Below are 141,816 nucleotides of genomic sequence, written 5' to 3' on the forward strand. Positions count from 1 at the left end.
GTCTCTCAGTTCCAGATGTATTTCTATAAGGGACCAGTGCTCTGCATGCTGTACTGTTTACCATGTATGTTTTCTGTGATTGAATTGACACTTTCCTCAGATGTTGTTGATATAGTGTATTAGTAGTAGGGGTGTAACGGTACGTGTATTCGTCACGTGAATTTACGGTATGGCCGTTACGGTACATCCAGGCATACGAAGAATACGTCTCATACCACTAGGTGAAACTAGGGTTGCACATTTGACAAATGTATGCTCAATGGGCCTCATTCAACAATACTCTCTTATTATTTTTCTTATATTCTTGCTTACCTGTCTGTTAAGAGAACAATAAGAAAAGCCACCGCCACATTCATCAAGCCGTTCTTAACATCGAAATCTGTGCGTACCCAGGAGATTTGCATGATGAATCCCACTCATTCTTAAACTCAAAAGCGCGTTCGCGCTAAATTAATTTGCATACAGACACGCCCACCATCTCCTTATAAGGCGAATGAGGCTGGTGTAAAACAGCCGAGTTTCGCCATCTGATCCCTGTCTGATATATTCAACAGGAAGCGCTTTGCGATCTCAAAATGACACGCACACACACGTCTCACGACTTGCGACTCAGTGCATGTGTGACGTGTTCCTGTGGGTTGCTCATTGCGCGTGTGTGTGTTAATCTGATGACAAATAAAGACTTATACTTATACGTATACGTACTGTATAGTGCGAAATAAATCGGTCAAAAGTAGGCTTTGTCAATACTGAACGACTGGCTGCGCGCTTGTCAAGAACCAATCGCGGCGCACAGTATACTGATATATATATGCCGCTGATCTATATGCTCTCTCCTTTCAGATCTCTCTCTGAAATGTCCGTGGAGAGATGTCATCTCTCTCTGAAATGTCCGTGGCTAAAATTCCGAGTGCGCTCAGAACTTTAGGTGTGGAGTGGAGCAGAGTTTTGATTGATTGAACATTTTATTAACAGATTGCAGAATTGGTACAATCAGGGGCGGACCTTCCTACAGGCGATATAGGCAGTCGCCTAGAGCGCCACCCAGAGGGGGGCGCCAAAAAAAAAAAAAAAAATTATTTTCCTTTTCTTTTATTTTTTATTTAATTTTTTTTTCCCTCTGTGCAGTTTTGGCGCCCCCTCTATATCTGCAACCATTATTTGTACATAAAAAAAATTCTAACATAAGGGAAAATGAGCCAAAAATCTAAAACGGTCGGTCGGTCTGAGCCTCAGCTTTAGGTGTTCACAGTCAGAACATGCTAGAGCGCTGTGCATTGATGGGTATCGGTCAAGTGTTTATAGAATTGAGCGTTGAGGAAAGAAAGACTAACGTTAGAGAACTATGAAGAGGCAAAAGCCACAAAAAAAATTACAAAAAAAAAAAAATCTTTTTGGGGGGGGGGGGGCTCAATACACACAATTGTTAAGGGGATGCAAACCAGAGAGAGACTTTCGTCTTGTTTACATCAGGGTCCCCCATTTTCAATTCATCATAACATATGCATGACATACAGATAGACAGTACTGCTACATCTTCATCTATACAGAGAAGAGAAGAGAGGAGAGGAGAGGTTGTAAATATGCGTTATATGCGTACGGCCTGGGCAGCCAGCATCTAACTGTTCGAACAGCAATATATAATCCATTTCAGAAGCAGAACGCGGCTGCCTATAGCATTGCCAGGTCAGCTCTAAGGAGAGGCATCAAGGCAGCAAAACTTAAATACAAGGAACGGATCGAGACCCACTTCTCCAACTCCACCAACCCCCGCTGGGTGTGGGCGGGGATTAAAGCCATCACTGACTACAAGGGAACAACATCACCCATAAATAGCTCTGTCACATTAACCGAGGAGTTGAACCATTTCTATGCCCGGTTCGACAGAGCAAACAGGGACCAAGTAGTGCAGCCCCTCCCCCCCAGCGGCACAGCCCCCGTCCTGAGCCACCATGAAGTCAGGTGTTGCCTCCGGAATACCAACCCAAGGAAGGCAGCAGGACCTGATGGAGTTCGAATTGATTGATTGATCGATTACTCGCGGCTATGAGAACTCGAGCCAGCTTGTGAGAATTCGTTGTAGCCAGCTAGCGTTGATGCTATTAAATGCTATCATCAACATTAGCTAAATAGCTAACCAACTAAATACAATGACAGTACCCAACTAACGTTAATGCCATTCAGAATGTATAACATAGCTACAACACACAATAACGTTAATACAATTACATGCATCATTGTTTGCAGTCGAAAGGACTTGCAGGGCTCCAGACTAACTTTTTACATTGGTTGCACCAGCACATCATTTGGGTGCACTCAAAAATGTTCACCGCGCCTTTTGCCGCTGCAATAATCCATTTTAAGTGTTACCTTTACCATTACCTTTTTTGTCAGTTCCCATACACATTAGTAATTTCTTAAGATGTTATGTAAATGATTGTAAAAAATAACATTGTATTACAGTTAGCTCGCAAAGTCCAATCCTTCACTTTTTTATGTCTATTTTGACACATTCAGCTCAGCTCCAGTTAGAGCTGTCCCCATGCCTGTTTTTGGGATTCGAACATTTGCCAGGGTTTTTCGAACGGATGTTTGAACCATCGTTTTTAATCATGCAAACAATGTGCTCCTAAATAGGCAGGATGTAGTCTGACGTCCCTTTGGACCGTTCGCGAGGTCTATTCGTAATTGCAAATATTTTCATGTTGAGCTATAGATTGTGGATGAATACGCACAGAAAGGTACACCATGCAAATGTTGATGCTTTATTTGTTTTAAACGAGACGATTTAGAAATGGCCGGAAACAGCAATCATGTAACCACTACATCTCCCTATACTACTAGTCTTTCGAGTATTTTATTTTGAAAAATGGCCACTTCCGTCCGCGCCTCACTCCAGCGTACTTGACTTACTCGCAGGTTTTTTTCTAGTTCAGTACTGTCGAGTCTTGACTTTAGGCAAATGTGGCACTAGTTTAATATGATGATATGTCTCTAGAGAGCAGTAAGAGACTGTCTTCACTAGTTTAATATGATGATATGTCTCTGGAGAGCAGTAAGAGACTCTGTCTTCACTAGTTTAATATGATGATATGTCTCTGGAGAGCAGTAAGAGACTCTGTCTTCACTAGTTTAATATGATGATATGTCTCTGGAGAGCAGTAAGAGACTCTGTCTTCACTAGTTTAATATGATGATATGTCTCTAGAGAGCAGTAAGAGACTGTCTTCACTAGTTTAATATGATGATATGTCTGTAGAGAGCAGTAAGAGACTCTGTCTTCACTAGTTTAATATGATGATATGTCTCTGGAGAGCAGTAAGAGACTGTCTTCACTAGTTTAATATGATGATATGTCTCTAGAGAGCAGTAAGAGACTGTCTTCACTAGTTTAATATGATGATTGATATGTCTCTAGAGAGAAGTAAGAGACTGTCTTCACTAGTTTAATATGATGATATGTCTCTGGAGAGCAGTAAGAGACTCTGTCTTCACTAGTTTAATATGATGATATGTCTCTGGAGAGCAGTAAGAGACTGTCTTCACTAGTTTAATATGATGATATGTCTCTGGAGAGCAGTAAGAGACTGTCTTCACTAGTTTAATATGATGATATGTCTCTGGAGAGCAGTAAGAGACTCTGTCTTCTAGGGCTGCAACTAATGACTATTTTGGTAGTCAACTAATCTGTCGATTATTTTTTTGATTAGTCGACTAATCGAAAAACAATTATATAAAGAAAAATATATATATATATATTTTTTGCACTACCTATCTTTGTGAAAGTGGCTTCTCAGCTCTGGTCCAGCTGAAGACAGAGCAGAGGAACAGATTGGACATTGAGCATGACCTCTCAGAGTTGCTTTGAGACTCTTGTCAGGACCAAACAACATCCCCAGTTATCCCATTAGTTCCCCCAAACTTACTGTCGGTCTGTTATGTTAAGCTAAGAAGTCTTCAGCTGGCTGGACCAGAGCTGAGAAGCCACTTTCACAAAGATAGGTAGTGGCGGGGGGAAATAAAAAAAAAATTATAATATTATTATAATAATTTTTTATGACTAATCGACGCAACAATTCCTCGTCGACGATTTTTTATAATCGACGTCGTCGATTATGTCGACTAATCGTTGCAGCCCTACTGTCTTCACTAGTTTAATATGATGATATGTCTCTGGAGAGCAGTAAGAGACATATTCGCACTTCTTCGCTATTTTTTTTATTTTTTTTTTATTTCTTTATTTCGGGAATTCTTTTTTGAACATTTACAGTTATCGGTATCATACATTTTCCATCTCTTTTCTTTTTTTTCCTCTCATTTCCCCTTCCCCTCCCTCATTCCCACCCCATCCCCCCCACACCGAGGTTATTGACAAACACATCTGCAAAATATACAAACACACAGCATAGATGCTGCTGGGAAAGAAAAACAAAAAAACAACAACAATATCAATCAGACCCATCTGCATTGTGCACAAATAGTTAGATAAAAAGAGATAAAAACTCTCTAGCACGGATGTGGCTGTAGAAGAAAGTCATCAATGATATTATTTCACTCTTTCCCCCACCCCTACTTATAGTGTTGTGGTAATTCTTGAGTAGTTTGATCTTCTGCAGCTGTGTCCCTCGTTCCCCTCTCCCTCCCCCAGTTACCCCCCCACCCCCCCGGGGTCTCATTCACACCCATACATACCAGGACAGGGGGGGGGGGGGGGGGGGGGATTAGAAAATAGGAATAAAATAATAATAAAATATATGGAAGTGCAGTTAGAGGTGTAAAGCTCTATCCTTTCTCTTCATTGATAGTCAGGGTATCGATGTGTTGCAGAAATGGTTGCCAGGTCACATGGAATGTTTCAAGGGAAACTCTTTAGGGAGAATCTGATTCGTTCAAGCCTAATGCAATGTAGTATCTCATGTATCCATCTATTGAGAGTGGGTGGGGAAGGGTGTATCCACTTAAAGAGAATAAGTCTCCTAGCGAGGAGGGTAGTGAACGCCACAACTCGTTTTGCAGCCCTAGATTGCAGTCCAAAACTCTGTGAGTTTGGGGCACGTCCAAAACATATGCATATAATCGTCTGGAGATTGTTTACATCTATTACACGCATCCTTCTATCCGGGTATATCTTTGCTAACCTCGCATTAGTGTAATGAACCCTATGCAGGATCCTACACTGCAGCAAACTATGTCTTGCACATATAGAGGAGGTGTGTACAAGGTCTAATATATGATCCCATTGTTCATCTGTAATGATAATTCCCAGATCTTCGTCCCATTTGGCTTTTAGGGAGTCTAGCAAGTTGGATTCATCCAAAATATTTTATCATATATAATTGAGACGAGCCCTTTCCGCCCGGTACCGAGCGATAGGAGAGGGTCAGTCCTAGAGTCTGGAGGACGGCCAGGGAATTGTGGGAATTGGTTCTGAACAAAATGTCTGATCTGAAAAAAACGGAAAAGGTGGGAGTTTGGAAGACCACATTTTTTTGATAATTCTGCAAATGAGGAGAACACACCTCCGGAGTAGAGGTCATTAATGGTTAGCAAACCTTTGTTCGCCCAGCTTCTGAATACAGGATCAGAACAGGACGGTAGGAATAAGTGATTGCGAGAGATTGGAGCTAGCCCCGACGGAGCGTGTAGGCCAAATTGTTTCCTAAACTGATTCCAGATTTTCAAAGTATCCGTTACGATTTGGTTCCGAGCCACCTGTTTAATAGGGATTGAAATGGGTAGTTGGGATGTTGCCACAGACCAGAGTGAGTACTTTGAAGAGGAGACTTCCATCCGAGCCCATTGGGGTTGGTCTTCTTCCTCCCTCCTGGTCCTCCAGTAAAGGAGTTTGTTTATATTACATGCCCAGTAGTAATAGCGAAGATTAGGCAAAGCCAAACCCCCTTCTGATTTGTGAAGCTGCATGATCGTCCTCTTAATACGTGCTCTTTTGTTACCCCACAGGAATGAACCTATAAGTTGATCAATCGAAGTGAAAAAGGCTTTATTAATAAATATTGGTATATGCTGAAAAGCGTATAAAAATCGGGGTAAGACCACCATCTTTATCAGGTTGACCCTTCCCAGAAGTGAAAGGGGGAGAGAGGACCATCTCGTCAGATCTAACTTAAAGCGATCCAGCAGAGGACGGACATTTTTTGCGAAGAGCTCCGTCGGTGATTTGGCCATAAAAATCCCTAGATATGTGAATCCTTCCGTGGCCCTTTTAAAGGGGAAAAGCAATTGAGGAAGCCGTTCCGCAGATGCATTAACAGGTAAATATTCACTTTTCTGGAGATTAAGTTTGTACCCCGAGAGCTGCCTATGCTGTTCTAGAATATCTTTTGTCATGTATTATTTTTGTTCTGTTTTGTTCTGTTTTTTGTTTTGCCATAGTTTGTCTCTCCTGCCCATGTAAAGCATCTTTGAGCACCTGGAAAAGCGCTATATAAAATAGATGTATTATTATTATTATAAAGTAGGAGATCATCGGCATACAATGAGAGTATGAACCAGGCCGAACCTCTCAATCCCTTCAAATCTGTCCTCACTGCGAAGCCATATGGCTAAAGGTTCTGCAGCGAGCGCGTAGAGCAAGGGAGAAAGCGGGCATCCTTGACGGGTGCCGCGATAAAGCGCAAACTGGCCCGACTTGGTACCATTCACATTAACCGAGGCCACCGGGGACAAGTATAGGAGTTTTATCCATGAAATAAAACCCGGGCCCAAACCGAATTTCTCAAGTGTATGGAACAGGTATCTCCATTCCACTCTGTCAAACGCTTTCTCAGCATCTAGGGAGAGTACCATTTCTGGTGCGCCAGTCGTGGTTGTGAAAAGGATATTTAACAGCCTTCTGGTGTTAAAGAAGGATTACCTGTCCATGATGAAACCCGTCTGATCCGGGTCTATCAGGAATGGGACCACCTTCTGAAGACGGCATGAGAGGACCTTAGCCAATATTTTACAATCCACATTAAGGAGGGAGATTGGTCTGTAACTGCTACAAAGGAGAGGGTCTTTACCTTTTTTGAGCAGCAGGGACAATGACGCCTCTGATAGCGTGGGTGGCATTTGGCCCTTTAGAAGGGAGTCGTTATATACTCTCAGTAGGAACGGAGCAACCAACACGGAGTAAGTTTTATAAAATTCTGTAGTGTAGCCATCTGGCCCGGGTGATTTACCACTTTGTAAGGATTTGATTGCCTCAGTCACTTCAGAGATGGTTATAGGCGTGCCTAACTCTTCAGCTTCTGCTTTATTCGCTTGAGGATACTTGAGAGACTTGAGGGGGTTTGGGCGATCCCAGTCCTGCTGGGAAGACTCTGACGTGTAAAGTTTGGAATAATAGTCAGAGAAAATTTCAGAAATTTCCGTAGGGTCTGTTGTAGTGACACCTAATTGGGATTTTATCCTGGGAATCAGTCTAGAGGCACTTGCCACTCGTGCTTGGTACGCAAGTAATTTTCCGGCCTTATCCCCCTGTTCGAAAAAACGTTGCTTGGTGTGCAGGAGTAGTCTCTCGATCTTACTAGTTGAAAGCAAATCATATTGTGATTGAAGCTGGAGTCGTTTTTTATATAGAGCAGGGGTGGGTTTAGACGAGTACTGGATGTCTAATCGTTTAATCTCATCTGATATACCCGTTAATTTGGATTGTTCCTGCTTCCCAAAATGAGAGGTAAAGGAGATGGCCTGTCTGCGGAGATATGCCTTAAAGGCCTCCCAGAGTATGTCACTGCTAACTTCAGGTGTGTCGTTTATCTCAAAGAAGATTTTTATTTGTGCATGAATAAAATCCTTAAATTCAGGTTCAGATAATAAGTGGGAGTTGAATCTCCAAAATTTTGAGGGTGTTCTACCCTGGGGGAAGTTAATTTCAACGGATGTCGGGGCATGATCGGAAATGACTATACTATGGTACTTAGTGGAGACTACATTATAGGGGTGGACGGTATGGTCTAAAATTTATATCACGGTATAATTTGAAGCATAGACGTAATGGTATATATCACGGTATCAGTGTTTCTGTTAGAATAATTTTTTTTGCCTGATAGGCAGGCTATATAAAGAATGACATCCTCAAGGCATGTAGATTTATAATATTTTAACTTAAAACTAGGCTACTTTTGCGTATAAAGTCATTATATTCCAAATAAAATAAGTCCTGAGTCGAGACTCCTGCTCCCATTGCAAACAGCGGGGCTGGATTTTGCTAGAAGCATATGTAGCTGCAGAGCCGCAGAGCCAGGGGCTCTTTCAGGTCATTCATTTCAGCCATTGGCAATTCAGCCGTTGGGTGGGGGGGCGCTGTTTGACGGGCCTGTGACCAGACCTGAAAGAGCCCCTGGCTCTGCGGCTCTGCAGCTGCATGCTATTCGCAAATCCACTGCTGCAGCCGTCCTCCCGGCTCCCGCTGCTGCCGTCGTTATCATAACACTACACACATATCGTAATGTTTACAGCAAACTGTAGTTGATCACCAGGTATGTTTTATTAACGTAGAATAATTCATATAAGAAAAACGATAGGGAAATATCTTACCTTTCTCCACTGGTTAAAAATGCCAGGAACTGAAATTGAAACTTGCTGTGTGCCGCCGCGGTGATATGTGTTTATTATGAAATGACAATTGCGTGTTGACACGCCCACTGCGCGAAGCCTCCTAAATAACTTTTTCCAGTTTGCACATATCTATTATCTATGACTAATTCTATCTATTTTTAGGGGCAAATGCGATTGAAATAGTCGCGCTGTGGTTACATGGCGTCATTGCTATTTTAGAGCTGCTCTACCGGTTACACAGTATAGTCAAAATCCATACCGTAGAGCAAATTAATACCGTTTATACCGTATACCGTTTATACCGTCCACCCCTACTACATTATGTAGTAGTTTTTCATCTAGTAAAAAGAAGTCTATCCTCAAATATGTGTGGTGGACATGAGAGAAGAAGGAGAAAAGTAGGAAATTTTGTTCTCCAAAGGTCTATAAGGCCAAGCTGTTCCATGTGAAATTTTAGGATGTTCGCCGCTTTGGAGATGGTAGTACGTCTATCCGAAGACCTGTCAAGTTCTATGTTTTGGACCTGATTAAAGTCTCCTCCGATAATTATGTGATGATCATTAAGGTTAGGTATCGAGGAAAATAAATTGGATACAAATTTATCATTGTCCCAATTTGGTGCATATATTGAGGCCAAAACCACGGGAATATTCTGCAGCCTGCCCGACACTATAACATATCGTCCGTCAGGGTCAGTTAAAATGATGGAGGGCTCGAAGGGAACATCCCTATGTATAATAATTGCAGCTCCCCTGGCTTTTGCAGAGAATTTAGAATGAAAAATGTGTCCCATCCATGCTCTCTTAATACGGGGGATATCTGAGGTGCAGATGTGTGTCTCTTGTAAAAAACAAAGGTCACCCTTGAGATGCCGTAGGTGGTTAAATACCTTGTTAGCCTTGATAGAGTTATTCATCCCTTTGACATTCCATGAGACAAAACGGATGTTCCTGCACGTCACTGCCATGTTCTGTTAAGTATATACATACCTGAGTTGAAAAGATGAAACATTGGAAGAGAGGAGAAAGGTAGAGGGGGATAAAGAAGGGGGGGGGGTTGACGCACACACATGCACCCACACAACCATACACAAACATACTCACCCGGGGGTACATCCCTTGGTCCCTAAGGTAACAGTAACAGCCTTTGTACCTCTCAGGATACGCTCCTTCCGGTGGAGGCTTCATCCTCACTCCCCTTTTCTCCTCTCTCCCGTTCATTTCGAACAGCCTCCACTATGGTTATGGATAGACTTTTAAATTTGTGTTAAAGAACATTCAAACAGCCAAAAAAATTTAAACCAAAAGAAAAAAAGGGATGAATAAATTCAAAAATTTAAATTAGAATAAAAATGAAAGATATTTGCAACACAACTCGGGGCTCATCCGTTAGAGCATGGACGTAAAAGCGCTACCAATGACTCCCACTAAGGAGTGTGACCCATAAAAAGTTGAGTGAACGAGTATACCGAGGCGCTCCAGTGTGTATAGGTCAACCCATAATTCAGTGGACCTGGGCAAAGTCCGCTTCCAACCTGTAACAGCTCAAAGAGAATGTCTTTAGCCCCTGCTACCATGCCCATTAGGGATATAAAAATTGCAAAACCATAACAGAGTTGAAAAAGAGGCGCCACTTTCTTCCTTTTTTTTCCTTTCTCCTTTCGTCTATAAAAAAATATACAAATATGTAAAGAGTAAAATAATAATAATCAAGAGGTATATGCAGTTACGGGGGTTACAAGATTCAGGGACCTCAAAATGTACCTAAAATATGTATAGAAAGGTAATGTGGTTAGCTACATTCGGCAGTGTTAGAGACCTGTACCTTCAGACCGTAAAAAGAAGCGTGTGCAAATTGAGTTGGTTCAGTCAATACCTTGAGTGCTTCCTGAAACATGTATACAAACCCCCCACTACCCAATAGATACTATCCGGTTTGTTTGTATTGAGACCCTCAGATAGTAAGAGGAGCATGTGCACCCTGAATATGTTCACCCTGCCTAGAGAGTCATATGTATATAAATCCATACAAAAAGAAAGGACAAATTAAGTTAAGGAAAAAAAAGAAAATTATATATATATATATATATATATATATATATATATATATATATATATATATATATATATATATATAAAAAATAAGAAAAAGGGGCAACAACAAAAATTACGAAATAGGAAGCAGAAGAAAACGGCATGCAATTATTCACAAGGGTATTCACGGCTATAGCAACCTGATTGGCATAGGGTTCCTTTTGAAGGAGTCACTCCAATTGAAATAACAATATTACCCTTCTGAGGCATAGGTGGCCACTCTATAGTGACTGGGCACTATAATCCAACCAAGGTCTACAAGTTCAGCCGCACATTTAATATGTCGTAATCATGTCTTGCTGTTGGTGTCGGTTTCAGCTGGCCCCGAGGTGTCCGTTAGACCTAGGTAAATGGTCTAGTAAATTCAGGCCCAGTCTCTGTACATTCCAATCCGCGCATTGAGTACTCTTGAAGCATACACATAGAACCTTCATTATCCTGTCAAACCGGTCCAGTCTATTTATCTAGCAGCCTCTAAACAGAGGGAACGTCTACAGTTTGAATGAGAGAGAGACACATGTAAAAGAAGAGCTATTAAAGAATAATAAAAAAAAAGGAATTAGAAATAAGTGCAAAAAGAATCCACGTCGGCTATTTGGGAAGCATAAAGTTCTGTTTCAGAAGCCAGTCCGCTTAATGTCAATAGCATCTCCCCATGAATTCTAAGTGTCAGGTCTAACGCGGTCGACCAATTTAGCCCAACCGATGTCTATAATTTCAGTCTCGCATTCTACATTCATTGTTCATTGCTCCCGGCGTCAGGTTAGCTTACCCCTAGGTACTCGTTAGGTAGCCGTCCACGCTACGTTAGGTAGCCGTCCACGCTAGGCTAGCTTGGCCTTGAGGTACGTTTCAGCGTCTCCAACAGACATGAAGCGTAATCTGTCCCCGCTCTCCTCCGTAATCATCAGTTTGGCCGGGTAATGAAGACTAGGCCTCAGCCCCCGTTTGTAAAGTAGTGCCATCACATCGCGGTACGGTGCTCGCTGTTCCAACACAGCCGGGGTATAATCCTCATAGAAAGCAATTTGATGACCGTCGTACTGCATCTCTGCCCTTCTCTTTCTGGCCTCCCGGATCACCCGTTCTTTGGTTTGATAATTATGGAACCTGATGATAACAGGCCTAGGCTTTTCACCCTGCTTCGGCTTAGCCGCTAGCGACCTATGTGCACGGTCCAATTCTGGAGGGGTAGGGAGGGTTTCTGCCCCAAAAACCTGGGATAAAAGGGTGGCGAAGAAGGATGTTGGTCTCGGGCCCTCAATCTGTTCTGGTAGTCCAATGATCCGAAGGTTGTTACGTCGCCCTCGAGCCTCGAGGTCCTCCGCTTTAGCCTTTAGCATAGCATGGCTAGCCCTCAGATCAGCACATGTAGCCTCTAGCGACGCAATTCTTTCGCTTACAGATTCCGCATTCTCCTCCAGGGACTTGACCTGCTGTCCGTTGTCGGCCACGTCCGATTTCATTTGGTCAAGTTTATTTTCCAGAGTGGTAATGGCTTTTCTGAACTCGGTGGTCATAGCCTCTTTGTGGTTTTCAAGCAGGGTGGCCAGCCAGGCCTTGCTAAAAGCGTCGTCAGCCTCCTCTTCATTCTGAACATCGGCCCGTTTTGGTCTTGGAGTCTTGGATGTCATCTTTGCGAAGATAAATATTTAGTTAGCTGTATCGATACTTGCATATAAACAAGAATTATGAGGGTTTGGAGTCTTAAAACGTAGAATTTAAAAAAAAACATGAGGGAGAGAGGGAAAACGCGTCCTACTCCCTGCTCACCATACGGGAAGTCTCGCTTCTTCGCTAGTTTAACTTGTATAACTTGTATTTTTTCCTTTGGATTTAAGTTTAACCACAAAATAAACGTATGTTTTTAACTACCGGTAACTTTAATAACGGTACATCTGCCGTACAGCAGTGCCAGTGCAGTTCAATGATTTTTTTTTGTTCAGTTCAATGCAGTTCAACTGCCAGTGCAGTGCAATAACTAAATAATACAAAATAATAATTTGTTTAAAATAAATCAGAAAAAAACCAATGTAATCTCTTTGAAAGAGATGTCCTTTAAAGGTTCATGCTTCTCCACATCTCTGGCTGACATCACCATTGTGATGCATAATGGTTAGGCGCTTTGTGTTTTCCTCAAGTGAGGGATTCTCTTTTGTCGGGTCAGCAGCGTTTTGTACTTGCCGAAGCTTCTCTCTGTATAATTATTTTTTAAGTTTAAATATTATTCTTTTTTAAGTTTAAATATCAACATTATCTGGCCATCCTCAGTAAATACTATCAAACTCCTCTGACCTCATCTGCACACACACTATAAAAACAAACTGGATATTTGGACTAACGTTTGGCTACTTGAGAGAGAGGGAGGGAGAGAGAGAGACGCAAGTCTAACTATTACGGAGCGAGCACTGCGTTCCGAGAGAGAAAGAAAGAGACTCATTTACTGCGTTCCGTTATCCCGGAATGGATTTGGTAGCTGTCATTTCATCACTCCATGCAGTAGACCGTGCAGCGTCACCGTTTTAGAGTCGTAGTGAAGATTGATTTATATGAAAACCGATTTATGTATAATTTAAGCAAATTCCACACCATTCCGCGATAATTCAGAATTCTGTGAAATCCTCTGTGATTCTGCGATCGCGGATTCCATAGGGCCCTACTTTACACCTGTATCACTATACATTATAATAAAACACAAGATACTTGTGCCCTAATGATGACGATAAATTAACGCTCAATTAACAACCGAATTCAGTCGTATACATTCAAAACATTCTTGGTAAATGTATATATTCCCCAGTTAGACATGGACATTTCCAGTGGTTATTCTGATAAAACTAGATTAGTTAATGTAGGTATAAAATGCTTAGCACTCAAATCTACCATATAATTCATTAATTGATGTCCTGTTTTCTATCTTCATTCAGAAACTCTTCGTGTGAAGTGTCGTCGTAAACTCAAATCTAGGTTGAAGAAGAGGTTCCAGTGTTTGTTTGAGGGAAACGCTAAAGAAGGAAACCCAACCCTTCTGAATCAGATGTACATGGAGCTCGACATCTCAAGGGGAGGGAGTGGAGAGGTCAACACTGAACATGAGGTCACACAGAGCCAAGCAGCATCCAGGAAACCAGTGAGCCCAGAAACGCTGATTAAAAGTAAAGACATCTTTACAGCCTTATCTGGACAGGATAAAGCAAACCGAAGAGTGATGACAAAGGGAGTGGCTGGCATTGGTAAAACAGTCTTAACACAGAAGGTCACTCTGGACTGGGCTGAAGGAAAAGCCCACCAGCATGTACACTTCATGTTTCCATTCAAGTTCAGAGAGCTGAACCCACTGAAGGGGAAACAATACAGCTTGGTGGAACTTCTTCATCACTTCTTCTTGGAAACCAAACAAGCAGGAATCTGCAGCTACGATGAATTCACAGTTGCGTTCATCTTTGATGGTCTGGATGAGTGTCGACTTCCTCTAGACTTCCACCACAATGAGGTCTGGACTGATGTCACAGAGCCAACCTCAGTGGACGTGCTGCTGACAAACCTAATCAAGGGTCATCTGCTTCCCTCTGCTCTCATCTGGATAACTTCCCGACCTGCAGCAGCCAATCAGATTCCTCCTGAGTGTGTTGACATGGTAACAGAGGTACGGGGGTTCACTGACCCACAGAAGGAGGAGTACTTCAGGAAGAGATTCACAGATGAGAAGAAGCTGGCCAAAAGAATCATCTCGCACATCAAGACATCAACGAGCCTCCACATCATGTGCCACATCCCATTCTTCTGTTGGGTCACTGCTACAGTTCTGGAGAACATACTGAGAACAGATAAGAGAAGAGAGCTGCCAAAGACCCTGACTGAGATGTACGAACACTTCGTGGTGTTTAAGTCCATACAGGGGAATAAGAAGTACCATGGGAGAGTTGAGACAGATCCACACTGGAATGAAGAGAGCACTCCGACTCAGATCATTCGGTCTCTGGGAAAACTGGCTTTTGAACAGCTGGAGAAAGGCCACATGATCTTCTATGAAGCAGACCTGACAGAGTGTGGCATTGATGTCAGAGCAGCCTCGGTGTACTCAGGAGTGTTCACACGGCTCTACAGAGAAGAGCGTGGGCTGCACCAGGAGAAGGTGTTCAGCTTTGTCCATCTGAGCATTCAGCAGTTTCTAGCTGCTCTTCATGTCTTTCTCTCATTCATGAACAGTGGTGTCAATCTACTGTCTGAACCAGAGTCAACCTCCTGGTGGTCGAAGCTGGTAAAAGACACATCTGCTATGAAGGCTTTGGGGGAGAGGGAGAATGGACACCTGGACCTGTTCCTCCGCTTCCTGCTGGGTCTCTCACTGGAGACCAATGAGCTGAATGACTACTCTCTGGTGAAAGAGATCCAACAGTACCTCAGCTCAGGAAGGCTCTCCACTGAAGAACTCTCCCCTACTCAGGTGTCAGCTCTGGTCTTTGTGTTGCTGACATCAGAAGAGGAGCTGGACGTGTTTGAGCTGAAGAAATACTCTGCTTCAGAGGAGGCTCTTCTGAGGCTGCTGCCAGTGGTCAACGCCTCTACTATATCTCTGTGGGTACATTTATATGTTAATACATTGTATTCTCTTAATGCTTATTCTTATTATTACTATTATTATTATTATTATTATTATGTATTAAGAAATAATACACCACTTTTCAACAATTAATTGTATCTATTGCATATCCAGACTTGGTGACTGTAACCTCTCAGAGAGATGCTGTGAAGCTCTGGCCTCAGTTCTCGGCTCCAAGTCCTCCAGCCTGAGAGAGCTGGACCTGAGTAACAACGACCTGCAGGATTCAGGAGTGAACCTGCTCTGCTCTGCTGGACTGGGGCATCCACACTGTAGACTGGAGACTCTCAGGTCCGTTTAAACTGTTCTATTCCATGTTGATCTTATATGATTATATTATATGGAAGATTTATGTTCTCTCTGGTCTGTGTTCTTCCTCGTCATATTTGTAGCCATATTCTATTATATTCTCTACTGTTCTATTAATCTTCTTCAGGTTTAAGCAAAACAGCCTCACAGTGAAATGCTGTAAGGAGTTATCATCAGCTTTCAGCTCCAAGTCCTCCAGCCTGAGAGAGCTGGACCTGAGTAACAACGACCTGCAGGATTCAGGAGTGAAGCTGCTCTCTGCTGGACTGGGGAGTCCACACTGTAGACTGCAGACTCTCAGGTCAGTGTTCCTGGACCAGTTCAACAGACAACCATTTAAAACATATTTTAAAAACATCAGATTAAAAAGAAATATGTACATTTGGTGTGTTGGTTGAATAATTAGTACCTGTGTATCTGAATGTGTGTGTGTAGGCTGGCAGGCTGTCTGGTCACAGAGGAAGGCTGTGCTTCTCTGGTCTCAGCTCTCAGCTCCAACCCCTCCCAACTGAGAGAGCTGGATCTGAGCTACAATCACACAGGAGACTCAGGAGTGAAGGTGCTCTCTGCTGGTCTGGAGGATCCACACTGGAGACTGGAGACTCTCAGGTAGGATGTGGTACTTTTTAAAAACATTTAAAAACATCAGATGAATAGGAAATATGTACATTTGGTGTGTTGGTTAAATACTAGTACCTTTGTGTCTCTGTGGTTTTAACTTATGTGTGTGTATAGGCAGGGCTCGAAATAAACTTTTTTACTCTGTAGCACTGGTGCTCCCAACTTCAAAAAGTTTGGAGCACCAGCAAAAATGTAGGACCACCCACCAAAATGTAAGGAGCACCAACAATATATATGTAATAGATTTTTTTTATTGATAGAAACGACTATAACTACTGTAATGCAGTAAAACAGTGGAAGTAGCCTTAAACTATAGTATAGTGTAGACATAGTAGTGTAGCCTGTAGTGTAGACTAGGCATGTGCCGGTATGACATTTTGAGGGTACGATAACCTTTGGCGAAAATACCACGGTTTCATAGTATATCACGGTATTCGGTACATAATATTTTTTTTAATTTAAACAAAACATCTTTTATTACAGTGCACAAACACGCACATCAGCTTTTCTGTAAGCGTTATTTAAGAATGTGTGAAGACTGTCTGTATTACACACAGAGTGAACTGTCTGACCACTTTCAAACTAAGTACAGAATAAAAAATACTTCCAAATAAATGTTCATGATCATGAATATGGAGGCTACATGTCGAAAGGGCAATACGTTTTGTTAATGTAATCTACTTGCACAGATGTGTGTTATATAGCCTAGTACTATTCTTACTGGATTAAACATACATTTAAACAATTCATCTTTTGTGGTGGCGCAACATAATTCACACACGGAACTATGTGTTGGGGATAAGGGTTCCGCATGGACCATATTGTTTGTTTATGTTCCTGTCGGGCAAACTAGCTCAACGTCAACAGAGTGTTGACGTTGAGTTGATGTTTAACACTAGGGATGCCCCGATCGATCGGCCACCGATCGTTATCGGCCGATAATCAGTATAAATATGCGATCGGTGATCGGTGATAATGCTTTATTTTCGCCGATCGTCAAAACCGGTCTCACCCGCTGTCGCTGAGTTCTGTCTCGGACACCGGGTGGGGCGGCGTCTGCTCATCCCTTCAGCACGCATGTAAACACGGGTCTAGTAGTCTAGTGGGACGGGACACGGGAGGACGGCGTCTCCCTGAGCTAACGTTAGCTTAGCTACCGTTACAAAATGACCCAGTCAACTATTCACTTTTAGTTTAATACATGATGAGGCATTGTCTAACCGAACGGTATCTAGCCGGCCAGCTACCGATAGCTCCTGACATCAACAAACGCTCCAGCAAGTATAGTAGAGACGTGTATGAGGTCTGTTAGGTGTTAGCTGTTAGCTCATGTTAGCGCAAGTTAGTTCACTGTTCAAAACGAAATGTCCCATTGAACTAAATAATTCACTGAGGCGTTGTATTAACGTTATATATCCGGCTAGCAGTAGCTACAGATAGCTCCTGATATCAATGTCTTATAACACTGATTTGATGCGTATTCGAGCTGAGGGCTTGCTGAGCACAGTTAAGTAACGTTATACCAATAGGGTCCAGGTGCAGCTCCGGAGAATCCTGGCCGTAGCTGGAGGCTACTCGAGTACACACAGACAGTGGAGCTTGTTGCGTGGTGGCGATGTCTCGCAGATAATACAAGTACAAGTCTAATTATATAATATATATATTTTATAAAAAAAAAAATTATATAAAATAAAATTTAATTTCTTTTAATCAAAAACGATCAGTATCGGTATCGGCCGGTATGGCTCACGACGATCGGTGATCGGTATCGGTGGCAAAAAACGTGATCGGGGCATCCCTATTTAACACTAATCGCCAAAAACGCTGGACCACGTCTTTCCCCGCCATGCTCCTTCTGCCAAAGACGCTGGACCACGTCTTTGATATCAATATTTCAAAAATCTGTGATCGAAATCATATTTCTCCCCCGGAGACTTGAGATCTACTGTTGAGCCCCTCTCAACTCTCCAACGGTTCAAGAGCGCCATCTGGTGGCCGATCGGCGGATCGCCCAGAGCAGAAACAGGAAATGGAAGCTGGTGCTCATTTCAATTGGGTCCGATCACTCGGTAATAGTCCCAGGACTCGAGCTAGACACAACGGATAGCAATCCGTTACCAATTACTCGATAAACAACATGATTTGGACGTATATACTATTATTAGAGGTGGGCATAGATTATTTTTTTAATCTAGATTAATCTGCAATCCTGGATTTAATCTAGATTAATCTAGATTAAAATGGCTAAAAAAAAAAAAAAAAAACCTGCCGATGGCATTCAAAATATGTGTGTTCTACCCAAATAATGACCAGAAGTAAGTCCTTACTTTTTCTTTCCTCCTTATGTTTCTCAGGCCAGGTGGCCCATTACACCATGAGCCCATCTCCCGTTCCCAAAATGCATTACAGACTGTTTGAAAAAGCTGTTTTGCTATGATAATTGGTAATGAAATATCAAAATAATGTTCAATAAGATGTACTTGTGTTTAATAAGTTGTTTTATTCAGAAGTTAACACAAATAAATAATATTACCAGTACAGTACAGTATCTAGCACACTCTCAGGAGCAAAACAGAAAGAAGCATTTCAAACTTGAACTATGGAGTTGCTCAGTGGCCAATGGTGTCAACTGTGGTTGTACTGGGCAGCTCCCAGGTGTGAATGGAACTGTGTGAATGTGAAGCAGGGCGTTCCTGAAAAAGAGCATCTGTGCTCTGCGAACCTACCCTGGGTAGATAAAGGTAAAAAAAAAAAAAAAAAAAAAAATATAAGATTAATGCGTTAATTATATTATCGCGCGATACTAGTAACGTTAACGGCCCAGCTCTAACTATTATACAACCTGGAAATGGATCGCATATTTCTACATCCCATAATAGGAATATTTCTGTTCCACGCTCATCGCCCAACGCTATGAGGAAGCTACGGTAAGATTCAGCGTTATTTTTTAACGTGTTCGATACTAACTGCTCTAATGATCATATCACCCACACTAGATGAATCATCTAACGTTGGCCACGGAATTATAAACGACCCCCCCCATCCGGTCAACATCAGATGATCAGTAGTAACTTCTAGAAGCACGTCCATTTGACATTTTTTATCTCGCGCAGATTCCTATCAAACTGTATTTCATCATCAATATAATGCATTTGGGGCTATAAATCACGTTCTGGAGAAAGCTGCAGAAAATGATAAAAACATACTTATACTTTAGACTGTATTTTAGTATGAATATGTGAATGAAAAAGTATAACGTTGCTACACCCTGAACAATAGATATAGGACGTTGAATGGGCCATAGTAATGTCAATTTAGCAATACAATTTAAAAAGTTATAGCCCTGCAAAGAAGGTAAACATCCCCATAGATAAATAGAGCTGGCGTGGGATGGTTTATTCTGAATTTAAGCCTGGCGATCAAAGTGTTAATACATGTTTTTTTTTTATATATATCTTTTATTGGTGAAACATAGGTGGTACAGAGAAGCAAAAGTTAGTTATCAATGTATAACATATCACCATGTTTCTTTTTTTGCTTTTATGGGACATGACGAGACACGGACAGGACTGAAATTGAACAGGGACGACGAAAAACAATAAAGACAAGAACTAAACAAAGTCGAAAACAGGCAAAAAGAAAGCAAAAAATATATATATAATGATAATAAGTGAAATTAAAAATAAAAATAATAATGGTGATGATAATAATAAATAACCAGGATAGAATATACAGTGGGGCGGAGTTTACAACAGGGTATCTAAGGTGCTCACCTCAGAGAAGAAGTATTTCTTTAGGATCAGTATTTCTCTAGGATCAGTCAGGGTCAAGGGATGTGAGAGTGTTTGTGAATGTGATTAGAGGTTGCCATCTGTCATAAAAATAGGCAATTGAGCCTCTTAGAGAGTACTTTACCTTTTCCGATGAAAGATATGACATCAAGTCCTTGAGCCAGGAGGTGGTGGACGGTGAGCTTGGGCTTTTCCACTGCAGGAGGATACGTCTATGGGCTATGAGTGAAGCGAAAGCTATGACATCTAGTTCCTTCCTGGAGAAACCAGCAGGTGTAAGGGGCACCCCAAAGATGGCTACCAAGGGGCATGGCTCTAGGTTGATGTTTAGGGCTTTGCCTAGCGTATCGAAAAAACAAGACCAGAACTCAGCCAGCTTGGGGCAGGAGAAGAACATATGGGTGTGATTGGCTGGTGACAGGCCACACCTGTCACAGATATCGGGTGTGTCTGGAAAAAGGTTAAGTCTAGCTTTTGTAAAGTGGACCCTGTGCAAGATCTTAAACTGAATTAAACTTAGACGAGCACACAATGATGTGTTATTGACCCTAAAGACTGCCTCGTCCCACTGTCCATCAGCCAGGTCGAGCTCAAGCTCCGCTTCCCATTTACCTCTAACCCCTGCAAGTGAGAACACTTCCAGTGAAGATATGAGATCGTATAGGGTAGAGATCCCGCCTTGTGCCTTGGGAAGAGAGAGTATTTTGTTCACCACTGAACCTGTTGGGGACTGAGGAAAAGGTACAAGATGGGTACGAGCGTAGTCACGGGCCTGAAGATAGCGGAATAGGTGAGAATGGGGTAAGTTAAACTTAGCTTGGAGATCTTCGAAAGAGACAAATGAGCCCTCAGATATAAGTCTAAAAAATACATGTTTAGCGTTGTCTATCTGTAACTGAGGGGTACAATTCCCTGACTGTATTGATAAGTATGGTATCATTAAACCACTACCGCTTTATGTACTTTAACTACTGGCCATACAGTACACGATATCTAAATATGATGAACACTTTCCACAATGAAATCGGTTCCAGTCAAAGGTAATAATCAAATATTTAATGGAGCAAAAGGTACATAGAATATTTATCTTACATTTATCATTTGAATGCACTTGTAAGGCAAATGAGTACTCGTAGGCAAATCAACACTGAATGTCCAATCTCTGGTTACGCAGGAAGCAAGTATACAACCTGGCTCTTAGGGAATTATATCTATGGTACACTTAATGATATAGCGGGATATTCTGGAGGGGGTCCTCCCGGTTGTAAGCCGGTAGGGGGGGTAGGAGAGCCGTCGGTAGTAGACCGTCTGGTCAACGATATCTATGGAGACTTCAAGTACAGAAGACAGTGCAATAGACTCTTGATCCGCAGATGAATACACCTTGGTTCTCTTGTAGGCTGTAGCTCCACAATGAAGAAGAAGCTAGGCGACCTCAGTCTCTCTGAGCGCCGACTCAACTTGACTCCTCTCGGGGGTAAATCCAACACTCACAGGCGTCTGCGATTATCCGCTCCACAAATCACAGTACCAAAGCAAATATATATTCCAGCCGCATAGGGCTCAGCAGTCGTCGGGTAGGTAATCCAGTGTACATGTCCCTCGGTCCTCGCCTAGATCTCCTCGGATGAAAGCGCCATGTGGTCGGCCCAACCTGGATAAGACTCTAGATAACACTAGGAAGCGTTGGAGATGCTGGTCACTTTAGAACTCTAACCGCACGATGCACCATACACGATAGACTATTATTACTTGATAGAAATACGTCGCACTCGACGGTACAGTGCCAAACTCAGACAATTCAGTTATTAATTCGCACGAGGTCTCAATGCTATTCTAAGGCCAAACAGGCCATACTTCACCGCACGTCGTATCGTGGGTGAGGCTTCACGTTCTGTTACTAAGTTGGGAAGAAGGGTAAGGGACTTCTACATTTACTTGCGCCATATTTATATGCACGGTTTTTGACACGCCTCAGCTTCTGAGCTGAAGGCGTGTTTTTGCGGACCTCCCAAACTTTCAAACTTTTTAGATGAAGGAATGGGTACAATAGGAGACACGCCTCCAGTTTTTCAAAAGTTTTTGACACGCCTCAGCTTCTGAGCTGAAGGCGTGTTTTTGCGGACCTCCCAAACTTTCAAACTTTAGACTGTTTTCTTTATACGTTTTTCTTTTTCTTTCTTTCTACCACAAGACGCGGCCACTGATGGGTCCATGGGACTTGGATAAGTCCTGTGGACCCAACTCTGGCCACTGACCACATGAGCGAACGGGTACATACGCACACAATACACGGCCACTGATGGATCCATGGGACTTGGTAAAGCACTATGGACCCAGCTATGACCACTGATAAAAACGTAACTACACTAGCATTATAAGACCTAAACATTGCTACCTACCATACAAGTGCATTGGTTTAGTGCACTTCCGGTTGCCACTGAGCGGAAATGTTTGTGCGGACCTGTTCTCCCAAACTGGTAAGCAAATGACTGTTTTTACGTTATTTTCATTTTTACGTTACTATTATTATTATTATTATTATTATTATTTAAACATTGATCTTAACTGATCACTATGACTTTATTGCTTTTATCGTTATATATGCCTATAATTGTGTACAGCACTTTGAGCTACATGACATGTATGAAAGGTGCTTTATAAATACTTACTTACTTACTTACTTACTTACGGTGAACAAATAGTGCCACTCTCATTTCGGTAGCCGTATCCCTGAGCGGAGCCGGGGCTAGTACGGACATGTCTCGTCGGTACCTTTGAACTTGACGCCAGGGGCTGGTCCCCTGGCGCCTGGTCCTTTGTCCAATAAGAGAATGAACTATTATGGGCTATAGTAGGCTAAAGGGATATTCCGTGCATATGTACAAGGAATATACAAGGGATATCAAACGACATACAAATACTATTCAATATATATCCATAAATAAATATATATATTCGGTTTAATCTGATCCTTCGTAACAGCCGCCCCCTAATTAGTCCCACCTAATTAGCTAAGCAGAGACAGATTAACCGCACTGTCCACTACTCAATGTCCGCTGTGAGGGTCAGTCAGTTCACAAAGTCATGGGGTCATGGTCGTCATCGATAGTATCGGGGAGCCTTGGCAGTTCTATTAGCCTCGCCACGGGTCGGGTGTAGGTCCGCCCTTGGACGAGCACTTCAGCTGCTCGGACCTTTCCATCGGCACCGGTGATCACTTTGCTTACGCGGCCAGCCGGCCACATAGCTCGGGGTAGTGACTGGTCGATAATCATGACGACTGTTCCTTCTGTCAAATTGTCTCTCTCTTTCACCCATTTCTGGCGGGTCTGTAGAGACGGTAGGTAGTGGAGTAGGAAGCTGTTCCAAAACTTGTCAGCCAATACTTGACTGTACCTCCACATTCTTCAGCCGTTCGCTTCTTCAGGCCTGTACATTGTCTGGGGTAGCGCGGGGTCCAGCCGCCCCATCAAGAGTGTGTTGGGGGTGACTGGGTCGACATCTGCTACATCACTTGAGACGTAACCGAGGGGCTTTGAGTTCAATACTCCCTCGATCTCCGTGAGGACTGTCATTAAGACTTCTTCCGCCACGGTCTGGGCCCCAAGCACGGCGTACAGGGCTGTCTTTATAGAACGTACTTCTCGTTCCCAGGTTCCACCGAAGTGAGGTGCGTTCAGGGGATTAAACTGGAAGTCAATCTGGGATGGAGCGAGGTGGGTCTTAAGTTCTGGGCCCATAGCTTGGAAGCTCTCTCTCAGCTCTCTTTCTCCGCCTTTGAAGTTTGTCCCGTGATCAGACAATAATGTAGACGGTTTTCCTTTCCGTGATGTGAATCTTCGGAAGGCCATAAGGAATGAGTCTGTGCTCATGGTTGGAAGGAGTTCGATATGTATCGCTCTGGTGGTCATGCATTTGAATACAATACCCCACCGCTTCTCGTTTCCTCTTCCTTTCTTTATATACAGCGGGCCGAAACAGTCCATACCGGTGGAGTGGAAAGGCTTGTCGCCGAGTCGGAGGCGACAGGGAGGTAGGTCAGCCATCCGGGGTATACTGGGCTGGGCTCGCCACTTACGACAGTCTAGACAGGTTCGCTGGAAGCGCCGCACTGCTTCTCTCCCTTGCAGTATCCAATAACGACGTCTGATCTCCGCGAAGACTCTCTCTGCCCCTGCGTGGTGCACATCCTCGTCGTATTTCTTTATGATCAGCTCTGTGACCTTGTGTCGGCTGTTCAAGACTATCGGGTACTTGACGTCATCCGGTAAGTCTGGGGCTCTCCGCAGACAACCACCCACTCTGATGAGACTATGGGCGTCGCTCTCGGGTGCTAGGTGGAGCAGTCTGCTGTCTGATGGGACGGGCTTTGCTCCCTGTAGACAGTCTAGCTCGTCGGGGAACGAGTCTCTCTGGGCTCGTTGTAGTAGAAGAAGTTCTGCTTCTTCGTAGTCAGCTGCTGAAATGTCAGTAGTGGGCTGAACCTCTGGGTGGTGCCACAGAAATGTCTTTAGCTGCGCACTCTCTAGGGTGAGGCAATCGTCTATGTCGGGGTCTGTGGAGACGAGTGTGTTCAATCCACAGAACATAGATTTCTTGTTTTCGGCCTCCTCTTTACTCGCCTCCCGTGGGGTGGGTGTAGGCCACTCTTCTTCCGGGAGCTTGAGAAACTCTGGTCCGTCACTGTATAGGTTGTGACGGGTGAGGTCATCCAGGGACATTCCCCGGGTGATGACGTCAGCTGGGTTGTGTTTGGTGTCCACATACCTCCAGCTCGCTATTTCTGTTAACTCTTGAATCTCGGTGACTCTGACTCCCACGAAGACCTTGTATCTGCACGAATCAGACCGGATCCATGTGAGTACTGTCGTGGAGTCTGACCACAAGATTGTTCTTTGCACCGGGATGGTGAGTTCACGTTGGATTAACGTGGCGAGCTGCGCTCCTGCTAGGGCTGCGCAGAGCTCTAGACGCGGGATAGATTGTTGCTTTCGTGGGGCTATTCTTGAGCGAGCCAGGATGAAAGCAGTATGTATTTCTCCTCCCTCCTCTCGGGCACGCAAGTAGGCCACCGAACCGTAGGCTACTTCGGAGGCGTCGCTGAATACGTGCAGGTCCATCTTGCATGTCTCTGGCCTCACTGTGGGTGGGAAGTAGCTGCGGCGTATGTTAACACCTGGGAGTGAGCGGAGTTCCGTCTCCCACTCTCTCCATGTGGATGCAAGGTGTTCGGGTATGGGATCGTCCCAGCCCTGGTCCTTGTCCCATAGCGCTCTTACAATCATCTTTGCCCTGGTGGTGTAAGGTAGAATACATCCCAACGGGTCATATTGTCTGGCGAGTGTTCTGTATACACTCCGTCTGGTGGTCGGTATTGCCGTCGACCTTCCCTGCTCCTTGGTCAGGGGTTTGTGTCTATAATGGAGCGAGTCTGTTTTGAAGCGCCAGACTAGTCCTAGTGTCATTTCTTGGGCTTCTCCTAGGATGGTCACCATCCAGGTCTCGCTGCTCGCTGCCTTGTCCTCGGGGGAGAGGCTGCGCAATACTTGCGGGTCGCTGCTGGCCCACTGCCTGAGATCAAAGCCGCCTTGAGCTTGAGTAGAAGAGCCTCGGCTTCTTCTGGCGTCGAGACGCTTTGTAAACAGTTGTCCACGTAGAAACTATTTGTCACACTTTGTCGGACCTCTTCATCTGCTGCTGGGTCCTCTGCGACGTGTTTTTGTAGTGCAAACGTAGCACAGCATGGGCTGCATGTGGTTCCGAAGGGGAGGACTTCCCATTGATAGATGGCTGGGTGCTCATCTCCGATCCTCTCTCTCCATAGGAACCGCAGCAGGGGCTTGTCCTCCTCCACTAGTCTCACCTGCAGGAACATCCCTTTGATGTCGCCGCTGATAGCCACCTTGTCCTGGCGGAAGCGTAGTAGCACGCCTAGTAGAGAGGGGCCGAGTGTTGGGCCGGGCAAGAGCTCTTTATTCAGATTTTGTGATCCGATCTGGTAGCTGCAGTTAAACACAATACGATCCTTGCCGTTGTGGTGGACCTTGTGGTGCGGCACGTACCATGATTCGGTCGTCTGATCGGCCTCTTTAATGTCAATTTTCTTTATGTGTCCCGCTGTGATTAGCTTGTTAATCTCAGCACGGTACACAGTCTCTTGAGCGGGGTCTTTGGCTAGGCGCCGCTCTGTGTTCAATAGATACCGCTCCGTCGCTTCTTTTGTGGCGTGAAAGGTGGGCATTCCCTCTCGCCTCAGGAGTGGAGTTGCGTATCTCATCACTCCGTTGACTGTGACTCTCTTTGTCCCTTGCTCGAGGAGGGCTATAGCGTAGATATCTTCCTTAGAACGAATGTCTTTCTTTTCGTTCTTAAAGGGCATTGTCTCTAGTGTCCATAGCCTCTCGACATGCTGCAGGAGAGTGGTGTCTTCTTCTGTCACTCTGGAGTGGAGGCAGCTAGTGGCTGCTGTTCGGTTAAGAGACTTGGCGAGGGGGCCTTGTAATGTCCATCCTAGGCGGGTCTCGACTGCTGCAGGACAACCTCTGGGTCCTGTATGGACCCGGTCTATCGGGACTATGAGGTCTGCATGGTCGGAGCCTATCAGCAGGGTCGGGGTGGCACCGTCTATGAGCGGGATAGGTAGTTGACGCAGGTGCACATATTTATCCATCAGCTTGGCGATGGGGTAGGTGTACTGCAATAGTCCTATTTCTTGGCTGGTGAAAGCATTAGTAATCCTATACCGTCTCTCTGGCTGCCCGCTTGCTGCGATAGTGAAGGAGACATTCTCGCCCTTTATCGTCTTTAGATCTCTTCGTATTGTCCGAATCGTCATCTGGTTTTCGCTCCCCCGCAGCCCCAGCTGGGCCGCAGCGGACGCGAGGAGAAGGGTCTTCTCTGACCCGTCATCAAGGACGGCGTAAGTGTCCATGACCTTATCTTGGTAACTCAGTGTTACGCGGACCACCTTTAAGAGCACCTGGGCGCCCCCGCTGCTAGCGGGGTCAATGTACATAACACTTGCCTTTGTGCTGCTGGATGGTGCAGGCTTTCTTCTGTTACTGTCGTGTAGGACATCTAGGTGGGCTCCGTCACACCGACTACACCTCTTCTTTAGGCGGCACTCGGCTGCCATGTGACTGCGCGCACATCGGTAACAGCGCCTGTTGGACTTTATCCAGTGACTCACTTCTTCAGCGGTCATCTTCTTGAACAGGTCACATTGTGACAACCAGTGTTCCTGGTGCATGACAGTCACCAATCTTCGGCCATCGTTTGCTCTCCTAGGTCCCTCTCTGGAGCTTGGTGTGCTCCGCACGAACGTATCCAACCGTAGGCTGCTGACTTCTCTCGCCAGGAAGTCGGCTAGGTCTAGGAGGGATGGCTCGGGACCGTTAGGATCATGGTGGTCTCTTTGCCGCCTGAAGCGCTCCTGTCGGGCGGGCGGCAGCTTCTCTAAAATCCTCTCGACATTCGAGTTTGCGTATAGTTCGTGCATACCCTTTTCTCGTTGCGCCCCCAGCATCCCTACCAGGGATTGTACTTTGATAGACAGGTCGTCTAGTGAGCGATTGTCTGTTGCTGGGGGTAGGCGGTCAATATGCCTTATCTCTTGTATTACGTAATCCCATATACGTCCATATCTTTGGTCTAGTGCTGCTAGAGCCGCGGTGTATGGGGTCGTAGAGGTGGCATAAGCTAGCGCTATGTTGTGCGCTCGGGGCACCTTGAGGTGCTTCAATAGGATAGCATACTTGTGGCGTTCATCAGCTACGTCAACCATCATTGTCTCTAAGCACATCCGTAACTCCGTGTACTGTGCTCGGTTCTCATGGGTGAAGTCTGAAAACGTCGGTGTGCCAATGTATGACGCCGTGGATGGCTGGCACATCGGTGAGCGTTGGAAGAGAGGCCTCCTAGGCGAGTCTCCTCTTACGCCTCTCGGTGGGCTGGTACCGGCAGGGTACCATGGCCCGCTGGTCCAGGTGCTATTCCTCGGGACTGGTCGTGCGTCATGCTCACCCGTGAATAAAGTCGGGGGTCTGTAGCGCAGAGCCGCGGGGGTATAGCCTGGGCTGTACTGGACCTCCTGGTCCTGTGGAGTACTGTGCTGCTGTCGGGCTTGACTCTCCTCCTCTCCCTCTTCTTCTTCCTCTGTCAGGTCCTCTAGATCCTGTAGTCGTCTATTTAGCCTCTCCGCGGTGTATACCGTTCCTTCCTTGTAGCTGGGTCTCACTGGGACCGGTCGGGGAAGGAGTTCGGAGGGGGGTATAGGCTCTCTCTGGTGGTCGGGCTCAGGGTCGCTTAATCGGTTAGGGGAGGGTGCCCTTGACCCGTGTCTTGACGAGGCCCTGGAACCCCGTGTGGAGGGAGGGGGTGTTGCCCTAGCGATCAGCTGCTCCATTAGCTGCGCTTGTAATCGGTCGCGCTCGGCTTCGCGCTTGGTGAGAGCGATGTCGCGCTCTGCTTCTCTTTGGGCACCGGCAGCGGCGTGCTGGGCTTCGGCGGCGGCGCGCTCTGCTTCGGCCCGGTCTCTTACCATATTCTCTTCCGTCTGAAGGCGTCTAATCTCTAGACGTATCCGATCTTCGTCGCTCTGTTGCTGCGCTTGGAGGCGTTCTCTTTCCATGGAAGAATGTTCGCGCTCACTAAGCGTCTGTGCTTGGAGTCGATCGCGCTCTGTTGAGGCTGCTAGGCTGGCGAGGAACGCCTGTGCCAGCATCTTGTCCGCCTCGCTGGGGGAAGACGCTGGTTAAGGTGATCCGCTCCTGGCAGTACTCGTTGGAGATGCGTTCTCCTGCGGGGAGTCCTGGAGCTCTATCTCCTGGGCGCTCTCCTCTTCTTGTACCGTGCAGAGTTCCATCTCTGGAGGGTTGTCTTCCTCCCGGAGCTCTCCGGGGACTACTTCTTCGGTCTTGGCGGGGGGTAAAGTCGTGTCGGTTCCCTCCTGGTCCCCACCGTGAGCTTGGTCAGTTACATTAGAACCCACTAGGGCCTCTGTGGTCGGGGTATCCTGGTTGATAGGGTCGGACATAATTTTACTTTCTACTTTTACCGCGTTTACCGTCTGTAGAAGGCTAGGTAGTATACTGGCAGCGTAATCCTCTAAGTACTGAGGTGGCTGCCGTCTACGCTGCGGGCGTTCTACTTTAGGAGGACCGTTTCGTGGAGTGTTCATCATAGGCCATTTCAATATTAATACCACTATATTAATATTACACTAATTACCATCCGGCTCGAAGGACCAATTGTAACTGAGGGGTACAATTCCCTGACTGTATTGATAAGTATGGTATCATTAAACCACTACCGCTTTATGTACTTTAACTACTGGCCATACAGTACACGATATCTAAATATGATGAACACTTTCCACAATGAAATCGGTTCCAGTCAAAGGTAATAATCAAATATTTAATGGAGCAAAAGGTACATAGAATATTTATCTTACATTTATCATTTGAATGCACTTGTAAGGCAAATGAGTACTCGTAGGCAAATCAACACTGAATGTCCAATCTCTGGTTACGCAGGAAGCAAGTATACAACCTGGCTCTTAGGGAATTATATCTATGGTACACTTAATGATATAGCGGGATATTCTGGAGGGGGTCCTCCCGGTTGTAAGCCGGTAGGGGGGGTAGGAGAGCCGTCGGTAGTAGACCGTCTGGTCAACGATATCTATGGAGACTTCAAGTACAGAAGACAGTGCAATAGACTCTTGATCCGCAGATGAATACACCTTGGTTCTCTTGTAGGCTGTAGCTCCACAATGAAGAAGAAGCTAGGCGACCTCAGTCTCTCTGAGCGCCGACTCAACTTGACTCCTCTCGGGGGTAAATCCAACACTCACAGGCGTCTGCGATTATCCGCTCCACAAATCACAGTACCAAAGCAAATATATATTCCAGCCGCATAGGGCTCAGCAGTCGTCGGGTAGGTAATCCAGTGTACATGTCCCTCGGTCCTCGCCTAGATCTCCTCGGATGAAAGCGTCATGTGGTCGGCCCAACCTGGATAAGACTCTAGATAACACTAGGAAGCGTTGGAGATGCTGGTCACTTTAGAACTCTAACCGCACGATGCACCATACACGATAGACTATTATTACTTGATAGAAATACGTCGCACTCGACGGTACAGTGCCAAACTCTGACAATTCAGTTATTAATTTGCACGAGGTCTCAATGCTATTCTAAGGCCAAACAGGCCATACTTCACCGCACGTCGTATCGTGGGTGAGGCTTCACGTTCTGTTACTAAGTTGGGAAGAAGGGTAAGGGACTTCTACATTTACTTGCGCCATATTTATATGCACGGTGAACAAATAGTGCCACTCTCATTTCGGTAGCCGTATCCCTGAGCGGAGCCGGGGCTAGTACGGACATGTCTCGTCGGTACCTTTGAACTTGACGCCAGGGGCTGGTCCCCTGGCGCCTGGTCCTTTGTCCAATAAGAGAATGAACTATTATGGGCTATAGTAGGCTAAAGGGATATTCCGTGCATATGTACAAGGAATATACAAGGGATATCAAACGAAATACAAATACTATTCAATATATATCCATAAATAAATATATATATTCGGTTTAATCTGATCCTTCGTAACACTATCCTATATTATCCTTCGGCACTACACTTTCATGATTATGAATATGTAACGGAACGTAGGCCAATCTCGCTAATGTTATTCGACCGAAATCAATTGGCAACATATCACCGTACTACTAGCTAGCTGGCTAACGTCAAAACGTTATGTTATTTATACTTGATGTCCAATTATCTAGCAGTCTCAGTCAATGAGTCAACTAGATGTCCCCCTTGGAAGGGTGTGGGCAAAATGACTTTTACTTAAACCATTGAAACAATTCGGACTTTATAAGAATGTTCGTTTATTTGGACTTTGATGTCCAGCATCCAATTCATCCTTGTTGTAATAATCACCAGGTGGTCAATTAAACAAGTGGTTAGCTTGTAGCTGATAGTTAGTAGCAGCTTACATCCAAGCATTAGTGGATAATGTTAGTAGAGGTCGATATGGTATTTGGTAATGTTCAACCAAGTCGACTCTGATGATAGTTCGTTGATAGTTAGGTTGCAATTTAGCAACCGGTACTTGATAGTGTAGCCAGACGTTTTAGCCAGGTAACAGTTAGCCAGATATTAGTTGGTCTGCATGTAGTTGGTCTATAGTCAGCATGTACATTCAGTCAGCGTTTAGTCAGTCAGCATACAATCGGACGTTAGTCAGATTATTTACCTATACAAAGGAAAGGAAATAAACGGCATTAATTAATAACTAGATATATGAATTAAAGAGAAATGCGGATATTAACGGCGCATACAATGCAACGTGTACCGTTGGCCAGTCAAGAGTTCGCCCACAGGGCTTTTCACCTTACAGTCTAGGCTGATAGTGTCACTTAAATAGCGCTACGCGCCGGCGCAGAGACAGCTTACCTGCTCAGAGTCGCAATACGTACTCCAAAGTGCGTCCACTAGGTGGCACCAGATAATAATTAACTCATGCAATAAATGTATACAATAAATGTTACTCATGATAATAATGAAGGATAATAATGATAAATATATTGGGAAAAACGTCGGATAAATCTCCACTTGACATTGGCTATTTATGGGTGGAATATTCCGATTCTAGCTCACTAGATCAGTCACATTAAACTTTCTTTTTGTATAGCTTACTAGATATTAGGGCTGGGCGATATGGCCTAAAAATAAAATCCCTGATTATTATTTTTTAAATCCGATTTACAATTTGAATCGATTTTTTTCTCGTGAGAGCTAAAAAGAAAAAATGAAAAAGAAGATTTTTTATTTATTTTTTTTACACAAAAAAAGTATCAAACCAAGATGAATGTCCCTATTGGGATTGAAGTGCAAACATAACTTTCACCAATCTTCACTTAAAAATATTTTTATAATAATATATATAATATAAAAGGTTACTCTTGATCAAACAAAGATGAATGTCCCTATTGGGATTAATAGTGCAATAACCAGCTTTTTCACCAAACTTCACTTAAAACAAATAAAAGGTGCCTCTTGAATGAATGAATTTCCCTATTGGGATTAATAAAGTGCAAATCTAACTTTCACCAAACATCACTTTTTCTAAAATAAAAGGTGACTCTTAAAAAGAAAAAAATTTAAATCGATTTTAGTTTTTCAAAATCGTCCCAAATCATTCATTCGAATTATCAATAATATCGATTAATCACCCAGCCCTACTAGATATGTAGCTAACGAAGCGGTAGCTAACGTTACTTTCCGGGCAAACCATGCTAATTAGCCTAGTTAACGCGTTAGCTCTCTGTCTCTGTGGAGTGCCACGAAAGGGAGTGATTGAAGGCTTGGTTAGAATGGTCACTGTCAACTCACAAGGCGCATACTGAGTGTAGAAACTAATATACAGTGAAATGCGGGGGGTCTTGCCGGCAACGATTGTACAATAATAAGAATCCAATAGGATGAGAATGCGACATTTGTGCAATAATACAAGTAATAAGAATAAAGACATTTATTTTAGTTTAGTTTTACAAAAGCATGAGACTAAAAAGAGCTGCTTACCGCCCAGCAATTCCATCCATCTTTCTGGCGAATGCCCGTTCGTTGGAGGGTAGGATGGATGACCTAAGGGCGAGGGTCCGGTTCCAACGGGAGATGAGAGACATCAACATCATGTGTCTCACGGAGACATGGCTCACGTCGGCGACTCCGGACAAAAGCGTATCTCCCTCGGATGCCTTCACAGTATTACATGCAGATCGTACCGATGCCTCAGGAAAGAGCATCGGCGGCGGAGTCTGCCTCCTCACGAACAATTCCTGGGTTAATCCCGAGGGGGTGCATGTTCTCTCAAACTCGTGTTCCCCGGACATGGAACATATTTCTATCCTGTGTCGTCCGTTTCACCTCCCGAGGGAGTTCACCGCGGTCGTCATGACCGCCGTATATATTCCCCCACACGCGAATACGGGCAAAGCGCTGGGAGAACTACACGATTACCTCAACAGACACCAGATCAAACATCCAGACGCAGCGATGGTAGTGGCCGGCGATTTCAACCAGGCAAACCTGAAGAAAGTGATGCCGTCCTTTTTTCAGCACATCGCTTGCTCCACCAGAGGGAAAAACACACTCGACCACTGTTATTCCCCGTTCAGAGCCGGCTACAAGGCAGTAGCCGCTCCGCCATTAACGGGGTCCACAAGCTCGAGCGACCACGACTCCATCTTGCTATTTCCGGCATATCAACAGAGATCACGTGACGCCGTCGTGTCACGTGAGACAAAGAAGTGGACCGACGAATCAGAGGCCACGCTCCAGGACGTGTTTACAGAAACGGATTGGGATATGTTCAAAGGAAGCGCCAGTGACGTCAGCGAGCTCGCAGACACAGTGGTGAGCTACATTACAACAATAGCCGATGGTATTGTCCCAAGAAAAACGGTGCGGATTTTCCCAAACCAGAAACCGTGGGTGGATAGCACTATTAGAGCAGCTCTGAACTCTCGTACCACCGCCTACAACCTGGGTAGAGAGTCAGGAAACATGGAGGAGTATAAGGCTTCAGTCTATACTCTACGCAAGGCTGTGAAACTTGCTAAGAGGACATATGCTGACAAACTGGAGACACAAATGGCACAAAACGACACAAGAGGATTATGGCAGGGACTGAAGACAATAACTGACTATAAAGTCAGCGCCCCCTCAATGGGGAGCGACGACGCCTCCCTCGCGGACAAGCTCAACATCTTCTACGCTCGGTTTGGTGTAGACAGTGGCGCTGCTGGCTCTCCGGCTAGTGACGTCACTGGCGCGCCGGCTGTTGTGGAGGGGGGGGGGGGCAACCGCGGGGGGGCGGGGACGCTCTCTCGTTGTCGGAACACAGTGTGAGAAGAGCATTTATGCAGGTGAACACCAGGAAGGCTGCTGGCCCAGATGGCATAACAGGACGCATACTCAAGTCCTGTGCCAACCAGCTGGCCCCAGTGTTCACCGCCATATTTAATCAATCCCTGGCGGAGTCAGTGGTCCCTGCCTGCTTCAAGATGTCTACCATCATCCCTGTACCGAAGAAACCCTCCCCAACATGTCCAAATGACTACAGACCGGTGGCACTCACCTCTGTGGTCATGAAATGTTTCGAGAGGCTGGTCAAGGACCACATTTGTGCCTCCCTCCCCAGTGATATGGACCCTATGCAATTTGCATACAGGACAAACAGGTCCACCGACGACGCGGTCTCCCAGGTACTGCACAGCACCCTCTCGCACCTTGACCGTCAGAAGGGGGGCTATGTGAGACTGTTGTTCAGTGACTACAGCTCAGCGTTCAACACCATAGTCCCCACCAGACTGGTGGACAAGCTGATCGAGCTAGGTCTGAGCTCCGCCCTGAGCGCCTGGGTACTGGACTTTCTGAGCGAAAGACCCCAGGCGGTCAGGGTGGGGGGTCAGACCTCCAACACCATCACCCTGAGCATCGGGTCCCCCCAGGGCTGTGTTCTGAGCCCCCTGCTGTACTCACTCTACACACACGACTGTGTGGCCAAGTTCAGCTCCAACTCCATAGTGAAGTTCGCGGACGACACGGTGGTGGTGGGGCTGATCTCGGACAACGACGAGAAGGCCTACCGGGAGGAGGTTGAGGTACTGGAACGCTGGTGCCAGGACAACAGCCTGCTCCTGAACATTGGTAAAACCAAAGAGCTGATCGTGGATTATAGGAGAGGACAGCAGGAGACGCACACACCACTGATGATTAACGGGGCTACCGTGGACAGGGTGAGCAGCTTTAAGTACCTGGGGGTCCACATCTCAGAGGACCTGACATGGTCAACACACATAGACACAGTAGTAAAGAAGGCGAAACAGCGCCTCTACCACCTGAGACAGTTAAGGAAGTTCAGAGTATCGGGGAAGATACTCCAGTCCTTCTACTCAGGAGCTGTAGAGAGCATCCTGACCGGAAACATCACTGCCTGGTATGGAAACAGCACGGCACAGGACAAGAAGGCCCTACAGAGAGTGGTGCGCTCAGCCGAGCGTACCACGGGTATTGCACTACCCCCCCTGCAGGTTCTATACAACAAGAGGTGCAAATCCAGAGCCTGCAGGATAATGAAAGACCCTCACCACCCCAATAACAGCCTGTTTCAGCTGCTGAGGTCAGGCAGACGCCTGCGAACCCCAGCTACTAGGACAGAGCGGCTTAGGCTCAGCTTCTTCCCCCAGGCCATCAGAGCCATGAACAATGAACATTGAGTGCTCAGAACATTGAACTATCCACACACAAGCACACATGAACACACACACGACACGCACGCTGTGCACGCTCACACACGAGCAGCCACTTAACACTTTAACATGAGCGGGCACACACTCATGTCGCACACACGCACACTTATGGCCAAAGGAAAGGACACTTTAAATTAGAATAACAGGAACAGTGTATTGCACTACCAAAGCTAACTAGCATGTCCCATATGCTCTGTAAATAACTATGTACAGATACCGAGATGTCACTCCATGTTACCTGTTACCTGTTTACTGCACAATGTGTTTTTTCATTTTTTGATTCTATTATATGTTGTACCACTGTATTGCACATCGTTGCGGGCAAGACCACCCGCATTTCATTGTATACCTGTATGTGACAATTAAAACTCTTGACTTGACTTGACATGACATGCTAGGTCCTGTGATAGTGCAATACACTGTTAGCTACGGATGAGGCACTGGGTCTTATGTACACTACTATACAATGCTATACTATACATCTACAGTTATACTATGTGTCCTTATGCTAGCTTGCTATCCATCTGTTTACTATACAAGAACCACTCCCGTTCTTGTTTTTAAAGTGACCTTTGGGCTGTCTTAAATACTTCGAAGCTTCGAAGCTTCGTTCGATGGGCATGGGATTCGAATATAAAAATAAAATTTGATTATTTAAAAAAAAAAAATTATTTTTGTGTGCAAAATCAACTCTGCCTCTCTTTGTTAACTACAACAAGCAATGCTGTTTGTTATTTAAGATGAGGTCGGACTGCACTGACAGATTTGTGTTCATTGTGCTGCTTTTATAAAGCCTCAAATGACGGCTTACAATATTTCATGAAAGCAAAGTGTTTTGTTTGTCTAAGATTTAAAAAGGTTTAAACTTTACAGCACTGACAAAGTTGAACAAAGTGCTGTACAAGTCCCACAACATATATATATAATTCTTATTTTTTTTTTCTCTCTCGAAGCTTCGAATTAACATCGAATCTCGGCCCCGAAGCTTCGAATTCCAAAAAAAAATCCTTTCATTGTGTAAAGTGACCATGAGTGTGAGCGGGTGCAGCATGTGTGTGTGTGTGTGTTCATGTTAAAGTGACTGCTAGTGTGTGAGCGTATACAGTGTCTGTTGTGTGTGTGCTCATGTGTGCTTGTGTGTGGAGAGTTCAGTGTTCAAGACTCTGATGGCCTGGGGGAAGAAGCTGAGCCGAAGTCTCTCTGTCCTAGTTGCTGGTGTTCGCAGGCGTTTGCCTGACCGCAGCAGCTTGAACAGGCTGTTGTTGGGGTGGTGAGGGTCTTTCATTATTCTGCACGCTCTGGATTTGCACCTCTTGTTATATAAGACCTGCAGGGGTGGTAGTGCAATACCCGTAGTACGCTCAGCTGAGCGTACCACTCTCTGTAGGGCCTTCTTGTCCTGTGCCGTGCTGTTTCCATACCAGGCAGTGATGTTTCCAGTCAAGATACTCTCTACAGCTCCGGAGTAGAAGGACTGGAGTATCTTCCCCGATACTCTGAACTTCCTTAACTGTCTTAGGTGGTAGAGGCGCTGCTTCGCCTTCTTTACGACTGAGTCTATGTGTGTTGTCCATGTCAGATCCTCTGAGATGTGGACCCCCAGGTACTTGAAGCTGCTCACCCTGTCCACTGTAGCCCAGTTTATCCTCAGTGGTGTGTGTCCCCCCTGCTGTGTTGTCCTAAAATCCACGATCAGCTCCTTGGTTTTACCAATGTTCAGGAGCAGGCTGTTGTCCTGGCACCAGCGTTCCAGTACCTCAACCTCCTCCCGGTAGGCCTTCTCGTCGTTGTCAGAGATCAGCCCCACTACCACTGTGTCGTCCACAAACTTCACTATGGAGTTGGAGCTGAACTTGGCCACACAATCATGTGTGTATAGTAGGGGTGTAACGGTACACAAAAACCACGGTACGGTACGTAACTACGTACCTCGGTTTTGAAGTCACGGTTTGGTACGGGTTTTCAGTACAGTGGGGGAAAGTAGTGTGCAGTAACTAATTGTACTTGTAGGGCTGTCAATGAATATTCTATATTGAAATTAATAATCGACTTGTACATTTCTTTTTAAATAATAATAATTATATTAGATTGTGAAAAAAACAGCCCCCGGTGGGGGGTCGTTAGTGGTTAACATACAGTTGTATTCGTTCGGTACACTACACACAGCCATTCGGTACGGTATGGTACACACTGAAACTGTTCGGTTCGGTACGGATACGCATACCTTTACACCCCTAGTGTATAGTGAATACAGCAGGGGGCTCAGGACACAGCCCTGGGGGGACCCGATACTCAGGGTGATTGTGTTGGAGGTCTGACCCCCCACCCTGACCACCTGGAAAATCCAGTATCCAGGCGCTCAGAGCGGAGCTCAGACCCAGCTCGATCAGCTTGTCCACCAGTCTGGTGGGGACTGTTGCGGCAGTAGACTGTCATAGACGGGTAGTGCCGAGGGGCTGAGTAGAGGAGTTCAAACAATTGACGCGCATCGTGAAATAACTCCGTTCCACGTCCAGGAAATACTTTTGAGGCTTTTATTCTTTCGCTTCATGAGACAAACAAAATACACTTATTTACATACACTAATACTGTATACTGATACTGATGCGTTCTTGCGCTCTTGCGGTCAAAAGAAAATATGTGCTCCTAACTCTCACCCCTTCTCTCCGTGAACTGTCAACAACATGAAAAGGTGAATGAAACTACATAATGCAATGCATGCATGCATTTATTTTGAGCTTATGGACCTTATGGTATTCTTGTTTTTTATTGACTTACTGTGTTACTGTGTTTTTTCTTCTTCTTGACTTGTTTAAAGAAGACGTGTCTCTGTTAAGCACTTTGAGCTGCACTCAGTGTATGAAAGGTGCTATATAAATGAAGATTATTATTATTATAAGAACACTCCCATTAGCGCCACACCCCTGTGAGCACGCCCACCACCTAAAGTGACAGTACAACTAATAATGCAACATAAATATAATACTGAATGAGAATACTCAGACCTTCATTACGGCGCCTACAGGGACTATGGTGTTGAACGCTGAGCTATAGTCAATGAACAACAGTCTCACATAGCCCCCCTTCTGACAGTCTAGGTGAGAGAGGGTGCTGTGCAGTACTTGGGAGACCGCATCGTCAGTGGACCTGTTTGGCCTGTATGCAAATTGCATAGGGTCCATATCGCTGGGGAGGGAGGCACAAATGTAATCCTTGACCAGCCTCTCAAAACATTTCATGGCCACAGAGGTGAGTGCCACCGGTCTGTAGTCATTAAGACCTGTTGGGGAGGATTTCTTTGGTACCGGGATTATAGTAGACACCTTGAAACAGGCAGGGAACACGGATTCCGCCAGGGATAGATTAAATATGGTGGTGAACACTGGGGATAGCTGGTTAGCACAGGACTTAAGTATACGTCCTTTTATCCCATCTGGGCCAGCTGCCTTTCTGGTGTTCACCCGCATAAATGCTCTTCTCAAACTGTGTTCCGTCAATGAGAGTGCCCCCGCCCCCCCGCGGATGCCCCCCCCTCCACGACGGCCGGCGCGTCAGTGGCGTCGTTAGCCGGTGAGCTAGCGTCGCTACTGTCTGCACCAAACCGAGCGTAAAAGGAGTTGAGCTGGTCTGCGATAGAGGCGTCAGCACTCCCCATTAAGAGGGCACTGACTTTGTAGTCAGTTATCGTCCGTAGCCCTCGCCATAAGCCTCTTGTGTCCTTCTGTGCCATTTGTGCCTCCATCTTGTCAGCGTATGACCTCTTAGCAAGCTTTACAACCTTGAGCAGAGTATAGACTGTAGCCTTATACTACTCCATGTTTCCTGACTCTCTGCCCAGGTTGTAAGCAGTGGTGCAAGTTTTCAGAGCCGCTCGGATAGTACTGTCAACCCACGGTTTCTGGTTTGGGAAAACCTGCACCTTCTTTGTGGGGACAATATTATCAGCTAGTGTTGCTATAAAGCTAACAGCATCCGTGAACTTGCTAACGCCGCTGGAGCTAGACTGAAACATACCCCAGTCGACGTCATCAAGTTCGTCCTGTAGCGCTGCCTCTGATTCGTCGGACCACATCTTTACCTCACGTGACACGACAGCGTCACGTGATCTCTGCCTGTAAACAGGAATGAGCAAGATGGAGTCGTGATCCGATGTGCTTGTGGCTCCCGCTAATGGCGGAGCCGGTATTGCCTTGTACCCGGCTCTGAACGGGGTGTAGCGATCATCCAGCGTATTTCCTCCCCTGGTGGAGCAAGCGATGTGCTGAAAAAAGTTGGCATCACTTTCTTCGCCTGATTGAAATCGCCGGCTACTATCATGGCTGCGTCCGGATGTTTGATCTGGTGGATGTTGAGATGCCCCTGTAGCTCCGCCAGGGCCCTGGCGGTATTCTCTTGTGGAGGGATGTACACCGGCGTCATGATAATGGCGGTGAATTCTCGGGGAGATGAAACGGTCGACATTGAATGGACAGATGTTCCAGGTCCGGGGAGCATGAGCTGGAGAGTATCTTAATCTCCTTTGGGCTTACCCAGCCGCTGTTTGTGAGGAGACAGACACCTCCTCCAGAGCTCTTACCGGAGGCTACTGTACGATCCGCTCGGAAGACGGAGAAGGAGTCCGAAGGAGAGACGCGGTGATCCGGAGTCGCTGGTTTCAGCCATGTCTCCGTGAAGCACATGATGTTACAGTCTCTCACCTCTCGCTGGAATCGAACCCTCGCCCAAAGATCGTCCATCTTATTTTCCAGTGAACGTACATTTGCCAGTAAAATGGATAGAATCGCCGGTCGGTAAGCAGAACTTTTTAGCCTAATTCTGATTCCGCTCCTCCTTCCCCTGTGTTTCTTCCTTGTCCCACCGCCGCCTTTGTCCCCTTCTTTGCCTTTGTCCCGCCTGATCTCCGATGGCCAATCTTGGCATAAAGTATCGCTAAACTCCTCTTTCAGTCCGGAGTTTAGGTCCATAAGTGACTGGCGGTCGTATGATGTCCCCGCCAGTCAGGCCACGTGAGCGGATCGGCGCGGCCGAGAAATCCGCTCTTCGCTCTTTAAAGCTTGGTCCGCTCCGCTAATCACTCATGTTGACCCCGCCCCCAAGTCGCTCTCCGCTCGCTCCCCGCTCACCTTGAATCGAGCGCTCCCCGCTCCCCGCGCCAGATCGCTCGGCAGTTTTTTTTCTTCTTTTTTTGGAGCATGGTGTAAATGAGCTCAAACTACAACAGTCTACACCCCCTGGGCCCCTTAACAATTGTTTGTATTGAGCCGCATTGTAATTGTAGCCATTCTGCAATGTTAAATAACGTTGTTTATCCATTCACTATCTCTATTAAGCGATGATAGGCTAGCCGAGCCACAATGCTATGGTCGCTGCCATTAACGTTAGCATGTAAGCTAACGTCAACAACAATGGCGTCGATACTTTTTCCTAACTGGAGTGAGTGTGGGCGTCTCTACAGTGACAAAGCCTGAACGAACAGCCTATCACAGGTTCACCCATTGGTTGAAAATGGCCTTCATGTTTGTACATCGCCATCTGTTGCTTTGGCATTGTACTGCATGTATATATTACATCAGTGTTAAACCACTGTGAGCGGCCTGGAGTGGATTGGAGCGGAGGAGAACTCTCGCTCCGGACGTCGCGCCGACTCATTTTAAAACCCACTCCTCGCTCACGTCAAAACCGGCCGCTCCGCGCCCCGCGCCGCTCACGCTCCGATCCGCTCACATGCACTGCCGCCAGTGTAGTTTTCATAAAAAAGGTATTAAAAATAAACATAACTAAAAGTATGCACAATCTTCGCGGAGCAAAACCGACGGCGACTGACCTGGGTCGCGCCATCTCAGTATTTGTAGCCATATTATATTATATTCTCTACTGTTCTATTAATCTTCTTCAGGTTGAAACGAAACAGCCTCACAGTGAAATGCTGTAGGGCGTTATCATCAGTTCTCAGCTCCAAGTCCTCCAGCCTGAGAGAGCTGGACCTGAGTAACAACACCCTGCAGGATTTAGGAGTGAAGCTGCTCTCTGCTGGACTGGGGAGTCCACACTGTAGACTGGAGACTCTCAGGTTAGTGTTCCTGGACCAGTTCAACAGACAACAATTTAAAAACATATTTAAAAAAAAACATCAGATGAAATATGTACATTTGATGTGTTGGTTAAATACTAGTACCTGTGTGGTTTTCACTTTGTGTGTGTGTGTGCTTGCGTGTGTGTGTATATATATGTGTGTGTAATATATATATATATATATAAATGTGTGTGTGTAATATATATATATATATATATATATTAGAGGTGGGCATAGATACTTTTTTTTAATCTAGATTAATCTATCTGCAATCCTGGATTTAATCTAGATTAATCTAGATTAAAATGGCTCAAAAAAAATAAAAATAAACCTGCCGAAGGCATTCAAAATATGTGTGTTCTACCCAAATAATGACCAGAAGTAAGTCCTTACTTTTTCTTTCCTCCTTATGTTTCTCAGGCCAGGTGGCCCATTACACCATGAGCCCATCTCCCGTTTCCAAAATGCATTACAGACTGTTTGAAAAAGTTGTTTTGCTATGATAATTGGTAATGAAATATCAAAATAATGTTCAATAAGATGTACTTGTGTTTAATAAGTTGTTTTATTCAGAAGTTAACACAAATAAATAATATTACCAGTACAGTATCTAGCACACTCTCAGGAGCAAAACAGAAAGAAGCATTTCAAACTTGAACTATGTGACATGGCTTGACTCAATCAGTCCAATCTCTATTTCTCCTTCTTCCACCAGTCACTCAGGCAGACCAGCTTGTTTTATGTAGCGATGTCTACTTATAGTGCCTATAATATTTTTCCCGTTGGGTGCCAATGCAAATCAACTGCTCCAGTGGAGTTGCTCAGTGGCCAATGGTGTCAACTGTGGTTGTACTGGGCAGCTCCCAGGTGTGAATGGAACTGTGAATGTGAAGCAGGGCGTTCCTGAAAAAGAGCATCTGTGCTCAGCGAACCTACCCTGGGTAAATAAAGGTAAAAAAAATAATGTAAAAAAAAAAAATTTAGATTTAATTATATTAACGCGCGATAATAGTATCACGTTAATGCAGCACGTTAACGCCGTTAACGGCCCAGCTCTAATATATATATATATATATATATATATATATATATATATAAATGTGTGTGTAATATATATAAATGTGTGTGTATATCTGTGTGTAGGCTGTCATACTGTCTGGTCACAGAGGAAGGCTGTGCTTCTCTGGTCTCAGCTCTGAACTCTAACCCCTCCCACCTGAGAGTGCTGGATCTGAGCTACAATCACCTAGGAGACTCAGGAGTGAAGCTGCTCTCTGCTGGTCTGGAGGATCCACACTGGAGACTGGAGACTCTCAGGTAGGATGTGGTACTTTAGGGGTTAATGGATGGTCAAAGACTAATATATCTCTGTGGGTACATTTATATATTTTTTTTTCTTTTTTTCTTTTTCCCTCCTTTTTCCCGATTTTTTCTCCCATCCCACCCTTCCTGGTTGTTGCATACTTTCCCCTACTGTTGGTCCGGGAGACCGGAGACTGTCACATGCTTTCCTCCGACGCATGTGCAGCCTGGGGCAGGCCAACCTGGCCGCGCAGGTTCTCACCGGGGAGAGTGTGGCATGTGGGAGGCCACACTATCTCTCCTCAGTTCCAACCCTCGCTGAGCAGGCGCCCCGATCGAACTGTAGGGGTCGCTGTCCACAACGCCCAGGACCCACCCTTCAGCTTTCCCACCCCCTGATACAGCCAATTGTATCAGTGTGAGAGGCCAGCCAAGCTGATAGCAACGCCGGGAGCTGGATTCGAACAGGCGAATCCTAGTGTCTCCCGGTGTTGGTGACGAACGTAATCTCCGTGCGCCACCTGCCCCCCAACATTTATATCTTAACACATTCAGTGCCAGATGTCTCTGTGGGCCGTATGGCCGTGTATGCCAGCGCTTTAATGAATGGGGCTACATGCCGGTGTTTGCAGGGCTAAAACTATATTAACACATTGGTCGCCAAAATAGCTTTCCAGGGTTATTGGCCGCGTTACTGTCCAGCGTTATTGAGATCAATATTTCATTTTTTTCGCCATGGCATTCATAATTCATATATACACCCGCAGTGCTGCAGCTGGACCCTATAGGTGACTGCAACGATGTCTCAATACCGCCGCCTGGTGGATTCATCGGGCGAGTTACACTCGCCAACAGGATGTGCCCATCAGTGCATCGATGAAACTCATCCGGCAGTCACATCTCGTTGCGGGACTCCCGACAGACACTATGTACATAATGGATCGCTTTCTAAACTTAATAATCGATATGATTTCGGCGTTTATTATACAAACCGGAAATGGACCTAGGCGATCGGCGTCGTATACTTGGGATCTTTCACCGCCAGTCTCATTGACCCACGGTAAGAGGAATATAACGTTATTTTCAACCCGATTGTGCGTTTCCTTGTTTGCAAACCATCTGATCAATATATCCAACCAACCTACATAAAGCATTTACTGATGATCGGGGAATTATAAACTACCCCCCCCCCCCCCCCCCTTTCCTCCGTGCATGATGAGGCATAATGTATACCGATCATATACATTTGAGTTTTTTGGTGTAGCGTGTATGGGGGGGGAAACGGCAATCGATAATCTATATAACGCGTTTGGGCCTATAACTAGCGTTTTTGGAATTAGAGCAGAAAAGATTAAAAACATACTTATATTCTAGAAGGTATTAACACAACAATGTATGAATGAAAAAGTATAACGTTCCCACATCCTGAACGATAGATAATCGATGTTGAATGGGCCATAGTAATGTCAATATAGCAATACAATTTAAAAAGTTATAGCCCTGCAAAGAAGGTAAACATCTCCATAGACTTACAGCACTGGCAGAGAGGGTACTTTGATGGGTACAATGGCTGGCACAGAAAGTGTTAAATATCATAGCTATGGATATAAAACTATTGCCCATTTGACATCGAGTATCTATTGTTCAATTTGTGAAAAATAAATATTTTTTTCATCCATACATTCCGGTTTTATACCGTGGTGAATATGAGTATAGTTTTAGAGTAATTCTGTGTAATCCCAGGAAACGCCGCTTAGCAGCGTTTAGTGCATTTCACTAGAAACTGTGCCATTCCTCGCCTGGATCAACAATCAATCTGAAATCAACGCTATATTATCGGTATTATGTTTCATCATGCATGCATGAAAGGGTGGGGGGGTTCTATGCTTCGATTGTCACCAACGGCATACGTTGTGGAGTAACGTTACAGGACACACAGATCACAACGAAGGCATGCTCGGATCAACGCAAGATTGATACCATATAGCACTTACCTTGTCTAGGATGTACTGCAAAAAGAATATTCCAATTATCTGATCGCCATTCCAAGTATTGATGTCGATCGTATTGCCAACATAATCCACCAAATAACATGAATCGACGGTGCTTGATTCTCCCCAATCCATGTGTTATAAACGTTACTACTGCCAGACTAGGAAAACCCGGACCAGACTTTTTAGATCGACGTACAGGCTGAGCCAGAGAGATTCCAAGGATGTGCAATACCGGCCGAAAGGCGTTAGGCGGCGGTATTGAACGCTTGCGATCTCAGACCCATTCCCAATGATAACATCAGTGTGAGGATTCGCCTGTCCCTGGACCCTTTTTCCCTGCCTGTACTCTTCAACAACCCCCACATTTACCCCCGCCTTTGCACAGACATTTCCCATCTGTACCTCCCCCTGCTGGACATTCATCTGAACTTCCCCTTGTCTCACTCCTGGTGCACTGGTGTATATTCAATGTCTACATGTCTCTCTGTGCCCTTCCCCTGCTACATTGTCTCTTGTTCCCTTGTTAATTGTTATTTATTAGTTCCTTGTATGTTGTTTTGTTTACTCTGTCTAGTGTTCAGTCTTCTTGTGTAGTTAGTTCTGTGTGCTTCCCTGTTTATATTCCCCATTGTGTTTGGTCTGGTGTTTTCCTGTAGCACTGTTAGTTCTGCCTTCCCTCATGTGTGTCTCGTTTTGCTAATTGCCCTGCTGTCTCTCTAGTGTTAATTGTTTCCCCTATATCTGGTGTGTGTTCCCTACTGTTTGTTGTCGGTTCATTGTTTCGGTTCCATGTTGAGATTCCTGTTTGCTGTTGCTCTGCTCTCTGTCTCACGTGATCCTGTTTTTGCCTCATAGTAAGTGTTCCCAAGTATTAGTGTTTGTTTTGTGACTTTCCTTGTTTTTTGCATTTACAGTTCGAGTTTTTGGTTAGTGTTTATTTTGTAGTTAGATTTTGCAATCATTTTCTTGCCAGCTTTGCTGAGTTTGTTTTTGTCCTTTGGAAATTCCTTGTTTGTTGCTATTTGCTCCTTTTTGAAGTAAAGCTGTTTTTGTTACACTTCACCCCTGGCTCCAAGTGACTCGAATTAAAGGAGCAGTGCTCATATTTGACAATCTACCTTTACCTCTCCCTCGTATCTGTTTGCGCCTGGGCCCTCTGCTAACAATCCCTAACAATCAGGCTGGATGGATGGATTATGAATGGAAATAGCGAATAAAAGAAATAACGACCAAAACCCGACTTTTCTCAGGTTTGGCCCTCAAGCGATGGCGAGTTAACCCGACTTATCTCGGGTCTGGCGTCCAATGTGTTAATACATTGTATTCTCTTAATGCTTTTTATTATGTATTAAAAAATAATATCACTTTTCAATATAATTAATTGTATCTCTATTGCATATCCAGACTTGGTGACTGTAACCTCTCAGAGAGATGCTGTGAAGCTCTGGCCTCTGGCTCTGGCCTTGTACAGCACTTTGGTAAACATTGTTGTTTTTAAATGTGCTCTATAAATAAAGTGGATTGGATTAATGAATTAAGTAGCCCCTTTCGTGACTGACGCACGCAGCCAACAAGGTTTCACTCGGCTGTGTGATTTAATTCAAGGTGGATCGCTGTTGTCGTTTGAACAACTTCAGATTTCATGGGAACTACCAATCCCCCAAATCAAGAATGTTTAAGATGAATCAATGAAGTAAGATTGATTATTTGAAATATGGCCTGTGTAGACTAAACTATGCACAGAATTATGTCAGTCTACAAGGTCCGGATTCTACATGGTCCGGCAATGTAGACCTTGTAGACTCCAATACAGACCAATTATCAGTGAATGTTCATGCATTTTTAAGAAGGGCTACTTCCACAAAAAAACAAAGAACTCACCAAAACATCTCAGTAGCACCTTATCTAAATGTTCTATTTCATATATGGAGATTCATATTTATTTATATATTGCATGCATTTCTACATTTTATTTCCTATTTTGTTTATTCATCCCAGTATCTTTCTTTCTTATGTGTGGAATTCTACAAGGCATGTAGGTGTATATGTGTTTGAGGATGATATCCTTCAAACAGGCAATAGTGATGATATAATTTGGGCAGTGCTGAGCTGGGTTACTTTCCTCCAGTGTATTTGTCCCCCGGCCCCACCCAATGGCCCCATATGCGCACACACACACACGCACACACACACACACACACAAATCAAAGTAAAAAAAAAATTGGAAATTATTTTTTGATTTTTCTTTTTTTTAAACTTCGATTTTTTTTAAATGTTTGAAGCTTGTGCCATCGAACGAAGCTTCGAAGTATTTAAGACAGCCCTAGTATCGATATTTAATTATTTATAAAAAATATATATATATGTGTATATTTTTTTGTATAAGAAGTTTCATTGTTCATTTCAATACCTGTAATTGTACAGTAGTCCACTCACACGTGTGCATTCAGTTAAGTTGGAATATGACTGTAATACAAACAGTTCAGTTTGTCAGGTACATGCAACACAGATTAGTGTTTACATCTGTCTTCTTGAGAAAATACCATGTTCTGCAATAAAAATTATTGAAGTGATGAACAGACTGAACTTTATTTGATTAAATAAAACATGTTGACAAAGTTTTACTTTACAGTTGAAAAAAGGTAATAAATCGCAATATATCGCAATATTAATATCGCAATACTCAGCATATCACAATATATTTAGTATCGCAATACTATCGTATCGTGACTCTAAATTGATGACGAAAGATGTTCGTCAACGAAGGTCATAACCAGACCTAGATCACCTCTACTCTAACCCCTAACCAGACCTAGACCACCTCTAACTCTTAACCCCTAAGTTACCCTAACCATACCTAGACCACCTCGCTCTAACCACTAACCAGACCTCTTCCATGTGGCACTTTAACACTGACCTAAGATTGTGATTTATCATTTTATATGTTTATGCAAGCAGATTGCAATCAGATTGCTACTGTGTGTACTATTATCTACTCAAGTTCAACTACTACTGTGTGTTTGTTTACGACAGTATCCTGTTAGTTAATGTTGTTACTTACTGTTACTGGCTGCCAGTGCTGACGACGACAGTTATTTAATATTTATCATTCAAATAAATCGCTGCCAGGTGAGCAAGGCAAAGAAAGATAATGTGACTGTCTTATTAAGTTATTTCTCCATTCACAGATCGACACTCGACAGTGAGTGCACCCTTCCTGTGTATTACTTGTGCCGCCGACTCAGATTCCCCTAGGTTAAAAAATAAATAGGCCGACAAAGAGGATACCATACTGTCCCTGGATGCTATGAAGGCCTTTGACAGGCTGGAATGGTCGTATCTGTGGGCAGTGCTAGAAAGGATGGGGTTAGGAAAAGGATTCATCGATATGATTAAAGTATTATACAAAGACCCATCGGCCATGATTATAACAGGCACAATCATCTCCGATATCTTTCCGGTATCGCGCTCAGCCAGACAAGGTTGCCCTCTTAGTCCCGGTCTGTTCAATCTATCATTAGAGCCGTTAGCACAATATATAAGACAATCCCAATCCATAGAACCTATCGTAATCAAGGGCACACAACAAAAAATTTGTTTATATGCGGACGATGTAATATTGTTCATGAAAAACCCCAACACCACATTGCCTCATCTGCTCAAGTTGATTGAGGACTTTGGTGATTTATCGGGATTTAAGATAAATTGGCCGAAGTCGGCTTTCCTTCCACTTAACACCCCTGCAAAAAAAGATACAACCCTCCCAGGACAGATACCGATGGTAAAACATTTCAGATGCTTGGGAGTGGAAATATTCCCTACCATAAGACAAACGGTGAAGCACAACTACACAAAAATCCAAAACAAAATCAAAGACGACCTTGATAGATGGGCAAAACTTAAGAACACAGTACAAGCACGGATATCAATAGTTAAGATGGATGTACTACCTAAAATCAACTTCTTCTGTTCAATGCTACCGTTACCCCCTCCAGAGGGTTACTGGAAAAGATTACACTCCTCCACATACAAATTTATTTGGAATAACAAACCACCACGTATAAAAAGATCCACCGCACAGAGAAATAAAGCAGATGGTGGCATGGCATTTCCAGATTTTTTCCTATATTTTAAGGCGTACTCATTAAGCCCATTGACAACATGGTTTGACTCCCAAGCATTAGCATCTTGGAGGAAAATAGAAGAAAACATAGTAGCCCCACATAGACTGAAGGACATAGCATACACTAAACTACCAATCAAGCACTGTGAACGAAAATTTGGCCCCATAATTACTCATGCGATCCGGATATGGCGTGAATCACAAAAAAAAAATCCTAACCCACAAGAATGGCACAACCATACTCCCTTATTCAATAACAATGCTCTCTTAATTGGAAAACGACCTATAAGATTCCCTATATGGGAAAAGCAAGGCATACACTCATTAGGGGATATTTTTAACAAACAGGGTTTTTGTAGTGATAAAGAAATACGCAAAAAATTTAATCTCACCAAGTCCACATGGCTTTTTCACAAACAGTTAGAGCTATGTTTGAAGTCTCACGGTGTTCCATTAGACAGACCAATTGAACACCACAGATACCACAAATTCTTCTACTCAAGAGAGACATCGAGAGGTTTTGTTTCAGAATTTTATCATCAATTACTAACGTCCTCGTATGAAACCCTCCAACTTGACTCTGTCTGGAGGAGGGATATACCAGACCTGGAAAATGACTTTGATTGGCAAGGAGCCTGGGCAAATGTCCGACTTACATCAAGGAACCCGGATCATCAACAAATCAATCTTAACTATATTCACAGGACATACTTGACTCCTATAAGACTGTGCCGAATGGGGCTCAAACAAGATTCCAAATGCACCCAATGTACAAATGGGGACGAAGGGACATTTATGCACATGTATTGGGACTGCTCACCAGTTAAGGCATTCTGGGAAGATGTGACCCAACAAATATCAAAACTCGTATCTTGGAATATACCTGTACACCCCTCGGTATTGCTGTTGAATGATGTTTTTGAGTTTGCAGTGAATCCACAGCTAAAGAGATTGGTTTTATCGGGTATCACAGTAGCCAAAAAGCTGATCGCATCACGCTGGTTTCAACCGGAAAAAATGTGCCGTAAAGTTTGGTTTCTTACATATCTCGATGTAATTTACCATGAAATATCTACAGCAAGAATTCTGGGTCTCAATGAATCCAAAATGTCAATGTGGTTAGAAGTGGTGGAGAGAATAAAAGCTAGCTTATAATGGTAGTGTCTGGTTAGGTGCGAGGGATAGTGGAGGTACTTCTCAAGGTGGGGTCCGGGAGGGGGGGTTTCGAGCTGAGCATATGTATGTAGGGTTTTTTTTTTAGATAACAGGTATTATGGGTATATCTTATATAAAACAACTAACCAAAATGTGATCTCATTGGATGTGCCCTGACAATTAATGCTTGTATATCTTATCGTGTGTTGTCATGTTTGTTTATATGTTTGTTTTAAAAAAGAATAAAAAAATAAAATACAAAAAAAAAAAAAAAAAAATAGGCAATTTAAATCAGAATATGTTCCATGTTGACTATTTCTGACTTCTGACGAGTTTTTTTCCATTGACTAAAAATAGACAAATGTCATCCGTTTTCGTCGACTAAATCTAGACGAAAACAAAAAAGACAAAATTGAGACAAAAACTGACTAAGACTAAAATGCTCAGACATTTAGTTGACTAAAACTGACTAAACGAAAAATAAATGAAAATGACTAAATATGATAAACGAAAAAGGAGCACTTGCCACATGACTAAGACTAAAACTAAAATGAAAATAGCTGCCAAAATTAACACTGGCTATTAGGGGTGTAACGGTACACAAAATCCACGGTTCGGTACGTACCTCGGTTTTGAAGTCACGGTTCGGTATTTTTTCGGTACCGTTTTTTTTTTTTTTTTTATATAAATTATACCTTTTTTTTTTATACAGCTACTGTTTTATATATACTGTTTTTTAGTAATAACTAGAAAGTAATGGTATTTAATCAACAACAGGTGATTGATTAATGATACTAATACAAATCTATACAATGAGTATGGGGCTGCAGCACTGCAGATATACCCTACTCCAATGATCCACACACGGACATTACACTGTGTTGCACTCGCTACCCAGTGGCTCTGCAGATATACCCTACTCGGTCTACAAGGCTCCGTTGATGTAGCATAGAGGATCTGTTGTGAATGATTTTTGCACAATAAATATTCAACATTCTCTTTTGAGACTCCGCCTCAGACTCTTATCATTTGGCACTAAAAGCTAAACATTGTCACCGATATGGCTGTCCGCAACATGTCATTAATTCTGTACGCGAGGTGGTTCAGTGACGATGACTAACGTGAGCTAGGTTAGCTAGCAGGAGCTACCGAGAGATGGAAAGACTAACGTTACTGGTGAAAATGTGATTTACGTTGGAATACTCCTTTGCCAACTTGCTGTACTTTGATTGCAGGTCTGCAGCCATTATTGCTGGATTTAGCCAAGGTAACGTTATGGCTAAACCTTTAATGTTAGTTAATGCTAGCTTTCGGTTAGCTGTTCAATGCTAAATAACACCAGCAAGCTCCCCGTCAACACCCCTCTCTCGGGAGGATGGCATTTAAGAAAGTATCTGCTGTTAAAATGACAAACAGCATTGACACTTTAATTCACGGTCGGTTAAACACACGTTTGTTTTATAATGCTCACAGCAGACCGCAGTGTTGTTGATAAATTACGTGGGGCCGGGGGGATTTAAGTTCCACAAAAAAAGGTTGACCATACCGTTGTAATCGTACGGTGCACAGCCCGTACTGTACCGGAGGTCCAACTTGGCGCGGTACAGTACGTATCCGCGTACCGTTACACCCCTACTGGCTATATCTATATTCTATAATATTATAGCTATGGAGACAATACTATGGTCATTTGACAGTGACTTTCTCCCGTCGAACATGCAAAAAAGAGATTTTTCATGTATACGTTTGCGCGTTATCCCGCGGTGAATATTGTATAGTTTAGGAGTGATCCGGACTAATTCCTGAAAAGCTTTTTAGGGGGGGGGGGTCGTTTTTTTATGCTTTGATCGCTAGTAACGGCATTCGCTTTGAACACCACACACGCTGATCAGCTGGATCGACATGAAATCATTGTAGGATCAAGGTGGAATTGACGTCAGATAGTCCTTACCTTTGATCGGGGGTATTCCAAAAAGAATATTCCAATAGTCTCATCGCGATTTCCAGTATTGGTCCCCGACATAATCCGGCACAACGCATGCATCGAGTGTCCTGGACCCGTTCCAATGTGATCGAGTGAACCGCTAGACTTGCCTGTACCAAAATTATCTGACCGGAGGAAATTAGATGTAACACACTGTGTGAAATAAGGTTTCAAAGGGTGGGTGATATTGCCACCTAGCAGGATGCGGCCGGTATTGCACTCCAGCGATCTCAGAATGATTTCCTATGGTAACACCGAGGTCCATGAACCTGTAATGAATAAAAAAAATCGAATAAAAGAAAAAAGGTTCCAAAAACGAGTTTACTCGTCCTTGGCGCTCAACGCATGTCGGCCAAAAACGAGTTAACTCGTCCTTGGCGCTGAATGTGTTAACATATTTTAAAAACATAAAAAGAAATATGTACATTTGGTGTGTTGGTTAAATATTATTACCTGTGTATCTGAATGTGTGTGTGTGTGTGTAGGCTGTCATGCTGTCTGGTCACAGAGGAAGGCTGTGCTTCTCTGATCTCAGCTCTGAGGTCCAACCCCTCCCACCTGAGAGAGCTGGATCTGAGCTACAATCACCCAGGAGACTCAGGAGTGAAGGTGCTCTCTGCTGGTCTGGAGGATCCACACCGGAGACAGGAGATTCTCAGGTAGGATGTGGTACTTTAGGGGTTAATGGATGTTTTTTTTTTGTATTTTATTTTATTTTTTATTTTTTAAACAAACGCATAAACAAACATGACAACACACGATTAGATATACAAGCATTAATTAACAGTGCACATCCAATTAAATCACTGTTTAGATAAATGTCTTATACAAGATATACCCCTAATACCTGCTATCTATTACCCTACACACATATTATGCTCTTGCTCGCACCCCCCACCCTGGACCCCCCAATGGATAATCCATCCATTATCATTCGCTCCTAACCAGACACTACCATTATATGCTAGCTTTTATTCTCTCCACCACTTCTAACCACATTGTCAATTTGGATTCATTGAGACCCAAAATTCTTGCTGTATATATTTCTAGATAAATCACATCGAGATATGTAAGAATCCAGACCCTTCGGCAATTTTTTTCCGGTTGAAACCATCGTGATGCTATCAGTTTTTTAGCCACTGTAATACCAGATAAAACCAATCTCTTTAGCTGTATAGGTACTGTTACAAAGGGTCAGATTAAACCGAATATATATATTTATTACTTGAGATATATTGTATAGTATTTGTATATCGTCTGATATCCCTTGTATATTCTTTGTACATATACACGGAATATCCCTTTACCTAGTACAGGCCAGACCATAATATTCGTTCTCCTATTGGACAGCGAACCCCTAGGCGCCACGGCCATACCCCCAATGTCTAGTTCAAAGTCACCGCTAAGACATGTCTCAACATGCCCAGATTTGCGCAGTAATACGAGACAGAAATAAGGCTGGTACTAGATTATTCACCTTACGTATAAATACGTTGCAGGTGGATACAGCAGTTGTGTTACCCCAACAAGTTGAAGCCTTCACCACGATACAACGTGCTGTGAAGTGGGCCCGTTTTGCCCCGAAATAGAGCCTTGAGACCGCGTGCGAATTGATAGCTGAAGTGTCAGAGTTTAACGCTGTATCGTCGAGTTCGACCTATTCTATTATTAAGTAATAGTCTATTATGTATAGTGTATCGTGCGGCTACCGTTCTACAGTGACCAGCATTACCAACGTTTCATCGTACCGAGCTAGTGTGCTTATCCAGGCTGGGCGGCCTAACCTTGTGCCGCCATCCGAGGAGCCCTAGACGAGAACCGTGTGGATATGTACACTGGATAACCTACACCGACGACTACAGAGCCCTTTTCGGCTGGATTATATTGCTTTGGTCCTGTGGCTGCTGGAGCAGAGAATCGTCTACCCCCACTACCGTGTGGGATTTACCCTGTGAGGAGCACCGTCGAGCCCGCCTCTAGGACTCTGAGGCTGGCTAGCTTTCATCCATGCGGCAGTGCATACCGGAGAATAGCTGTTGCTTTGTCTACGGATCAAGGGATTATTGCACCGTCTCCTGTACCTGGAGTCTCCTTATTCCTCGTTGATCCAGACTTTTGCTACCGACAAATCCTCTCCCCTGCTGGCTTACAACCGGAGGGAACCCCCCTAGTATCTCCAGCTGACCTACGAGTGTACCTTATATAATTCTTATGCTACAGGTGGTATTAATTATCCCCTTCGTAATATGCTCATGGACTTACGCTCTTGACCTATTCATGCACATTCTTCGCCTTACAAGCGCAACTCTCATTCTTAATAAATGTAAGATAATCTTGGTGCTCTTCTAATAAATATTATAAACAGTACTTTCTTGTTAAGCCGTGTTATTGTGTGGGTGTTCATCTCATATACATGTGTACTGTATGGCCAGTAGTAATGTACATAACTCAGTAGTGGTTTAATGATACCATACTTATTCAATACAGTCAGGGAATTGTACCTCTCAGTTACAATTGGTCCTTCGAGCCGGAGGGTAATTAGCGTAATATAATATTAATATTGACATGGCCAACGATGAACACTCCACAAACGGTTCTCCTAAGCTAGATCGCCCGCAGCGCAGACGGCAGCCACCTCCTTACCTAGAGGACTACGCTGCCAGTCTACTACCTAGCTTTATACAGACGTTAAACGCGGAAAAAGCGGATAGTAAAAGTATGTCAAACCCTACCGACCAGGCGACCCTGCCAGTAGAGACCCTAGTGGGTTCTAACATAACTGACCAAGCTCACGGGGGGGACCAGGAGGGACATGACATGACTTTACCCCCCGACAACGTCAACGGGATAGTCCCCGGAGAGCTCCAGGATAAAGAAAGCGCTCCAGGGACGGAACCCGACCCACCACCAGAAGAGACGCGCACCCAGGAGATGGACCTCCTCGGAGCGCGACAGGAGAACGGATCTCCAACGAGCACTGCCAGAAGCCGATCACCTCCATCAGTGTCTTTCCCCAGCGAGGCGGACAAGATGCTGGCGCAGGCATTTATCGCCACCCTGGCAGCCTCCACCGAACGCGATCGACTCCAAGCACAGACGCTTAGCGAGCGCGAACATTCTTCCATGGAACAAGAGCGCCTCCGCGTGCAACACCAAAGTGAGCGCGAACACTCTGCAGTTACCATGGAAAGAGACCGCCTGCAGGCTCAACAACTGAGTGAGCGCGAACAATCTGCAGACCAAAGAGAACGCTTCCATGCGCAACTCCAAGCGCAAGCCCTTAGTGAACGCGAACACTCTGCGACCCAGCGAGAGCGCTTCCAGGCGCAGCAAAGGAGTGAAGACGACCGCATACGCCTGGAGACCAGACGCCTCCAGACGGAAGAGAATATTGAAAGAGACCGCGCCGAAGCCCAGCACGCCGCCGCCGATGCACAGCGCGAAGCCGCCAATGCACAGCGCGACGCAGCCCAAGCCCAGCGCGAAGCAGAGCGCGACCTCGCTCACATCAAGCGCGAAGCCGAGCGCGACCGATTACAAGCGCAGATAATGGAGCAACCAATTGCCAGGGCGACTCCCCCTCCCTCCGCACAGAGCTCCAGGGCCTCGTCAAGACAAGGGTCTAGGGCACCCTCCCCTACCCGATCAAGCGACCCGGAGCCCGGCCAACAGAAAGAGCCTATACACGTCTCCGAACCCCCTCCCCAACCGGTCCATGCGAGACCCAGCAACAGGGAAGAACCGGCCTACGCCGCCGAGAGACTAAATAGACGATTACAGGATCTAGAAGACCTGGCAGAGGAAGAAGAAGAGGAAGAGGAGGAAAGTCAAGCCCACCAGCAGCATCGTACTCCACAGGACCAGGAGGTCCAGTACAGCCCAGACTTTACCCCCGAGGCCCTGCGTTACAGACCCCCGACTCAACTCAAGGGTGAGTTTGACGCACGACCAGCCCCAAGGAACAGCACCTGGGTACCCGGGCCTTGGTACCCACCAGGTACCAGCCCACAACGACACGTAAGGGGAGACTCGCCTAGGAGGCCTCTCCCCCAACGCTCACCGATGTGCCAGCCATCCATGGCATCGTGCCTTGGCACACCGACGTTCCCGGACTTCACACGCGAGGACAGAGCACAGTACACAGAGCTACGAATGTGCTTAGAGACAATGATGTCCGATGTCCCCGATGAGACGTACAAGTATGCTATCCTACTCAAGCACCTGAAGGTGCCCAGAACGCATAATATAGCGCTGGCATATTCCAACTCAAGTACCCCATACACCGCGGCTCTGGTAGCCCTCGACCAACGTTATGGACGCATATGGGACTACGTAATACAAGAGATAAGGAATATTGACCGTCTACCCCCAGCCACAGACAATCGCTCATTAGATGACCTCTCTATCAAGGTACAATCCCTGGTAGGGATGCTGGGGGCACAAAAGGAAAAGGGTAGGCACGAACTGTACGCAAACTCTAATGTTGAAAGAATATTAGAGAAGCTTCCGCCCGCCCGACAAGAGCGCTTCAGGCGGCAAAGAGACCACCGTGATCCCAACGGTCCCGAGCCATCCCTCCTAGACCTGGCCGACTTCCTGGCGAGAGAAGTCAGCAGCCTACGACTGGATACGTTCGTGCGGAGCGTACCAAGCTCCAGAGAGGGACCTAGGAGATCAAACGATAACCGCAGGCTGGTGACCGTCATGCACCAAGCCGAGTCAGTACCGCGTAACAAGAACCACAGCACCCCCTCGACAAAAGAGAAGTGGAAGATTGTATGCCAGTACTGCGAAAAGGAACACTGGCTGTCACACTGTGACACGTTCAAGAAGATGACCGCCGACGAGGTGAGTCAATGGATAAAGTCCAACCGCCGCTGTTACCGCTGTGCGCGCAGTCACATGGCAGCCGAGTGCCGCTTAAAGAAGAGGTGTAGTCGGTGTGACGGAGCCCACTTGGACGTTTTACATGACAGTAACAGAAGAAAACCCGCACCCTCAAGCAGCACCAAAGCAAGCGTTATGTACATTGACCCCGCCAGCAGCAGGGGCGCCCGGGTGCTCTTGAAGGTGGTCCGCGTAACATTGAGCTACGAGGACAAGGTCATGGACACCTACGCCGTCCTTGACGATGGGTCAGAAAAGACCCTCCTCCTCGCATCCGCTGCGGCCCAGCTGGGGCTGCGGGGGAGCGAAGAAACAATGACGATTCGGACTATAAGAAGAGACCTGAAGACGATCAAGGGTGAGAACGTCTCCTTCACTATCGCAGCAAGCGGGCAGCCAGAGAGACGGTATAGGATCACTAACGCTTTCACCAGCCAAGACATAGGCCTGTCGCAGTACACCTACCCCATCGCCAAGCTGATGGACAAATACGTGCACCTGCGTCAACTACCTATACCGCTCATAGACGGCGCCACCCCGACCCTGCTCATAGGATCCGACCACGCACACCTCATCGTCCCGATGGACCGGGTCCACACTGGGCCCAGAGGCTGTCCAGCAGCAGTCGAGACCCGCCTAGGATGGACACTACAAGGCCCCCTCTCCAGGTCTCCCAACCGAACAGCAGCCACTCGCTGCCTCCACTCCAGAGTGACAGAAGAAGACACCGCCCTCTTACAGCACGTCGAGAGGCTATGGACACTAGAGACAATGCCCTTTAAGAACGAAAAGAAACACATTCGTTCCAAGGAAGACATTTATGCCATAGCCCTCCTCGAGCAGGGGACAAAGAGAGTCAAAGTCAACGGAGTGATGAGATACGCAACTCCACTCCTGAGGCGAGAGGGTATGCCTACCTTCCACGCCTCAAAAGAAGCGACGGAGCGGTATCTATTGAACACAGAGCGGCGCCTAGCCAGAGACCCCGCTCAAGCTACTGTGTACCGCGCTGAGATTGACAAGCTAATCACAGCGGGACACATAAAGAGAATTGACATTAAAGAGGCCGATCAGACGACCGAATCATGGTACGTGCCGCACCACAAGGTCCACCACAACGGCAAGGATCGAATTGTGTTTAACTGCAGCTACCAGATCGGATCACAAAATCTGAATAAAGAGCTCTTGCCCGGCCCAACACTCGGCCCCTCTCTACTAGGCGTGTTGCTACGTTTCCGCCAGAACAAGGTGGCCATCAGCGGCGACATCAAAGGGATGTTCCTGCAGGTGCGACTAGTGGAAGAGGACAAGCCCCTGCTGCGGTTCTTATGGAGAGAGAGGATCGGGGATGAGCAACCATCCATCTATCAATGGGAAGTCCTCCCTTTCGGAACCACATGCAGCCCATGCTGTGCTACGTTCGCACTGCAAAAACACGTTGCAGAGGACCCAGCAGCTGATGAAGAGGTCCGACAAAGTGTAGGAAATAGCTTCTACGTGGACAACTGTCTGCAAAGCGTCTCGACGCCAGAAGAAGCCGAGGCCCTCCTACTCAAGCTCCGCGCCTCCCTGATCAAAGGCGGCTTTGATCTCCGGCAGTGGGCCAGCAGCGACCCTCAAGTACTGCGCAGCCTCTCCCCAGAGGACAAGGCAGCAAGCAGCGAGACCTGGATGGCGACCATCCCAGGTGAAGCCCAAGAAATGACATTAGGACTAGTCTGGCGCTTCAAAACAGACTCGCTCCATTATAGACACACACCCCTGACCAAGGAGCAGGGAAGGTCGATTTCACTACCGACCACAAGACGGAGTGTATACAGAACACTCGCCAGACAATATGACCCGTTGGGATGTATTCTACCTTACACCACCAGGGCAAAGATGATTGTACGAGCGCTATGGGACAAGGACCAGGGCTGGGACGACCCCATACCCGACCACCTTGCTTCCACATGGAGAGAGTGGGAGACAGAACTCAGCTCGCTCCCAGGCGTCAACATACGCCGCAGCTACTTCCCACCCACAGTGCGGCTGGAGACGTGTCAGATGGACCTGCACGTCTTCAGCGACGCCTCCGAAGTAGCCTACGGTTCGGTGGCCTACTTGCGGGCCCGAGAGGAGGGAGGAGAAATACATACTGCCTTCATCCTGGCTCGTTCAAGAATAGCCCCCCGCAAGCAACAATCTATCCCGCGTCTAGAGCTCTGCGCAGCCCTAGTAGGAGCGCAACTCGCCACGTTAATCCAACGTGAACTCACCATCCCGGTGCAAAGAACAATCCTGTGGTCAGACTCCATGACCGTACTCACATGGATCCAGTCCGATTCGTGTAGATACAAGGTCTTCGTGGGAGTCAGAATCACAGAGATCCAAGATTTAACAGAAGCAGCATGCTGGAGGTACGTGGACACAAAACAGAACCCAGCAGACGTCATCACACGGGGAATGTCCCTGGATGACCTCACACGTCACAATCTCTATAGTGACGGTCCCGAGTTCCTCAAGCTCCCGGAAGAAGAGTGGCCTACACCCACCCCACGGGAGGCTAGTAAAGAGGAGGCAGAGATGAAGAAATCTATGTTCTGTGGGTTGACACACACACTAGTCCCCACAGATCCCAACATAGACGACTGCCCTACCCTTGAGAGTGCGCAGTTAAAGACATTCCTGTGGCACCACCCTGAGGTTCCCTCCACTACTGACATTAATGCAGCTAACTACGAAGAAGCAGAACTCCTTCTGCTACAGCGAGCCCAAAGAGACTCGTTCCCCGACGAGCTAGACTGTCTGCAGGGATCAAAGCCAGTCCCGTCAGACAGCAGACTGCTCCACTTGGCCCCTGAGAGCGACGCCCATAATCTCATCAGAGTGGGTGGTCGTCTGAGGAGGGCCCCAGACTTAACGGATGACGTCAAGTTCCCGATAGTCTTAAACAGCCGACACAAGGTCACAGAGCTCATCATAAAGAAATACGACGAGGACGTGCACCACGCCGGGGCAGAGAGAGTCTTCGCTGAGATCAGACGTCGCTATTGGATACTGCAAGGAAGAGAAGCAGTACGACGCTTCCAGCGGACCTGTCTAGACTGTCGCAAGTGGCGAGCACAGCCCAGTATACCCCGGATGGCTGACCTACCCGCCTGTCGCCTCCGACTCGGCGACAAGCCCTTTCACTCCACCGGTATGGACTGTTTCGGCCCGCTGTATGTGAAGAAAGGAAGAGGGACGGAGAAGCGGTGGGGTATTGTATTCAAATGCATGACCACCCGAGCGATACACATAGAACTCCTTCCAACCATGAGTACGGACTCATTCCTTATGGCCTTCCGGAGATTCACAGCGCGAAAAGGAAAACCGTCTATATTATTGTCTGATCACGGGACAAACTTCAAAGGCGGAGAAAGAGAGCTGAGAGAGAGCTTCCAAGCTATGGGCCCAGAACTTAAGACCCACCTCGCTCCCTCTCAGATTGATTTCCAGTTTAACCCCCCGAATGCACATCACTTCGGGGGAACTTGGGAACGAGAAGTACGTTCAATAAAGACAGCCCTGTACGCCGTGCTTGGGGCCCAGACCGTGGCGGAAGAAGTCCTCACGGAGATCGAGGGAGTATTGAACTCAAAGCCCCTCGGTTACGTCTCAAGTGATGTAGCAGATGTCGACCCAGTCACCCCCAACACTCTTGATGGGGCGGCTGGACCCCGCGCTCCCACAGACAGTGTACAGACCTGAAGAAGCGAACGGCCGAAGAATGTGGAGGTACAGTCAAGTATTGGCTGACAAGTTTTGGAACAGTTTCCTCCTCCACTATCTACCGTCTCTACAGACCCGCCAGAAATGGGTAAAAAGAGACAATTTGACGGAGGGCACAGTCGTCATGATTATCGACCAGTCACTACCCCGAGCTATGTGGCCGGCCGGCCGCGTAAGCAAAGTGATCACTGGTACCGACGGAAAGGTCAGAGCGGCAGAAGTGCTCGTCCAGGGGCGGACATACACCCGACCCGTGGCGAGGCTGATAGAGTTGCCAAGGCTCCCCGACTCTCTTGATGACGACCATGACCCCCTGACTTTGTGAATAGCCCTACTCCTCACAACGGACATTGAGTAGTGGACAGTGCGGTTAATCTGTCTCTGCTTATCTAATTAGGTGCGGACTAATTAGGAGGCGGCTGTTACAAAGGGTCAGATTAAACCGAATATATATATTTATTACTTGAGATATATTGTATAGTATTTGTATATCGTCTGATATCCCTTGTATATTCTTTGTACATATACACGGAATATCCCTTTACCTAGTACAGGCCAGACCATAATATTCATTCTCCTATTGGACAGCGAACCCCTAGGCGCCACGGCCATACCCCCAATGTCTAGTTCAAAGTCACCGCTAAGACATGTCTCAACATGCCCAGATTTGCGCAGTAATACGAGACAGAAATAAGGCTGGTACTAGATTATTCACCTTACGTATAAATACGTTGCAGGTGGATACAGCAGTTGTGTTACCCCAACAAGTTGAAGCCTTCACCACGATACAACGTGCTGTGAAGTGGGCCCGTTTTGCCCCGAAATAGAGCCTTGAGACCGCGTGCGAATTGATAGCTGAAGTGTCAGAGTTTAACGCTGTATCGTCGAGTTCGACCTATTCTATTATTAAGTAATAGTCTATTATGTATAGTGTATCGTGCGGCTACCGTTCTACAGTGACCAGCATTACCAACGTTTCATCGTACCGAACTAGTGTGCTTATCCAGGCTGGGCGGCCTAACCTTGTGCCGCCATCCGAGGAGCCCTAGACGAGAACCGTGTGGATATGTACACTGGATAACCTACACCGACGACTACAGAGCCCTTTTCGGCTGGATTATATTGCTTTGGTCCTGTGGCTGCTGGAGCAGAGAATCGTCTACCCCCACTACCGTGTGGGATTTACCCTGTGAGGAGCACTGTCGAGCCCGCCTCTAGGACTCTGAGGCTGGCTAGCTTTCATCCATGCGGCAGTGCATACCGGAGAATAGCTGTTGCTTTGTCTACGGATCAAGGGATTATTGCACCGTCTCCTGTACCTGGAGTCTCCTTATTCCTCGTTGATCCAGACTTTTGCTACCGACAAATCCTCTCCCCTGCTGGCTTACAACCGGAGGGAACCCCCCTAGTATCTCCAGCTGACCTACGAGTGTACCTTATATAATTCTTATGCTACAGGTATTAATTATCCCCTTCGTAATATGCTCATGGACTTACGCTCTTGACCTATTCATGCACATTCTTCGCCTTACAAGCGCAACTCTCATTCTTAATAAATGTAAGATAATCTTGGTGCTCTTCTAATAAATATTATAAACAGTACTTTCTTGTTAAGCCGTGTTGTTGTGAAGGGCCAGATTAAACCGAATATATATATTTATTTATATATATATATTTAATTGTATTTGTATATTCTCTAATATTCCCTGATATCCCTTGTATATTCCTTGTACAATATGCATTGAATATCCATTCTAGCCTACTGAACATCCCATAATAGTCTCCATTCTACTATTGGTCGAGACCTTGGTGCCAGGCTGCCATACCCCTCAGACCCAGTTCAAACGTACCGCTCGACATGTACAAACAAGTCCTAGTTCCGCGTAGGAATTTGGCTACCGCACCACTAATGGGACTATTTGTTCATAGTGCGTATATATACTGCGCTACTAAAGTAGGACTTTCTTTTCAGTCCAGTTTCTTACCCTCCAATAGAGTCACAGACGTAAAGCCTCCCCGCGATGCCACGTGTGGGAGTAAGGCCAAGTTCGGCCTACCATCGGTATTGAGACATCGTGTATATTAATATTTGAATAGTCATATTTGGCACTATATCGTCGAGTTGGACGTAGTCTATTAAGCTAATAATAGTCTGTTAATATATAGTGCTTCGTGCGGTGAGAATACTACCGTAGTCAGTACCCCATCGTTTCGGGCAGAGAACTGGCTGCTTACCCAGGGTGGTTGACCCTATGTGAAGCTGCACCCGAGGAGCCCCAGAGCCGACGAGCGAGTGGACCTGTATACCGGATTATTCTACCGACGACAGCCCGCCTTCCCAGGCACGGATTATGCTTTGGATACTTTGATTATTCTATGGATAAAGACCCCTGACACTACCGTGTGTTGGAACCCCCCCCCTGGAGAGGACGCAAGGTGAGGAGACGCTCTGCAAGACGAGGTCTCTCCACATCTCTCCCCCGTGGACCGGAGAGAGCCGGCCCACAAAGAGTCCACCTGCTTTCATCTGTGGTCCAAGGATCGCCGGCGCATTGAACGGCACTACAGTGGGTTCTCCTGGGATACCCTTGGCCGGACGAGGCAGCTGGATTCTACCCCCCCCCCCCTCCTACTCCTGTCGGCTTACAAGCGACCGGATTAACCCCCTCTAGTGTATCCAGCCTATAATCATTAAAGTATCATTGCTGTTATTCCTTAACTATTCCAGGTCGTATATTTACCACCTGCGCCTTCAGAGATTGGACATTATCTATTGATATACCGACGAATACTCCTTGCCATAAAAGTGCATACTATTTCAATTCATAAATGTAATTAAGTGATTAAGTGTTTATTCTACACACCATCGCTGTGTAGGAAATAAAGACCTGTTTCTAATTCGTACATTTGTGTTGGATCCGTTTCATCTACGTGAGAGTGTTCATGATGATATATTTATGCCGTGTACTGGGTGGCCGAATATTAAGTACAAAGGTAGTGGTAGTAAGTATCATATCTAGTAATACAGTCAGGGAATTGTACCCCTCAGTTACACGTGTTATTGTGTGGGTGTTCATCTCATATACATGTGTACTGTATGGCCAGTAGTAATGTACATAACTCAGTAGTGGTTTAATGATACCATACTTATTCAATACAGTCAGGGAATTGTACCCCTCAGTTACAGGTACTGCATACTCAAAAACATCATTCAGCAGTAATACAGAGGGGTGTAGTACAGGTATATTCAGAATTAAGAGATTTGATAATTGCTGGGTCACTTCTTTCCAGAATATCTTAACTGGTGGGCAGTCCCAGTACATGTGCATAAATGTCCCCTCGTCCCCATTTGTACATAAGGAGCATTTGGAGTCTTGTTTAAGACCCATTCTGTTCAGTCTTATAGGAGTCAAGTATGTCCTATGAATATAGTTAAGATTGATTTGTTGATGGTCCGGGTTCCTTGATGCAAGTCGAACATTTGCCCAGGCTTCTTGCCAATCAAAATCTTTTTCCAGGTCTGGTATATCCCTCCTCCAGACAGAGTCTAGGTGGAGGGTTTCATACGAGGCCGTTAGTAATTGATGATAAAAATCTGATACAAAACCTCTCGATGTCTCTCTTTCATAGAAGAATTTGTGATCTGGAGGATCCACACTGGAGACTGGAGACTCTCAGGTAGGATGTGGTACTTTAGGGGTTAATGGGTGGTTCTGTGTGTGTGTGTGTGTCTCAAGGTCTCTTGTGTCTACCACTCCTACAGAGTTGACCATGGTGGAGAGTGTCGGTTGAAACCAGGGATCAGGAAATGTAAGTTGAGCTTGTTGTTCTGCACATTTACAGACTGAGCTTCCCTTCAGGATATGGAGGCATTTCATTAATAACAGAAGAGCTCAGCTGATCGATTATACAATAAATAGAACAGGTTTATTCAGTTGATGAAGTTAAAGCTGCATTAACTGTTTTTGAAACGAGGACCATGTAGACTCAACCACATACAAATTTTCTTTCTTCTACATAATCCTTGTGTCAGAAACGGTTGATGCAACATTAAACATTCTAATGTGAATGAAGATGATTATGATGTATTGTGTGATAAATAGTGTCATGTTCTCTCCATCAGATGCCTGTGAACTCACACTGGACCCAAACACAGCACACAACAGCCTCTCTCTGTCTGAGAGGAACAGAACAGTAACATGGGAAACACAGAGTCAGTTGTATCCTGATCACCCAGAAAGATCTGACCTCTATCCACAGGTGTTGTGTAGAGAGGGTCTGACTGGACGCTGTTACTGGGAGGTAGAGCGTAAAGGAAGGCTTCATATAGGAGTTACATATAGAGGCATCGGAAGGAAAGACGGTTTTCTTGGAGTTAATGATAAGTACTGGTCTCTGTTATGTCATGATGATGGATACACTGCCAGGCACAATATGAGAGGAACAGAGATACCTGCCCCCCTTTCTGGCAGAATAGGAATGTATCTGGACTGTCCTGCTGGCACTCTGTCCTTCTACACAGTCTCCTCTGACACACTGACCCACCTACACACCTTCCACTGCACATTCACTGAGCCCCTCTACCCTGGGTTTATAGTTTCGGATGAAGGCTCTGTGACCCTGTGTCAGATAGACTAGGTAGAGTCAACTTCCTGTGTTAGGTAGAGTAGCTTCCTGTGTCAGATAGAGTAGGTAGAGTAGCTTCCTGTGTCAGTGCCCCCCCCCCCCCACACACAGGAAAGTGAGAGTATTGATGTGCATATATGTAAAAGGATTTACTACTTATTTTAAGACTTAAGACATATTTTGAAAATGTAATAAATTAGATGTTTACACAGTGTATTGACAGAATCCAGTTGTTGTTGTTCAGCTGAGCGTTCATGATATTTGTGATTGACTGATTAAAATATATTTTCGGATGAAGGCTCTGTGGCCCTGTGTCAGATAGACTAGGTAGAGTAACTTCCTGTGTCAGATAGACTAGGTAGAGTAACTTCCTGTGTCAGATAGAGTAGGTAGAATAGCTTCCTGTGTCAGATAGAGTAGCTTCCTGTGTCAGATAGTAGCTTCCTGTGTAAGATAGAGTAGAGTAGCTTCCTGTGTCAGTGCCCCCCCCCACACACACACAGGAAAGTGAGAGTATTGATATGCATATATGTAAAAGGATTTACTACTTATTTTAAGACTTAAGACATATATTTTGAAAATGTAATAAATTAGATGTTTACACAGTGTATTGACAGAATCCAGTTGTTGTTCAGCTGAGCGTTCATGATATTTGTGATTGACTGATTAAAATATATTTTCAGATGAAGGCTGTGGCCCTGTGTCAGATAGACTAGGTAGAGTAGCTTCCTGTGTCAGATAGAGTAGGTAGAGTAGCTTCCTGTGTCAGATAGACCACCGCAACACTTCCGGGATTCTGAAATCGGGGAGGAGATTGCGGGGGGAGCATAATAATGAATGTGGATGAGAGCCGTGATGTAAGTGGTTGCCGATACGGCTGTGGGGGTGCTAGAGACATGATCGAATAGACGTTTATGCGCCTCACTCTCCTGAACATGGCATGATCCATACCTAATCGATCAGAACTAAATCGGCAGAGAAAAAGCCCATTGTAAAGCACCTATTCCGCATGCACATGCGCAGAGTGCCCATGGAGTCTGGACGACGCGAGATGACGCACAAATGAATGTGGACTGTTCCATCAGAGGGGGGAGCTTCGGTGGCCAGTGTCCTTTCAGCTGAACAGGATAATGAAAAGATTATCCCACTAAATGGCCAGGCGTGTCTTATGGCGACATCTACAATTACCTCATTGAGTCTCCAGGTAGACTAATGTTTATATTTAAGTGCAGCGGTCTGTAGCCACTCACACTGGCCACCGAAGCTCCGCCCTCTGATGAAACAGTCCACATTCATTCGTGTGTCATCTCGCGTCGTCCAGACTCCATGGGCACTCTGCGCATGTGCATGCGGAATAGCCCATTTACAATGGGCTTTTTCTCTGCCGATTTAGTTCTGATCGATTAGGTATGGATCATGCCGTGTTCAGGAGAGTGAGGCGCATAAACGTCTATTCGATCATGTCTCTAGCACCCCCACAGCCGTATCGGCAACCACTTACATCACGGCTCTCATCCACATTCATTATTATGCTCCCCCCGCAATCTCCTCCCTGATTTCAATGTAACGCGGAAGTGTAGTGGTCTATAGAGTCGCTTCCTGTGTTAGGTAGAGTAGCTTCCTGTGTCAGATAGAGTAGGTAGAGTCGCTTCCTGTGTCAGTGCCCCCCCCCCCCCCCCACACACACACAGGAAAGTGAGAGTATTGATGTGCATATATGTAAAAAGATTTACTACTTATTTTAAGAATTAAGACACATATTTTGAAAATGTAATAAATTAGATGTTTACAGTGTATTGACATAATCCAGTTGTTGTTGTTCAGCTGAGCGTTCATATTTGTGATTGACTGATTAAAATATATTTTCTTTCAACCTTTTGTTTTATTTGGTATTTTTCACCCAAGTATCTCTTTATTTCTAGAATAGTTTCCCATAATTACAGGTTTAAAATAACAGAATGAACATAACGTTTACCTACTCATAGCTGGATGTGAAGTTTATGTGAATACATACCTGTCAAGTCAAACTAGATCTCCCAACCTCCTGAACCCACACATGACCCAGTCGCCTATTGCTTATTAACAGCGGAGCAGTGCTGCCGTTGCTTCCGCGTTTTCCCTGATTGGCTGCGACACGCCCCGCGGCAGGCGCGGCAACCGCGGAGCGGCAGAGCTTGCGGCATTATGTAGCCCTAATCCGCCATGATTTTCATTCGAAGCTCAGCTCACCTGGCAGCGCAGCGGTCCTGCGGTCCGTTGTTGACAAGTTCGAATCCCATCAATTTTTTTTTTTTAACATGTATTCTTTCGCCGGTTAAGGTTAGGCATGGTTAAGGTTAAGGTTAGGCATTGTTTCGGAGTTGGTTAAGGTTAGAACGGTTAAGTTTAGGCGCTGTTAAGGAGCTGGTTAAGGTTAGAGTTTGTCTTAGAGAATGGCAATATTCTTTCTATGGTTAAGGTTAGGCATGGTTAACAATTGTATGTATTGAGCTGTACTGTACCCATTCTGCAATCTGTTAATAAACTTTTCAATCAATCAATCAATCAAGCAGAGAGGGGGAGGTCATGAAATCACTTTGATCTAACTCCCCCCCCCCCCCCCGAGTGACATCAAAGTGATTTCATGACCTTGATGTAAGGCAAGGCTAGACTGCCCTGATTGATGTCCCCTGTGTGTGTGTGTGTGTGTGTGCGTGTGACATATACATGCGACATACATGCACAGCTAAACATTCTAATTCTAATGTGTCCACACACACACAGAAAGGGAGAATGGCATTGGCTTATAGCACTGCAGACTTAATGAATTTAGAATGTTTCAGCTAATGAAATTAAATGTTTATCATCAACTATCCAGTACATTTTTATATATATTTTTTTGCTAGACACATTGGACCCATTGCTTGCGGTGGTCTGTCTATTATGAAATACCAATTGCTGGTCATTGAAGGTCCGCACTGTCTGTGTCTATTATGAAATAACAATTGCGCGTCATTGGAATTCTGATTATTTTCTAACTACCCATGTGACCTAAGGATACTAGTAAAACATTTTGAAATATTAAATTGCAAATAGAATCGATTTGTTGTTTTTCTGGTAAAATAATAGTTTAGATTAATCAATAACAAAATAATCTTTAGTTGCATCATGGGCCAATTTGTGATTTTGGTGGTATGTGCTATTTGCACAGATGTTTAGCCCTTAGTATGCACATGCACAGTATAATATGCATGTAATAAATAGTTTGTAAATAAACTCTGTTACTTGAACAATTTGCACAAAATGTCTGTGTGCTCCTAAATTTTTATTTATTTTATTTATAAAAAAATTATTTAGGAGCACATGTTAGCGTAGAGCCCTATATATGGAGACATTAACATTACGTTATCAAACATAGGGACGAAGACTGTAAAAAAAGTGTCGACAATGTTTTATAATCTTTGTTAATTTTCATCAAAAAAATTCGGTGCCCCCGAAATACAAAAAAAGCCCCCGAAAATCAATTAAGGGGGGCAAAAAAAGCCCTGGAATTTTTATTTTTATTTCTAACCCTGGGATAGTGTCATGGCCAGTGGCCTTGTTAGGTTGGAGGGCGCTCAGTTTTTTGAGTACCTTAGCTGTTGTTACCATTTCTAGTTTGAAATCGTCTTTGCGGACCCCTAGGTTATTGTAGTAGGCTATGATGTGTTCTACCCCAAAATGCCCTGAGTGGGAGGGTAGTTTGTTTACCAGTGTTGTGGCTGTTTGTGAAGAAAATGTTTAAGTAATTGGCTACATCCAGCTTGTCTGTGCTGAGCGTGTTGTCTGTCTTTATGTTTATGTTTGAAAATCTGGTTGAGTTTTTTACTGCAGCCTAGTTGATTATTGAGTAATTTCCATTTTCATGTCTTCAAGTAGTCTGTAATTAAATATCAAATATAAGAAAACACCAGCTTTTATTAATAAAAAAAAATAAAAAAGCCCTGCTGAGCACAGAGCACACACACACATGCCGACATAATAATAGGCCATATATTTGACACATACAGACAAAGATAATTTTGTGAGGTGAAAGACTGAGTGACAGGAACTCAGCCACCACAGCCCTTGAACTCCTCACCCTACTACGTTAGACTGAAAAGAGTAACGTTGGGCTATTTATCTCATTTCACAGACCATTTCTAACGTTAGATATTCAGCCAAAGGAATTCTATTTTCAAAGTCCATTTCTTAATAACTAAGTAAGGTTTTGCATCAAATGTTATCTTTAAATCAATGGCATTATAAATATAACGGTTAACCTCACTGACGGTTAACGGTCAAGAGTTCAGTCCTTTTTTATTTTTACTTATTGACGCTAACATTACAGTTAACGCTGCTTAACGTTAGCATTAGCAACAACAACCACCGCTCGTCTCTTGCTTCATTGTGTCAACCACTAGCGGACTGACCATCGGGAGCAGCGGGAGTTTTCCCGGTGGCCTGGCAGACTGGCAAATGCTTTTTTTATTTTTAAATTAGTTTGTTTGTGCCCGCAGTCAGGCCACTGAACTCCGAAGCAGGCCAGGTCGGTATACATGTTTCTATTTGCGCATATATAAATTCAGGCAAGCAGGCAGGAACGAATGAGTTAACTTGTTATTCACAACCCAGCGTGATGCAGTGCGCATGCGCAGGCCTCGCCAATCTCAAACAAGCCTATTAATTTAAATCATGATGAGATCAACTGGCAAAACCCGGGAGATATGAACGTTTTGGATAGCTCTAGAATGGGTGAAGACGAACGTCGGACTAAAATTGAAAGAATGAGACGAAAGCGGGGCGCAATCAGGTGTTATTACGCGAGTTTTGAATCAGATGGACATTGAAATTGACGTGGAAACTCCAGATGTTGATCACTTTATTGGATGTACTGGGAGTTAAAGAAGACAGTTTGTTGGAACCTGACGGTGAAATAGAACAGCTATAAGTCTGATGGATGATTTGGATGCTGAGATTGAAGCCACTGAGATGTATAAGGAGTGCGTCATTATGTTGAACTGACGGCAGCAGCGCGAGGGTGAGTGATACTATAATGAATCACTAGAGAGCACCAGTGAAGTAGAGAAATGTAATGTAACTGCACCGGTAAACTTCTATAAAGGACACTTTCGTATTATAACCCGACATTTGGACAATCCATTATTTGGAAAGTAGTTATTCTACACTTTGGTGTAATGTATACAACTTGTATGGTCCGTTTTGTGACAGCGTCGCTGTCCATGGTGCTGAAGGTCGCATTGATAGTGTATACAGCCTCTACAGTGCCACCACGTGATACAACGCAGCAGGATACAAAACGCAGTTTTTTCCTGGGGGGGGGGGGTGTATGGGTATGGGCCTGGAGCCTGCCGGGGTCAAATTCCCGGTAGGAATTATGGTCCCAGTCAACCTTTACCATACCAGTTATTCAAACGAAGTCGGTTATATACACGAAGTCGGTCTCCATTCAATTGTTAGTTGAACCATGTTATATAATCTAGCTGTTAAGTTAACGTTATGAGTTGAACAGCAAAGTTTGACTGTGTGGTTTCAGCGTCTCTATGGCAACCGACTCTCACGAGCGAGCGTGGTTCAGCAGGTCACCCGACTTCCGGTCAGGGTTCTTCAAAATAAAGGTTCTCAACTCACAGTCGATTAGATGCATCTTGAGGAACAAAAATATAATAAAGTTAAATCAATACTATAGATACAATATAGTATAGAGGGATTATTTTTGTAAATAAGACCTTTACAAGGATTTTTGGAAGTGAAACTGCAGCTAACATGCTTGAGGAAATAACTATCCGGTAAATGTCACATGCAATTGCATTTAGATTCAATTAGATTATATTAAATTCATTTATTGTCATTATACAGCACATGTACAGTAGAACGAAAAGAACCAGACTGCAAGTGTAACAGTAATGTGCATTAGTAATATACAATGTACAGGTGATTAAACTGTGTAGAAAATATATAAATGAGTACTACTGAGTATAGAGCCAATCAGAAGTATCATGTACAGAGTTGTAGTATTAATATGTACAGTGATAAAGACACTATGGTAGTATATTGGCCAGCAGCATAACTAGTAAGAGTAGGTAAGGGATATTTACAGATATAGATGTAGTATTTACAGATGTGTAAAAAGGATTATATGCAGGTATATACAGACAGATGTGGATATATATACAGAAAGACTATATATATATATATATATATATATATATATATATATATTGTAGCGACCCTGGGATTTGGGTGATTGGTCAGCCGAGCTGTCACTCTGCACTCTACCAACCTGGGGCTGGCAGGCGACGCTGTTGGTCGTGCAGGCCCGGGGTTGGTAGAGGGGCTGACCTGAAAAAGGTATAAGAGGGTGTGGCACCTAGGGTGGTAGAGGGGGAGGGGGCAGGGGCTGACCTGAAAAAGGTATAAGAGGGTGTGGCGTTGGGGCATGGGAATTTATAGCGATGAGTCAATTGTACCAGAGCCATATCTGAAGTGTGGAATAAAGACCTAAAATGAGAAATAACAACTGCCTCAAGACATGCTATCATACTACAGTTATATGGGTTATAGCTTATAGGCAAGAGTTTAAGTCGGTATATAGAAGGATTGTATGCAGGTATATTCAGACGCATGCAACAATATTAATCAGAGAATGTGTGAAATAAATAAACCCAAAATTTTAAAAGATATTTTTCCATTGTTTATTTTTCTCATATTTTTATATTCAGTTAATTATATTGTTTCCACTGTTTATTTTTCTCATGTTTATATTCAGATTACATTTTATTGCCTATATTTATGTCTTTCTATTATTACCCTGCTCATACCTGTACCTCCCCTCCCCCTCCCCCTTATCTTATCTATCCATCCAGATAGTTTCAGTGTGATTTGCAAAGTCTCAAAGCGCCAAAATAATACATTCGGAAAACTCAGAAGTAATGTCTCTTTCCAGAAATCAACTCTTAAACTGCTGGCCTCTATCATTCTGCCCTCCGATGTATTACTGGTGACAGATAGGATATACTCACCACTGTCATTTATGATAGATATGATACCCACCACTTTGTCCTTTATGATATATATGATACCCACCACTGTGTCCCTTATGATATATATGATACCTACCAGTCCTTTATGATAGATATGATACCCACCACTGTGTCATTTATGATAGATATGATACCCACCACTGTGTCCTTTATGATATATATGATACCCACCACTGTGTCCTTTATGATATATATGATACCCATGCACCACTGTGTCCTTTATGATATATATGATACCCATGCACCACTGTGTCATTTATGATAGATATGATACCCACCACTGTGTCATTTATGAAAAGGTTGGATGGCCTTTTCTGGTTGAAAGGTGTAACTACCATTGGTATTTGTTCATTTTAAAGCCCTTAATGGTAAACCTCCCTCTTACATCACAACACTGTTGGAATGGAATCTTGGAACATATTCTACACGTTAAAATGACTGCTTGGTTCTTCCAAACTGGGTTCCTGCAGTTTGCTCTGAACTGGGAAAAACTGCGTTATCCTTTGATGCTTCAAACACCTGGAATGCCCACCAACTGACTCTGAAGCTGAAGGTTCTTCCTTCTCCTGTTGCATTTAAACCACTGTGTCGACTTGCAACTGTCTTAGCTGATTTTCTATTGTTTATTCTTATTCATTGTGCCTATATGTATGAAATTGTTGATAAACGGTGTCTTGTTTTGTAAACTTGTTGTCGCTGTAAATGAGGGTAACCTCAGTGTCTCACGAGTTGAAATAAAGGTTTGAAATGAAATTCACGACACAGTTACTCAAGATAATCCACAGACCGTGTTTCATTTCCTACCAAAGAACACTCTCCATATCACGGCTCTATGTGATGGCGGAGATCTCCAAAACCCACCCTATCACACCGAAACCATCTGGATTGTTTAGACAGCACTCCCGGTAAGAGGAAACACTTTTATTTCGAGTGAACTGCTCCTTTAAACCAAGACATAATACATCTTGTAGCCTGTTGTCCGTTATGTGGTTAGTGTGATTATGGCTGTGAGTTGTAGGTAGAAGGTCATTTACATATACAGAGTTAAAATATCCCTTTAGTCATATGAAATAATACCCGTCTATATAATCTATAGAAACCCTTTTAGAAACAACAGCTCAGTGGATCACACTGGGAAACACACAGCTGTCTGTCTGTCAGGTCTGTCAGGTCTGTCTTGTCAGGTCTGTGTCTCAGGTCTGTGTCTCAGGTCTGTCTGTCAGGTCTGTCTGTCAGGTCTGTGTCTCAGGTCTGTCTTGTCAGGTCTGTGTCTCAGGTCTGTCCGTCAGGTCTGTGTCTCAGGTCTGTCTTGTCAGGTCTGTGTCTCAGGTCTGTCTTGTCAGGTCTGTGTCTCAGGTCTGTCTGTCAGGTCTGTCTGTCTGTCAGGTCTGTCTGTCAGGTCCGTCTTGTCAGGTCTGTGTCTCAGGTCTGTCTGTCAGGTCTGTCTGTCTGTCTGTCAGGTCTGTCTGTCTGCCTGTCAGGTCTGTGTCTCAGGTCTGTCTTGTCAGGTCTGTCTGTCTGTCACGTCTGTGTCTCAGGTCTGTCTTGTCAGGTCTGTGTCTCAGGTCTGTGTCTCAGGTCTGTCTGTCAGGTCTCTGTGTGATGATGATGATGCTCACTAAACACAACATGACCACTATCTTTACACATTTTAAATAATTCACATTTCACACCATTATTATATGCCTTATACAAATATATAAATATACGTTTCTTCTTTACTATCGGCAAGCGTCGGCATGCTATTTGATTTAGACCCCGTTTCCCTTCTATTAAAAAGAAAATCTACATTTTGCAGGCAGGGATTTTTGTAAGTATCAGGGTTTTTGCACATTTAAAAGAATTCCATACTATTTCTTTATTTTGTATGGATTTGAAGGTTTTTGGTCAGAGTTGAGTATGATGTACATGATGTACAATACATATAATACAACACCATGATGTACAATACATATAATACAACACCATGATGTACGATACATATAATACAACACCATGATGTACTATACATATAATACAACACCATGATGTACGATACATATAATACAACACCATGATGTACTATACATATAATACAACACCATGATGTACGATACATATAATACAACACCATGATGTACGATACATATAATACAACACCATGATGTACGATACATATAATACAACACCATGATGTACGATACATATAATACAACACCATGATGTACGATACATATAATACAACACCATGATGTACGATACATATAATACAACACCATCTACGAAGGCATATCACTCCAAAGACAAAGTCCAAATTCATGTATACACTACATGTATAATGACAGTGGGTCTACATGTATAATGAGGGTGGGTCTAAAATTGGGTGCATTTACATTTTTTTAAATGTTTTATTAATGTACGCTGTCCCCCTTGAACAAATAAAGTAAACCTAAACCTAAACCTATATGAATAGCATGTGTGTGCATAGGTGTATCTGGGTATCTGAACAGCAATATCTTTCCAAACCTTTCCAGAATTCGAGTGCAATTCTCAAACTGATGGGAGACCTGGAGAACGATGGAGTGCAGGTGTGCTTGTGAGAGACGTAGAGGACCTCCCGGCTCGTGTCGCTGTGCATCTGGGGCTCTAATTCGGTACATTCTGAGTTGGCTGCGCGGCGAGGATTTCCAAAATATAAAAAGTCCACGGGTCGTCTGACCTTTGAACTGTGTAACAGTCATACAGAGCGCTTGGTGAAAAGGTTTCCGACCCGGGACAGAGACAGAAACCACCGTCTCGACAAGGAAGTGTTTGTCTACGGAAGGGATTCCTCATTATAGTCCCAAACTATTCCTCCTCGTTATTAAGAACCCGACATGTTAATCCAAATAGTTACTGGCTTGCTTGGCAACTAGTCACTCCCTCGTACACAAAGTATCACTCCGCCACTGCAGTTTTCCCTGGCACTAAGACAGAAAGTAGTCCCAGCACTAAACCTTAGTACAGCCAGGCCTGTGGGCCCATTCATTCAGCTGAGAGTCAATCATGGACTGAGCTGAGGGAGCACTCTATCCATCAAACACCTCATGGACTGAGCTGAGGGAGCACTCTATCCATCAAACACCTCATGGACTGAGCTGAGGGAGCACTCTATCCATCAAACACCTCATGGACTGAGCTGAGGGAGCACTCTATCCATCAAACACCTCATGGACTGAGCTGAGGGAGCACTCTATCCATCAAACACCTCATGGACTGAGCTGAGGGAGCACTCTATCCATCAAACACCTCATGGACTGAGCTGAGGGAGCACTCTATCCATCAAACACCTCACCGGCCAGTAGGGTTATAGGGCTAGATGTCAAGAATTCAGAATTTACACTTTAATCCTAGATGAAATTACTTGTTTAAAAGGTGCCCCCATCCCCCCACCCCCCCCCCCCCCCCCGGTGTTCCATTTCCAGTATTATACAGAGGGAGGCCATCAGGACGGAGGGGCGTTCTGATATATGGAGGCCTTGTCTTTTAGAAGGTCCAGACACAGATGGCAGCTCCAGCTTCCTGTGGGATCAACAGCACAGAGGAGAACATCATTAGTGTGGTCGATGCTACGGTATTCTCTATATTTACTTGTGTTATTTTGTCCTGGTATTCTCTATATTTACTTGTGTTATTTTGTCCTGGTCTTCTCTATATTTACTTGTGTTATTTTGTCCTGGTCTTCTCTATATTTACTTGTGTTATTTTGCCCTGGGCCCCATTCCCCGTACCTGGCTAACTGAGTTAGCCGGATAATTTCCAGCATAGCTTGACTTAAGCCAGACCTTTCTGTTCCCCGAAGTCGGATTTTCTAAATCACCATGGTAACAGATCAGAAAGTTTGAACCTGGTCCGGAGCAGGGTTAAGTTCAGTTAGCTGGATAACCTGCATGGCCACGCCCTCGCAAAGAAATGCCAGCTCGCTTCCTGAAATATTTCTCACAGTCTAGATCCCATTATACCATTCTGAATTATGTTTTTGTGCTTCGTTTTCCTAGAGGGGGCTTTTGAAATGTATAATAATAGAACTAAATGCTGATAATAAATCATATTCAGCCTATAGATTTACTTTGTCCTAAATAAAATAATGCACGTCATATACGGCGCTCGGAGTCGCGATACACGCTGCATGTGGTTATTTTAATAACTGCGCATTGCAAATGTGAATCCCGCTGGGATATTTTTAATGAATGAAACCTATCGGCCGTTTGGCTCCGATTAGTTTCATATATTCTCCGCTGTAGATTTGCTTAACGGAGCGCCCGGATTGTGTTTCATTCAAGCATCAAATTGAAGTGTCTATGCGTGGATTGTGGTTTTTGTGGATTATGAATTACGAGGAATCTGAGGATTGTTGAATTGTATCATCACTCACACGTTATTGTGATATTGTAACTGGGATTAAAATGTCTGATGAGAATGAGATGCGCTGTTCGACGGATTTGAGCAATTGAATGAGCCGTTGACGTCACATTAATGCATTTGAGAATAGAGATAAAACTTCATTCAAAAGAAAAATATTCGAAACACAGGACTCTTGTATTGATGGATACACAATGGATATATCCCGTCTGGCACAGTGGTGCAACGGCTAGTGCTCACTCCTGTCAAGCGGATGACCCTAGTTCGAAACCCAGCGTTTCCAATATAATTTTTTTGGAATATAATATTAATGAATATACGCAAAAGTAGCCTAGTTTTAAGTTAAAATATTATAAATCTACATGCATTGAGGATGTCATTCTTTATATAGCTCTCAAAGTGCACCAAATTGAAGCATTTACATTGCAAAGAGAAGAAAAGAAATTAGAAAAGACGGGGATTCGAACGCGGGTCGTCCGCGTGAAAGGCATAAGGACCAACCACCAGACCACGGTGCCAGACAAATAAAACATCCACCATACATCTATCAATGGATAAGAGAGTCGTATCCTTATTCTGAAATAGTTGAACTAATTATTTTCGCTAGCAAGATCTCATTTGATTATTCAATCCATAAACCTACTGCCAGCAGGCACATTTAAAGAAATATAATCTGATTGATTGGGGAAATGAGGGATTTAAAATTAGCCTATAGATTATGCATTTAACTTGTCGGCGAGGCTATGGAGCCGTACTGCAGTGTACCCATTCTGCAATCTGTTAATAAAGTTTTAAATCAATCAATCAATCAATGCCGTTAGAAAATCAGGATTTCTGCGATCGACATCTGCTGTCTTTTCAGCTGAAGCGGCCGCGCGCAATTATCCTGAGTCTCAAGTCTGGTTCAAATGAACGAGACTGAATCAGCGTTCGAGGAACAGGAAAATCCCGGATTAAAACATCGGGTTAATTGAATCTGGATAATGGGACTCTTGATCGACTTAGTTGAACCAGGTACGGGGAATAGGGCCCTGGTATTCTCTATATTTACTTGTTATTTTGCCCTACTTTTCTCTATATTTACTTGTTATTTTGCCCTGGTTTTCTCTATATTTACTTGTTATTTTGTCCTACTTTTCTCTATATTTACTTGTTATTTTGTCCTGCTTTTCTCTATATTTGCTTGTGTTATTTTGTCCTGGGCTTCTCTATATTTACTTGTGTTATTTTGTCCTGGTCTTCTCTATATTTACTTGTGTTATTTTGTCCTGGTCTTCTCTATATTTACTTGTGTTATTTTGCCCTGGTATTCTCTATATTTACTTGTTATTTTGCCCTGGTATTCTCTATATTTACTTGTTATTTTGTCCTACTTTTCTCTATATTTACTTGTTATTTTGTCCTGCTTTTCTCTATATTTGCTTGTGTTATTTTGCCCTGGTATTCTCTATATTTACTTGTGTTATTTTGCCCTGGTATTCTCTATATTTACTTGTTATTTTGCCCTGCTTTTCTCTATATTTACTTGTTATTTTGCCATGGTATTCTCTATATTTACTTGTGTTATTTTGCCCTTGTATTCTCTATATTTACTTGTTATTCTGCCCTTGTATTCTCTATATTTACTTGTTATTTTGCCCTGGGCTTCTCTATATTTACTTGTTGTTTTGTCCTGATATTCTCTATATTTACTTGTGTTATTTTGCCCTGGTATTCTCTATATTTACCTGTTATTTTGTCCTGGGCTTCTCTATATTTACTTGTTGTTTTGTCCTGGTATTCTCTATATTTACTTGTTATTTTGCCCTGGTATTCTCTATATTTACCTGTTATTTTGTCCTGGTATTCTCTATATTTACTTGTGTTATTTTGCCCTGGTATTCTCTATATTTACCTGTTATTTTGTCCTGGTATTCTCTATATTTACTTGTGTTAATTGCCATGGTATTCTCTATATTTACTTGTTATTTTGTCCTGGTATTCTCTATATTTACTTGTTATTTTGTCCTGCTTTTCTCTATATTTACTTGTTGTTTTGCCCTGGTTTTCTCTAGAATCAGTAGTGAATGAAGGTCATTATTTGGAAATTTGGCCGAGATCAATTAAGTATTGATCTCGGGATGTTAGGATAACATTTTTCCAAACCTGATAGTGTTTTGAAAAACTGTCTCAAAATCAGTGAGATCATTCTGATTGTAGACAAAGACAGTGGGGTTTCATGACCCAGATGGTCTCAGGTCAGTAGTCCTACCTTCTGGTGGTTGTGCCATGGGAGGGTTGACACAGTACATATGGTAGCCTCGATCACAGTCATCACAGAACAGGAGCTGGTCCTGGAGGAGAGACACACCTGCTTTAAGCAACGCTTTCTACAACGCTTTCGGCTACAAGCTAGCCTAGCTTAGCACAAATGAATGGAAGCGGATACGGACCAGCTAGCCTAGCTGTTGGCCAAAAACACCTCTCCGGAGTCTGTATCCGCTTTCATTCATTTGTGCTAGGCTAGGCTAGCATGCAGCCGGATAGCTTTCTACTGAACGCAGAGAGGAAAGTGGTGTCCATCTTCTCGTCTGACTCTGGAGAAGATGGTGAGACTCACGTCATTCTCTGAGGTTCCACACATGTTGCAGCATTAGACTCACGTCGTTCTCTGAGGCCATGGTTACACTGCTGAACACAGCAATGTTTTTGTTGCTGAATGATTACGTTTGCTGTCCAAGTTAAAAATAAACGCCGTTTTGGCAGGAAAACGCGTTGTCCTACTGGCAACGCTGAAATTGTGTTTCCGTTTTGGATACTCGCCAAAACTCGCCGACAATGGTGCCATGTAATCTGTGCGAGCCGGATACGGAGCCGTTGTTGCTCAACGTCCATGCGCAGTAGAGACCTGCACGGTTATTTCCAGTGTTTACAGCAGAGCTGTCCCAAGGAGCTGCGGCTACCATGTGTTGTCAAGTTATTGTTATAAGGAGCCCAGTCCAAGCTACAACAGTCTGCATTCCCTTAACAATTGAGCCGTATTGAGCCGTATTGTATTGTACCCATTCTGCAATCTGTTAAATAAAGTTTACATCCATTCATTCTGCTAGCATTAACGTTACCAAGCTGCTAGCCACAATGCTATACTGTTATGCTGACATATCCCAATCACGTTAGCACGTAAACTAACAAACTTCGCTGCTAGCCACAATGCTATACTGTTATACTGGTATATTCCAATCACGTTAGCACGTAAGCTAACAAAATCAGCGACGATCTTTTTGTGAGACTAAACTCCGCTCTTGGTGGTCAATTGTGTTGATGTTAGTTTTGTTTCATCAACAAATGAGGCAGAACACACAGTGAATGTATCCGTTTTGTTTATTGCACTTTTATTGCACTTTCTTTGCTGAAAAATAAATGCTACGTTGGCTAAATGGCTCACACGAGGCATTTAAAGATGGTGGACTTGTTGATTTTTAGCAGGAAGTCTATTGGCACATTCAACTTTTCTGATTGGTTGAAAATTGCCTTCATGTTCGCCACCTACTGCCACCTACTGCTTTGGCATTGTACTACATGTATATACATCACTGTGCTCAGGAGGCAAAAACAATGTCTAACTTGCCTGCCATTACGTTGCGTTCTGAAAAGCGAAACTGACCCTGAAAACGAAACGAAAATGGCCCTGTGTGTAACCGCAGCCTGAGGTTCCACACATGTTGCAGCATTAGACTCACGTCGTTCTCTGAGGTTCCACACATGTTGCAGCATTAGACTCACGTCGTTCTCTGAGGTTCCACACATGTTGCAGCATTAGACTCACGTCGTTCTCTGAGGTTCCACACATGTTGCAGCATTAGACTCACGTCGTTCTCTGAGGTTCCACACATGTTGCAGCATTAGACTCACGTCGTTCTCTGAGGTTCCACACATGTTGCAGCATTAGACTCACGTCGTTCTCTGAGGTTCCACACATGTTGCAGCATTAGACTCACGTCGTTCTCTGAGGTTCCACACATGTTGCAGCATTAGACTCACGTCGTTCTCTGAGGTTCCACACATGTTGCAGCATTTGCACTCGATGCACTGCCAGTGGTACTTCTTCACTGCTGCCATCATGACCGCTGTGAACTGAAGGCAGGAAGGATGGCCTGAGAGAGGGAGAGAGAGGGGGGGAGAGAGTGAGGGGGGGAGAGAGAGAGGGGGGGGAGAGAGAGGGGGGGGGGGGAGAGAGAGAGAGAGAGAGAGGGGGGAGAGAGAGAGGGGGGCGAGAGAGAGAGATAAAAGGAGCAGGAAGAAGAACATATTATTTAGCCTGCCTCTTACTCAAAACAATACATAAGTCAGAATTAGACTGGTGTGGTAAGTTGGTACCTACCGGAGCGCCCGCAGTCAGAGCAGGACACCAGCTCCTCCGACTGGCCCGTCTTGTGGTTGGTGTTAGAATCCCCCAGGCAGAAGTCACAGTAGTTATTGGGCAGTGCCAGACCATCTGGACCTTTCTTGGTAGCTGAGAAGAAGATTTATTTTACGGTCAATTTACATTAGGTTATGGTGAGACCACACCAGGTCTACTGTGCAGACTTTTAATCTTTCTTTCTTTATTTCAGATCCCCATTAGTCACTGCCTCAGCAGCGACTATTCTTCCTGGGGTCTGGATACAAACATATACAAATTAAACAAGAATAATCAATAAAACAACATAAAAACAAAACAAATATCAATAAAACACCAATAAAATATACAAACAATTATAGAACATTAAACCAATGCGGCTGGGTGGCGCAGCGGAGATTGCGCTCGTCACCAATGCAAGAGACTCCGGTATCGAATCCGGGTGTCAGCATTGCCTCCGGCTTGGGCCGGCCGTCATACTGGCTCAATTGACAGAGGCAGCGGGTGGAAGTCGATGGGTGGTAATCTGGACGTTGTGGACAGCGACTCCTACAGGTCGGTTGGGGGACGCCTGCACAGCAGAGACAGGAAATGGCGGGGGTAGTGTGAGCCTCCCACACGTTACTCCCCGCCAATGAGAGTCCGCGCTGGCAGGTGAAAAGATGTGACAGGCTGCCTCCTCGTGTACCGGAGGGGACACGTGATGCAAGGCTTCTATCCTCCCTACAGCCGACCAATGGGAGGCATATGCGAGCAACGTTCAAGACCGGGGAGGGGAGAATTGGAAACACGAAATTGGGATGGGAGAAAAATTGAAAAATAAGGAGAAAAAGTGGATAAAAAAAAGAACATTAAACCAATCAAAATCAGACATACAAACAAATATGTATGCCAAGTTTTCTAATATAGAACAATAACAAATATACAAACATATACAAACAATCTCTTTGATGAAAGTTCTACTGGGGTTCTACTGTATTTGACTGGAGTTCTACAGTATTTGTTCTACTGGAGTTCTACACTATTTGTTCTACTGGAGTTATACTGTATTTGTTCTACTGGAGTTCTACTGTATTTGTTCTACTGGAGTTCTACTGTGTTTGTTCTACTGGAATTCTACAGTATTTGTTCTCCTTTTTGACTGGAGTTCTACTGTGTTTGTTCTACTGGAGTTCTACAGTATTTGTTCTATTGTATTTGACTGGAGGTCTACTGTGTTTGTTGACTTACTCTTGACCTCGTCAGGCGGGAGCGGGGCTGCAGTGCGGGGCTCCTCCTCCTCTGCAGGCTCCTCCCCCTCCAGGTGAGCGTGTGTGTAATGGTAGCTCAGACCGGGGCGGTTCCTGTAGCGCTTCCCGCACGCTGCGGCCAAGAACCACAAAACACACCACATGTATGAAAAGAACGTCTAACACGCCACACAGTCAGCAGGGGGTCAGTGTCTAACACACCACACAGTCAGCAGGGGGTCAGTGTTGGAAGACGCGTTTGACTGTAAACAACGATTATATCGCAATGTTTTGCGTGCCAATATAATATCGATACATTGACGTCAAGTAGGGGTGGACGGTATGGTCTAAAATTTATATCACGGTATAATTTGAAGCATAGACGGTAACGGTATATATCACGGTATCAGTGTTTCAGTTAGAATTATTATTTTTTGCCTGATAGGCAGGCTATATAAAGAATGACATCGTCAAGGCATGTAGATTTATAATATTTTAACTTAAAACTAGGCTACTTTTGCGTATACAGTCATTATATTCCAAATAAAATAAGTCCCGAGTCGAGAATAAAGAATGCTTCTCGCAAAATCCAGCATCCAGCTCCCGCTGCCCAGCCGTCGTTATCAGAACACTACACACATATCATAATGTTCACGGCAAACTGTAGTTGATCACCAGGTATGTTTTATTAACGTAGAATAATTCATATAAGAAAAACGATAGGGAAATCTCTTACCTTTCTCCACTGGTTAAAAATGCCAGGAACTGAAATTGAAACTTGCTGTGCGCCGTGGTGATATGGGTTTATTATGAAATGACAATTGCGTGTTGACACGCCCACTGCGCGAAGCCTCCTAAATAACTTTTTCCAGTTTGCACATATCTATTATCTATGACTAATTCTATCTATTTTTAGGGGCAAATGCCAGTGAAATAGTCGCGCTGTGGTTACATGACGTCATTGCTATTTTAGAGCTGCACTACCGGTTACACGGTATACTCAAAATCCATACCGTAGAGCAAATTCATACCGTTTATACCGTATACCGTTTATACCGTCCACCCCTACTCTCTGCCTTCCTACTGTCTCAATAAAGAACCTTCTCTCCTGTGTATCCTCTACTCTGTCTCCCTCTCAGCCTTCCTACTGTCTCAATAAAGAACCTTCTCTCCTGTGTATCCTCTACTCTGTCTCCCTCTCAGCCTTCCTACTGTCTCAATAAAGAACCTTCTCTCCTGTGTCTCCTCTACTCTGTCTCCCTCTCAGCCTTCCTACTGTCTCAATAAAGAACCTTCTCTCCTGTGTCTCCTCTACTCTGTCTCCCTCTCAGCCTTCCTACTGTCTCAATAAAGAACCTTCTCTCCTGTGTCTCCCTCTCAGCCTTCCTACTGTCTCAATAAAGAACATTCTCTCCTGTGTCTCCTCTACTATGTCTCCCTCTCAGCCTTCCTACTGTCTCTCTCCTACTCTGTCTCGCTCTCAGCCTTTAAAACAGCGGGTACCAAGTTGAAACCTTGACTTACATTTCCCAAAATGTACACGCTGTGAGTGATAGACCTAAATTAACTGAACCCGCAACAATGTCATTTATCCAATCAGGTGCGTTTCACGTGGGGAAATGGGAAGTAGGGAGGGGATACATGCAAAACATGTAAACAACAACATAAATTTTGGACCCGCCAACACTTTTAAAAAGACAGGAGGCATGTGGTAGTCTACATCCGCCCCAGACCAACAGAGGAGGCATGTGGTAGTCTACACCCACCCCAGACCAACAGAGGAGGCATGTGGTAGTCTACACCCGCCCATGACCAACAGAGGAGGCATGTGGTAGTCTACACCCGCCCCAGACCAACAGAGGAGGCATGTGGTGGTCTACACATGCCCCAGACCAACAGAGAAGGCATGTGGTAGTCTACACACGCCCCAGACCAACAGAGGAGGCATGTGGTAGTCTACAACCGCCCCAGACCAACAGAGGAGGCATGTGGTAGTCTACACACGCCCCAGACCAACAGAGGCATGTGGTAGTCTACACCCGCCCCAGACCAACAGTAGGTCAATGCGCGCAACGACCAGGAAGGGACTTGGCATAACAACTAAATTGATAACAACAATTTGATGCTGGTCTGTAACACACACACACACACACACACGCAGGCATAGAGGAGACACAACAGGCAGGCAGCAGAGAGGGAGAAAAGGCACAGGCAGACAGGTTGGAGGAGGCAGGCAGGTTGGTGGAGGAAATAGAGAAATGAGAGAAATGTACCTCTTTCAGAAGGTTTGGAAATATGCTTTTGTTTGATAGTGTCTGGAAGAGAGAAAAGGAGAGAGAGAGAGAGAGAGAGAGAGAGAGAGAGAGAGAGAGAGAGAGAGAGAGAGAGAGAGAGAGAGAGAGAGAGAGAGAGAGAGAGAGAGAGCAGAAACTCAGAGAGACAGCCTCAGAGACAGAAGGATCAGCAGAATGTTTCTCTCATATTCAAACCAACAAACCCATTTTAAGATATTTCAACTTACAGTGAAACCAGCACTCCAAACATTCAAAGACTTCACAATGTGAAGAAATGGATTATATTCTCACCACCTCTTCCAGTGGCGCCCTCTGGAGGGCGCTATAGGTCACTCTCCACCAAATCATCCTGTTTTAAAAACTACTTCTACTGCAAAAAGGACTCTTAAGTCTTTTCACAAATCACAACAGAGCTCTTAAGCACTTGTATCAGTCTGTGAATATTGTCTATTGTGTTTACTGCAGAGCGGAGGGACTGGGAGACCCATGTTACTGACCAGACACTCTATATCAGTGATGGCTGTTTACTGTAGAGCGGAGGGACTGAGAGACCCATGTTACTGACCAGACACTCTATATCAGTGATGGCTGTTTACTGCAGAGCGGAGGGACTGGGAGACCCATGTTACTGACCAGACACTCTATATCAGTGATGGCTGTTTACTGTAGAGCGGAGGGACTGAGAGACCCATGTTACTGACCAGACACTCTATATCAGTGATGACTGTTTACTGCAGAGCGGAGGGACTGAGAGACCCATGTTACTGACCAGACACTCTATATCAGTGATGGCTGTTTACTGCAGAGCGGAGGGACTGAGAGACCCATGTTACTGACCAGACACTCTATATCAGTGATGGCTGTTTACTGCAGAGCGGAGGGACTGGGAGACCCATGTTACGGACCAAACACTAGATATTATTTTAACATGTAGAAGACCACTTATCTTTAACAACATACCACTTACAGCACCTTTAATAATGAAAGGTGGGTTATCTTGAATAACCGTGTCATGTCTGTAAAGAGACATCTCTGTTCAGTTGTATTATTTTACCGTTCAGGAGTAAGGGCAGAGCTCTCTGCAGTGAGATTGTACCGGAGTAAGGGCAGAGCTCTCTATATTGAGATTGTACCGGAGTAAGGGCAGAGCTCTCTATATTGAGATTGTACCGGAGTAAGGGCAGAGCTCTCTATATTGAGATTGTACCGGAGTAAGGGCAGAGCTCTCTATATTGAGATTGTACCGGAGTAAGGGCAGAGCTCTCTATATTGAGATTGTACCGGAGTAAGGGCAGAGCTCTCTATATTGAGATTGTACCGGAGTAAGGGCAGAGCTCTCTATATTGAGATTGTACCGGAGTAAGGGCAGAGCTCTCTATATTGAGATTGTACCGGAGTAAGGGCAGAGCTCTCTATATTGAGATTGTACCGGAGTAAGGGCAGAGCTCTCTATATTGAGATTGTACCGGAGTAAGGGCAGAGCTCTCTATATTGAGATTGTACCGGAGTAAGGGCAGAGCTCTCTATATTGAGATTGTACCGGAGTAAGGGCAGAGCTCTCTGCAGTGAGATTGTACCGGAGTAAGGGCAGAGCTCTCTATATTGAGATTGTACCGGAGTAAGGGCAGAGCTCTGCGAGTCTACAGACGGCAACCCTAAACCTAAGCCTAGACGCCACGTGTCAAAACCTAACCCTAAGCCTAGAAGCCACACGCCTAACACTAGACGCCACATGTCTAACACTAGAAGCCACATGGGCAAAGTTAAATGGAAAGCAATGATTAAATGGAATTTGATCAGAAGGTAATTATTTTACCACAGTGACAAATAATTAGCCGATTCCTACCAACTCATATTATTATCATAAAACAAGAAAAGCAGTTTATCTTCCAGAACAACAAGATCATTATCAACTGAGCTCTATACGCCTCAACACAACATATTGCTCAACTTGCAAATCCTTTTCATTTTGCAATGTAGGCAACTACTAATGTCCCAATGTAAGGCAACTACTAATGTCCCAATGTAAGGCAACTACTAATGCCCCAATGTAAGGCAACTACTAATACCCCGATGTGGGCAACTACTAATGCCCCAATGTAAGGCAACTACTAATGTCCCAATGTAAGGCAACTACTAATGCCCCAATGTAAGGCAACTACTAATGTCCCAATGTAAGGCAACTACTAATGTCCCAATGTAAGGCAACTACTAATACCCCAATGTAAGGCAACTACTAATGCCCCAATGTAAGGCAACTACTAATACCCCAATGTAAGGCAACTACTAATGTCCCAATGTAAGGCAACTACTAATGCCCCAATGTAAGGCAACTACTAATGTCCCAATGTAAGGCAACTACTAATGCCCCAATGTAAGGCAACTACTAATGCCCCAATGTAAGGCAACTACTAATGCCCCAATGTAAGGCAACTACTAATGTCCCAATGTAGGCAACTACTAATGTCCCAATGTAGGCAACTACTAATGTCCCAATGTAGGCAACTACTAATGTCCCAATGTAGGCAACTACTAATGCCCCAATGTAGGCAACTACTAATGTCCCAATGTAGGCAACTACTAATGTCCCAATGTACAGATACTACCCCCCAGGACCCACTGTCCCAGTCAGATATACTACCTGTCCCAGTCAGATATACTACCTGTCCCAGTCAGATATACTATCCCCAGGACCCACTGTCCCAGATATACTACCCCCAGGACCCACTGTCCCAGATATACTACCCCCAGGACCCACTGTCCCAGATATACTACCCCCAGGACCCACTGTCCCAGTCAGATATACTACCCCCAGGACCCAGTCAGACCCACTGTCCCAGATATACTACCTGTCCCAGTCAGATATACTACCCCCCAGGACCCACTGTCCCAGATATACTACCCCCCAGGACCCACTGTCCCAGTCAGATATACTACCCCCAGGACCCACTGTCCCAGTCGCGTCTATATTAATCCCAGCCGAAGAGTGCAAGAGCGCTTCCGCATTCTTCGCCATACGCCAGTACGGTAATGCGCATTTCCTTTTCCTTCGCCCAGGTGCGCGCTGCACATGCGCATGAGGTCGCCGCTTGGTTCGACGCGGTTCAGACCCCCATTCAACACTAATCACAGATGCCAGAACGCCATATTAGCACACATTAACGCTGGTCAATCACATTAATACTATATGCTATTGCTATTGCTATATATTGCTATTGCTATATGCTATTAATACTAATACGGTATATATATACACTCGATGGACGCAGCAGGCGATCACTGCTACTGTTATTCAGCCACGCCAGCCGCCGCGCCGCAGCCGTGCAAGAGGTACATGATTGATTGATTGTGTAGTGACTGTACATAATTCACACAGAACTGTTGTTGGGAATAGTAGTTCCCCCCGGACGATATTGTGTGTAAGAGCCAATTTACATGGTTGTAGTGCCATGTGTTTATATTTTATGCATTTGTTTTGTTTTTTATGTATTTATAAATTCCGCCTGTATTACATTGTGCCTGCCAGCCTGCCAAAATGAGTTTGTGGCATCAGTACCCGTTGCTCACCAGTAGGTGACATACTCAGCTACTTAATGAATAACGGGACTGATGACAGCCAGGTGCGTTTGGTTACCGGCAGGGCTAAACAGTTTTTGACCGTCAAGTCGTCACATCGACACGGCACGTTGTTTTGTTATCGTTTTGTTTGTAGTGTATAGTGTTTGTTTGTTCTTTTGAAGGTATCGTTGGCATTTGCTTTGTATCACATGCAATTGGTGCATACGTTAATTATGTGGTAAATAAACCCATTTGGGGTACTAGTGGAACGGACCTTGTGGACATTCATTCCTTTCACCAGACGGTATACAACAGCGGCCACAGACGCGTCAACTATAGGTTTTTAGCCGGTAACAGCCTCCTCAAGGGCTTATAGTTTTATTGTTTTTGTTAAGTCAAGTTGGCCCTTATACAAGTCAAAAACTTGCTCATCAGTAAAGTGGATCATTGGGAACCACAGCACAAGTCAATACTGTGGCTCATAGGGAACCACAGCAAGACGAGCAAAGTTATAGGAATAAACTTTGCGCAACAAGAAACGTTGAGGACAGCGGGGAAGCCATTCAGCCTCGCTTTGATGCGCACGCGGAGCTGATGCGTTGAGGACTGCGTGGGATTTGCGCAGTTCCAGCTGTTGGATGTCAACAGAGCCATGAGCTGAGAAGCGCAGACCGTCAACCTACTCATCAGAGCTCCAACTACAACCAACGGTACCCAACGTCAGCTGCCAACATTTTCCGTGGTAGGCTACAAGCCGAGGTAAGGTAGCGCTACCCTTTTTTCTGGCCATGGTAAATGTGTGCACACAACTCTTACGTTTTGCGAGCATAAATTCCAATGCATTGGTAGCTGAAAATAGACTGCGCGTTCCAGTCTACCGTTAACTTTGATTCCTTTGTGCGCGCCACCGTTGGCGTTGAATCCTTTATGCGCGCCACGCACAACTATCGTTGACTTTTTTAATCCTTCGTGCACGCCGGGCATAACGTTACTGCTTCAAACATTTCACTGCTGATTGTCAACATGAGCGTTGCTGATGACAATCAAGACATTAATAAGGATCAACTCGTCGGTGCAGAGGCGGCTGTGGAAACTGTCACAATGGAAAAAAGGGAAATTAAACTGACCTATAAGGCTGTAATGGAAAAATTGGGAAAATTGGAAAATAAAAGGTCAGATCATTTAAATAAGGCAAAAAATTTTTTGCAAATGGAGATATTTATGCACAATACTGATGTAAAAGGGGTACAAAGTGTATTGTGTGAATATGTAAGGCTGTGTGAGACAGCCAAAATTGTACAAATTGAATTTATGAATACATCAACTATGTCCCCGGATGAAAGTGCATTACAAACTGCCTGGTTTGGGTCAAGAATAAACACGTTGGAAAGCTTCCACGTGCATGTTGAGAGTTGGCTGGCACAAAATATGGCAATTACAAGTAGCCAGGGTGAAGTGCACTCAGAACCTGTGCATACAGAAAAGGTGCACACTGTCTGTGTAGACACAGAGGATGTACACACAGAGGATGTGCACACAAAGGAGGTGCACACTGTCAGTGCACCCACAGAGGACGTGCGCCCAGACAACATACAACCAGTGGTTGATAATGTGAAATCAAATGACAGTATTTCAAATATCTCCTTTGGACGCTCACAAGGCAGCAGAAAGAGTGGTAGCAGTGCCGGCTCTGAACGCCTCATAGCAGAGGCTAAAAGAGCATCACTGCTGGTGAAAGCAGCGTACTTGAAGGAGAGACAAGCTCTGGAGGATCAAGAGGAAGAGTTAAGGAGGAATAATGAGGAGCAAGAGCAATAGTTAAGGAGGAACAAGGAAGTGTTAAGGAGGAAAAAGCAGCAACTTGACATGGAGGCTGATTTGGCTGCATCCACTGCTCAATTGGCTGTTCTGCATACTGTCAGCAGGGAGATGGTCACGAACCTCTAGCCAAAGGCATGTGGGAAATCACACTGGACCTCCTCATTCAAGCTACACTGTGCTAAATCCAACAGCACAGCAATTCAACATTCCTATGCCAGAGCCTGTTGTCAAGCCAAAGGTTAAACCTCACCTCTTTCACATGCCATCACAAGGTGGAGCTGCTGCACAACCACCCCTCTTTCACATGCCACCACAAAGTGGAGCTGCTGCACAACCACCCCTCTTTCACATGCCACCACAAGGTGGAGCTGCTGCACAACCACCCCTCTTTCACATGCCACCACAAAGTGGAGCTGCTGCACAACCACCCCTCTTTCACATGCCACCACAAAGTGGAGCTGCTGCACAACCACCCCTCTTTCAAATGTCATCACAAGGTGGAGCTGCTGCACAACCACCCCTCTTTCACATGTCATCACAAGGTGGAGCTGCTGCGCAACCACCCCTCTTTCACATGCCACCACAAAGTAGAGCTGCTGTCCAACCACAATTGTATCAACCTTTTCAAATGCCACCACAAGGTGGAGCTGCTGCGCAACCACAACTGTATCAACCTTGTCAAATACCACTTCAAGGAGACTTGAGTACAGTCCTGCAACGGCAGAATGAAATAACAAATGCTCTTGTACAACAACAGTTCACAATGTCTCTACCATCAAAAGACATCCCTCCATTTGACGGTGACCCGCTTCACTATGGGAGCTTTATAAGATCCTTTGAGCATAATATTGAAAACAAGGCCAGCAAAGCTGATTGTTTATATTTTTTGGAACAATTTACAACGGGACAACCACGTGAGCTGGTAAGGAGTTGTCAGCACATGATGCCTGACCGTGGTTACGACATAGCCAAGGGGCTCCTGAAGAAACATTTCGGGAACGAATTCAAAATTGCTTCGTCATATATTGAAAAGGCCTTGGCATGGCCCGCAGTTAAGTCTGAGGATGTAAAGGCGCTGCATGCCTATTCTTTGTTCCTGCGCAACTGTTGCAACGTGATGGCAGAGATGCAACACATGCAGGAGCTCGACATGCCAACCAACATGCGCAGGATTATGACCAAGCTGCCCTACAGGTATAGGGAAAGATGGAGGACAACAGCTCATGATATACTGGAGCGACAAAATCGCAGAGCTGTTTTTAACGATCTTGTTACATTCGTGGAACGTCAGGTTACAATCCTTTCTGACCCACTTTTCGGCGACATCCAGGATCAACCAATTGTAAAGGATGGATTGAGTAACAGGAACAAGTCCCAGCCTCAGTCCAGGTTTGGCAGAGCTAAAGGCAACAGCTTTGCTACAACGGTAACACGTCTGGACTCCAAAGAGCCATTGAGATCTGTCCATAGGGGGCGTGATTTCAAAATGGAGAAGTCCAGATCTTGTATGTGTTGCTTTGGGGACCACTCTTTGACAGAGTGCCCGCGACTGAAAGGCAAGAACCACAAGGACAAAATTATCTTTGTGAAACAAAAGGGGATTTGTTTTGGATGTTTGTGTTCCGGTCACATGAGTGGTGATTGCGACAAGCGCCTAACCTGCAAGATTTGCGGAAAAAACCATCCAACCATACTTCATATCGACAGGCCATACCCCAGCACAGATCGGCAGCCTAAGACATCCGTTAGCGTCACAACAGCCACTCAGACATGTGGTCTTACTGGGGCCGGCGGAGGTGGTTGTAAGCTGTCCATCTTGCCAGTCCAGGTCAAGTCCACAAAGGGAGACAAGATATTGCAAACATACGCCTTTCTCGACCCTGGCAGTTCTGCAACATTTTGTTCTGAACATTTAATGAATGCATTGAATATGACTGGACGACAGACCAACTTCCTTCTGCACACCATGGGACAGGAGAAGGTGGTCGCAAGTACCTCCTTGAAAGGTTTGGAGATCTCTGGTCTCAATGGAGACACCTTCTATAGCCTCCCAGAAGTCCTTTCACAAAGAAAAATGCCTGTGACCAGTGAACATATTGTCTCACAGGAAGATTTGGTGAAGTGGCCTTACCTGTCTGATGTCCAAATTCCCAGCATAAAGGCGAATGTTGACTTATTGATTGGCACCAATGCACCCAGGTTATTGGAACCTTGGGAAGTGGTTAACAGCCGTGGAAATGGTCCGTATTCTGTAAGAACTGTTCTGGGCTGGGCGGTCAATGGGCCCCTTCAAGCAAGCGATGGTCCTGAAAATGGGATTGCAGTGGCCAATGTCAATAGGATTTCTGTGAGCAGATTGGAGGAGATGCTAAGCAACCAATACAACCATGATTTCAATGAAAAGAATTCAGAAGAAAAGGGAATGTCAAGAGAAGATGTTAGATTTCTGAAGATCATGGAGGAATCGGCACAGCTCATGGATGGACACTATAGTATGAAGATGCCCTTCAGGAGTGACCAGATTACTCTGCCCAACAACCTCTGTGTGGTCAGGCAACGGCTACTTGGATTACAGAGGAGGTTCAAGAAAGATGAAATCTTTCACAAGGAGTACACCAGCTTTTTCACTGACGTGATCAGGAATGGTTATGCTGAGGAAGTGCCTCAACATCAGCTATATCGTGAAGTCGGACAAGTTTGGTATGTCCCCCACCATGGTGTACATCACCCAAGAAAGGGCAACTTAAGGGTTGTGTTCGACTGCGGCTAGTCTACCGTATGGGGTCCCCCAAGGTTCCATCCTGGCCCCCATACTCTTCTCCATCTACATGCTCCCCCTGGCCGAAATCATCCAGAAACACAACATTTCATATCACTTTTATGCCGATGACTCCCAAATCTACCTTCCCCTCAACCCCTCTGACACAGCTAACCTAGACTCTCTTAAAACAAAGCTGGATGGCCCTCAACTTCTTACAGCTAAATGAAAATAAAACTGAGATCATTTTGTTTGGCCCCCCCTCTTCCACCAAAACACTCTCCAACAGCCTAGGACAACTCTCCACCCACCTCAAACCCCACGTCAAGAGCCTGGGTGTAATCTTTGACCCAGAGCTCAAATTCGACCGGCAGGTAAATGCCGTAGTCAAATCATGCTTCTTTCAACTCTGCAACATCAGTAAAATAAAACCAATCCTCTCACCCGTTGACCTGGAAACGGTAGTCAATGCATTCATAACCTCACGCCTTGACTACTGCAATGCCCTCTACACCGGCATCAGTCAGACAGCCATGTCCCGCCTCAAAATGGTCCAGCACTCTGCAGCTAGGTTCCTTACCGGTACCAGAAAGAGAGAGCACATCACACCAGTCCTAGCCTCCCTACACTGGCTCCCAGTCCCATTTAGAATAGACTTTAAAATCCTCCTCCTCACCTTTAAAGCACTATCGGGTGCAGCACCCTTATACATCACCGAACTCATCACCCCCTACGCAGCACCCAGGTCACTAAGATCCTCCAACCAGGCTCGGCTGGTCCCCCCCCCGCACCAGACTCAAAAAGAGAGGCGATCGCTCCTTCAAGGCCGTGGCCCCCAAGCTATGGAACCAGCTTCCCCTGGAGATCCGATCTGCCCCCTCACTGGAGACATTTAAGGCCCGTCTAAAAACCCACTTCTATTCCCTGGCCTTCAATAAACCCTGATTCTCCCACACCCTAACTCACACACTCCCATGTAATTTTATCATGCCCCCTCCCTCTTGTATCTCTTATTATGCTCCTCTGTCCCCTGTGTGCTACTGTACTTTGTGTTCCCCTATTCGTGTGTTGTCCTACTGTCCTACTCTCTGAATGTACTGTCTTGTCCTGCTGTGCCTTTTTATATTTTTGTATTTGTGTATTTTATATTAGGACATTGATTTTAAGCTCTGATTGTACAGCACTTTGGTTGGCTCTTGGGCTTTTAAACGTGCTATATAAATAAATTACTTGACTTGACTTGAATACCAGGGAACTTCACTGAACAACGAACTGTTACAAGGCCCTAATCTCACCAGTTCGCTACTGGATGTTCTGGTAAGATTCAGACAGGAGCCAGTAGCGTTCATGGGAGACATAAAATCAATGTTTTACCAGGTCAAAGTTCCTGAAGAACACCAGGACTTTCTTTGCTTCCTCTGGTGGCCTAACGGCAACACAAATCTGGAGGTTGTGGAGCATCGAATGACAGTACACCTGTTTGGGGCAGTTTCATCCCCAAGTCGTGCGAGCTACGCACTGAAGAAGACTGCTGAAGACAATCACAATCACTTTGCTGCTGATGTTGTCAAAACAGTCAAACGAAACTTCTACGTGGATGATTGCTTAAAGAGCCTACCCACAGAGGAAGAAGCAGTTGTCATGATTCAAGCTCTTTCAGAGATTTGTCAGAGAGGCGGATTCACCTTGACCAAGTGGACCAGCAACAGCCGGTCAGTACTGCAGTCAATTGCAGAAGAGCACCGGGCAAGAGACTTAAAAGAGTTGAATCTGGACAGAGATGAGCTTCCGATGGAGAGAGCCCTGGGGCTACTGTGGTGCGTGGAAACTGACACGTTTAAATTCAAAATGGTCAGGAAGGAGCAACCGCATACCCGGCGAGGTCTACTGTCCATCGTAAGTTCAGTGTACGATCCCCTGGGTTTCATTAGCCCAGTTACACTGCCTGCCAAGTCCATGCTGCAGGAACTGTGTAGAAGAGGGTGCAGCTGGGATGAGAACGTCCCAAAAGATATTGAACACCAATGGATAAGATGGTTGGAGGAACTGGAAAAGATGACGTCATTCAAAGTCAACCGATGAGTTAAACCCAAAGACTTTGGACGCCCCACTCTGGCAGAATTGCATCACTTTTCCGATGCTAGCGAACATGGATTCGGGACTGTTGCCTATCTTAGGCTGCAGAACAGCAAAAACAGTATCCATGTTTCCTTCATGTTGGGAAAAGCAAGAGTCACGCCCCTGAAACATGTAACCATTCCGCGTCTTGAACTGACAGCTGCGGTCCTAGCAGTCCGAGTGGACCAGATGTTGAAGACTGAGCTTCAACTGCCATTGGATCCATCAACATTTTGGACAGACAGCACATCAGTGATCAAGTACATACAAAACGAGGGCAAGCGCTTTCATACCTTCGTGGCAAACAGGGTGTCAACCATTAGAGAAATGACTGACGTGTCTCAATGGAAGTACATCAACACCAGAGACAACCCCGCTGACGACGCATCCAGGGGTATGAAAGTTGAAGAACTGCTGACGGATGACCGATGGATTGAGGGCCCAAAATTCCTCTCTCAGCCCATGGAGAAATGGCCTTCTTATACAGCAGACTGCATTATGGCCAGCGACGATCCAGAAGTCAAGAAGCCTGTTGCTGTGAATGTGATCATCACAGACTCACCTAGTGCTACAGAACATCTTGTCACTTACTTCTCTGAATGGAAGAAGCTCAAGACAGCTGCAGCATGGTTTCTAAAGGTGAAGAGGACTCTTCTAGAACTGGCACAAAGGAGAAAGGAGTTGCAGGCTGTTAAAGTCCTTGAGAAGGATACACGTGGTGCTTCCAGGCACATTGAGTCAGAGATGGAAAAGGCCAAAGGAGCCCTGAAAGGGCAGACCTTGTCATTGGATGACCTATTGAAGGCTGAAGTTTCCATCATCCGATACTGTCAGCAACAAAGGTTCCAGAAGGAAATGGCCGCACTAGCAGCTGGAAAACCAGTTGCACGAGACAGTGTGACCTACAAGCTGGACCCTCGAATGGATGATGGCCTTTTGAGAGTTGGTGGACGACTGAGTAGAGCAGCGATGCCTGAAGAAAGAAAACATCCACTCATTCTGTCTAAAGATCAGTACATTTCCACACTCATACTGAGGCACATCCACCAACAACTAGGACACAGTGGAAGAAACCATACATTGTCAAAGCTTCGTAAGAAGTTCTGGATCACAAACGCCAATTCGGCTGTGAGGAAGATCATTGAAAAGTGCGGGTTTTGCAGGCTCCATTGTGCAAGGGTAGGAGAACAGAAAATGGCAGATTTGCCCAAGGAAAGGCTTCTGCCTGATTTACCCCCCTTTACGAATGTCGGAGTTGACTATTTCGGGCCATTTGAAGAGAGGCCGGAGTACATGTAAGCGCTACGGAGTAATTTTTACCTGTTTCTCAAGCAGAGCGGTCCACTTGGAAGTGGCGCCTTCTCTGGATACAGATGCGTGCATCAACGCCATACGTAGATTTATCTGCAGAAGAGGCCAGGTATCCCAGATGCAATCTGACAATGGAACAAACTTTGTGGGAGCAGAGCGAGAGTTGAAGGAGGCTCTTGCAGCTCTGAATCATGAACGGTTGCAAGGAGCTTTGCTCCAAGATGGAATTCACTGGAAATTTAACCCACCAGGAGCATCCCACCAGGGAGGCGTGTGGGAGAGAGTTATCCGCATGGTAAGGAAGGTTCTCGCATCTGTTTTGCATTTGCAAACTTTGGATGATGATGGATTGCACACTGTCATGTGTGAAGTGGAGGCAATATTAAATGGCCGGATTGGCCGCGCCATCACCAAACTGTCAGACGATCCCAACGATCTTGAACCACTCACTCCCAACCATATTCTCCTGATGAAAGGCAAGCCACTCTTATCACCTGGGCTCTTTGTGAAGGAGGATCTGTATGTGAAGAGGAGGTGGAAGCAAGCTCAGTATATTTCTGGACTTTTTTGGAAAAGATGGGTGCAGGAGTACCTCCCTCTCCTCCAAGAACGGCAAAAGTGGAGTCAGCCCAGGAGAAATTTTGTACCTGGAGATATTGTCGTGGTAGTCGACTCTGCAGCTCCTCGGGGCTCTTGGCTCCTCGGCAGAGTTTTGGAGACATTCTCAGACAAGAACAGCTTGGTGCGCTCAGTGCGTCTGAAGACCAAAACAAGTGTTTTAGAGCGACCAGTAACCAAGCTTTGTCTTTTGCACGAGGCAATAGTCTCAAATATTTGATTTTTTTTAGATTATGGCACACTTTGGCTCTTTTTGTTTTTCATTTTATGTTATAATTGTTATGTTATGACATTTAACAATTAGAGGCCGGTGTGTAAGAGCCAATTTACATGGTTGTAGTGCCATGTGTTTATATTTTATGCATTTGTTTTGTTTTTTATGTATTTATGAATTCCGCCTGTATTACATTGTGCCTGCCAGCCTGCCAAAATGAGTTTGTGGCATCAGTACCCGTTGCTCACCAGTAGGTGACATACTCAGCTACTTAATGAATAACGGGACTGATGACAGCCAGGTGCGTTTGGTTACCGGCGGCAGGGCTAAACAGTTTTTGACCGTCAAGTCGTCACGGCACGTTGTTTTGTTATCGTTTTGTTTGTAGTGTATAGTGTTTGTTTGTTCTTTTGAAGGTATCGTTGGCATTTGCTTTGTATCACATGCAATTGGTGCATACGTTAATTATGTGGTAAATAAACCCATTTGGGGTACTAGTGGAACGGACCTTGTGGACATTCATTCCTTTCACCAGACGGTATACAACAGCGGCCACAGACGCGTCAACTATAGGTTTTTAGCCGGTAACAGCCTCCTCAAGGGCTTATAGTTTTATTGTTTTTGTTAAGTCAAGTTGGCCCTTATATTGTGTGTAGCACTTCCTGCCTCGAGCATTCATTCTACCTATCGATTCGACTACGTTGACATTGTTGTTATGCTGCTGTTGAATAAAGGAATTAGGTTCAACTTCGATACACCGCCTCCGACTCCTTTATCCCAGCGCTACAATTGATTGATTGATAACTACTGAGCTAACATGAAGCTAACTACTGAGCTAACATGAAGCTAACTGCTGAGCTAACTACTGAGCTAACATGGAGCTAACATGGAGCTAACTACTGAGCTAACTGAGCTAACATGAGCTAACTGCTGAGCTAACATGGAGCTAACATGAAGCTAACTACTGAGCTAACATGAGCTAACTGCTGAGCTAACATGAGCTAACTGCTGAGCTAACTGAGCTAACATGCAGCTAACTGAGCTAACTAAGAGGTACGCGATTGATTGATTGACATGTATTCCATAATATGTAAAGTACATGTGGTCCTCGTTTGGATAATATGTAAAGTACAGTTGACAGCTGCGTTGTGTTAACGTTGCAATGTACAGGGAAAACGTTATGGCGTTGCGAGTGAATCGCGTCGCGATAATATACATGTATTCCATTTCGGCGTCTGAGCGGGGGAAAAGAAAATGCGCATTTGGAGGGCGTTACCGGGGCCAATCGGGGCAAAATGCGGAAGCGCTCTTGCACTCTTCGGCTGGGATTAATATAGACGCGTCCCAGTCAGATATACTACCCCCCAGGACCCACTGTCCCAGTCAGATATACTACCCCCCAGGACCCAGTCAGATATACTACCCCCCAGGACCCAGTCAGATATACTACCCCCCAGGACCCACTGTCCCAGATATACTACCCCCCAGGACCCACTGTCCCAGATATACTACCCCCCAGGACCCACTGTCCCAGATATACTACCCCCCAGGACCCACTGTCCCAGTCAGATATACAACCCCCCCAGGACCCACTGTCCCAGATATACTACCCCCCAGGACCCACTGTCCCAGTCAGATATACAACCCCCCAGGACCCACTGTCCCAGATATACTACCCCCCAGGACCCACTGTCCCAGTCAGATATACAACCCCCCAGGACCCACTGTCCCAGATATACTACCCCCCAGGACCCACTGTCCCAGATATACTACCCCCCAGGACCCACTGTCCCAGATATACTACCCCCCAGGACCCACTGTCCCAGTCAGATATACAACCCCCCAGGACCCACTGTCCCAAATATACTACCCCCCAGGACCCACTGTCCCAGATATACTACCCCCCAGGACCCACTGTCCCAGATATACTACCCCCCAGGACTCACTGTCACAGGCGTATGGTTTTTCCTTGTCCTCCAACGCTGCTGCTGCTGCATCCTGCTTCTTTCGGCTGCTACTTGCTCCTCGACCCTGGACACACAATAACCATCATCATGACAGTTTTAACTAGGGATGTTCGATATTGGCTTTTTTACCGATACCGATTTACAGATATTGTCCAACTCTTAATTTCCGATACCGATATCAACCGATACCGATATACAGTATGCAGGGTTTCCCCCCCCCCCCCCCCCCCCCCCCGCCCCCCCCCCCCCCCCAAAAACAGAATAATTTCAGGTAATTAACATTACATATCTCTTGTCGTGGAATTAACACAACAGTATGCATACTTTTGACAATAAATAAAATCAGAATTTGTTCTTACTTGCTTGCCTGGGTAAATAAAGGTTAAATAAATGTAAAAAATATATATATATTTTTTTAACCGATATTGATAATTTCCGATCACATTTTAATGCCAATATCGGCCGATAATATCGGTAGGCCGATAATATCGGACATCCCTAGTTTTAACCTTTATATGGCTGGGAACCGGCAGGTCTGTCCTTTAAGTCAGCTCCTTTTCGCTACTGCCATTGAGCCACTCGCGATTGCTATTCATAGCATTTGGATATGCAGACAACTTACTTTTGTTTGTCTCAAAACCAGACACTTCCTTATCAGAAGCCCTTAATGTACTCAAGCTTTTTAGTCCGTTTTTCAGGATATAAAACAAACTTAAAAGCAAACTCTATCCAATTAACAAAGAAGCTCTTAAACTTAATTATACAAAATTTCCACTGAGGCTGGTGAAAGACCAGTTCAGATATCTTGAGGTATGTTTCACTTTAAAAAATCTCTATTTGACCAGGCAATAATTATTTGATCTAAATGGTCCCCTCTATGACACTGCTTCCAAAAATGTGCCCCTTGAATCTTTAATTATATCCTATATTTGTAATGGTAAACACGAAAACACATTTCTTTAAAGACCCAAGCAGGACGGTGGATTGGCCCTGCCCAACTTCGAATACTATTAAGATAAGATAAGGTATAGGCAGGGTAATGGTAGAAAGACATAAATATAGGCAATAAAATTAGATCTGAATATAAAAATATAAGAAATAAACGCCCAAATTTCCCCAAGGGGATCAATGAATGAATATCTTATCTTAAACATTTGACCAAATATATGTAAAAAATTGGATTTTGCCAGCATATTGCCTGAGTCAACGTGGATCTCTTCGTGATCAGTTTGTTCGCTCAACGTACAAAGTCTTTATGCGCTTGTTCCTGCAATGATCCCCGCTCCCGTTCACACATACGACCCCATGCAGGAAATGTTCCGGAACATTACGGGGACAGAAAGGATTATAGACCAATGGTTCTTCAAGGTTCAGCAGTAACATCACCTTGCCCTTTCCTTTCGCTTTCTTCTTGGGCGTGTCCTCCTCATAGTCCTCATCATCCAGGTCGTCCAGGAAGTCGTCTGGCTCTACGACCCTCTGCGTCGTCAGCGGGCGAGAGGAGGAAATAAACAACACTATGTCAGTGCAGACCAATGGGAGAAAGAACTGCTGAATGTTCTGCCCGACGACCGATATCATCAGCCAATGGGAGAAAGAACTGCTGGATGTTCTGCTCGACGACCAATATCATCAGCCAATGGGAGAAAGAACTGCTGGATGTTCTGCTCGACGACCGATATCATCAGCCAATGGGAGAAAGAACTGCTGGATGTTCTGCCCGACATCATCAGCCAATGTTTGATATACAGTATCATCTGCAGTTTGGCTCATCGGACCAACATTGATCAATAAAAAATACAAAATCAACAATATCAATATATGGTCAATATAAAAAAATATTGTTCCGAGAAGTATAGCAGTATTATTCTGAAACGATTTCCATAAACAAACAAACAAACACACTACCGTCAAACTAACGCTGAAAACAAAATGTATAATATATGATTATCCATGTTCCCCTCCAACACCCAAACTCTCACGGTTCTGTGTAAATACTATTTTTCATATACATACATATCTGTGTCTTCGTATGTGTTCTTGTGTGTGTCTACTTATGCGTTCCATTGACAGGGACTAGATGTGTTGGAAATAACACAGGAAGTATTGTCCCTAAATAACTAGGCACAAGCCGGTGTGTAGAAAAATAGAAGTAACTTAATTTTAAGCCAGGTTGTGTGTGCTTTTGTTTTAACCTCTTAACAGGTGGGCCAAAAGGTGGATTTTCTTTTACTTGATTTTGAGGACTGCATACTTTTTTGCAAAGCTTAGCTTTATGCTTTATACTTATCGCACATGCATGAGCCTGGTCTCTTTTGAAAGGTAACATTCTGGAGTTACTAAAGCAAAAAAGGATAATCCCTTTTAGTGCTAATGAAATAGAGTAACAGAGGTTTGAACGGACTTCCGGGCATGACGAGTAACTAGGAGGTCGCACATTTTAGGCTCAGCTGCTAGCATGTAATTTAATCCTACAAAACTAATCAAAATATCACTCAAAGTCGCGCAGTATAAGTATAAGAATATCCGGAATCTAAATGTCAGGAAAAAACGCTAAAGAAAAAGCAAAGAAGGAAAGAAAGAAAGCTGAACAGTCTGAGGTGGAGGAGGAGGCCACCAAGTCGGGTGAAAATAAGATGGCTAACGCACACGAGGACGTCGACGAATCTGATGATGAAAAGTTGAGTCCAGACAACCAAGATATCATGAAAGCCATACTGACTATGAAAACTGGACTGTATAAGAAATTCGACAAAATGCAAATAACAATTACGGAAATAAAGAAACAGATACAAGATTGCATAAGCCGCATAGAGCAGACTGAACAACGGATTTCTGACGCGGAGGACAACGTTAATAAGCTGATACCGAAGGTTGGCACTCTGGAGAACACCGTTAAAAACCTTCTCGACAAAGTGGAGGACTTGGAATGCAGGAGTCGAAGAAATAACGTCAGGTTGGTGGGGCTACCGGAAAAGGCAGAGGGCCAGGATGCAACTGCATTTTTGGAGAAATGGTTACCGGAGGCTCTGAATATTGAACCAGGGGGCTTAGTATTGGAGCGTGCTCATAGAATCGGTGCGCCACTTGACTCTCAACGCCCAAGGACCCTAATCATGAAGTTCATGAACTTCAAGGACAGAGAGAGAGTACTGAGGGCGGCTAGGACCAAGGGACGGGTCCTTTATAATAACGAGCCGGTTCGTCTTCACATAGACCTCTCTGCAGGTGTGCACAAGAGGCAGCGCGGATACGACGAGGTGCGGAAGAAGCTAAGAGACCGGGGGATCCACACGCACCGAATCATCTTTCCAGACCGGCTGCTGGTAACTCACAACGAGAGAGCCCGCACCTTTCAAACACCGGCGGAGGTGGAAAAGTTTATCCGAAGCATTTGATTTATTGAGACGGTCCCGGCGTTGGAAGGCTCCGAAAGGAAAGTAACAGTCATACTGAGCCTACTGTATTCTTATAAGTGAATATATAAATGACGTTATAAAAATAGCCATTTCCACGAAATGAGGCGTGGTTGGACTATGACTGTTTAGTTTTCCTCTGATTTTTATTTGTATTCTTATTCGGACAGGACTGAGTCTAGTTCAATGGACAAAATCAGCACTGGTTTAGACTTTTCCTACAACGCATTGCAGATTCTGGGGCAGGCTACAAACATTTAACTTTTTACATTTTCCTCGTCTCCCAGCCTGCGTGCGCGCGTTCCAGGTTTGTACTAAAAGTGTTTCAGATTTGTAATAATAGTGTTTGGCGTTTAAAGTAAGCCCCTGACCTAATGGATACTATACCTACAAGTTGCAAGCATTGCGCAGTTCAAGACAACACTAGATATGTTATTTGTGATTAGTATTTAGAAAAAATGAAAGCTAGTTTGAGCTTAGGGGGAAGACAAGTTAGAGAAACTCGTTTGGCCAGTAGTGAAATGAGGGGTGAGGGGAGATGCATGGGCATCAGGTTAGTAGGGGGTGGGGGGTGGGTGTTTTTTCCTGATGTGTTTTATTATTTTTTCTTCTCTCATATGGGTGTGGCTGTCTGTGTACCTTTTCATAAGGGATATATATATATTAATTAACTAATGTCAGAGAACTGCAAGGTGAAATTTACTTCGTGGAATTGTAGGGGCTTGAACAAAATTACAAAGGTGAAAAGGGTAATGAGCAGGTTAAAATATTTGAAATCAAAAATTGTTTTTTTACAAGAAACGCATCTTTTGAATGAAGATGTTCCTAAAGTAGCAAAAAGGTGGCAGGGCCAAGTGTTATCTGCCCCCTACACCACTCATGCCAGGGGGGTTATGATACTAATTCATAAGTCTGTCCCATTACAGGTACATAATGTAGTAAGGGACACTGCAGGTAGATATATTATGGTCCAGGGTAGGTTACTGTCTGAAACGTTAACGCTGATAAATGTTTATGGTCCCAATGAAGAGGACCCTAAATTCTATGATAATTTATTTTTGACAGCCTCAACTCTTCCTGGACAATACATAATAGCTGGTGACTTTAATTGTACGTTGGACCCTTCAAAGGACAGGTCAACTGGTCTAGAAGGCACTCACAATAAGTCGAGAAAGACAATACATCATTTTATGAAGGAATTAAACTTGTTGGATATTTGGAGGCATGGCAATCCAAATGCAGTGCAGTATTCCTGCTATTCCAGCACTCATAAAACACACTCACGCATAGACTACTTTTTAGTCTCAGCACTGCTTGCCTCCAAAGTAGGTGAATGTCAGTATAGCAGTATAGTTCTTTCGGACCACGCAGCGGTATCCTTGAACTATGAAGATACTAACCTAGTGAATGACCCACCAAGATGGCGTTTTCAACCAGGATGGCTCACGGATCACACATTTATAGACTTTTTGGAGAAACAGATTGACCTGTATTTTGAATGCAACAAGTCCCAGACCTCTGCTGGCATAAGGTGGGAGGCTTTCAAGGCTTTTATTAGGGGACAAATAATCTCTTTCACTAGCTCAAAGAAAAAGGCTACAAGACTTGAAATGGAGAAATTAGATCAGGATATAAAAAAAATGGAAACGGAAATTTATCATAACAAACATACGACTACAGATGCTCATTCAAAACTACTACTGCTTAGATCACAGTACAATGAATTAGCAGCTAACAAAGCCGCTGCCGACCTAATAAGACTCAAACAGTCCTACTATGATCAGGGGGAAAAGCCTGGAAAACTTCTCGCCTGGCGCATTAAACAACAACAAGCAGAAAGATCCATCAATTGTATTGAAGCCCCAAATGGTAGAACTATAGTGGACCCAACAGAGATTAATGAGGCTTTTAGAGTCTTCTATGGGAAATTATACAGCTCTGAATGTTCTCCTAACCTGGACATGCAAACACAATTCTTAGACGACCTAGATATTCCCAAAATTTCAAAGGAGGAGAGTAGGGCTTTAGATCAAAATATAACTGGCGTTGAAATTGCTGATGCAATCGGCTGTATGCAGGCTGGAAAAGCAGCAGGCCCAGATGGCATCCCCATAGATATTTATAAGAAATTCCAAACTAAATTAATATCACCCCTCTTGGAGATGTTTCAGGAATCCTTCGAGAATGGTCTTCTCCCCACATCTATGAGAGGAGCCCTAATCACTTTACTTCCAAAACCAGGGAAACCTAATACAAAATGTGAAAATATGCGTCCAATCAGCCTCCAAAATTCGGATACCAAGATTATTAGTAAAATTATTGCAAGAAGACTGGAGGTCCTTCTACCTAGGGTGGTGGGGGAAGACCAGAATGGATTTATTCAAGGGAGACAGGGTTTTCATAACGTCCGACGTGTGCTCAATATTTTATATAACCACAAGGGGGCGACAGACACTGCCTTACTCTCACTGGATGCAGAGAAGGCCTTCGACCGTGTCGAGTGGCCTTATCTGTTTGAGGTGTTAACACGATTTGGCTTTGGAGACACATTCGTCAAATGGGTTAGATTGCTTTGTACAGGGCTTACGGCAGAAGTTCTGACGAATAGCAAGGTCTCTAAACCCTTTAAAATTAGTAGAAGTTGCCCACAAGGGAGCCCTTTATCGCCCTTACTTTTCATTCTTGCGATCGAACCATTTGCTATAGCGGTGAGGATGCACAGTGATATTCATGGGATTCGAGAAGGTCATATAGAACATAGGATAGCCCTCTTCGCCGATGATGTAATATTAATGCTAAAAAATCTACACAGGTCTATCCCAGCACTCCTAAGTCTTATTGAAACATTTGGGAAAATATCTGGCTATAAAGTGAATCACTCCAAATCATCTATAATGTTACTCAATGAAAGAGAGAGGGAGGATGGGCTTGTTTGTGCTTCTACTCTCAACTCAACAGATACATTCACGTATTTGGGAATAAAAATTGTCCCTGAGGTGAATAAGATTTCTCAGATAAACTATGACCCAATTCTGGAAGCTAGTACTTCTTCAATAGAGCGTTGGACATCCCTACCCATCTCAATTATCGGCAGGATTAATATTCTAAAAATGAATATACTCCCTAAATTTCTCTACCTATTCCAGAATATCCCTTTACCCCCCCCCCCTCGTCTTTGTTCACAAGAATCAAGAAACTGTTTACCAACTTTATATGGCAAAATAAACGCCCCAGATTACGTCTATCTCTACTTTACCTACCATATGACCGAGGAGGCCTGAAATGCCCAAATATCCAATGGTATTACTGGGCAGCACAACTGCGGACGATCATGTTTTACTTCTCATCGGAGAATCCCCCTGCTTGGATCCATTCAGAATCCTGCTCTGTTAAACCGAGCTTACCCTTGCACCTGTATTTGTATTCTGGAGACCGTAAATATCTGAAGAAAAATACAGACAACCCCATTATTTTAAACATGATAGATGTGTGGTTTGACGCACTCAAATATTTGAATATAAATTCGTCCCGATCCAGGTTCAGTCCTATTTGGGGCAATGCCAATTTTAAATCAGGGCAAAACGATAGTGGATTTAAAGTATGGGCTGAAAAGGGGTTAAGGAAAGTGCAAGACGTATACAGGGAGGAGGATGAAGTATTCATGTCCTTTGCGGAAATATCTACAAAATATGATATTCCGAAACATCACTTTTTTAAATATCTTCAGCTAAGGAGTTTTATATCATCTCAGAACCATTCATTGGATATACCGAACATTTCCATCTTAGAGGTAGCAGTCACTAGACACTGTTATGGTAAAGGTATAATTTCAATGCTATACGACTTATTTGTATCTGGTTCAGATGAATCATCTGAATCAAAACTGAATCAATGGAACGAAGACATAGAGGAGGAAATATCTTTAGAAGAATGGAGCGTGGCATGTAAAGAGGCACAGAGTCAGACAGTCAGTAGCAACCTAAAACTTATACAATATAAATGGCTGATGCGTACATATATAACTCCTGTTAAATTGCATAAGTTTAATGATAATATTCCAGATACTTGTATTAAGTGTAGTGAGGAAAGGGGGACACTGTTCCACTGCATATGGGAATGTGTGAAAGTGAAAACCTTCTGGCAAGATGTTATTGATCTGATCGATCAAATCTTATCAAAGAAGTTGCCATTGAATCCCAAGCTTTTTATTCTTGGTTTATATCCTACCACCCCACATCTACAACGCAAAGAGTTTAGATTTATAGATATGTGCATATTACAAGCAAAACGTGTAATAGCTCTTAATTGGAAAAATGTTGATGGACCAAGAATTGGTATGTGGATTAAAGAAATGGCTTCAAATATGTCAATGGAAAAGATGGTGTATATTGTTAGACGTAAACAAAACATTTTTGATAATGCCTGGGGACCATTTGTGTACTTCTTAAAGCATAATACGAATGTTGGGAACTTGCTTCAACAAGAACGGGATTAGGGGGAGTACTGTGGGACAACTCTTATCATTGTGTAAAAACGACAAGAAACACCCTTTACTTAATGTGTAAAACATTTTGGTTGTATTATTATTTATTTATGTTTATTTTTTATTTAAATCTGTATTTTGAAGTTAATTATTATTTTGTGGGGTGGGGTTAGGGGAGGGAGAACGGGGTGAAAATGTTTGCTGAATACTGCTCTGCTGATATACATGTTGTAATTTGCAAACTAAAACCCAATAAATATATTGTTAAAAAAAAAAACAGAGGTTTGAACTTGAACATTTCTCTTTAGCGGTTGCCAGATTCCTGTTTTTAAGTTCCAGCATAGAGGTATGAGCTAGAAAACACTGCAGTTCCATAGCCTGAAGTCTTATGTAGTACAGGTCCAAATTTTATAAAAAATCTGTAAAACAAATTGTGCTTGCATCATTGGAAGTGGACACTCGTTGACTACAATGCTGACCAATCATTTTCGCCATCAGCGGTGATTGGTCAGTTCTCGAGTGTATACAGTCAGACATGGTCATTTGACGTGCAGCCTGTAAAAAGACGCTCGCCTGACATATCGTCATGTAACTCGAGAACCGAGGCTCGGAATTGGTCGAGTGAGGTGGCGTTCGAAAGGCAGCAAATTCAAGTTTCGAACAGTATATTACATGATCGGCGGAAAATGCAGCCCCGAGCCTGTAGACGCTCGCAAAATGACGTGACGTGCGCACAAGTGCACGTTATGAGGTTAAACAATCTCTGCGTGTGTTTAGTTAGACGGCGGCACAGTGGTGTAGTGGCTAACACTGTCGCCTCACAACTAGAAGGTCCAGGGTTCGATTCCCGCTTGGGGACCAGGTTTCCGCGTTGCCAGGTACCCAGGTGGGGTATCTCCCAGGCCTTTCTGCGTGGAGTTTGCATGTTCTCCCCGTGCTCGCAAGGCCCCCCCCCCCCCCCCCCCCCCCCCCCCCGAATAAGAGAAACCCAATGGAAAAACATGCACAACAGATCGCTAACGCTGACGAAGACGGACAAGAGCATTTGGATTGGACCCCGGGGCGCTGCCCCACGCCGACACCCCTATCTGCTCCTGGCTACTCTTGGGGGGGAAGGACGACGGGATGGGTCAAGTGCAGAGACTCAATCGCATCGGCGACCCAACTAATTGCATGCGTGTGTGTTCCTGTGTGTGTGCCGCCCATCGCATGTGTGTGTCTGCCTGGCTGCCGAATAAAGACTTCTCCAAAGTCCAGTTATTATATTATTATTATTATTTAAAGCGGGTAAACTCTTTAACTGAGGCTGCTGCATTTAAAAGTACGATCTCCGACCCCTGCGTGTCGACTTATAACCGTCTCAGCTGATTTTCTACTGTTTGTTCTTATCCATTGTGCCTAATATGTATGAAATTGCAGATAGACTTGTGTCATTGTTTCGTCAGCTCACGTCGCTGTAAACGAGGGTAAAACCTCAGTGTCTCACGACTTGAAACCAAGGCTGTGAAGTGAAACGTTCTTGGTTACATTGCGAAAATGCGAACGCATTCGGCGGTGACGGCGGTGAGAGCAGACCTTTCTGCTGCTGCGGCCGGCAGGGGGCAGGCCTCCAGCGTGGTCGCTCAGGCTGGGCTCCTCCTCCGGCCCTCGGGGCTCCGCGGCACCTCGCTTGTCCAGGGGTTCTCCCTTCAGCAGGGGTTCTCCCTTCAGCAGGGCCTCCAGGCTGCTGCCGTCCGACGACACCGGAGCCTCTTTCTTCAGCCCGACGTCGGCTTCTGTGAGACGACAACAGAGGACTTTACTAGGGCTGAGCCCAAACGTTCAAACCTTCGTTCGTTACGTTGGCATTCGAATTCTAAATCAACATTCGAATAAAAAAATTCAAAAGAAAAATATATGTATATATATTTTTTATATATGTATATATATATATATATATATATATATATATATATATATATATATATATATATATATATATTTTTTTTTTTTTTTTTTGTGTCTATTCCAATGGGGTTTTTCTTCACAGTTGCAGATAAAGATTAGGCTACACTAATATTATAGTATTAAAACTGATGAGTTCTATTCATTAAAAAAAGACTCATTCAATCAGATTAATAATTGTATTCAAATTGAGGATTTAGTTTTGAATTTTGAAATGATTTTTTTTTTTATTTAATTTCTTATTATTAAAAAACGAAGGTTCGAACGTCCGTTCGAATAACCCTGACGAAGTTCGAAGCCCAAAAACAGGCTTCGGGGAAACAGCTCTAGACTTTACAACCAACTCCTGTATGTTTCAACACTTTCAATTCCACCTGTATGTTTCAACTAGTGCTGTCAGGCGATTTTTTTTTTAATCTAATTACAGGATTTGTAATTAATTAATTGAATTAATCACATTTTAATCGCATAACCATTTTAGGCCTGATATTCTATAATCATATTTCAAATGACATGTGTCCGGATGGCAGAATTCAGTACTGTATCTACAAAACCTTCTGTTTAATCATCTTTCATTTATTCATTTGCTTAGATTTTTCAGGTCTGGTCAATTTTAGCATGGTGTTATTCACAGTAAAAAATAAATAAAATAAAAAAATGTAATTGATATTCTCATTTGATTCATTACGATTTACTCAAGCCTAGTAACAGACACAGTATTTCTGACACTGGGAATACATTCCCTGAGATCCATAGATGTCCCTAGAATCATATACCAAGAACATGCAAATGGGCCATTTAAAAAAGAAAGTTTGTAAATGTTTATTCTACGAATGAATGAGATTAAAAAAAGAATTAATACATTTTGAGTTAATTTTCATAACGTGATAATTTGCTGTGTAATTAATTAATCTAATTAACGCGATAAACTGACAGCCCTAGTTTCAACACGTTCAATTCCACCTGGATGTCTCACATTTCTATTAATTATTATCTTTCTTCACTTGTGTACTAACACTTTGAGAGCCAGACCATGTTTTCCTTTTTACCCCCTTGAATGCCCACATCCACTCCAATGTTAACGTTAATATCGCCTAATCAGTTTTAAATTATGGTGATGTGTCTAATCTGCCCGTCGCTTATCAAAGACTCATTTTCCAGTCAACATTGTCATGGCAGATTGTTTTTTTATCGCTTCATTTCCGTTTTCTAGCATTTTGAAAATCACTTGATTTCACGGAAAAAACAACACATCCCATGATAATCGCCTTTACTGGAATATTCTAGAACGTTGCCATTGTTCGGCCATGTCATGAATCGTTTTCAAATAAACGCTAGATGATCGATAGTATATGTGTACGCACGCACGCTCTTGCGGCGAGCCGAAAATCGAGTCTCCTATTTCCTGACGGCGCGCAGAGTCAAACAGCCTATCACCATAATCACATAAAAGCTTATATCTCTGTGAAAACGAGTCTGATTATCCTAATACTGATAACATAGATTCCTTACCTGAGATCAGATGGTATCCAAATGGTTTATTCCAATTCCCGATCGCCATTCGAAAAAATCGCTCATTTGATTGATCCATCATGTATACAGTAAAACACATATTCGCCGCGGCTCCGATGCTCAAGAGTGAACTCTGGTAGACCCCGGTTACATGAGTGAGAAGTAAAATGTGGAGTGCGGGTTTTTTTCCCCATTCATTTTCATTGAGCTTTTTTCACATCTGAGCGCCTGGGGTGACTGGATCTCCAACGAGAATATTCGGTTTTTTTAGCTATCTGAAATCATATTGCATCAAGCAAGCCTACCGTTGGAGATCCAGTCACCCCAGGCGCTCAGATATGAAAAAAGCGCCCCCTATCGTCTCCCAGATGGTAAATCACCCTTTTGGATTGGACTCAATGAAAGTGAATGGGAGAAAGGATTTCTGACTCCACATTTTACGTCTCACTCACGCAGCCGGCATCGACCGGCATCACTCCAGAGCCTGAAGAGCAGCAGGGATTATGTGTTCTACTGTATACACGGTTGATCAATACAATGATCGATTTTTTCGAATGGTGATCAGGAATTGGAATAATCCATTTGGATACCATCTGATCTCAGTTAAGGAATCTATGTTATCAGTCTTAGGATAATCAGACTAGTTTTCATGGATATATAAGCGTTTCCCCTATATGTGATATGGCTGTTTTGACTGTAAAAGCCATCAGGAAATAAGAGCAGCGATTATCAGCGCGCGGCACGAGCGTGCGTGCGCACACATATACTATCGATTATCTAGTGTTTATTTGAAAACGATTCATAAATAGGCTGACAAATGACAACGTTCTAGAATATTCCAGTAAAAGGCGATTATCATAGAATGGGTTTTTTTTTCCCGCAAAAACAAGTGATTTTCAAAATGCTATCAAACGGAAATGAAGCGATAAAAAAACAATCTGCTTTGACAATGTTGACTGGAAAATTAGTCTTTGATAAGCGACGGGCAGATTAGACACAGCCATAATTTTAAAACATAGATTAGGCGATATTAACGTTAACATTGGAGTGGATTTGGGCATTCAAGGGGGTAAAAAGGAAAACACGGACTGGCTCTCAAAGTGTTAACACTATGGCGACCGGCGCCCCGGGGCGATTTAGGCCTCAGAGGACAGAGGATTGTAAACAAACCGATGTACTTTCTAAGAGCTTTATATATCATTTATAGTATTGCTATCTGTCCATTCTCATTGTCACTTGAGTGCATAAACCGTGCCTTCATAATGGCTTAAAGAAAATAAAAATCCATCGGTTGGTTGTCATTTTATAGCGTCGTGAATATAAGGTATATTGCGCTTTTCGTCTAGGCTTTTCTGCAGGAGGCTGCAAAAAAGGCTAAACGTTGGCGCAGTTATCAAATATCAAACGCCATTTCTGCTGTATATATACGAATGAAATAAAACAAACTGCGTAGCATCCGGACTATTACAGAGCATCTATGGATGAAATGGGGGCGGCGGGGAACGCCGATTACTATTATTGATTAGCAATACAGTGTGCGTTCAATATAGCATTTTCACTGATCGATCACGTTACGTTATAAAACAATGTCCAATCCAGCTGTAATTTGGGGTAATATTATCCTACCGTCAGGCCATGTGATCGCCGGCAGCATTTCCTCACCAGTCATCGGATTCTGGTAGATCGATATGCACATTGGCTAATCATAAATCCCATTATTCCACGCTGAAAAAAACATTCGGCAAGCTGATCCAAGATGGAGGGTCTTCTTTTGGAATCAAGGATCTATGATCCGCCCACAGAACTGTAAAAGCATTTATTTATTTTTTTAAATCCCATCAATGATACTGCAGTGGAGCGATGGCGCCCCTAAGCGGATCTGGCCGGTACTGCATGTTTCAAAAATCAAATATGTGGAAAGATCCTGCTAGTGGATCGGGTACCTAATAAGCGTTATAAATATGGAATAAAACAATAACAACTTGCCACAAGTATATACGTGGCTCAGGTCCACAACGCTCTTTTTCGAAACACGTATATACTTGTGAACGGACGCCATAGTGTTAAAGGGTTCTACAGTTGTTGTTGTTAGTAGATGTGCTATCAGCTTGTTGTGTCTCTGGTTCTGTAGCTCTGCAGTACCGGGCTTCAGCGCGGGGAAGACGAGTCTCGGGTCCTCCGGGGGATGAGCTTGCCGCTTCTTCCTCCACCTGCGGGACGGGTAGGTATAGAGCTGTCCCGGGGCGACACCTGAGGACCAGAGAGAGACCTGGTTATTAGGTATAGAGCTGAGGACCAGAGAGAGACCTGGTTATTAGAGAGAATTATATATATCATTTTTGTATTCATAATTATGTGTGTGTCTGAGTGTGTGTGTGTGTGTATGATGTGTGTGCATGGTATGTGTGACGTATGTAAGTGTGTGTGTATATGTGTGTGTATGGTGTGTGTGTGTGTGTGTGTGTATGGTGTGTGTATGGTGTGTGTGTGTGTGTGTGTATGGTGTGTGTGCGTGTGTATGGTGCGACGTGCGTGTGTATGGTATGTGTGACGTATGTATGTGTGTGTGTATGGTGTGTGTGTGTATGGTGCGTGTGTGGTGTGTGTGACGTATGTATGGTGTGTGTGTGTATGGTGTGTGTGTGTGTGTGTGTGTGTGTGGTGTCATCACCTGGTCCTCTGTGTCTCTTCTCCATCCAGATGTAACAGTTGCTCTGGGCGACGCCCGTCTGAGAGTCCAGGTAGGGCATCCTGACGCTCCTCTCGGCCCGCAGCCTGGCGTTGTAGGAGTGGCACTGTTCCAGAGCGTCTCTGTAGCACTGCTCGCCCAGCCTGGCAGGTAAACAACCACAGGTTAGTAGGGATGCCCCGATCGATCGGCCACCGATCGTTATCGGCCGATAATCAGTATAAATATGCGATCGGGGAATTCCGATAATTAGTCATATTCGCCGATCGCGGAAACTGATCAAGTGGATATCTCACTCGCTTGTCTCAGACGCACAGGACCTGCAAACTGCTCCTCCTCCCTAGCCCCGCCCGTACCCGTGTAGAGTTTGTAAACACGGAGGCGGACCTCCTCTGCTGAGTCTAGATAGTGCATTCGACCTGAGCTAACGTTAGCTACCTAGCTATCGTTACTGTTTAAACAAAATTACCCAGTCAACTATTCACTTTTAGTAGGCATTGTCTAACGGTATTTAGCCGGCTAGCTACTGATAGCTCCGGATATCAACAAATGCCCCAGGAAGTCCAGTAGCCCATGTTGATATCTCCGTTAGCTTGCGTTAGCTTGCGTTAGCTGACGTTAGTTCACGGTTCAAAACGAAATGTCCGATTGAACTAAATAGTTGTCTTAACGTCATCTAGCCGGCTAGCAGTAGCTACAGATAGCTCCTGATATCAATGTCTTATAACATTGATTGAATGCGTATTCGAGCTGAGGGCTTGCTGAATGTGAAATGACCAAAGCATAATGTTACCAATAGGGTCCCGCTGCAGCGCCGGAGAATCCTTTTTGGAGCTAGGGCTACTAGAGTACACACAGACAGTGGAGCTGTTTGCAGATAGCGAGCATTTTGACTTGTTGCGTGGTGGTGATGTCTCGCAGATAATACAACTACAAGTCTAATTATATAATATATATATTTTATTAAAAAAAAGAAAAAAAAAACTTTTTATATAAAATAATTTTTAATTTCTTTTTAATCAAAAACGATCGGTATCGGATCGGTATCGGCCGATATGGCTCACGACGATCGGTGATCGGTATCAGTGGCAAAAAACGTGATCGGGGCATCCCTACAGGTTAGAGTAGACCTCTCATCATGACGAGTCCTGCTGTCTTTTCCCCTTTACCATTAATGTTGTCCTTGATGCTGCATGTGGGGTTAATGTTGTCCTTGATGCTACATGTGGGGTTAATGTTGTCCTTGATGCTACATGTGGGGTTAATGTTGTCCTTGATGCTGCATGTGGGGTTAATGTTGTCCTTGATGCTGCATGTGGGGTTAATGTTGTTCTTGATGCTGCATGTGGAGTTAATGTTGTCCTTGATGCTACATGTGGAGTTAATGTTGTCCTTGATGCTGCATGTGGGGTTAATGTTGTCCTTGATGCTACATGTGGGGTTAATGTTGTCCTTGATGTTACATGTGGAGTTAATGTTGTCCTTGATGCTACATGTGGAGTTAATGTTGTCCTTGATGCTGCATGTGGGGTTAATGTTGTCCTTGATGCTACATGTGGGGTTAATGTTGTTCTTGGTGCTACATGTGGAGTTAATGTTGTCCTTGATGCTACATGTGGGGTTAATGTTGTCCTTGATGTTACATGTGGGGTTAATGTTGTTCTTGGTGCTACATGTGGAGTTAATGTTGTCCTTGATACTACATGTGGGGTTAATGTTGTCCTTGATGTTACATGTGGGGTTAATGTTGTCCTTGATGTTACATGTGGGGTTAATGTTGTCCTTGATGCTACATGTGGAGTTAATGTTGTCCTTGATGCTACATGTGGGGTTAATGTTGTCCTTGATGTTACATGTGGGGTTAATGTTGTTCTTGGTGCTACATGTGGAGTTAATGTTGTCCTTGATGTTACATGTGGGGTTAATGTTGTTCTTGGTGCTACATGTGGAGTTAATGTTGTCCTTGATGTTACATGTGGGGTTAATGTTGTCCTTGATGTTACATGTGGGGTTAATGTTGTCCTTGATGCTGCATGTGGGGTTAATGTTGTCCTTGATGCTGCATGTGGGGTTAATGTTGTCCTTGATGCTACATGTGGGGTTAATGTTGTTCTTGATGCTGCATGTGGAGTTAATGTTGTCCTTGATGTTACATGTGGGGTTAATGTTGTCCTTGATGCTACATGTGGGGTTAATGTTGTCCTTGATGTTACATGTGGGGTTAATGTTGTCCTTGATGCTACATGTGGGGTTAATGTTGTCCTTGATGCTACATGTGAGGTTAATGTTGTCCTTGATGCTACATGTGGGGTTAATGTTGTCCTTGATGTTACATGTGGGGTTAATGTTGTCCTTGATGCTACATGTGGGGTTAATGTTGTCCTTGATGCTACATGTGAGGTTAATGTTGTCCTTGATGCTGCATGTGGGGTTAATGTTGTCCTTGATGCTGCATGTGGGGTTAATGTTGTCCTTGGTGCTACATGTGGAGTTAATAGGGTGGCCAAACGTCCCGATTTGTGCGGGACAGTCCCGCATTTCAGCCCTCTGTCCCGCATGCCGCAACAGAAGAAAAATGTCCTGCATTTCAATAAGTGTCCGGCATTTCAATAAACAATTATTATTATTATTATTATTAATCATTATTGTTTTTGTCCTCTCATTAATCCCCAAACATGCACTAATGCACGCACCGCAAGTACTACATCGTAACGTTATGTAACATAGCCTATAGTCTAACCAGCACAAACTCATTATATAGTACCTGCCGTGAAGTTGCGCGGCAATAAACAGCTTGTGCCAGGTACTATATATAATGCAAGCAACAACTGTATCTCCACTCATGCTGCGGCTGCCTGCGATCATACTGTCTCTCTACCCTGCGTGGGGAAACTCCAGCAAAGGCTCACGGATTCCTTCTTTGGAACAGAGGCCAGTGTCCTTCTCCGCCACTTCCCAGATGCGAGAGCGGCAAAGACCAGAGCAGACTTCACATCTTTCTACAGGTCTGCCATCGTCTACCTCGAGAAGTGGTTCGATTTCTCCGATGAGAATTATCTGAAGGCTCTTTCTGTCATGTCTCTAAAGAGAAACGTCAGCTTCACTGACCTGCACGCTAGACATGGATGCTCTCTATGAGGAGTTTTGTTTAATTGTTCCACGTCGGAAGGAAGTGGTGGAGATGGAGGCGACTGTTGGAGTGAAGTGGGGGCTGCTGTTGAAGGACCTGACCCAGCTGGCTTCATTCTTCCTGAGCATCCCGGTCGCCTATATTCGAATACCAACCGCTTTGTGCGTTTTGCGAATCTGAGAGAGGTTGTTCTCCCTCATGACCGGCGCGTGGACGGACCAGAGAAATAGATGCAGCGTGGAGCTCGTGAAGAGAGAAATACAAGTCAAAACTAATTTCTCTCTCACATGTGCAGCTTTTTATAAATATGCTCTTGGTCAGAAGGCTCTACTGGAAGCTGCACGGTCCAGTAATACATATAGATTCCTCATAAGCACTAACTGCACTATGGTGCTCTCCATGGTGCTGAAACGTTCTAGCCTATAGCCTATTGTTCCCCATAGGATATATTTTGTATATAGTTGTTTCCTGTTGTTCACTGCTGTTTTCATTTGTATATATGTATTTCACTTAGAGGATAACACTCTAGAGGCAATAACACAGGCCTACTAATGCTCATGTTATTATATAGTCATCCAACTATTTACATTTAACCTGTTAATTAAAGTTTAAAAAAATTAAATGTATATGATAAAAAAAAATATTAAAAGTATTATCATTTTAATAATTGTACAATTGTCAGATTATCATTGAATGAAAAATGAAATGTTTGTAGTGTTCTGCACAGGTTTAGAATCAAGGAAGCCACTACCATTGTAATTTGTAGACAATGTAATACATGTATGCACTTCAGTATCACATTACAAGAGAGATCACAGGGTTCATGTATCTTAACTCTATAGCATAACCTCAGTAGGTAATTTAACAGCATGTTGGATTGCATGGTATTCTTCTATACAGTGATCATGAGTATAATAAGCAATTAAGACAACACTATTGTGTTTTTAACACTTTAACTGCCGGAAACGTGTTTAGGCGTCTTTCCTAGCCATGCTCAAGTTGCCGAGGACGCCGTAACTCGTCTTTGATATCAATATTTCAAAAATCTGTGATCGGAATCATATTTCCCATCCGGAGCCCTTGACACACAGTGCTGATCTCCTCTCAACCCTCTAGCGGTTCAAGAGCGCCATCTGGTGGCCGATCGGCAGATCGAAACCGGATATCAACCTTTAACCCGGCAGGACTCACTCCATATGGGGTCCGACCACTCGCTAATGCTAGAGAGACTCTGTCTTCACACAGTGAACATCGATCGGTGCAAATAACTCGAAAAAACAACATGATTTGGACGTATATACTATTATACAACCTGGAAATGGATCGGGTATTTCGACATCCCATAATGGAAAAAATTCTGTTCCACGATTGTAACTGAGGGGTACAATTCCCTGACTGTATTACTAGATATGATACTTACTACCACTACCTTTGTACTTAATATTCGGCCACCCAGTACTCGGCATAAATATATTATGATGAACACTGTCACGTAGATGAAACGGATCCAACACAAATGTACGAATTAGAAATAGGTCTTTATTTCTACACAGCGATGGTGTGTAGAGCAAGCACTTAATCAAATCAATCACATTTATGAATGGGAATTAGTATGCACTTTTATGGCAAGAGTATTCGTCGGTATATCAATAGAGAATGTCCAATCTCTGAAGGCGCAGGTGGTACATATACGACCTGGAATAGTTAAGGAATAACAGCAATGATACTTTAATGATTATAGACTGGATACACTAGGGGGGGTTAATCCGGTCGCTTGTAAGCCGACAGGAGTAGGAAGGGGGGGGGGGGGTAGAGTCCGGCTGCCTCATCCGGCCAAGGGTATCCCAGGTGAACCCACTGTAGTGCCGTTCAATGCGCCGGCGATCCTTGGACCGCAGATGAAAGCAGATGGACTCTTTGTGGGCCGGCGTCCTCCGGTCCACGGAGGAGAGACGTGAAGCGACCTCGTCTTGCAGAGCGTCTCCTCACCTTGCGTCCTCTCCAGGGGGGGGAGTTCCAACACACGGCAGTGTCGGGGGTCTTTATCCATGGAATAATCAACGTATACAAAGCATAATCCGTGCCTGGGAAGGCGGGCTGTCGTCGGTAGAATAATCCGGTATACAGGTCCACTCGCTCGTCGGCTCTGGGGCTCCTCGGGTGCAATCTCACATGGGGTCGATCATCCTGGATAAACAGCCAGTTTTCTGCCCGAAACGATGGGGTGCTGACTACGGTAGTATTCTCACCGTACGAAGCACTATATATTAACAGACTATTATTAGCTTAATAGACTACGTCCAACTCGACGATATAGTGCCAAATATGACTATTCAAATATTAATATACACGATGTCTCAATACCGATGGTAGGCCGAACTTGGCCTTACTCCCACACGTGGCGTCGCGGGGAGGCTTTACGTCTGTGACTCTATTGGAGGGTAAGAAACTGGACTGAAAAGGAAGTCCTACTTTAGTAGCGCAGTATATATACGCACTATGAACAAATAGTCCCATTAGTGGTGCGGTAGCCAGATTCCTACGCGGAACTAGGACTTGTTCGTACATGTTGAGTGGTACGTTTGAACTGGGTCTGGGGGGTATGGCAGCCTGGCACCAAGGTCTCGACCAATAGTAGAATGGAGACTATTATGGGATGTTCAGTAGGCTAGAATGGATATTCAATGCATATTGTACAAGGAATATACAAGGGATATCAGGGAATATTAGAGAATATACAAATACAATTAAATATATATATATAATAAATATATATATTCGGTTTAATCTGGCCCTTCACAACAGCCACCCCCTGATTGGTCCCAGACCTAATCAGTTAAGCAGAGACAGATTAATCGCGTTGTCTATTTACACATAAGGGTTTGCTGTAGGGGTCAGTCAACTTCACAAAGTCATAGGGTTATAGGGTCATGGTCATCATCGATTGTGTCTGGGAGTCGGGGCAGTTCTATGAGCCTCGCCACGGGACGGGTGTAAGTGCGACCCTGGACAAGCACTTCAGCTGCTCGGACCTTGCCGTCGGCACCGGTGATCACTTTGCTTACGCGGCCGGCCGGCCACATAGCTCTGGGCAGTGATTGATCAATAATCATGACGACTGTTCCTTCTGTCAAATTGTCTCTCTCCTTTACCCACTTCTGGCGGGTCTGTAGAGACGGTAGGTAGTGCAGTAGGAAACTGCTCCAAAACTTGTCGGCTAATACTTGGCTGTACCTCCACATTCGTCGGCCGTTCGCTTCTTCAGGCCGGTACATCGTCTGGGGTAACGCGGGATCTAGCCGCCCCATCAGGAGTGTGTTGGGGTCTGCGGAGATAACAGTGCTCAATCCACAGAACACAGGCTTCTTATTCTCAGCCTCCTCCTGACTGGCTTCCCTCGGGATAGGCGTGGGCCACTCTCCTTCCGGGAGCTTTAGGAATGCTGGGCCGTCACTGTAGACATTGCGACGGGTGAGGTCATCCAGGGGCATCCCCCGGGTGATGACGTCAGCTGGGTTCTGTTTTGTATCAACGTAGCGCCACTCTGTTTCTCCGGTTAACTCTTCGGTTAAGTCTTGAATCTCGGTGACTCTGACTCCCACGAAGACTTTGTACTTGCATGAGTCCGATTTGATCCAGGCGAGTACTGTCGTGGAATCTGACCACAGGATTGTTCTAGACACCGGTATGGTGAGCTCACGTTGGATGAGCGTGGCTAGGTGCGCTCCGGCTGGGGCTGCGCAGAGCTCTAGACGTGGGATAGATTGTTGCTTGCGTGGGGCTATTCTCGAGCGGGCGAGGACAAATGCTGTGTAGATCTCTCCCCCCTTTTCTTGGGCCCGTAAGTAGGCTACTGATCCGTATGCGACCTCTGAGGCGTCACTGAAGACGTGTAAGTCCATTTTACATGTCTCTGGCCTCACCGTGGGTGGGAAGTAGCTTCGGCGCATATTAACGCCTGGGAGTGAGTGGAGCTCCATCTCCCACTCTCTCCAAGTGGATGCAAGGTGTGCGGGAATGGGGTCGTCCCAGCCCTGGTCCTTGTCCCACAATGCTCGTACAATAATTTTTGCCCTGGTGGTGTACGGTAGAATACATCCTAGCGGGTCATATTGTCGGGCGAGTGTTGTGTACACACTCCGTCTGGTGGTCGGCGCCGCCGCCGGCCTTCCCTGCGCCGTAGTCAGGGGCTTGTGTCTGTAGTGAAGCGAATCTGTTTTGAATCGCCACACCAATCCCAGGGTCATCTCCTGGGCTTCTCCCGGGATTGTAGCCATCCAGGTCTCGCTGCTGGCTGCCTTGTCCTCGGAGGAGAGGCTGCGCAGTACTTGCGGATCGCTGCTGGCCCACTGCCTGAGATCAAAGCCGCCTTTGATCAACGAGGCGCGGAGTTTAATCAGGAGAGCCTCGGCTTCTTCCTGGGTTGAAAGGCTTTGTAGACAGTTGTCTACGTAGAAGCTGTTCTTTACGCTGCTGTTCTTTACGCTGTGTCGGACCTCTTCGTCCGCTGCTGGGTCCTCTGCTACATGTTTCTGTAGTGCAAATGTAGCACAGCAGGGGCTGCACGTCGTTCCGAAGGGGAGGACTTCCCATTGGTAGATGGCTGGGTGCTCATCTCCTGGCTTCTCTCTCCATAGGAACCGTAACAGGGGCTTGTCCTCCTCTACTAATCTCACCTGCAGGAACATTCCTTTAATGTCCCCGCTGATGGCCACCTTTTCCTGGCGGAAGCGGAGTAGAACGCCGAGTAGGGAGGGGCCGAGTGTGGGACCGGGCAGTAACTCTTTATTCAGATTTTGGGATCCGATCTGGTAGCTGCAGTTAAATACTATGCGGTCTTTACCGTTGTGATGGACCTTGTGGTGAGGCACGTACCACGATTCAGTGGTCTGGTCAGCCTCTTTAATGTCCATCTTTGTGACGTGTCCCGCTGTGATGAGCTTCTCAATCTCAGCGCGGTATACACTCTCTTGGGCGGGGTTCTTGGCTAAGCGCCGCTCCGTGTTCAGCAGGTACCGTTCTGTGGCGTCTGTCTTGGCGTGGAAAGTAGGCATTCCTTCTCGCCGCAGGAGTGGCGTGGCGTATCTCAACACGCCGTTGACCGGGACTCTCTTGGTCCCTGTCTCGAGGAGGTGAATGGCGTAAATGTCATCTTTAGAGCGAATGTCTTTCCTTCCGTTCTTAAAGGGCATTTGTTCCAAGGTCCATAGCCGCTCTACGTGTTGCAGGAGTGCGGTTTCTCCCTCCGTGACTCGGGAGTGGAGACATCTAGTGGCTGTACTTCGGTTGAGAGATTTGGCGAGCGGGCCTTGGAGAGTCCATCCCAAACGGGTCTCGACTGCTGCAGGACAGCCTCGGGGTCCGGTATGAACCCGGTCTATCGGGACAATGAGGTCTGCATGGTCGGAGCCTATCAACAGGGTCGGCATAGCATTGTCTATGAGCGGGATCGGTAACTTGCGCAGATGTGCATATTTCTCCATCAGCTTGGCGACGGGGTATGTGTACCGCGACAGTCCCATTTCTTGGCTGGTGAAAGCGTCTGTAATCTGGTACCGTCGCTCAGGCTGGCCGCTTGCTGCGATAGAGAATGAGACATTCTCGCCCTTTATCGTCTTCAAATCTCGTCTTATTGTCCGAATTGTCATTTGGGTTTCGCTTCCCCGCAGCCCTAGCTGGGCCGCAGCGGAGGCGAGCAGAAGGGTCTTCTCTGACCCGTCATCGAGGACGGCGTAAGTGTCCAGGACTTTATTCTGGTAGCTTAGTGTCACGCGCACTACTTTTAGGAGTACTCGGGCTCCACTGCTGCTGGCGGGATCGATGTACGTGACGCTCGCTTTGCTGCTGGATGGTGCGGGTGAAGGGCGCCGTCTGTTACTGTCGTGAAGTATGTCCAGATGGGCTCCATCGCACTTGGTGCACCTTTTCTTTAAGCGGCATTCGGCTGCCATGTGTGAGCGCGCACAGCGAAAACAGCGCTTGGACTTTATCCATTGACTTGCTTCCTCCGCGTTCAGCTTGGGGAAGGAGTCACATTGCGCTAGCCAGTGTTCTTTCTCACAGTAGGGGCACACTATCTTCCACTTCTCCGTTCTGGAGGGGGTACTGTGGCTCCTGCTGCTCGGTACTGACTCCGATTGGTGCATCACAGTCACCGATCTTCTTCCATCATTTAGTCGTCTGGTTCCTTCTCTGGAGCCAGGGGTGCTCCGTCCGAATGTATCTAGCCGTAGGCTGCTGACTTCTCTCGCCAGGAAGTCTGCTAGATCGAGGAGGTTCGGTTCGGGGCCATTCGGGTCTCGGTGGTCTCTCCGCCGCCTAAAACGCTCCTGTCGAGCGGGCGGCAGCTTCTCCAAGATCCTTTCCACATTTGAGTTGGCGTAAAGTTCATGCCTCCCCTTCTCTCTCTGCGCTCCCAACATCCCTACCAGGGACTGCACTCTGATGGACAGGTCGTCCAGTGCTCGATTGTCTATTGCTGGGGGTAAGCGGTCGATGTGTCGGATCTCCTGGATCACGTAATCCCATATGCGCCCATACCTCTGGTCCAATGCTACCAGCGCTGCTGTGTATGGGGTGGTGGAAGTCGCGTAGGCGAGCGCTATATTATGTGCGCGGGGTACCTTTAAGTGCTTCAGTAGGATGGCGTATTTGTGGCGTTCATCCAATACATCCACCAACATGGTCTCCAGACACATGCGGAGTTCTGTATACTGGGCCCGGTTCTCTTGGGTGAAGTCGGGTACCATAGGCGTGCCAATGTATGACGCTGACTGTGGATACATCGGCGAGCGTTGGGGGAGAGGCCTCCTAGGCGAGTCTCCTCCCGCTCCTTGGTATGGGCTGGTACCGGCAGTGTACCATGGCCCGCTTGTCCAGGTGCTGTTCCTCGGTGCGGGTCGTGCGTCGTGCTCACCCGGGTATAGAGTCGGGGGTCTGTAGCGCAGCTCCGCGGGAGTATAGCCTGGGCTGTACCGGACCTCCTGGTCCGGTAGAGTACTGTGCTGTCGTCGGGCGTGGTTCTCCTCCTCTTCCTCTTCGTCTTCAGTTAGGTCATCCAGTGCTTGTAGTCTCTGGTTTAGCCTCTCCACAGGATATGCTGCTCCTTCCCGGTTGCTAGGTCTCGCTTGGACCGGTAGGGGGAGGTGGTCTGTGGGGGGTATAGACCTCGTCTGTTGGTCAAGTTCAGGGTTGTTTACTCGGCTAGGGGATGCCGCCCTGGAGGTGTGTCTAGACGAGTTCCTGGAGCCTCTGGCGGAGGGAGAGGGTGTTGTCCGTCTGATCAGCTGTTCTATTAGTTGCGCTTGCTGTCTGTCGCGCTCTGCGTCCCGTAGAGCACCAGCAGCTGCTCGCTGGCTGTCTGCTCGGTCTCGGGCCACATTCTCTTCCCTCTGAATGCGTCTTATTTCTAGACGTATATGCTCTTCTTCGCTCCGCTGCTGGATCTGCAGTCGGTCGCGTTCAGCAGCGGCGTTCAGGCTGATGAGGAAGGCCTGCTGTAGGGTCCTCTCTGCCTCGCTGGGAGAAGGCGGTTGTATAGGGGAGCCTTCCCTCGGGGTACTCCTTGCGGAGCCTTGGAGCTCTATCTCCACGGTGCTCTCCCCGTCTTCTTCCGTGCCGAGTTCTCTCTCGGTAGCGTTGTATTCCTCCCGGGACTCATCGGGGACTACTTCTTCAGTACTGGCGGGGTGTGAAGTCATGTCTGGTTCCCACTGGTCCCCACCGTGAACTTGGTCAGTTACATTAGAACCCGTAGGGGCCTCTATGGTCGGGGTAGTCTGGGCGTTGGGGTTAGACATACTTTTACTTTCTAGTTTTACCGCGTTTACTGTTAGTAGAAGACTAGGTTGTTGACTGACAGCGTAAGCCTCTAAGTACTGAGGGAGCCGTCGTTCGCGCTGCGGGCGTTGGTTAGGAGGATCGTTTCGTGGAGTGTTCATCATAGGCCATTTCAATATTAATAACACTATATTAATATTACACTAATTACCCTCCGGCTCGAAGGACCAATTGTAACTGAGGGGTACAATTCCCTGACTGTATTACTAGATATGATACTTACTACCACTACCTTTGTATTTAATATTCGGCCACCCAGTACTCGGCATAAATATATTATGATGAACACTGTCACGTAGATGAAACGGATCCAACACAAATGTACGAATTAGAAATAGGTCTTTATTTCTACACAGCGATGGTGTGTAGAGCAAGCACTTAATCAAATCAATCACATTTATGAATGGGAATTAGTATGCACTTTTATGGCAAGAGTATTCGTCGGTATATCAATAGAGAATGTCCAATCTCTGAAGGCGCAGGTGGTACATATACGACCTGGAATAGTTAAGGAATAACAGCAATGATACTTTAATGATTATAGACTGGATACACTAGGGGGGGTTAATCCGGTCGCTTGTAAGCCGACAGGAGTAGGAAGGGGGGGGGGGTAGAGTCCGGCTGCCTCATCCGGCCAAGGGTATCCCAGGTGAACCCACTGTAGTGCCGTTCAATGCGCCGGCGATCCTTGGACCGCAGATGAAAGCAGATGGACTCTTTGTGGGCCGGCGTCCTCCGGTCCACGGAGGAGAGACGTGAAGCGACCTCGTCTTGCAGAGCGTCTCCTCACCTTGCGTCCTCTCCAGGGGGGGGAGTTCCAACACACGGCAGTGTCGGGGGTCTTTATCCATGGAATAATCAACGTATACAAAGCATAATCCGTGCCTGGGAAGGCGGGCTGTCGTCGGTAGAATAATCCGGTATACAGGTCCACTCGCTCGTCGGCTCTGGGGCTCCTCGGGTGCAATCTCACATGGGGTCGATCATCCTGGATAAACAGCCAGTTTTCTGCCCGAAACGATGGGGTGCTGACTACGGTAGTATTCTCACCGTACGAAGCACTATATATTAACAGACTATTATTAGCTTAATAGACTACGTCCAACTCGACGATATAGTGCCAAATATGACTATTCAAATATTAATATACACGATGTCTCAATACCGATGGTAGGCCGAACTTGGCCTTACTCCCACACGTGGCGTCGCGGGGAGGCTTTACGTCTGTGACTCTATTGGAGGGTAAGAAACTGGACTGAAAAGGAAGTCCTACTTTAGTAGCGCAGTATATATACGCACTATGAACAAATAGTCCCATTAGTGGTGCGGTAGCCAGATTCCTACGCGGAACTAGGACTTGTTCGTACATGTTGAGCGGTACGTTTGAACTGGGTCTGGGGGGTATGGCAGCCTGGCACCAAGGTCTCGACCAATAGTAGAATGGAGACTATTATGGGATGTTCAGTAGGCTAGAATGGATATTCAATGCATATTGTACAAGGAATATACAAGGGATATCAGGGAATATTAGAGAATATACAAATACAATTAAATATATATATATAATAAATATATATATTCGGTTTAATCTGGCCCTTCACAACAACGATCATCTGCCAGCGGCGCGAGGAAGCCACGGTAAGATTCAGCGTTATTTTCGAACGTCTTCTATACTAACTGCTATGATGAACATATGACCCACATTAGATGAATGGTATAACATTGCCCACGGAATTATAAACGCCCCCTCGCCCATCCGGTCAACATCAGATGACGTGTAGTAACTTCCAGAAGTACGTCCAGTTGACATTTTTTATCTCGCGCCGATTGCTATCAAACTGTATTTCATCATCAATATAATGCATTTGGGGCTATAAATCACATTCTGGAGAAAGCTGCAGAAAGAGATGAAAACATACTTATACTTTAGACCATATTTTAGTATGAATATGTGAATGAAAAAGTTTAACATTGCTACACCATGAACAATACATATAGGACATTGAATGGGCCCTAATAATGGCAATCTAGCAATAGAATTTAAAAAGTTATAGCCCTGCAAAGAAGGGGAACTTCTCCATGTTAAATAGAGCTGGCAACGGATGGTATATCATGAATTTAACGTTGGGCAATCAAAGTGTTAATACATTAAATGCTTATATTTTTATCAAAATGAATACATTATGTAAACATGATTATTGTATACATATTCATTACTGTCCCGCAATTTCAACAAATGTCCCGCAAAATCGACACGCTGTCCTGCATTTGGATCATATGGATTTGGTCACCCTAGGGGTTAATGTTGTCCTTGATGCTACATGTCATGTGAGGTTAATGTTTTCCTTGATAATACTGTACATGTGGGGTTAATATTGTCCTTGATACTGCATGTGCGGTTAAAGGAACACAGCAACTTTGGAGTTAGACAAGCAGATACATACCCTTTTCTTCTCTGTGCATGCATTAGGCTTAGGGAACAGCCTAGCCTAGCTCAGTGTCATTCACTGGAAGTAGGTGTGCCAGTGTAGCCTAGTTCCCAACAGTCATGAAATATACACTCCAAAGCTTTCCTGTAAACATGTTGTGACCTGTGTATTTACCATGTGGAGAAATATAAAAAAAAAATGACATTTTCATTTTCTAAGCAGATAATATACTCTGGTCTCTGAACTATTTCTTTGCCGAACCACTGAGTGATTTCATCACCTCAAAATCCCTGTTTTTCAAAAAACAGGGCTTTTGAGGTGATGAAATCACTGCGCCCAGGCAGCAGTCGTTTGACAGAAAATAGTATATATAATACTCAGTAGTAGTACTAATTTATATAGGGCAGCTAGGTGGTGTAGTGGGCAAGGCGCTCGCCATCAACGCTGGAGACGCTGGGTTCGAGTCCAGCTCTCGGCGTTGCTATCAGCTTGGCTGGTCGTTCATACTAACAGGGAAAGCTGATGGGTGGGTCCTGGGCGTTGTGGACAGCGACCCCTACAGTTCGGTCGAGGCGCCTGCACAGCGAGGGTAGGATCTGGAAGGAGGTAGTGTGACCTTCCACACGTTACACTCTCCCGGTGAGAATCTGCGCTGCCGGCTGGCTGCACATGCGTCGGAGGAAAGCATGTGACAGTCTCCGGCCTCCCGGACCAACAGTAGGGGGGAGTGCACAACAACCAGGAAGGGGGTTGGGAATTGGAATAATGACTAACAGTGGGATGGGAGAAAAATCGGAAAAAGGAGGGGGGGAGGGGGGATTAAAAAATAAATAAAAAATTAATGGATGTGGATACGGACCAGACTAGCTAGGCTAGTGGTCCGTATCCGCTTCCATTCATTTGTGCTAAGCTAGGCTCGTTTACAGCTGGATAGCTTTCTACTTAACGCACAGAGAGGACATTGCGGTATCTATCTTCTTGTCTGACTCTGGAGAAGACGGTGAGTGCATTCGCATCAATGTTGGCGTTTTAAAACACAAACTATTTGGTGGGCGTGATATTTCCGGGTCAGAAACGCATGCATCTCACTATGATGAATTGAAAACGGGGGACCCTGATGTAAACAAGACGAAAGTCTTTCTCTGGTCTGCATCCCCTTAACAATTGTGTGTATTGAGCCGTACTGTACTGTACCCATTCTGCAGTCTGTTAAATAACGTTTTCAATCAATCAATCAATCAATCAATCAATCCCCGACACCACCATTGCAAGTTGTTGTACTCTGTCGTCTACTCTAAGCCATCCTAGGTTGTCAAAGTGGGCAGGGGTGAGGTGGGTTCTAGGAGTAAGGTCAAGCAGTAGTCTGACCAGTTTGTTTTGAGATGTTTGTAATTTTGTTTTTAGCGCCTTTGAGGTGCTTTGGTACCATGAGGTGCAAGCATAGTCGTAGTACCCCTGAATGAGGAGCACTCATTCAGGGGTACTACGACTTATGCTTGCACCTCATGGTACCAAAGCACCTCAAAGGCGCTAAAAACAAAATTACAAACATCTCAAAACAAACTGGTCAGACTACTGCTTGACCTTACTCCTAGAACCCACCTCACCCCTGCCCACTTTGACAACCTAGGATGGCTTAGAGTAGACGACAGAGTACAACAACTTGCAATGGGCCTGGTCTACAAGATACACTACACGACCAAGGTACCCATGTACATGTCAAAATACTTCCCAAAGGTCAGTGAATACCACGATCACAACACCAGAGGGAGCTCCACAAATCATGTTAAACCCAGATTCGGCTCAAATAAGGGACTAAACACGTTTCGCAATTATGCCACATCAATGTGGAACGCCCTACCCAAAGCTGTAAAGGAATGTGGATCACTACCCACTTTCAAAACCTCTCTCAAGGGACACCTACGGGAGACTGCAATTCAACACTGGCCCCTGTAAATATCCTAACCCAACCCCCTCCAATGTACAGTCATTTACCTAGTATGGTTGTCAATAGTTCAATGTACAATTTTGTTTGTTTGTACAGTGTCTCCTCCCCCCCCCCCCTCAATGTACAGTGTTACTTGTTTATACAGTGTGCCCCCCGCCCCCCAACCACCTCCAATGTAAATTACCCAGTATGGTTGTCAATATCCCAATGTACCCAACCCCCCCCACACAACCTCCTCCAATGTACAGTTTCTACGTCAAATGTATATACTCCCTTTTCTTGACTCCTTCTGTATCACAAACAGTACTGTATTTGCAAATCTGGTATGTCATAAATGTATAGATGTAGCAGTACTGACTATCTGTATGTCATGTATGTCATATATGTCCTTATGAATTGAAAATGGGGGACCCTGATGTAAACAAGACGAAAGTCTTTCTCTGGTCTGCATCCCCTTAACAATTGTGTGTATTGAGCTGTACTGTATTGTACCCATTCTGCAATCTGTTAATAAAGTTTTCAATCAATCAATCAATCAAACCTGAACGTCGCTTCAGATCTCTGGTTTCTTCGGGAGTTGTTTCACTACTTTGTCACCGACTGCCTGGACGATCCCAGAGACCACGCAAAATAACTTCTTCAATTCTCAAATAGGGTGTTTGCCTTCATTATGTAAAGTTACATCATCTGGCCAGCCATCTAAGGACAGCACTAACCACAGCCAGTTCCACCTCCCTATCCAGCATTCGTGCTTAGCACGCTAACCCCAAAGAAGGCACTTATTTTAAATGCACTTCATTTACAATCTTGCGTACATTTCCATCTCTAGTGGAGGGCACAGTTCTGTTAAACAAACATGTCTCCGTGCACAGGTCCATCCCATCACAGAGGTTTCTGCTCTCATCAACTCCGTGACAAGGTTGGCGAGCTAAGCTAACTTAGCGAGGTTAGCTAACTAACCCACTCACTCAACTAACCAGATAAACAACCAGATCCCGTCTACATGACGGCTACTACACGTAGATAACCAGCTAGGTGTTGCGACGTGTGAAGAAGACACGGGTCGCTTGTATATATCTGTAGGAAAAGCTGAACACTTACAGTTTGACAACATTATCAACAACAGCTGCCATCTTCCTGTAATTGATGCTGCGTTCAAGCGCCCCAGAAGTGTCGGAATTGTGAGTGGAGTCGCGAATACGACCCGAGAAAGTGGTAGCGTTTCTGTGCGAGATGGTTAAAGGGATATTTCACTTTAGTAGAACATGTCGTTTTTTATCAGTTTTAACTCTGTAAAGTAATCTACTAGTAAAGTAGCAGTCTTACCTCTATGTAAACTAAAGTCATCTACTAGTAAACTAGCAGTCAAGTCAAGAGTTTTATTTGTCACGGCATACAAGCATACAGTGAAATGCGGGGGGTCATGCCAGCAGCGATTGTGCAATAATACAAGTAATAAGAATAGGATGAGAATAAGACATTTGTGCAATAATACAAGTAATAAGAATAAGACATAACAGGTATAATGTACATAAAGTTTACAAAAAGCATGGTAAGACATGCTAAGGTGCTGCGATAGTGCAATACACTGTTAGCTACGGATGAGGCACTGGGTCTTATGTACACTACTATACAATGCTATACTATACAATCTACAGTTGTACTATGTGTCCTTATGCTAGCTTGCTATATCCATCTGTTTACTATACAAGAACCACTCCCGTTCTTGTTTTTAAAGTGACCTTTTCATTGTGTAAAGTGACCGTTGAGTGTGAGCGTGTGCAGCATGTGTGTGTGTGTGTGTGTGTGTGTTCATGCTAAAGTGACTGCTAGTGTGTGAGCGTATACAGTGTGTGTTGTGTGTGTGCTCATGTGTGCTTGTGTGGAGAGTTCAGTGTTCAAGACTCTGATGGCCTGGGGGAAGAAGCTGAGCCTAAGTCTCTCTGTCCTAGTTGCTGGTGTTCGCAGGCGTTTGCCTGACCGCAGCAGCTTGAACAGGTTGTTGGGGTGGTGAGGATCTTTCATTATTCTGCAGGCTCTGGATTTGCACCTCTTGTTATATAAGACCTGCAGGGGTGGTAGTGCAATACCCATAGTACGCTCAGCTGAGCGCACCACTCTCTGTAGGGCCTTCTTGTCCTGTGCCGTGCTGTTTCCATACCAGGCAGTGATGTTTCCAGTCAAGATGCTCTCTACAGCTCCGGAGTAGAAGGACTGGAGTATCTTCCCCGATACTCTGAACTTCCTTAACTGTCTCAGGTGGTAGAGGCGCTGCTTCGCCTCTTTTCTTTTTTTTTATCCACTTTTTCTCCCATTTTCTATTTTTCTCCCATCCCAATTTTCATATCGTCCAATTCAACCCTCCCCTGTCTTCGAACGTTGTTTCTTGCCTCCCACAAGCCGGCTGCAATGTGGGCTAAGTCATACATAGCACGAGTCCCCTCCGATACTCGAGGTAACAGCCGTTGCATCTTTTCACCTGCGCGGCTCGATCTTTCAGCGTCGGGGGTCTGGGCTTTGGAGGGGCCCCGCCCCCGTCGCTTCTTGATTCTACTGCGCAGGCGCACCAACCGACCTGTAGGAGTCGCTGTCCACAACGCCCGATCCCCACCCTTCAGTTTCCCTCCCCGTAATACGGCCAATGTGTATTACTGTGGACGACCAGCTAAACTGAAAGCAATGTGGAGAGCGGGGCTCGAACAGAAGGCGTCCTGTTCGAGCCTAGTCTCCAGCATTCGTTGCGAGCGCCTTGCCCACTGCGCCACGTAGCCGCCCTGCTGCTTCGCCTTCTTTACGACTGAGTCTATGTGTGTTGTCCATGTCAGGTCCTCTGAGATGTGGACCCCCGGGTACTTGAAGCTGCTCACCCTGTCTGTCCACGGTAGCCCCGTTTATCCTCAGTGGTGTGTGTGTCCTGCTGTGTTCTCCTAAAATCCACGATCAGCTCCTTGGTTTTACCAATGTTCAGGAGCAGGCTGTTGTCCTGACACCAGCGTTCCCTTTACCTCAACCTCCTCCCGGTAGGCCTTCTCGTCGTTGTCAGAGATCAGCCCCACCACCACTGTGTCGTCCGCAAACTTCACTATGGTGTTGGAGCTGAACTTGGCCACACAATCATGTGTGTATAGTGAATACAGCAGGGGGCTCAGAACACAGCCCTGGGGGGGACCCGATACTCAGGGTGATGGTGTTGGAGGTCTGACCCCCCACCCTGACCGCCTGGGGCCTTTCACTCAGAAAGTCCAGTATCCAGGCGCTCAGAGCGGAGCTCAGACCCAGCTCGATCAGCTTGTCCACCAGTCTGGTGGGGACTATGGTGTTGAACGCTGAGCTATAGTCAATGAACAACAGTCTCACATAGCCCCCCTTCTGGCAGTCTAGGTGAGAGAGGGTTCTGTGTAGCACTTGGGAGGCCGCATCGTCAGTGGACCCGTTTGGCCTGTATGCAAATTGCATAGGGTCTATATCACTGGGGAGGGAGGCACAAATGTGTTGTTGGCACTCAAAGTGTTTAAGAGCTTTGGCTTTAGGTGTTCACAGTCAGAACATGCTAGAGCGCTGTGCATTGATGGGTATCGGTCAAGTGTTTATAGCGTCGAGGAAAGAAAGACTAACGTTAGAGAACTATGAAGAGACAAAAGCCATCCGGGGCGCAGTATAAAAAGAGAAGAAAAGAAGAAGAGAAACGTGCCAAAGTGAAAGGTATGCAATTTTGTACAACTTCCAAGACCTGCCACACCAAGAGCTGATGAAGCAAGCAGAGGCACTTGTACACACCTTAACACATTGACGGCCACAGGGATTAGACACTATAAACCGTCCCTTCAATATGCCTTAAATAAATAATTTTTTCATCAATACGTTCCCATTTTATAGCGTCTTGAATATGAACGTTATAGCAGAATGTTCTGGGGTATTTCCTGGAAGGCGAGTTACAAGGCGCTAAGCTAATAACGTTAAATCGAATGGCGTTTCGGCTATAGACAAGCTAGAGCTAAAAATCTAAATGCTATTTATCGGCATCATGGTCCACCATGAATGCATGAAAGGGGGGGGGACACACGTCGTTTCTGATTATTGATTACCAATAACGGCATTAGCCTCAGTAGCCTCATTCGCTGACCGGGTGGATGGCTATCAAAGCAAAGCCCGACCAGGCTGAAATTGACGTCAAATCGCTCTTACCTGTGGCCGGTTGGACTGCAAAAAGGATTTCCCAGTTATCGATCGCCATCTGGTAGATCCATATGTCCGTTGGCTGATGCTATATTCCTTTACTGCATACTGAATTCAGCGTCCCAAAAACTATTCCAGGCGATCGGCTACACGCATAGCTTTAGGCTAACAGAAAAGTCCATTCATGATAAAAATTAAAAAAAAACACTGGTCTGTAACAGGGAACACTGCATTATCGAGACAGCGCCCCTACGAGGATCTGGCCGGTAATGCACTTTTCAGAATTCCAAGAGTAGGGTAAATCTGCAGTGCCACTCGGTGACATTGAGTAGGATATTACAATGGAATAAAAGCCAAAACAACCTTACCATATATATATATACGTGGTTGGCCCTCAAGCGCTGGATCCGAAACACGTATAAACACAATTTTCCTCTATTTAGTCGAAAAATAATTGTGGAATCAGGCTTCTTATCAGTTTTGGACTTACTTTTACTTACTTAGGCCTTTTTATTCCTTTCGGAACATAGGCCATTGATGAAAAGTTTCCACCCCCGTCTGTCTTGCGCCATCCTCTCCAGCTGTTTCCACGTCAGTCCCCTTGTCTTGAGTTCCTGCTCAGTGTCTCTTCTCCAGGTGTTTTTGGGTCTTCCTCTGCCTCGCTTGCCTTGTGGGTTCCAGGTTAATGCCTGTTTGGTTATTGCGGTTTTGTGTCTTCGAAGTGTGTGCCCAATCCAGCTCCATTTTCTCCTGGTCAGCTGGACCTCCACTGATTCTTGCTTGGTGCATTCCCACAGCTTGATGTTGGTGATTGTGTTTGGCCAGAAGATCCTGAGGATACGTCTCAGACAATGGTTGATGAAGGTCTGCAGTTTATTGTTGATGTTAGTGGTGGTTTTCCAGGTTTCAGAGCCATATAGCAGAATGGATTTGACATTGGAGTTGAAGATTTTGAGCTTGGTGTCGAGTTTGATGTTTCGGGTTTTCCATATCTTGTTTAACATGTTGAATGTTGCTCTTGCTTTTCCTATTCTTGCCCTTACGTCTTCCTCAGTCCCGCCATCAACAGCTATAACACTACCCAAGTATGTGAATTTGTCAACCTCTTCCAGTGTCTGGCCCCCGATGGTTATGGGGTTTGTGCTTTTATTATTGACTCTGATTACTTGAGTTTTTTGTCCATTTATTTTGAGCCCAAGTCCAGCTGCAGTTGTTTCTAGCAGCTGGGTTTTGTCTTGCATCTGTTGATGGTTGTGTGAGAGTAGTGAGATGTCATCCGCAAAGTCCAGGTCTTCGAGGTGCTCCGTTAGACTCCACTGGATGCCAGTCTTTTTATTGGTTGTGGTTTGCCTCATGATCCAGTCGATGCATAGGAGGAAGAGGAAGGGGGAAAGTAGGCAGCCCTGTTTCACGCCGGTGAGCACTTTGAAGTGTTCTTGTGCACATCCGTTATGTAACACTTGGCATTTCATGTCCTGATACATGTTCTTGATTATGCTGATGTATTTTTTAGGGATTCCATAGCGTGCCATGAGTTTCCAAAGCAGCTCCAAAGTTTTGGACTATGGTGATGTAATTTATAGGCATGCTGCGGCATCAACTCTTAAACCTCTGGATTCTGCATATCACTCAGCTCTTAGATTTATAACTGGTGACAGATATGATACTCACCATTGTGTCCTGTATGATAGGGTGGGTTGGCCTTCTCTTGCAGAAAGGCGCAATAAACACTGGTATTTATTTATTTTTAAAGCCCTTATTGGTAAACAACCTGTTTATATCTCCTCACTGTTAGATTGGAATATTGGAACCTATTCAACTCGATCGAATGACTGGATGGTTCTTAGGGTCCCTCAAGTTTGTTCTGAGCTAGGGAAGTCAGCCTTTTCCTTTGATGCCTCTAACTCATGGAATGTCCTTCAACTCACGCTAAAATTGGAGGTTCTCCCTTCCCTTGGAATGTTTAAATGTATGATTTCAGACCATTGTGTGACTACATGTAACTGTTTTAGTTGATATTTTAAAATTATTTTTTAAACGTTTTTAATTTGTTTTACTCTGGTGTTTAAATTTCTGTGAATATTGTTTTTATTATGTACTGTACAATCGTCGTTTCTGTAAATGAGGGAAACCTCAGATGCTTACGATTTTAAATAAAGGTTGAAATGAAATTAAATATATATGTGGTTGGCCCCGAATGTGTTAAGCCATGGAGGGCAATCTGATTTGGATGGGAAGGAGCTGGCTCAGGAGTTGGAAAATGTACCAGACTTGCCATCAAAGAGCATGACAACTCTTGAGTTGTTGAAATTCATACACACAAAGCAACTCACAGAAATATATCCCAACTTGTGTATTGCTCTGCGGATCAGTGCAACGCTACCAGTAACAGTAGCTTCAGCCGAGAGGAGTTTTTCAAAATTAAAACTCTTGAAAACATAGCCGAGGTCAACCATGGCTCAAGAACGCCTCAGTGGTCTGGCTGTAATCAGTATTAACCATGAGGTTGGTGGTCAGATTTCATATGATGATGTGATTGATGACTTTGCAGTGAGGAAGGCCAGAAGGATTGCACTGTAAATGGAAACCAGTAGGAGCTACAGGCTAACCTTGAAGTGTGATGATAGGGAGTGGAATGTAAATAGTTCTTGAGACAAAGTGAATTTGTAATTTTTTATTTATTTGTTTAGCATATTATATTTTGATTATATATGTGTAACATATTTTACAATACATAATTTTCTTTTAAAGCAAATTTGCACATTATTTTATTGTTTGTTATTGTTATTATTATTATTTGTTAGCTAAGTTGTTTGTTTTAATTCTTTAGTGTGCACCTTTCTTCTTAATTTTCTTTTAAAGCAAATTTGCACACTTTTATTGTTTGTTATTGTTATTATTATTATTGTGTTAGCTAAGTTGTTTATTTGTTTTAATTCTTTAGTGTGCACTTTACTTTATTTATTCTTAGCTCTTGTTCTTGCTTGTAATAAATAAAGGTGCAGTACTTTACTGTATAACTGTTAAGATGTTTTGATTTTTTTGTGGGGGCGGGGGTGCAGTGATGAAGATCGCCTAGGGCGCCAAATGTGCTAGGTCCGCCCCTGCAAACACATGTGACTTAGCACGGTCTAGGTCGTGTTGTGGAGCTCAGAATCGTCAGGAAATCCCAAAATGTCGTGCAATTGAGAAATGGGTCGAAATGGAGATATTGTCAATTTTGAGTGCTTTGAAATGTTCTCCATCAGTCTCCTTATTTGCTAAACGTAATACGACTTGTTCATTATTGTTAGATAGTGCGGCTGTATTATTTCCCACGCTGTGTGAAAAAAACAACCGTTTTGTCGGAGGGGAGTGGCTAAGTACTTTCAGTCTCAAGTGTAAAGAGATGGACGGGCAGAAATGACAGCTGGCACCAAAATCCATTCCGAGAGACAACGGACATGGACCCAGAACTTTGTTGGTGGTGTGAAAATATGCTAAGAAACATTAATATCTTTGGAACAGTTTGTGTTCAATTGTGGCATCATCATGGTTAATAAAACATAGGCGGAAAGGTATCCGCCCAATTCGTACAAGTGATGGCTTATTTTGGAGGTATGAACCTATACTTTCATATACATGTGGCGAACAAAGAGCGTTACTTCGCTTGGGGGAGATGATGGGAGGGCCTCAGCCAAGGCGCTCTCTGGTCCTGCATTAATGTAGTGGGGTTGGAAGTTTGATTGACAGTTCTAGAGGGTAATGTGGCTTGGCCTGAACCCCCCCCCCCCTTCCTTTCTTGAGACTCCCGAATCTCACGAAGTGCATGTGTGTCCTCGTCTCAAAGTTGCCTCACTAAATTATAAAACCCACCTCTTCAACTTGACCTTTGACCCCTAATTTCCTGCTTTGAATGTTGTGTCTGTACACCATGTTTGTTATTTTAGTTTTTCCCCCCTATGTAAAGCGACCTTGGGGTTTATGAAAGGCGCTATATAAAAGTTATTATTATTAGCATTTTCATTACAGTGTCATCTGCATATAAATAGCCGATTCCTATGGACCATCTTTGCCCTGTAAAAGACTGTTACACCCACTTGTTTCAGTCACTGTGTTGCTCGAGTCCTGCAATTTTACATGAACATTTACATGTGCCAACACAAAAATAGAATACTCTAATATCATAAATATTAAAGGCATATTATGCATGATAATGCAGTCAATGATAATAATAATAGATTCAATTTGTACCGCACTTTATATTTGTGAAAATAATGCAGCCTGCGCACACACCAGTGTATTTAAAAGTAATATTTATTTTACACCAGAACCTTTCTTGGTGCGAAAGAATTACAAACTCTGACATAGTGCATTTCAATAAGATGATACGCTTCAAATAAGATGACACGCTTCAAAAAAGATGACACGCTTCAAAAAAGACACGCTTCAATAAGATGACACGCTTCAAATAAGATGACACGCTTCAAATAAGATGACACAGGGAAAGAAAATTCCTCAACACATTCTATGAATACAAAATGAAAATTATCTCCAATTCTTCACAATACAAATAAAAACAATAGAATCAGAATAAACAATACCGGTAACAAAAGAAGAGTACATTTATAATCCTGAAACACAAAGGATGTAAAAAATAGAAATAAAAAACTGGTCTCACTTTACAAGAACCCACCTCTTCCAAACATCTAGTCAACTAGTTTACAAAGGCTTTACAGGGAGTTATTACTTAATCATCCGTCCTTATAAGAACATTAATATAGCCTTCATATAAACTATCAATAAATACATCTGTTTTTAAATGTCCTTAAAATAAAGTCAGAAGACTCTTCGAAGCATTTGTAAACTAGAAAGGTCTGCTCAGTAGAGCGCAATTGTCCGCCAGGCGGCAGTCCACGCCTGCCGTTAAAAAAATGCCTGCCTGTTATCAGCGGAGGCCACGATGAGACATAAAGAAGGTCTCAATCAGGCGTTCCAGTGTCTCAACAAGTTAACTGTACTACTAGAACACCAAGGGCCGTGATCACGGTCAAATGAACAGGTCAATGTTCCCTGCAGACTCTTTTGCCATATATTGGTCCTTGTATTGGACAGGAACGTAGAACAAACCGCAGTACAGATGACTGGTGTGGAGCACAGCGTGAGAGAGGGTTGAAAGAGAAGCAGGATAAACCACAGTCCAGATGACTGGTGCGGAGCACAGCGTGAGAGAGGGTTGAAAGAGAAGCAGGATAAACCACAGTCCAGATGACTGGTGCGGAGCACAGCGTGAGAGAGGGTTGAAAGAAGCAGGATAAACCACAGTCCAGATGACTGGTGCGGAGCACAGCGTGAGAGAGGGTTGAAAGAAGCAGGATAAACCACAGTCCAGATGACTGGTGCGGAGCACAGCGTGAGAGAGGGTTGAAAGAAGCAGGATAAACCACAGTACAGATGACTGGTGCGGAGCACAGCGTGAGAGGGTTGAAAGAAGCAGGATAAACCACAGTCCAGATGACTGGTGCGGAGCACAGCGTGAGAGAGGATGGAAAGAGGGCCGGCGTAGGTTTAGGTTTTACGTGAGCATCTTCTGGTTGATACGGTGGCCTAATAGACAATAGCGAACATTAAATACTTAACCCTCAAACACAGGATTTGTCCTGACAGCATAATATTGATGCGTCTATGAGATTTGCTGTGGAAATTATTTTATCAACAACAATTAGTGTAACTGAATGTAGCTGATCTGTGGAGATCGCCCCCACAGTTCGGCATGCATGTGAACCAACCGCGGTTTAATTGCAAATTGTAACCATCATAATGAATTTGTTTTACTGCCATTGGTGACAATATAACCGGATGGAATCGGGTCTACGTTGCATCTGCTAGTTGCCACAGGTTATTAATGGACAGTCTGACTATTTCCTGGAACGGAAACCCAGACCTCTCTACACACTATGTTAGCACTGTGCCAGACCTCTCTACACACTATGTTAGCACTGTGCCAGACCTCTCTACACACTATGTTAGCACTGTGCCAGACCTCTCTACACACTATGTTAGCACTGTGCCAGACCTCTCTACACACTATGTTAGCACTGTGCCAGACCTCTCTACACACTATGTTAGCACTGTGCCAGACCTCTCTACACACTATGTTAGCTCTGTGCCAGACCTCTCTCCACGCTATGATAGCACTGTGCCAGACCTCTCTCCACGCTATGATAGCACTGTGCCAGATCTCTCTCCACGCTGTTAGCACTGTGCCAGACCTCTCTACACACTATGTTAGCACTGTGCCAGACCTCTCTCCACGCTATGATAGCACTGTGCCAGATCTCTCTCCACGCTGTTAGCACTCGTGCCAGACCTCTCCACGCTATGTTAGCACTGTGCCAGACCTCTCTCCATGCTGTTAGCACTGTGCCAGACCTCTCTCCACGCTATGTTAGCTCTGTACCAGACCTCTCTCTACGCTGTTAGCACTATGCCAGACCTCTCGCCACGCTGTTAGCACTGTGCCAGACCTCTCTCCACGCTATGTTAGCACTGTGCCAGACCTCTCTCCACGCTATGTTAGCACTGTGCCAGACCTCTCTCCACGCTATGTTAGCTCTGTGCCAGACCTCTCTCCACGCTATGTTAGCACTGTGCCAGACCTCTCTCCACGCTGTTAGCACTGTGCCAGACCTCTCTCCACGCTATGTTAGCACTGTGCCACAGGAGAAAAGCGTTGTCATTTTATATAAGTAAACAAAACGTCTCTGCTCACACACTTTGTTAACGAAAACACGTGGCTCGTGATGTAAGGTTAGTCTGAGCAGCAGGCCCTGGCAGTGAGTAAAATCTTTCTTGCTAAATGCAGTTCACTCGTATGAGCGAGACAGAAATACACTGTAGGAATTGTTCTGACAGCACAATATTGATGTAACTAAGAGATTGAGTAGTATCGCCCTCTGGCATGCAAAAGGTTTAACTTTATACTGAATGTAATATTTCAATGGACAATGAATTCATTCAAATAAAATACTTGTCGTTGCCCTATTCTTTATTTATATAAAGATGTTCTTATAGGCGTGTAATTAATTTGATGGTAAAGCATTTGTAAAACAACTTAACTTCTAAATGCCTTTTATGAATGTGTTTCAACTATAGATGTCCACATAAGCATTTATACTGCAGTTCAGACGCCATTTTAACCCTTTCACTACCACACTACCAAATGGTTAACCCTTTCACTGCGACAATACAGAAAGTTAACCGTCTGTAGTGTGGTAGTGAAAGGGTTAACATTCATAAAATATTAAATTGTCTTTTTATAAACGCTTTATAGGGTCTTTATAGTAGTGCTTCTCAGTCACTCACAGCAGAAATACATACCAACAAAAGCCAATCATAAAACCATTACCACAGCGTTATATAAACACATTTACACCCTGTTACATCATGTAATAAATACGAGAAAAGCACCATCTTTAAAGCTGAAATGTGTTCCGATCAATTGACTATGTAAAAATAAAACCCTAAGTTCCCATAGAAAAGTCATTTTGTGTTTGTTTTGAGTACTTAGGTAGGTGTATACACTATACACATATAGGTGTAAAGGTGTATACACATTGATAGGTTTATACACAATAGACAGGTGTAAATATAGGTGTAAAGACAGATACTGCTGGAAAACACCTCTTTCGGATCCCGCTCAAAATACCCGTCCATTTTGTTCCAAAGTTCACAGTCGGTGAACGACGTACGGATTTGAAGCATGTTAAAAAAGTTTGTCAGTCTCCTGAGTCACGAGGAAAACCTTCAAGCTGCTGAAACAAACAGGAAGGAAGCCAGACGTGGAGCAAGCGGCGCTAGCCTCGGATTTCTGACCGGACGTTCAATATTAAAAAGGTAAACAATGGCAAATCTAAGAATTTGGACACGTTATTGGTCATTATTGGTCTTCTCCATAGTCTGAAGTTACTCCATAGAGATGTAATTTGGGAACATTTCTGTATAATGGGCACATTTTCTGACTTTGAATCGATATAGTACTATAGAATAAAACATATATACTATAGATATAAATACAAACAAACAAACGTTCTGGAGCAACGCCAGACTTTACACTTGATAACATGACATGTTCAGGTCTCTGTTCTGTTCTGGTCAATGTTCACCATTAGTGACTGGACTGTCCGAGACTACAGGAATAGCATATGAATTCTTGAGATGAGCAACCGTACATGTACATTAAAATTATTTTAGACAGCCCATGTATTTGCAGGTGTAAAGTCAATCCAAATAATTGGAGTATGGATATTTTGAGTATGAATGTGATGAGTCACTTGAAATTACTCAACCTCTACTGTCCTTAACTATGAATGAACACAACACTCCCAACTTACCATCGTTAGATAATTAAACTCTACCACTTTGTTCATCAGAAAACCTAAAACTGACTTACTATAGGTTCTTCATATCAGGGATTCATATATGAATTCTTAACCCTTTCACTGCCACACTACAGAAGGTTAACCCTTTACTATCACACCTGCTGTTGTGTGGCAGTGAAAGGGTTAACCTTATGTGTATCGTCGCAGTGAAAGGGTTAACCGTTTGGTAGTGTGGCAGTGAAAGGGTTAAATTGGGTGGTGTTTTTCTTTGAAGGGCTAACATTAGAAGCAGGCCGTTTCAATCAATGGCTGTCAAAGATGAGAATGTTCTTTGTGGCATTGAGTGAAGAAAGCATAGGTCCAAAAATAGCCCCAAATTCCCTTTAAAATCGACAGCAGAATCGATCATTTATTGGTCGGTCAAGCTACAAACTAGCAGTTATCTTTCCCTGTGGGCAGTAGCCGTCAGTTGCAACAATTCAACCAAATCATAATATATTATATAAAATGTTGTCGTAAAGACATTTTGTGAACCATTTACAGTTTATGAGCAAGCCGCCATGTTGTGCATGTGCACTCGGGAACTGGGGCGTTTGTCTGGCTCACGAAATTCAGATCAAACTGTCAAACTAGGCATTGAATTAAGATCCAGCAATTACTTGTCCCATTTCCCCGCCCAAAATGTTGTCAAAAACATAGTTTAGTGAACCGTTTAGGTGGAAAAAGATCACAAGCATCTTGAAAAACAGAGACACAAGGGAGCTCCCGTAGCTCACCGCATATCTCGGCGCTATTTCTGCGTCGGGGAAAACCGTGCTCGTCACGGATCTGGGGGACACGAGTTCGATTCCCGGACCCGCCGTCATTTCTCAGAATGTCTTCCCCTGCTCTACATCCCATTTCAACCTGTTTCTGTCGGTCATGCTTGACCAGAAAAGCGATAAACGCTAAAAAATAAAGTTAAAAAAAACAAAAAAAAAAAAC

At 44.7% G+C, this 141,816-nt stretch overlaps 2 protein-coding genes across 2 annotated transcripts; one reads left to right on the forward strand and one right to left on the reverse strand.

Moving 5' to 3' along the window:
- Positions 1-12,767: 12,767 nt before the first annotated feature.
- Positions 12,768-65,211, forward strand: LOC311233592 (NLR family CARD domain-containing protein 3-like; the record flags this gene model as incomplete). Its single annotated transcript, XM_084320559.1, has 10 exons — positions 12,768-12,795; positions 13,583-15,233; positions 15,373-15,549; positions 15,695-15,868; positions 16,003-16,176; positions 41,199-41,372; positions 42,519-42,692; positions 52,419-52,592; positions 64,337-64,383; positions 64,697-65,211. 10 exons carry the CDS (start codon positions 12,768-12,770, stop codon positions 65,209-65,211), a joined length of 3,288 nt encoding a protein of 1,095 aa, XP_084176685.1.
- Positions 65,212-75,690: 10,479 nt separating this feature from the next.
- LOC311233836 (zinc finger protein ubi-d4-like) lies at positions 75,691-129,479 on the reverse strand. Its single transcript, XM_084320874.1, has 11 exons — positions 129,398-129,479; positions 112,933-113,093; positions 112,404-112,511; positions 108,381-108,580; positions 100,293-100,385; positions 98,886-98,970; positions 82,249-82,380; positions 81,001-81,132; positions 80,661-80,773; positions 78,892-78,973; positions 75,691-75,800 (listed from the first exon to the last, which is right to left on the reverse strand). The coding sequence occupies exons 1-11, from the start codon at positions 129,427-129,429 to the stop codon at positions 75,724-75,726; spliced, it is 1,215 nt and encodes a 404-aa protein (XP_084177000.1). The 5' UTR covers positions 129,430-129,479; the 3' UTR covers positions 75,691-75,723.
- Positions 129,480-141,816: the final 12,337 nt, after the last annotated feature.

The sequence above is a fragment of the Notolepis coatsorum genome (assembly GCF_963971535.1).
Source record: "Notolepis coatsorum genome assembly, chromosome: 8".
Classification (NCBI taxonomy): Eukaryota; Metazoa; Chordata; class Actinopteri; order Aulopiformes; family Paralepididae; genus Notolepis; species Notolepis coatsorum.

Bases quoted from the DNA above. Each gene is read 5' to 3' on its own strand.
- LOC311233836 (XM_084320874.1), bottom strand. From the start codon at position 129,429: ATGGCAGCTGTTGTTGATAATGTTGTCAAACT. The intron at 98,971-100,292 runs GTGATGTTACTG...TTGTGTGTCCAG, and splicing joins AAGCGAAAGGAAAGGGCAAG to GGTCGAGGAGCAAGTAGCAG. The intron at 78,974-80,660 runs GTGAGTCTAATG...TCTCTCCTCCAG, and splicing joins GTGGAACCTCAGAGAACGAC to GACCAGCTCCTGTTCTGTGA.